This window comes from Rhinolophus sinicus, linkage group LG03 (genome assembly GCF_036562045.2).
Source record: "Rhinolophus sinicus isolate RSC01 linkage group LG03, ASM3656204v1, whole genome shotgun sequence".
NCBI classification, from domain to species: Eukaryota; Metazoa; Chordata; class Mammalia; order Chiroptera; family Rhinolophidae; genus Rhinolophus; species Rhinolophus sinicus.
The window spans coordinates 131,534,235-131,664,282 of NC_133753.1; the positions used below are offsets into that span (position 1 = coordinate 131,534,235).

The 130,048-nt window shown below is 34.4% G+C and overlaps 1 protein-coding gene across 1 annotated transcript; it reads left to right on the forward strand.

Moving 5' to 3' along the window:
• The first annotated feature begins 9,472 nt into the window (after nucleotides 1–9,472).
• LOC109445533 (solute carrier organic anion transporter family member 6A1) lies at nucleotides 9,473–111,246 on the forward strand. The gene is made up of 15 exons (XM_019727993.2): nucleotides 9,473–9,636; nucleotides 13,555–13,576; nucleotides 46,483–47,053; nucleotides 58,317–58,577; nucleotides 64,113–64,295; nucleotides 66,227–66,323; nucleotides 71,376–71,494; nucleotides 72,316–72,425; nucleotides 77,796–77,940; nucleotides 83,343–83,538; nucleotides 91,752–91,905; nucleotides 95,204–95,391; nucleotides 104,254–104,318; nucleotides 106,380–106,517; nucleotides 111,104–111,246. The coding sequence occupies exons 1-15, from the start codon at nucleotides 9,473–9,475 to the stop codon at nucleotides 111,244–111,246; spliced, it is 2,556 nt and encodes an 851-aa protein (XP_019583552.2).
• The last annotated feature ends 18,802 nt before the right edge of the window (nucleotides 111,247–130,048 follow it).

Below are 130,048 nucleotides of genomic sequence, written 5' to 3' on the forward strand. Positions count from 1 at the left end.
CCAAATCACCTTCAACTGCTTAACCTTTTCATTAATTAAATAAAGTCAGTTATCTTCACCTTCTCCTTTCATTCTTCCTTTCAACCCCAATTTTTCTTAGTAGTGAGGAAAATCACATTGAAATTCTACTTTAAAGATGCAGAAAGGCATAGTCTATATGTGCTTATTTGAAAAATAAGGTTAGAGATTATACCACTCAGAGGCCAAATCAAGTAGGAGACAGAAGCCACACAATGACTTGAACAAGGACGTTTAATATAAGAATTATTAATTACAACAGAGGACTGACTATTAAGATGTTGAGAGAAGTCTAAAGACTATCTTAGGGCTAGTTGAGAGAACCAAGGAAGGAAAAATAGGAGGGGTGTTCTCTCTCCAAGTCTGGGATTCACACCTCCTTAGAGAAGGTGTGAGAAGGGTTGTAGCCCACTAGATGGTGGAGAAGTTGATGGGGCAGAGACGGCCTATAGACTCCAGCCATGCAGGTGGTACAGGTGGGCTGAGGCTGGGAGAGGGGGTTCATGGAGGAATTGGAATATTAGAGTCAGCAGGAAGGCACCCTGGGATGTGCGATAGCTGGGTCAGAAGTGTTTCAGCAAGACAGTCACTAGACTAGGGGTAGAGTTGTGAGTTCACCAAGTGACTCCAAGCTCTGGGCATTTGCAGGTGATAGAAATGTCCACTGAATGTCCCCACTCATGTGTCTTTGAGTGCTACATGGTAGGGAAAAGGAGAAACAAACAGAACCATAGAGGAATGAAGAAGGGAATCTCTTTATTCCTGTAATGTCCTTACAGGCCTCTCTACTGAAAAATCTTAATATTATTCACCACAAAGGAGAATTGCTTTCAGGATCTAGCTCCATTGTCACAGATCACATAATGATGGGTATGTTTGGAACTGAGAGGCAGTAAGTAGATACTGGCAAAGAGTTAAATGAAAAATAAATTAGCAAAGGCAAATAAATTATACTTTTAATTTCTCTTTAACTAAGGGAAATATGTAGACGACTATGTGACTGCCGGTCCTCTCACTGTTGCACCCTCTAGTACAATGTATCTAGAATTTGATCTTGAGGCTCTATTGCTGTGGTGAAACTTTCCACTGACTTTGGCCCTTATTTTTCTCCATTCTGCTCCCCATGTGCATATGTACGTGCACACACACACACACACACACACACATATTTCACCTTAATTCTAATCCCAGTTCTGCTAAGTATTAGATTCATAATCCTCTAACACTTACTAATCAGTCTATTTGGGTTTTTTTGTGTGTTTTTGTTTTTAATTAAAGTTTATTGGGGTGACAATTTTTAGTAAAGTTATGTAGATCTCAGGTGTACAATTCTGTATTACATCATCTATAAATCACATTGTGTGTTCACCACCCAGAGTCAGTTCTCCTTCCATCGCCATATATTTGATCCCCCTTACCCTCATCTACCACCCTCTCCCCCTTACCTTCTGGTAACCACTAAACTACTGTCTATGTTTATGAGTTTTTGTTCTTTCAGTTGTTCGTTTTGTTCTTTTGTTGTTTTTGGTTTATATACCACATATCAGTAAAATCATATGGTTCTCTACTTTTTCTGTCTGACTTATTTCACTTAGCATTATAATCTCAAGATCCATCCATGTTGTCACAAATGGTCCTATTTCATCTTTTCTTACCGCCAAATAGTATTCCATTATGTATATATACCACAACTTCTTTATCCATTCATCTATCGGAGGACATTTTGGTTGTTTCCATGTCTTGGCCACCATAAACAAAGCTGCAATGAACATTGGAACACACTTGTCTTTATAGATAAATGTTTTCAGATTTTTTTGGTAGATACCCAGGAGAGGGATTGCTGGGTCATATGGTAATTCTATTTGTAATTTTTTGAGGAACCTCCACACTGCCTTCCATAGCAGCTGTACCAATCTGGATACCCACCAACAGTGTATGAGGGTTCCTTTTTCTCCACAGCCTCTCCAACACTTGTTACTATTTATCTTGTTGATGATAGCCATTCTAACAGGGGTGAGGTGATAGCTCATTGTGGTTTTTATTTGCATATCTCTGATGAGTAGTGATGTTGAGCATTTTTTCATATGTCTATTTGTCATTTGTATGTCCTCTTTGTAGAAATGTCTCTTTAGGGCCTCTGCCCATTTTTCAATTAGGTTGTTAGTTTTTTTGTTATTGAGTTGCATGAGTTCCCTGTATATTTTGGATATTAGCCTCTTATCAGAGGCACTGTTTGCAAAAATCTTCTCCCATTCAGTTGGTTGCCTCTTTATTTTGTAAAGTACGAATTAAAATATGTCCTTGCAGTGTTGTAATGATTAAAAAATAATGTTTGTGAAAACTCAGCTATCTTAGACACTAAGTAAATGTTTGTCAAATTCAAATCCTTTGAAACTCAAAGACTATTATTCAACAATAAGGTATAAATGAGAAGAATTAGAGGTACTGTTTTGCTTTTCTACTTGGAAAAACCCACAGAAAATCTAGGCTTTGTAAACTAATTGCAATCATAAATTCATTTTCTAAAGGCCTCAAACTTCTATGAGAAGATAATGAATAATTGCCATTCTATTCACATAGATGTTTGAAAGGTATAATTGTAGTGTTGATCAATCAATCAATGAATGGCATTTTTAATAAGGTTTCTTCCTTATGCTGGATAATTATGTATTCAATATGTATGCCTACATACAAACACACACACACACACACACACACACACACACACACACACACACGTTTTTATTTATTCTAGTTAGAAAATATTCTGGGTTGAAATATGAATGAAGTTGTTTTCCTTCTAAATTCCAGTATCAGTCATATCTTCTGTTCTTTTGCACCTTATAGTTGTTGATACTTCACAATCGTGTACTATCTGTTGTCATCAAATTGTACCATTTCCTCTACCTGGAATGCCTTTGAAAGCTTATGCACCCCGAAAAGCTTCTGCATGGTGCATACCAGAAGTGGTTTCTTAGTCCTTTGACTTCTCCCTCAAATCCCCAGAATGTGATCTGTACACTTTTCTTCATGTTATAAGCTTGTACATATTTGCTGTGTCCAAGTAAATACTTTTGGATGAGAGCATCAATATCTCCTTTGAGTAATACACAGAGTACTGTAGTATACAACAATACCATTATTGTACCATTATTGGTATTATTGTAGTATACAATAATACCATTATTATTTGATTATAATAATAATAATACTAGCCAGATGTCTCTCTTTTGGTGTTTGTGAACCTTTGAGAGATTTTAGAAAAGTCCACAGTGTGAACAAAAACAAGCCATTTGTATGGAAATGCCACTGGAAGCAGCTTGGGTGGGCATTTCCCAAGCCCACCCAAGACCCCATGAGGTGGGGTCTCAAGGAATCCCCAGGGTGGGGCAAACAGTGTTAGCCAGTTTGATAGAAACTTAGATGCGGTGGTTGCCTGTGCTTGCATGCAAATATAAGTATATATATATATATATATATATATATATATATATATATATATACACACACACACATATATATGTATGTATTAGGTTGGGAGGATGGAGGGCTCCATAAAGAACTAACGGCTTCCGCCAGCTCCTTCCTCTAGGAAAAAGCTGCCCCTCCAGTCCTTGCTATGACGGTAGACAATTCAGTTCCTCCCCATATGTCCCAAGTGCCTTTTGAGCTGCTGCCCCAGTGCTGGAGCTCACAGCGAGTGGTCCATCAGTGAGTAAATCTGTGCACAGGCCCTTTAAGCAGAGCACCTGGGACTGAAACCACCCATGTCTCACTCAGCCGCAATTTCTACTGGTTTTCACAGCCAGAAGTTATGGGGTCTCCTCCCCCTGGCACTGAAACCCTGGGATGGGGAGCCTGGTGTGGGGCTGTGACCCCTCAGTCCTCTAGAAGGGACTGTCACAGCCAAGAAACCCCTCCCAGTTTTCCACCACCACACAGGGAAGTGATACCAGCCCATTCCAGGTCTCCCCACTTCACATGGCTTCTTCTGTATTCCTTAGTTATAGGACTTCTGTTCAACTAAACTTGAGGCGATTATCAATGATGTTTGTTTTGAGTTTAGTTGTACTATTGATGTGATCATGAAAGGAGGCTAGCACAGCGTTTATCTACTCTTCCATCTTGACTATAAGCCCCAATATTAGCTATATTTTAAAATTTAATTTCTAAATAGCTAATGCATTCAGATGATTCAAAATTCATTAGCATAAAGAGCTATATGATGAAAACTCTCCCTCCTCCTTCCATTCAATTCTCCTCCAGTTGTGTAATAAATGTTATTTTTTGTTGCTATTATTGTAGATAAATTTATGCATATATAAGTGAAAATATGCATATAATTCCCTTATTTTTAAAAAAGTATTCGGCACTTTACTTTTCACCTAAACAACATATTTGGGAAACTTTTCCACGCAACATATAAATAATTATAACTGTTTATTTTATTTTTCAAATTAGTTTCAGGTGTTCAAAGCCACATAATAGTTAGACATTTACACCCCTCACAAAGTGATAATGCCCCTCCCCCAAGCTACTACCCCTCTGACATCTTATATAACTGTTACAATACCATTGACTATCTTTCTTATGCTGTACTTCACATCCTATGACTATATACATATATATATATATATATTTATATATGTGTGTGTGTGTATATATATGTGTATATATATATATATATATATATATATATATATATATATATTATATATATTAGGTTGGTGCAAAAATAATTGCAATTTTTGAAATTATTTTTAACTTTTTAAACTATAATTATTTTTGCACCAAACTAATATATATATGTACTTATAATGTACTTATATTTGACATACAATATTATTTTACTTCAGCTTCGGTCATACAGCACAGTGGTCAGGCATCTACACAGTCTATGAAGTGATCCCTTTGGTAAGTCCAGTGCCCATCTGGTACCTTACATAATCTTTACAATATTGTTGATTGTATCCCCCATACTGTATTTCATTATCTCCATGACTATATTTTGTCTAGTAATTTTCTCTTTCTAATCCCTTCACCTTCTCCCCCACCCTCTCCCCCTCCCATCTAGCAACAAACAGTTGTGTGTTTTTTTTTTTGTATGTCTCAGTCTTTTCCTTGTTTTTTTTTTTTTGCTCATTTATTCTGTTCTTAGATTCCACATATAAGTGAGATCATATGGCATTTCTCAGTCTGATTTATTTCACTTAACATAATATTCTCAAGGTCCATCAATGTTGCAAATGGTAAGATTTCATTCTTTTTTATAGCCTAGTAATACTCCATTGTATAAATGTATTAAGTTTCTTTATCCATTCATCTATCGATGGGCATTTCAGTTGTTTCATTATCTTGGCTATTGTGAATAGTGCTGCAATAAACATAGGGTGCATACATTTTTTTGAATTAGTGTTTTGGATTTCTTTGGATAGATACCTAAGAGTGGAATTGCTGGGTCATGAAGTAGTTCCATTTTCAATTTTTTGAGATACCTCCATACTGTTTTCCATAGTGGCTGTTCTAACTTTCAATCCCACCAACAGTGCACAAGGGTTCACTTTTCTCCACATCCTCACCAACATTGGTTGCTTGGTGATTTATTGATGATTGCCATTCTGACAGGAGTGAGGTGATATCTCATTGTGGTTTTCATTTATATTTCTCTAATGATTAGTGACATTGAGCATTTTTTATAGGTTGGCTGTCCATCTTTCTTACACGATATACAAGAATAAATTAAAAATGGATTAAAGACTTAAATATAAGACCCGAAACCATAAAACTCCTAGAAGAAAATATTGGAAGTGAATTTGCAGACACTACCCTTAGTAATATTTTTACTTATATATCTCCTCAGGCAAGGGAAGCAAAATAAAAAATAAACCTGTGGTACAACATCAAACTAAAGAGTGTTTTCACAGGAAAGGAAACCATCAATAAAACAAAAAGGCATCCTACCGAGTGGGAGAAAAAAATTTGCCAATGATACGTCTAACAAGGGGTCAATATCCAAGCTTCAATAAAAATCTCATACAACTCAATACCAATAAAACAAACAACCCATTTAAAAAATGGTCAGAGGTTATGAAGAGACATTTCTCTACAGAGGACATAACTCATGTTTATTTAATGTTGCTATGTACAGATTTTGTTCTCGGTATTTTAAATTAACTGATTTGGTTATCACAATAACTCTTATAGATAAGTACTATTATTATCCCCCTTTTTCTAAAGAAAAAAAACTGAGGCACCAAAAAATAAAGTAAACTGCCCAAGATTGCATGGCTATTGAGTAGCGCCACTCAGCGTTAGAATACTGACAGTACGGTTCTAGGTTTATGTTTTTATCAATTATACTACACTGACATTTGTAGAGCTTCCTCATTCTTGTTTACAGTAATGTACTGAGTTGGATATTGGATATTCAACAGCTGCCTTTTAAAAATGCTCACTACATGCTAAGCACAGGTCTAATCATATTGCATGAAAGCAGGAGGCGCTGATATGGGATTCTCAGAAGGGATCACCCCTGAAGTTGTGAAAGGAACTGGGAAGCCCCTTTCAATAGCTCATGAAGAAAATGAGGTTTAGATTTATAATTTGCCGAAGATCACATACAGTACGAGTAAGTGGTAGAATTGGAAAATTCAACCTTAATCTTATGCTCTTAACTGTACACTAAATGGCCTCAATTGTTTTCAGGCTTCAATTCCTTAGTAGTAAAGAGAAATGTATTTTTTAGGTTGTGATATTGTAGAAGAAACAGTGGTGACATTTCTGCTGAGTTCCCTTCAGGAAGATCCTATAAATTTTCTGCAAATACCTCTTTTCCTATCTACCACTTCCTCCCCAAACTTGCTTTATCTATTCCATTCCTATATTTTAATCCTAAAAGGAAGTATACGAGAAGCTCATTTGGGTAAGATAAATATTCAGCTTAAAATATGGACTCTGGTTGATTCAGTCAAGTTGTTTTTTAGACCACACTCCACACTCAGAAAGAAAGTACAAGAGGTATGATGCCAAATTTCATTTAGAATTTAAAAATATATACATATTTTTTGCAGTCTGGTTCAGCTCTGATGGCCCTTGCCCTGCTTGAGGTTAACTTTTCTTTTGGCTACATTTGAGTGACTCACAATTCTGGAAATCAATGGAAATGTGTGAATTCCTGAACAGCCTTTTTAACTTCTTTAACCTTTGAAAGGATTACTCTTCTGGGGGAAAATAAGCAGATGGTGCCTAAAGCAGTTGGCCAAATTTCTATAACAATGCTCTTACTTGACTCTTTGTCATCTGCTGGAGCATCTGTCAGGAGAAAGATTTATGCTTCTGTGTTTTTCACCTTTGGCAATTAATCACACCTCTTCTCCGTTTCTCACTGTCCAGCATGTTGTCTTTTGCAAAACCTGGTGCCAGAAGATTTCAGTGACTCTGACATAATTTATAAAAGGTATTACAACAATAGCGTTATTGTGAGTCCTATGAGACAAAGAGAGACTTCACTAGAAGAGAAGCTGACATTTGTTCAGTTGTTTCTGACAATAAGACTGTTTAGAGTTAGTCACTTAATCTCAAGGGAATTATGATTTATGATGACATCTCAGTTGAGGAAAAAAACACACAAAACTGAATATGCTATGAAGATTCCACATCATTCTCCTCCATCATTCCAATTTATTTCCAGTCAGCCTGTATTCAAATGTGTACATGGTAAAGAAAATCCATCATTTATACTTGCCATATGTTGTGACTATTCCATGAGATTCATATGTCAAAGATCAAGTGTCTGAATACAACAGTACTTGTAATATTGTCTAGGTCAATAAAGACAGTGATTTTAAATGCCCATGACTATGCTTTTGCCAAAATTACAGAAGAAAGGACAGGAGACATGCACTAAGTTGGAGCACTCATAGTCATAACTAAAAACCGTTGATCATGATGTAGACGTAGTCTGTTCAAGTAGGATATTGTAAGACTCTTCAAGTATCTTTGAGTATCTCCATTCCATTAGTAAAAACCAGGTTATGTTTAATATCCTAGGCTTCCAACAATTCCTATGGCTTTCCAGAAACAATCTCAATGACCCCAAGCTCTTTTGTCAAAATCATGAAATTTTAAATGTTTCTACTCAGCAATGGTTCAGTCCAACTGAGGCTGTACAGCGATTAAGGTAAGCCAACGGGCTCTCCATCCAACATGAGAATTAGAAACTCAAGTGCTGTCTCAGGTGATGGGACGAGGCAGAGGATTCAGATTTATTTTTCTTCTTCTTCTCTTTGCCAAATCCTGCTTTTTTGTATTGTTTGTTTGAGAGGGATTTGATTTTCTTCAGCTGATATTGGAACAGGGAGACTATTTGTGGGAAAAGAAAACAGGAACAAGGATTGTCAGTGGAAAACTAGTTTAGTGTGCTGTGTTAGAAAGCAAATGGACCTGTCACCTATTTCTTTGTTCTTCAGAGACTTTACCAAAATGATTTGGAATTGCATCCTCTACTGCACAAACAGTGGGGGTTCTAGATTTCAATGTAACATGGCTTAGGGGTACAAACTGCTAGGAATTATTGGAAGTAGGAGGCTACAGAACTTGACTTGAAGTTTTATTTGCTCACTGTGATGGACTTGGATTATGTATTACAGACAAATAAAGCAAAAATCCTTAGATGCTTTTGTTCAGTTTAAGAAAATGTCAATTGTTTGTGTCCAATAATATTGTTATTGATATTATAATCATAATCATTGTTTTCATTTATAATGGCTTTCAGGGATAATGGGTTTAGCAGGGCTAAAATTTCCCCCAAGTTACCCTTTGGTTCTACCTCTGTTCATGAGATGTTCCATATTGTTCGTTCCTCCATCCTAAAGCTGTCACGTCTCCTCTGTGCTTCCATTGTCCTTTACATATTTTTCTGTTTTAGCTTTCATCTTAGAGTTGAAATTATTTATACCTTCCACTAGAGCATTTGTTCTTTTAGAGAAGGAATATTGTCCTATTCATTTTTATATCCATGGCACATAGAATATGCTCAACATCAATGCTGATTGAATCAGGTAGAGAAAGTGAATAAACAATTTGGGTCCATCTCTGGGATGACAGTATCTAAAGATCTGCTACCTTTTCCTTAGTGAAATTTATGAAAATTGAAAAAAAGAAGAAGAAGAAAAGGAGGAGGAGGAGGAGGAGGAGGAGGAGAAGAAGAAGAAGAAGAAGAAGAAGAAGAAGAAGAACAACAACAACAACAACAACAACAGCAGCAGCAGCAACAAGAAGAAAAAGAAGAAAGGAAAACCAACCATCTAAATCTTCTGAATATAGTCCTAAGGACAAATAACAAACGAGGAAACATCTATTCAAGGAAATCTATGAAAGTTCAATAAGAAAGGTGAGAGTCTGTGATATTTTAACCAAGACTGCTTCCTCCTTCCCTCCCTCTCAGCTCAACAAGATGGAGATTCTCCTAGAGACTGCTATAGCCAAGAACACAGGACCCCTTCTTGCCCCAGCTCCTAGTAGGAGGGATTTTTCCACCCTAGAGGAGAACTTAAGTGCTTCTCATCCCGTCCTCCTACCTGCTGCTGAGGCTAAGCTCCAGGAGATTGTTAATGAGAGGTGGGACACCCTTCTTCCACCTAGTCCCCACCTATGGAATGGAGGCTGTATTTTGGGTGTGAAGCATTGAGAATACTGGGATCCTGACTACTTGCCGCAGCTCATACGGCAGTGGTTTCATGCCAAGAAAGACAAGCTGGAGAGGTCCTTGGCCGCTACCCACCTCTACTGAGTGCGCAGCTACTAGAGTGGGGTGGTCATGCCAAGAGAAGCTTGCCATTGTTACTATCCCCAGCTCCAAGTCCTGGCTAAAAGTTTGTGTGGGAGGGAGAATTAGGCCATAAGATGGCTTCTAATCTCTTCCCAAAGAAACTGACTTCATTTGCAGCAGCAGGAAGAAGTTCAAATCTAAACACTCTAAAGAACAGTGGAGATTGTGGTGAAAGGCAAATGGGAGGAGATTCTTGTATTTAATGAAGACATACTGTGTTTCCTTGAAAATAAGACCTAGCCGGACCATCAGCTCTAATGCATCTTTTGGAGCAAAAATTAATATGAGACCCAGTATTATATTATATTATATTATATTATATTATATTATATTATATTATATTATATTAGACTGGTTATTATATTATATCATATAAGACCTGGTATATATTATATTATATTATACCCAGTCTTATTTTAATCTTAAAAATATTTAATTTTAATGTTAAAGTAAGACTGGGTCTTATATTAATTTTTGCTCCAAAAGACACCTTAGAGCTGATGGTCCGGCTAGATTTTTTTTTCAGGGGAACACAGTAGCTTAGATTGTTGACTGCCAAGTTTGCAGGCAACAACTAGAGAATAAGATAGCTGGGTGAAGCTTTCCTGGTGTTAGAACAATTATCAAACACTGACTACAGAATCTGTTTCTTCAAAGGAGCCAGGCCACCCTTTGATGGGACCAGTTTGTAGAACAGTATAGGCATATACCTCGTTTTATTGTGCTTTGCTTTATTGTGCTTCACAGATATTGCTTTTATTGCTGTTGTTGTTGTACAAATTGAAGGCAAGATCCTCCCCCAGCAAAATGGATATTAATCTTTTATTGCAATTCTTGCTTTATTGTTGTCTGGAACCTAACCTGCAATATCTCCAAGATATGCCTGTATTTGCTTCAGAGTATTGTTGAAAACAGTAGAATGATCAGCTATACATTCATGGAGTTTACCAGCTGGGTGCAGTTGGTGAAAGAGGAAGAGAGCCTTATAAACACTACTGTCATCCCAGGGTGACTGTAGGTATTCATCAAACTGTGCTTTCCTGAAGAGCAACAGCAGAAGTTTTAATCATTGTGTTTGGAGTGGGAGGAGAGTGTGCATTGGGAATAGACTACATGAAAATATTCCAGCCAGTCACTAAAAAAATGAAAAAAAATAAAATAAAAAAGACAATAATAAGCCCTGGAAGGGAGGTAACCAGTAACCAGAGTTTCTGCACTATAGTACCTTAAATTTTCAGTTTCAAAAAAAAGTTACAAAGCATTCAAAGAAACCAGAAAAAAGACAAAAACAAAACCACAAACAAACCATAGAAACTGTGAAGTGTGTCCACATCAGATTTCATACACTTTTCAGTCCCAGACTCCCAGAATTTCCATTTGGTGGTGGTTGTTTTTTTTTGTTTTTGTTTTTTTTGTTTGTTTCTTATCATTTTTATCTCCTTATTGATATTCTCTATTTAATAGAAACGTGTCATCATCCCTGCCTTTACTTCTTTAACCATGCTTTCCTTTTGTTCTGTGAAGATATTTATAATGGCTGCTTTGAAGTCTTTTCTATGAAATCTGATATCTTTGATGCTCTAGGCATTCTTCTCAAAATATAGAGCCAAGAGGAAGACCGATTGCCCTAATTGGAAGATGACCAGAAGAACTCATAGATATGCTAGTATTCTGTTACTTTATAGCTATAAGGCTGCTTTATAATCCAGTTTTATTTCTCTATGGAACAGAAGACTACGATTCTTTTATAATTCCCAAAGCCAAATTCACTCAAAAATATTTTAATATTCTGTTACATTGTTGAAGCTTTTCTGCCAGCATCTCTTCTTGGCTATCTCATAGGCTACACAATTCAGAATTCTCTCACTGCATGAATTAAATACAAGATTTCACTGAATGTATTTTAAAAAGTGCCAACAAATCATGATTGTTTTCAGGTAAACTGGATGTCATCCCTCTAGGAAAGCCAAGTCCAGTTACTCCAAGTGAAGTACAGACAAAGATTTCTATAGAATATATTTAAAGATGAGATTTATTTTATTTATACATATTAAGCTATAATACTAAAGTTAGAACTAAATATACTTATGGAACTTCCAAGTGGATGGATGATACTTGTATCTGACTTAAATATATAATATGTGTATATATATATATCTCAGAATGCTCTTATGTATAATAAAAATGTGATTTAAATTTCTCTTATTTAATAGTAAAATAATTTTCATATATATATGAGAATATCCAATTTTGAAAGAATAGTATGTGGTGCTACTTGGTATGACTAGATCACCAGGATGTTCTATCATGTTATTTCCCAGTTTATATTGGGCTATTCATTATTCAACAAACCTCATCCCTATCAAATTAGTGTCCTTGAGGCTATAAAATAAATACGTTTTTACTAGAAAGCATATTTGCATATTCTTAAAGTATGGTAGTGACAGAGAAACAGAAGTTAAGACTGGCTAGTTAATAGAGACTTACACAAAACCTGCCCAAATTCTTCAAATGCTGTTCATAATTATGACTGCTTTCTCATAGGCATTTTTTTTTGTATCGAATGTTTTTGTATTGAATATTAAAATGTTCAATATTAAGAAAACAAAACCCAATAATAATTCAATAAAAAGGTTTGAAGAGTAAAGTTAACATTTTCAGGTGTATATTTGATGAATTTTGACAAATGTCCATAATCATATAACCACTACTACAAATAAGATATAGAATACTTTATTCTTTCCAAAAGATTTACTAATACCCCTTTGCATTTAGTTCCTTCTCCCCTCTCACAGACTCCAGCAACTACTAATCCAAATTCTGTTTCCATAATTTTTCCTTTTCAAGAATACCATATGAATGGAATCATATAGCTTTTTGTGTATATGTAGCTTTTTGTGTCTGGGTTCTCTCACTCAGCTTCTTTCACTTGTAAGATTCATCTGCATTGTTGCATGTATCAGTAGTTCATTCCTTTTACTACTAGGAACTATTCCACTGTATGGGTGTACCATAGTTCATTCATTCATTCACCAGTTGATAGGTTGTTTTCAGTTTTGGTGAATATAAATAAAGCTGTTGTAAACATTTATATACTGACCTTTGTGTGGACATATGTTGTCATTTATCTGGGATAAATGGAAAGGTGGGAGATTGCTGGGTGATAATACAAAGAACTCTCAAACTCAACAGTAAGAAAACAAACAACCCAATAAACACTGGGCAAAAGATATAAATAGACATTTCATCAAAGAAGATATAAAGAAATGAGCACATGAAAAGATGTCAACATCATTAGTCATTAAGGAAATGCAGGTTAAGTTAATTTATGAGCTCAAGGTAAAAAAAAAATTAAAGAAACTAAAAATGAAATACCACTACACAGCTACTAAAGAGGCTAATAAGAGTGGACAAATGCTAATAAGAATATGGAGCAACTGGAACTTTCGTATGTTGCTGGAGGGAATGCAAAATGGTATAGCTACTTTGAAAAACAGTTTGGCAGCTTTTGTAAAATTATACACTCTCCTAGTTAATTTTTCTACAATTAGTTTAAGGAAATGGCTCCACCTAGTGTATATGTGGAAATAAATGCCTATGAAATCTAAATTTACAATTTGATTTGAAAGAGTTGCAGCATGTCCATTTTTATTCAATTTTCATTTAGACATTCTTATTTTATAATTTTATCTTGAATCTTATTTCAGCATGGTAGTTTATAAGCTCAAGGTAAAGAAACCCCAAAGAATAATCAAATGTATAAAATATAATCTTTCTATTTACTATTTTCTTTTAAAAAAACTACACAAATGTATATTTTATAGTGGTAAAATATACATAACATAAAATTTACCATTTTGGCCATTTATAAATGTGTAGTTCAGTAGCATTAAGTACATTCACATTGATGTACAACTATCATTATCCATCTCCAGAACTTTTCATCATTTCAAACTGAAACCTGTACCCATTAAACATTAACTCCCTAATCCCTGGTTACCTCTGTGCTACTTTTAGTCTCTATGAATCTGAAGAACGATATTTTTTCCAGCTTTATTGAGATATGATTGACATAAAATATTATGTAAGTTTAAGTTGTACAATGCATTGATTTATATACTTACATATGGCCAAGTGTTACCACCATAGCATTAAATAATACTTCTATCATGTCACATACCATTTCTTTCTTGTGCTACATACTATCTTCTTATCAGAAAAAAAAGGAACGGGGGGAAAAGTGCTATATAATCTAGTATAATTCCCAGAAACTGAATATTTAATTTTTTAAAGGAAAAATGATAAACTGGAATAAAGTGCTGAGAAAGCAAGAAACTCCCATGCTTTTAAACAACAAACAAAAAACCTTCCTTTTTTATGTGAGCAGTAGTATTAGTATATAAAATGAATATATGGGTAGATGGTTATATAATTTTCTAATTTTACTAGATCATTCATTCATTTTTTTTATTTATCCTTCAAAATTTTAATTTGGAATTTAACATGTGCCAGACACAATATTAGTCTCAGGAGATTCAAAGATAAGTATAAGGCATAGTTCCCATCTTCTAGAAGTTCACAAATTCTGGGTCTGACAGTAATAATACATAAAAATAAAAACAACAAATTAAAAAAAAAAGCATGAAAGATTAAATCTGCCACAAACTGATATAATTGTAGATATACTGATTCTCAAAAAAATAATTTCCTGGTAATGTTTTATTTATTTACATGAAAGTTGTGTTTGGTCTCAAATGCATAATTATAGGAAAGCCTACATTGATTTAGAAGTAGGATAAAGTTTTTCTTTCTACTATTACAAGAAAGATTCTTAAATTACCTTGAGAACTCATTATTTTCAATTAATTTGGTAGAACTAGTTTTAATACAAGCATTTACTGTAGCATGCAAGGCACTAAGTACTATTAGTGTTTAATGTAAGAAACCAAATACAATTTGAGGGTAAAAAAAACATATGTTTTTAAAAAATTCTTTAAAATGGCTTTAAATTATTCTAAAATAGCAATGTTAAGAACTAGAAATAGTATTTATTTCAATGTACTTTAAAAAATTCATTTAACAAAAACCTCTTCCATTCCATGAACAGAGAATATTTTCTTAAATGGCCAGATACACTAAATTACACATGTAACCGTAAGACAGAAACATTGGGTAGTAGAAAATATCAGGGATTTTGTTAATTTGGGATTGTGCTATTATTTTTCCTTCTATGTTTGTGCTATGAAAAGTACATTTTGGAGGGTATCCATCTTTGAAAAATCAATACATTTATTATTCTATATTCTATACCAAAAGATTTAAAAAAATATTTAATAGTTTTTATAAATTTGATTAAATCCTTTCCAAGAGGAACAGGACGCAAAATTCCCTCACATAAATACTGAACTTCGGAGAGAAAATCATTCATGTAAGTCTTTGGAATGTCATTTTTGGGTTTGGGCATGCTCTTATCAGTGGCCAGCTGTTCTCTTGTTTTTCTAAGACTTTGTGCAATGAGAAACTGTTTTTATTCTCAGTTTAGAATGGTCATCCCAAATGGGTGGAGCGCTTCATGTTTCTCAGGTCTCCTAGCAGCAGGGGTCCCTGAAGAGCTGTACAGGCCAAAATCATGATGTCATTCCCACGGTGGCCCTGAGCCTCCAAAGCTAAATTGCTTCTCATCTTGTTGAAAATATATTGTTTAAATTATTGAATATATTTATATATTGACTATAAATTATTGAATATATAGAGTACTAGGTAGGTACTCTACCAAGTACCTAGAGCATATTAAAAATTTTAATTTATTAATTTATCGAATATTTCTTTTCTATAATATGAAAATTTACATAATAAACTACTCAATGAGGTTTTGATTCAACTCTTAAAATAGCTAAATAAAAAGATGCAGTTGTAAGCTTTTTAAAGAATATTTCTATAATCTATTAACAGAGAAAACTTTCCATGTACATTAAGCATGGCTAGTTATAAGTTACAGTTTTGTTTTCTTTTAACCATAAACCTTCACCCTATTTTATATAATAATTTGTGTCCATTTTGTGGTAAAAATTCTGTATAAAAAAATAAAATAAATGGCTTCTAGTAGGCTATAGACCCATGCATCCTGTGTGGTTACAGTGGTGTTCTCTGTTCTTAGGAAGTGCGGTTTAGACAGGACCATATCCTGTTGCAACTCTTCTAATGGAAAGGAGTTGGTAACCTAATGAATTTGTGTTTTACAAATTTCCTCCCCCAAAGGAAGTCAATGTACATTTCATTACAATACCCTTACAACATTCTGGTGATGTAAGAGGCAAAACTTGCTTTCCACAACTCAGAAATGAGGAAACTGATGTTTGCTGAAGTTAAATGGTTTAACAGAAGTCACTCAGAGGTGCGGGTCTGACTCTTTTTCATTTCTTTTCCACTCTCAGACTGCGCTCTTTACGTCACATAGATCCATGGCAGTCTCTGTTTTGCTTCCTTGGTCCTAGACCTTCTGATTATTTAAATTCTATGAGTCGATGTGCAATAAAGATGATGCTGTTGAAAAAACTGAATTTTCTGCATCTGTTTTGTAGTGCAGTGTTTTGGAGGTAGTCAGCATTTTCCTAAAGCTCTATGTTTAAATTTCTCTTGCTAAATATGACTTTTCCTTTTGTCTATGTTGGCTTAGCCATCAAAATTATTATCAGCTTTTTCCTGCCAGTGACAGAGAAAGGGCATCATCCTAAATGTGTTGAGTAGGATAATTCTAGACTTAACACATATGTAGTAATTTTATAGGGGCTCTTGGTCTAGTTACTGAAAGTGCCCTTTTAATAATTTCTCTCTCATTTTAAAAGATTTGATTATGATAAGTAACTGAGTGATTACTATTTTGAAACTATTTAAATATCATAAATGTGACAATGTGATTAAATTTGGTTTATAATATTCCATAACTTAAAATACAAGCATACCTTGGAGATACTATTGTGGGTTCGAATCATCACAATAAAGAGAATATTGTAATAAAGTGAGTCACATGAACTTTCTGGTTTCCCAGGGCATAGAAAAGTTATGCATATAACTTATACTGTAGTCTCTTAAGTGTGCAATAGCATTATGTCTAAAAGAACAGTGTACATATCTTAATTGAAAAATGCCTTATTCCTAAAACATGCTAACAATCATCTGAGCCTTTAGTGAGTCATAATCTTTGGTTGGTGTAGGGTTTTGTCATAGTATAATAATATCAAAGATCACTATCACAGATCACCACAACAAATATAATAATAGTAATGAAAAAGTTGGAAATGGTGCAAGAATTACCAAAATGTGACACAAAGGTGTGAAGTCAGCAAACGCTGTTGGAAAAATGATGCCAATAGACTTGCTCCAAGCCAGGTTGCCACAAATCTTCAATTTGTAAAAAACACAGCAATTTTTAAGTGCACTCAAGCAAAGCACAGTAATAAGGAGGTATGTCTGTAATTTTTGACTTTTTTCTTTACTGTTATTTTTAATGGATCTTGGTATTGACCAGGTACTGTTTGATGAAACGTGAAGTCTTTGTGTCACTATTCTACAAGCATTTATGGGGCACCAAGAGTGTGGGTGAAGTGCTAAGATTATTAAAAAATTTGAATAACTTTATCCAGATGCATGTAGTTCTTATTTGATTATTTTTAACCAAAATTGTCAATCAAATCAGTGAAACAACCAATTAGTTCAACCATACAGTCTGGGAATCTCTCTGTCTCTTCTAAAAATGAATTAACTATTTGGCTGATAATTGACAGGTTGTTTTCAGGAAATAGCTAAACTGAGACTTATGTGTAAGAGCAACCTCAATTGTCAAAACTCCAATTCTCATTAATTCAATTGAATCAGATTTGTAGAGGCATGGACAGCTTTTTCTTTTTCTTTATGTTTTCTTCCTATCAGCTGTTGTTTTCTTTCTTACATGGATTGTGGATTTAGTTTTTCAGCAGCATAGTAACAACTACCTGAGTTTACACACGTGCCCCTGTGCAAAGAACTCAGGTTCTAGGTGGTAAGTGCCATACTAAAAATACAGTGACAAATGGAAGATATAGAAGTTATATTATAATTTCAGAAACATCTGGGTAAAATTCTCCAAGGTACATTTTAGTTTAAGGAATATTAAAAACATACATTTATGTGATTTTATTTTTGCTTTCTCCTGTGGTATTCTGGGCAGTCTTTTCTCTTTTTTCCCCCTAGTTCATGATTCATGATATTTATTTCAGCTTTATCTGTTCTTTTAATCCTAGTAAGTAAGACCAAACAGAATATGTCATTGAATTCAAAAGGTTTTCCATGTATCTCACTGTAATTTCCTACAGGTCTTCTTAGCTGCTATGTAACATACAGACTTTTGCTTTGCAAAAAGCAAAACAAAACAGTAAAATGAAACAAAACAGAACAAACAACCAAAAATAGCTTCCTCAAAATTTATTCCCTTGAGGCACAATTTACAGTATAATGAAAATTATAAAATGCAAGAGGACTTGGTAAAATCTCATATAAGTCCTAGTGGGGAACATAACCATTCCCTAAATTTAGTTTTCTCCCATCAGCATCCCTGCGACACGTTGAAGAAAAAAATATGCTAATCTTTAGGTTCCACAGTTTGCCCAAATAATTTGTTATAAGGCACAATATTTTTTTGGTTTAGGGCATAGTATAATATTTAGATTACTAACTAATAGTAGACACTCATAGTAGACACTCAGTAAACATTCTTAATGATCTTGTTTTGAAAATAAGAATTGGGCAGCCTCTGTTGGCCTGCTGTTTTCCTTGCCCAGGAGATACAGCCTGGCAGACTCAGGGCACTTAATCAAAGTTTTCCTCAGCCCTTTGTCCTTTCTTCTGGGAGATAATTCACACCCCACCTCTCCACAGCGCTTACCAATGCAGTAAGGCCTACCCACTATAATTAGGTAGGGAGCATTAACTGTGTCAGTTTGGCTGTGAATCTTTGCTCCCATCAGAGAGCCCAGGCGGCCCTCTTCCATCCTTCCTCAGATTGGGTTTTACAGATTTTCAATTCTCCCCTGCCGACGACCAAGAAGCACTGGTTCCCTCCTCCCCTTTTGCCCTTAGCATAATGCAGTTCTGTCTAAGCTGATATAAGGATTCCATGGAGATGAGAACACCCAGACAAAGGACTAGAAGTTATACGTGAAAGGAACTAAGCAGAGGAAGAAAGTTTTCACAAACTCAGTTTTTGTCCCATGTCGTGAAGGTGTGGGCAAAAATAAGGTAGATAAAAACTAATGATGAATAAATTGTAGCGGAAGATTCAGTAGAACGAAAACAGTAACATAGCAACTGGTTACTTTAAACAGAACAAAATAGGACACACTAGGGACAAAATTAAGAACAATAGCAAACTAGTAGGACATTAAGAATGATATATACATTTTATTTATAATTCACAATGGTAAGGATATAAACTGTTTTCTTAAAACTTTTCCAACATAGTTACCCCATAATGTTAGAAGCACATGAATTCTAAAAATACTCAAAAGAGAGAGAGAGAGAAAAAAAAAGAATTTACTGATGAAGCTAAAATGTAATTAATGACTTGGGTTGTTGTATTATTCAAGAATCACTAAGTTCTAAGAGATAAAAGCATAAATCAAACTAACTAAAGAAAACAAAAACATAGGATTCCCTGGCACACATTACTGAGATTGAAGAGATATCCCAGAATCAGATTTAAATAATCTTATCAGAATTCTTTCTGTCTCCATCCTGCTTCTACTTGTGCATTATTTTCACTGTAGAAATGGGTTCTTTTTCTATGCCAGGGAAGAAGATTGCTGCTAGATCAAGTTTACATCCAGTCAGGTAGAACCTCATTGGAAAAAGTTTAAATGTGTAAACCAGTTCCAGTGTGGGTTCTAATTGCTCCTGATTGAGTCATGTAACCAGCCCTGGGCCAGCCTGAGTCATGTGACGACCTTAAAGTAGGGAAGGCGTGCTCTGTGGACCAGTCCAAACCAGAACATCTGGGAGAAAGCTTTGTACTGTTATCACAGAAGGGAGAAAAAATGCTAGGCAGGCAAACCAACTAAGGTTCCCTACTGTAGTGATAGTTTTAACTGGGTATAGGAGAAAAGATCATTTATGAGCATTGACTTTTTAAGAAATTGCGTGAAGCCACTTTACTGGCAAAACACCATAGAAATATATTTTATGGTTATAGAGAAAATGGAAAGAGGGTATAGCCTACTTATTAATCCCTCTCATGTTCATATTTATGTTCAATCTTCTTTGCAAATTTTACGTAGTTAAAAAATAAAAACTATCTGAATGTACCTAACTACGCCTGAAAATCTTAAAGGCAAATGGCACTGAAGGATGTCTATTAACTGACATGAGTGGCAGAAATGTATAAAGTCATAACAGAAGGTTAATGATTCTGGTTGTGGTCACAGTATACTCATGTTAACTATACAGAACAAAATGTTGACATGAAACTGATGATAGCTGTCAGGATGCACAAAATGAAGGTCATTCCTCAGAGGAGTAATTCTCCTTTTGAAATTTACATGTGGCTAACTTAAAACAAATCAACAATTATTAAATAAAGTTATTTTTATTAAGAATGTTTTTTTGAAGCCTGTGTTTCTATCTGTATATAGATAGATTGGACATATCTTCCAGGTGTAAATGTTATAACTTTAATTACGTAATATTTAAGAAAAAATTGATTGAACCTTTTCAGAGAAGATTTTATACCTAAGTCATATATAACATATGGTATCACCATTCATGTTCTTTGACATTCTCAGTCCACAACTGTTGAAAAAAGTGATTTTTAGCAATGTTATCTAGAAGTCAATAATTGTAATAAATTCAGGGCCATCTTTATATAAACCTCGCTAATGTTAATTTAAAAGATATTTACATTAGTGAACTGGAAGGAAATACTCAGATTCACCAGAGCTTTTTTAAACAACATACCAAATTGTAACTTATTCTGAAAGTCTGGAAAGAATATTCTTCCCCTCTCTGGATAACTAATTCTAATTTGAAAATTAATTTGTGAGTTAAGAGAAGGAAAGTGACAAAAAGGAAAGTTCTCTTCCTTTTTAGTCTCCGCAGTCCATTGGAAAAACAAACAAACTTGAAAATGAAAGTGAAAAGTGACAGTAGCATAACCCATATTCTAAGCTTCTCATTTGATATAGATAAAACAAAAACTATCTGGAATTTCACATTCATAGTAAAAAAGTACAAGTATTTCCTAATCAAGAAAGTTTTCAGAAGACATAGATGTGTTTTTGTCATCACATAGACCTTTAAAAATCATTTTATTTTGATAATGCTTCTAGATCAATCTAATTTAATATTGTAAATACATTTCTTAAATATTCATGGCTAAGCCATTGAACTAGAAGTTTTTTCCCCAATAACTTCATGAGATCTTACCAAATTATTGTACTTGATCCTTTGTAGCTACAAAAAGAGGAAAATTAAAATGGAAATGCTACATTATACTGTATACTTTTCAATAATAAAATTGATAATGCAGCTGAACTCTAAAATCTGTTTTAAGATTTTATAAAACATATAGATTGTTATCAACTCACTGTGATAAGTCTTTCAAATCAGTTAGTTAAATCAAGTTATCAGATTATGTGAATATTTTAATCTTTCAACAAATATTCATTGGACACCTATTGTGTTGTAGGTACTATCTAGGCTCTAAGATTACGGTCATGAGAATCTATTTTTTGGATCTTTTCAAGGTGATAGATAAATCAATAAGTAAGATACTTTGAGATGGTGATAAATGCTATACAGACAGTACAATTGAGTCAGGGATGGTGTGCACTTATGCTTGAACCTCATGTCCTCAGTTTAGGAAATGGGGTTACTTTAACGATATTAATAGAATAATTAGGAAAGGGCCTTTCTGCAGCATTAGCATTGTCAGGAATCACTTGATTTTCATTAGTATTTTGGAAAGTACAATGTATGATATCCAGAAAGGAGATCAGAAATGCGATTAAAGATCTACCACTGGAAAATCAACAGGCCTAGATGGTTATAAGGCTGTTTTCTTTACAGGGAAAGATGACCCTGCTAACAACCAGTTTGTGAGGGTGGAACTGAGAATTGAAACAGAAACCACAACTTTTCAAAGGATATTGCACCATGCCATGCAAAACAGACAAGTTGTACTGAACCAAACCATGATGTCCTTTATGGACGGATAGCACCAGTTTGTTCAGACCCAAGCATTCCAAGGTGAGACCACAAACTGATTGAATAGTGGTGACTCATCAGGGAGTTTCTAAAGAGAGACTACTGACAGCTCTAGCAATTCCCTAGTTTACGAACTATGAACAGTCCTGCCTAGACCATTCTATTTTTGACTCAAGGCTCCCAAACCCTGTAGGAGTTTTTTCCTAACTCCCCACTTTGGATATGTTCATTTTCCCCATGGTGTGCAGTCTTCTTACTGTAAGTGATAAGCCTACCTATGCTGAGTACAGGTGTGTTCCAAGTGATCCTTGTCTATTGAGAATTGGCAAAAGGTAATTTCTATTTTATTTAAATTATTCCAGATCACATACCATCTTTCCTTTGAAAGTGGAAATTAAATAGGTTGAAAGAGGTTAGAATATATGAAAGAATTTCCTTCTGTTAACTAGCCCCATGAAGGAATTAGAATCAGTTTTCTGAAACAATAAACAAGTACATATGATAGCAAAAATACTGAATTACCACCATGTATTTGGAATGTTCCAAGATTTCGCAGAAATGACATTTAAATGAGAATAATTATTCCATGAATATCTTCTATCTCAGGGCCACTATTTTCCAAATTGAGAACTCTTGGAATCAATTAATATGCATTAGATAATTATAGGGATACAGGATTTCACATTTTACAATATATCCTGTGCTTTGTGAAACCTAGTTATTTGAAACTACATGTCTCTCCCCTTTATCATGACCTTTTGTATTTAGGAGACTTATCCCCTGGTATCCAATTTGTTCTAAGGAATGCTAGCTGACTGCTTTAGTTGGCATCCCAAGTAGGTAGAATGCTTGTTTGGGGAGCAAAGCGACGTGGCGGGCAGTTCTACCTCGTGTAGTGAAGCAGTGTGCATCTCTGTGAAGCTCCTTTGGGACCAAGGCTGAGTTACTAGCAGGTGGGTTGCACAGAGCAGTAAATAAGGACACAGCTCTCTGGAGTTCATAGCTCCTTAAATCCATGTTGAGAGTAAAGCTGAGTCCCCCAGAATGTTATTGTTTCATAGAGAAGCAATACAAAGCTGTGTGAATGGTATAGTCCTTGTAACAGGCTTTTTAGGTCAGTGCCTCTCAATCCTGGCTGCACAATAGAAATACCTAGGGAGCTTTAAAAATTCCTGATGCCCACATCTCACCCTACACCAATCAAGGCAGAATCTCTGAGGTTGGGACCCAGGCATCAGTATATATTTTTAAAGCTCCCTAGGTGATTACAATGTGTGGTCACAATTGCAAACCACTGCTGTAGGAGTAAACTGAGTTACCTATACTAGTCTGCCACTTAGAAAAATGATATAATATTCCAGAATGGGTAAAACAGACAAAGCATCCCAAAAGAAATAGATAAGCAACATCTCTTAGAATTTTTTGTTAAGGAAGCTATTTCTAAATGGCAGTGCTAACAGTTATACTAACACATTGGAAACCATCCCGGTAGCCAAGTTTATAGGGAATGCCCTGCCAGTTCTGCATTTGCCTTTGTTTTTCTGCCAGAAATACTTGGTTAATTTTGAGCTTGAAATGTTGTGATATTTCTAATGTGTGAAATATCTACATTGATTAAGCATGTTGAATAATCAGCATGTATTAAAAAACGGAATTTCTGATTAATATGAGAGGATTTTCAGCTTGTATTACTATAACTCTCTTCTCATGGTTATCACTGGGTTATTTTTCATTACAGCTTTGTGTTAAGTCTTTAAACAACTAATAATTTAGTGATATTTATAAGTATCTATTTGGCTAATAGCTTGGGTTTTTGTGTTAGACCCGTTTGAATTCTGGCTAGCTGTGTGTCCTTCGTAAATAGTTACGTCTCTTTTCTCATTTCCTTCATATCTGTGAAATTAGGATGATATGCCTAATTCATAGAGTATAGGATTAAATGACAAAGCACATGAAAAGTGCTTTGCAGAGTGTCTGACAAATAAGTACTAATAGCTATTATTATTTAATTTTAGTAGTATTATGCACATTGGCATAATTACGAATAACTAGAGACTCTCATATCTACGAGTATATATCAAAGAAAGGAATGAATGTTTATTACTTATTTTGAATAACTAGAATATGTCAAACTTTGGGCCAGGAGGCTTCTATAGATTTCTCATTTCATCTTCTTTGTGCAAAGTAGATCTTATCATCCCAGTTGTATAAATGGGAACACTGATGGCAAGGGAGATTAACAATGCATACTAATTTTATTCCAGTGAGTGCTTTTATTCATATTGAGTAGCAATCACCTTAATCGTGAATCCCCACAAACCCTTGCTCTCATATTAATTTAAACTGTGTAAAACATTCAGTATGGTGTGGAATATTTCTATGGTTCTCTTTGTGATTATTTAACCTTGGAGCCTGAGACAAGAAAAGTCCAGCAAGTGCGGGAATATCTCCATGGGTAACATTGAGGTTTTTTGTTTTTTTTTGGTTTGTTTGATTGGTTTGGTCTGGGTTTTTTCCCTTTGGAAAATAGTAGAGATAGTGATGTGAAGATGTTCAGAATTCAGAAAAGGCCTGCATAACACGAGATAACCCTGTATTGGCCAGAATGACCTAATCAAATAGATGGATTTCTAATCTTTAAACTTTTTTCCTACAAAAAGTAATCCAAGTGAACCAATGATAATTAGACCTAACTTGCTCCTTTAACTGTATGTTAACTATAGAAAGGAGCAAGGAGAAATAACGGTCCCTTTGTACCCTGACTCCTTTTCCCTCTTCTACTCTGTTTACCCTGGAGGAACAGATCCATTGCAAGCAGACTTACTTTAATTAACAGGAGCTGGGAACTCGAGTATATGTAGGGAAAACACTACCTGAGTCTAAAGGTGGGATGGGTATCGACAATATTTACTTGAGCTAATGATGCTATGAGGACCTCCGTGTGTGCTGGTAAATTATTCTCTGTAAAAACAAGATAAACCATTACTATGGAAGCCCAGTGAAGACTAGTTTTGCCCAAGAAGCTTATAAACATTGTATTTATCACTATGCCATCTATCCTGAGGAAAAATATCTAGATAATGAAATTCATTCCCTTATGACCAGAACTGTGAGTACTTTCTGCCATTTTTGTCTTTTTGTTTTGTCCACAACACCTAAAATAAGGAGGCTCTATCCTTCATTATTGTTTGCTATCAAGAGTTCTTAATTTAGTTGAAACTTGGCCTCCCAAAATTCTTCAGTGAGTCCATATCTTAATCTGAGATCTTCTAGAAAGCAGAGCCTAAGAAAAAGGATTTGTGAGCAGTGGTTGTTTGGGAGGCAGACCCGACAGCAGCAGTGAGGGGAGGGTCAAACATAGAGGCAGGAGAAGCCAAGACAACGGTAAGTTACTAAGATGGTCCCTGCTGTAGGTAACAGGGCTCCATCCTTCTGAGGAGGGTGTGGAATACCTCAGAACTGTCTACCTGAGGGTGCACAGGAGGAAGCATTTGCCTTTAGCTCTCATCTGCCATTGACTGAAAGTTACCCCATGTTATTGCTCCCCAACTGCCTTTGTGTGCATGATGAATGGGATCCTACAGGCCTCAGGGCACAGATTTGGAAAGGCCCTGGGCAGTCACTTAAGGCAAGACAGTGTTAGTACAAAGAGGGACAAAGCAAGCCCTCAAATGATTGTCAGAAGCAAGGCTGGAATCAGAGGTGAGGGCCAAGGAAAGTGAGGTTGGGCATCCTGGGTTAGGCAAACTGAAACATTTTTATGACAGGCCAAAATGGACTTGAATCTGGACTCCATCATTTGCTCTGTGAGTCATTTTGGACCAGTTAATTATCATGTGTATGTCTTAGTTATAAAATGGACATAGTATGTGTTTCATAGCAAGAACCTGATAATTAATATTATTATAGGAAAAGTGTATGGTGCAAATTGCCTTGAAGATACTGTTGGGTTGCAACCCTGGCCAGCAGCTTCCTGGGTGTAATCTGAAACTGGCCCCTATACTCAGGGGTAGGGAGAAACCAAAGAAAAAGGCAGATCCTTCTAGATTAGTAGATGGCAGATTTAATAAGCAAAGGAACGGGAACTCCTTGAGTGCATAAGACAAGTAGATTTCTGCATCCACCTGCCAAATCTTATAAATGTATATAGAGACCTTACCTGGGGTTAGTCATGTAGACAGGAGGCCTTAACAGGGTTTAGTCACGTACCCAGTCCAGACAGTCTCATCCCCACATTTCTATCTCAAGGCTGTGTCCTGGGGCAGCTACTAGTGCAAAGAAGTCAAGGCAGGACATATTCCAAGCACAAGGAAGGAAGTTGTGAGCCTCCAGTTGCCCGGGTCCACTTTGTGGGTCAAACCAGCCATCATGTCTTCTTGATGACCTTCCCCAGAAGATACAAAATCATATAGAAGAGGGGGTTTGGAATCACATAACTTTAAAAAGACTGATCAAAATTATTTCTGTTGAACCAAAATCAATCTTTGCATTAAACAGGACAAGCATTATACTGATTTCATAAGTAAGGACCTTGAGACACAGACAGATTCCATGATTTAACGATAATCTCTTACTTGGTAAGGGAAAATGCTAGTTCTCGGCCTCTTCTAAATGTTTAATCTCGTCTTTAATATTTAGCAAATATTAAAACTACTAAATTGGCCTGCAATTTGCAAGTTACAGTTTACTTACAAATACAATTTGTGGACCGATGTTTAATTGCAGTGGACTAATATCTGTTTACTAAACTTGGTCAACTGAACTTAGCTTATTCTCAATCATTGACTGTACTGTTGAAAATTGGGCACGGCCTCATCCAGTCATTGCTCGTGTCAGAGCTGACTATGGAAGGGCCAGTGAAACGACCTCCACTGACTTCTAACTCTTACTTAAATTAGTGATTCCTGTAGTCTTCCTTAAATAAAGTTCTTAGGAAACAATTTAGTTGTCAGATGATTTAGATTAAGTATGCACATTTGGATGTTAATTTTTTAAATACCTAAGTAACTGAAAGATTATACAAGATAGCTATAATTCAAAGAGACAGACAGAGTTATATAAACTTCATTAATGCAAAATCCCCCATGTAACAGAAATGTTGTTAGTGATCACAATCATTTAACACAGGTTATTCTTTTCATTTGTTTATTTAGTAAAAAGTATACTGCAGTTCTATACAGCTTTAAAGTAATATCATTATTCTCTTTTAAACATTTGTGTAATGTTTATTATATGTCCCGCACTGCTCTAAGACTCTTACATATACTAACCAACTTAATCCTCTTCATAGCCTTATGCGATAGGAACAATTATTATACCCATTTTATAGAAAAAGAAACTGAGGCACAAAGAAATTAAGTGACTTGCCCAGGGTGACATAGCTAGGAAGTGGCAAAACCCTTGTTGCAAACCCTTGGGATAGGGCTCTCTAAAGTCAATGCTCTTAATCTCCTTGACTATTTCTCACATGGTTTCTGCAAAGAAAAATTAGAATTCCTAATAAATTTACTAAGCACAGATAATTCTAATTAGGGATAGGGATTAATGTTCGTCGCATTCTCCCAAATCCCTTGAAAGTAAACATAGATAGCAGAACTTTCTATTAAAATGTTTAACAAGATATCTGAAATGGACTATGACAGACAAAATGTGAAGAGATTCCTGTGTTTGTTTTATTTTGTCTATTCAGTTGTCTTGATTTCAGAAGAAAATAAAATGTATTAGGAAAATAATTGATAATCCTAATGGTTAGTGCTGGTTTAGGACTTGACTCTTTCTATCCAGGACTTCTTTTTCTTTTTCTTTCTCCATGTCTTGGTTCTGCTTTCTTCCATACTGCTAGACTTTCTATACGTGGCATTAATGTTGACCCAGAAAACACCGGTTACATAATCTTTAGCGCTCCCACTCTCAGAAGGACAGATTCTTTCATTCAGAGTTCATATTAATTTCCAGAAACAAACTGATTGGCTCTGCTTGGATCAAGGGTCAGTTTCTGGAGTAATCATTAATTCCAGAGACATATGGTGCTTAATTGGCCAACCTGGGTTGGGATTGACACATTGGTAGAATCACATCAAATACATGAAGAGCAATTCCCAAAAGAAGAAGAGGATTCAGTTACCATATGAGGAAAAGCAATCTGTGTCACATGGTACTCATGGTTGCTTGAAATTCCAAAATCCCTTCAAGACCCTTCATGACAATGGCAATCATAATAGACATTCATGGACCATATTTTCTTATTTTCCCAGAGAGTAAGATAGTGTAGATGGATTATAGAGAACCTGTTTTTATTTATCATTATTAAAGGGACAAAATAACAACACAGTTTTTATTATTTATAATGGGTCCTAAATTGCTTTTGGTGATCAAGAAAAGTAAACTAATTTAAAATTAAAATATTAGAATATAAACTATTTGCAGCATATGTAATACTGTATATAAAACATGTCTAATGATATGTGATCTCACTCCTTTTCCTGGATCAGTTTCACTGTTTCTTTATACTCACTTTTATTGCAGCCATGGAATATTGGCAATTCCCTGGATGTGTTCTCCTTTTATACTGTGGTATGCTTTTACACGAGTATGTGCTGCTCTCTCTTCCTGCAATGTTACTTCTTGTCTGCCACATATACTCTTGGTGCCAAGGAAATCTACCCAGTCCACCACCCTTACAGCCTTGCACTGACCTTACTCTTACTCCTATTCCCGCCCCCTCTGCTCCAGCAATAGCTTTTTTTTTTTTTTTGATACAATTTTTTTTCATTAGTTTCAGGTGCATAAAACAATCTACAGTTAGATATTTATCATTTATATCCCTCACACAGGTCATCGCCCTCCCCCCATCCACTGTCCCTCTAACATCGCATACAGCCATTACATTTCCACTGACTCTATTCCTAATACTGTACTCCGCTTCTTGTATATATATATACAAACTGTAGTTGACCTTCATTATTGTTCGGCTTCAGCTTCAGGTGTGCAGTGCAGTGATCAGGCATCTACATCGTCCCTGAGACAAATGTCCATCAGATACCCTACAGAATCTTTACAACATTATTGATTACATTCCCAAAATTGACTTCCGTAACCCTGTGGCAATCTTGTGGTTACTGATTGTGCTTTCAGCAATAGCTTTTTAGACTAGGAAGACGCATGTCCTACTTAATACAGCAACCTCGTAGTACTGTTATCCTTACATTACATTTGAGGAAATCAAGGCCCTAAAATATTGCATAGAGCTGTTGAATGATGGAGATAAGATACAAGTTCAGGTAGATTAATGTCTAAATCCATGGTTTTATGAGGTCTGTCAACTAAGTTCATGAATGTGTTACAACAATATTGCTAACCTTTTTTGATATCAGAGGGATTATTCATTATGAATTTGTACCAACTGGACAAACAGTTCACTAAGTTTACTATTTGGAACTGATGAAAAGGGAGTGTGAAAAAGTTAAACGACCTGAACTTTTCGCCAATAATTCATGGCTCTTGCATCACGATAATGCACCAGCTCACACTGCACTGTCTGTGAGGGAGTTTTTAGCCAGTAAACAAATAACTGTATTGGAACACCCTCCCTACTCACCTGATCTGGCCCCCAATGACTTCTTTCTTTACCTGAAGATAAAGGAAATATTGAAAGGAAGACATTTTGATGACATTCAGGACATCAACGGAAATACAATTACAGCTCTGATGGCCATTCCAGAAAAAGAGTTCTAAAATTTCTTTGAAGGGTGGACTAGGTGCTGGCATCAGTGCATAGCTTCCCAAGGGGAGTACTTCGAAGGTGACCATCGTGATATTCAGCAATGAGGTTTGTAGCATTTTTTCTAGGATGAGTTCGCAAACTTAATTGTCCGACCTCATAATTACTCTAATATATTACCTCTCATTCAAGGATTCTTATTAAATGAGTGGATTAATGATTACTGAGAACCAGCTGTAATACTATGCAATGACTGACTGTGAAACCAAAATGGATATTAGTTCACTTAAAAAGAAGACAGAGAAGTCAACCCTTTCGCATTTCATGAATGTAATGTTGATTGGTCCAAACCTTTAGAATAATGTGAGCATATTTTTGTAGAGCAAGATACATGTTTTTGGGAGAAAATTTTGGTCTACTAGAACCATAGCATTTGATTTAAACACACACACACACACACACACACACACACACACAAAACCACCTTTTTATTATGTCCTGTTAATTCATTATATACATTTAATATTTAATTGTTTCCTTGAGGCAAGATTCAAATGTATGGTAACCTATATGCATTTTTATTTTCTTTCACAAAGTGTCACTTAATGTTTGTCCTTTGACATTTCAGGAGTAATGCTTTCTGACAGTGCTGCTGATATCAGTGTCTGCTTTGGATGGAAATTCAGCTTTTTTGTAATGAGGTGTGACACAATGCTGCTGAAACCTGGCACTGTGTGGTTACTTTTGCCTGATTAACACTGACTTTCAAAACAAACACTTGAAATGGGTTGGGTAATAATAAATTTTAAGGAATGGAAATAAAGAAGAGATGATGGGTTAATGGAAAAACAAAATGAAAACAAAAACCCTTAAAACTAATCATATAGTCTCTGTAGAAGCAGAATTTCTGTCCAAAAGTTAATAAGCTTTAGACCCCAAATAGCAGAAGAGTAACTGTATTTCATATCCAGGAAAACCTTTTCCTATGCTCATTTAGCAACTATCTTATGAAATTCCAAATTTAATCTCCTCATTGAAAGGATCATCATTCTTCCTAATTTGTTGGCTTCTCCCTAGATAATGCTAGATGTTCCTATTTTTATCTGAACTCTGCCAATTACCTGATGAATCTTTCACTGTCATTTAAATGTATTATTCACTACCAAGAACTTCATTGCCTTTCCTTTATTCTTTAAATAAATTGCTCTCTATTTTTGACTCTTCATATTATATATTTTGAGATAAATTGAAAATCAGTAGTCAGAGAAGAATAATTTTATTTTACGTTAAAATTAGGTCTTTCTTCATCATTTTCTTAATATCACATCTTTAGAATCACGCCTCTAAATCCTTAACTTGTTAAAACTCCTCAACATTTAAGGTCTCTTCAATCTGCTCACTTCACATAGATATGCAGAAATGAGAGAGACACATGAAGAACTGTTTCCCAACACTCAGGGCTCTTTTCCCATTCAGTTCTCCAATGAATCCCTCATTATTTTGGCAAATTCACCCCACTGCAAAGATATACTAGTATTGGCTGCCTGCAATATGCTCATGCACATGTTCCTACTTCTGTGCACTCACACTCCTTTCCCAATAGCATCACGGGGTTTGCCCGGGAACCTTAGCAATAGGTGATAATCCCAAGGATTCTGTTAAGGGTTAAATTTTACCCCTCTCACCTAAATTCATACATTGAAGTCCTAATGCCTAATACCTCACAATATGACCTTATTTGGAAATAGAGTTGTTGCAGATATAATTAATTTAGATTAGGTCATACTGCAGCAGGTTGGACCCCTTAGATAAGGTGACTGGAGCCCTTATATATATAGGAAATTTGGACAAAGACAAGCACAACAAATGAAGGCAGAGATCAGGGAGAGGCTTCTACAAGCCAAGGAATGCCCATGATTTTCAGCTAACCACCAGAAGTTAGGGGAGAGCCATAGAATAGATTCTCTCTCACAGCCCTCAGAAGGAACCAATTCTGCTGACATCTTGATCTTGCATTTCTAGTCTCCAGAACTGTGAGACAATACATTTCTGTTGCTTTAACCCCTCAGTTTGTGCTACTTTTGACAGCAGCCCTAGAAAACTAACTTAGAATCACACATACTTTTGGAAGACCTGATCCTAATGTTCAGTGACACTTGACGGGAATCTTAAAACCATTCTCCCACCTGAGCTCATATCAACCCCCACAATTCAGGTGTTATCATTGGGTGAATGCTCAAATTCAGCAGAGTCTGTACCTAGAACTCAACAGCAAGAAAGATTATCACTAAATTCATCTGGCATTTTTAATGCTAGGATTTTAGTGCTGAAGCAACTCTTCACACCTCAACTATTAGTATTATTGATATGCCTCTCCTAAACTCCTCACCGAATTTCCTTTATTGTCAACATTTGTAAAACTTAGTCTTCCACAATTCTGCCTGTCACCTTCTTCTCCTGGCTTTGGTCTCCTGGACCGTTCCTAAGCCCTGCCTTGTTGTACCATCATCCGTCTCAAGAGTGAGAGATATAGCCTGGGTTCTAGCGATCTGCACATGAATAAGAATGCATATTGTAGAAAACTGACCACGTGAGAGAGTAAATTACCTTTTTTTCCATTCACAGAAGAATACTGAACCCAACGCATGGGTTCACGTATGATGTTCCCTGGGTGTCCAAGTTAAATAACTTGAATGAGGAGTTCCTGCCTGTAGAATAATAATAGCACCTTACACACACTGAGTTCCAACTTTCTGTGTTGTGTGCTACACGAGGTACTTTGCCTGTGGATTTCTAGTTGGTCCTAATAGTGACCACCGTTCTCATCATTTACTGAGCATCCACAGTGTACTTGCATTGTAGTAGGTTCTAATACACTTAATTTTAGTTCATGCCCACTACAAAGTCAGGCATTCTTCTGCACGTTTTACAGATAAGGAAACTGTGTGGTTCAGAGATGTTAAGTACTTACAGTGGCAGAGTAGGAATTGGGACTGACAGGAAAATGCTCTGACAGTCTAGGACAAAATTACAAACATAAAAAGACCGACAAAAGAAAAAAAAAGAAGAAATTCAATAAACAATAGAAGTTTCTATTTACATTTCTGTAGTCAAAGAGCTTTAGTGCCCTACTGAGCACACTAGTGACCAATAGTATCTCAATTCTGAAAGTAACAGAATAATGAGATAGATTCGCTCTATATACAACCTACTACACTTGAAACGACATTGGTTACCCAATTCAGTTTCAGAATGTTTTATCCCCTCCCTCCCTACCACCAACCCCCTTATCTCTCCAAACATAGACATGGCCTAAAATGCCATGACAAGAACAGGTGAAGTGTATGAGGCCATTATGTGGCTCATACCGTTACTGTACGTTTTGTCCCATTATTTCAGACAAGTAGGTCTTTACTGGAACTCTGAGAATTGATTTCTATCCCCAAAATTGCGTACCCTGTTGAATTAATATTGAAATGTAATAGACTGGCTAACTCTACTGTCCTTGAGACTGTGGAAAATGGAGTTCCCTGGAGCTCGTAAGGTTAATAGTACTAGTAGTAGCATGATTTCCCCAGAGAGGCTGTTTCACTGTGGAAGACACTAGATTTATGGCACAGTTCCAAATAAAATTCTGGATTCTTTCTACCAACAGTCTCTTCCAAATTCATGAATCAAACGAAAGACAGATTCAGAAATTAATGGAAACATGAGTCTGAAGATCACAATTCCAAATGCCAGCTTGTCTTTTATTATGCAGGAAAAGAAAATATTCTAAATGGGAACTTAGTTTGATTTACTCCTCTAAACGTGGAAATCTAAAGATTATTAACACTTTAAATGGATCCTTTCTGAAGTAGTTCATAAAAAATTTGTTGGGAGATTTTCAAGAAAAATCAATAAATTAGAGCTAATACAAATGTAAGAAAAACGGTCATTATTTGAGGGAAAAAAAGGGGTAAAGAGCTAATCCATTCCTTTTCTTGAGAGCAAAAGAGGAAAAAACACCTTCCTGGATTTGCAATAAAATCAATTCAGAGATTCATATTTCCCAAAGACAATAATTGCACCTTTTCTTTATTTCTGCTCTTGAGACAATAGGACAAATAAGATTTTAGAACAAGAACTGGAAAAGAAAGATTCTGATTTGTCTTCATGCTTCCTTTCCTGACAGTTTCTTCCTGGTGCCAGTAGAGAAGAGCAGCAAAAGAAAGATTTTTAGCAAGTAGAAAACTGTAGGACCTAAAAATTTTTATGAAAGTATAGCACTTGACAAACAGAGAAAACTAAATAAAATGGTATCATTTTCCTTCTAGTTATAAGTTTCTATGAGTTAAATAAATATTAAATACATAGTATTATACATTTAGAACAAATAATTTTTGAGATCATCAGTAATTTCCTTTATTCTTACCTAACATTCCTTTTTCCATCCTAATTTCTTTTCTGACATCCATCTTCAAAGCAAAATGTGGTATGCATGCATGTATTCGCATTTACAGCATATGTAAGAGGTTACAGGATGGTGCCTAAGAATATGGGCTTTAGAGACAACTTTGATGTGAATCCTGGCTGTACCTGCTGGTAAGTCTGTCAGCTTGAACAAATGATGTTACATCCCTTTGTGCACATGTTCTCATGTGTAAAAAGCTAGGTTAATAATAACAGCTACTTCATGGTGTTGTTCGACGAATAAAATGAGTTAATGTGGTGGCCTAACCCCGGTACATGAACTACATGAACACTTTGAAGAGTAAGGACAGTTTTAAGGGAATCACTTTTCAGATCCTGAACTCCCCGTGTACTCTGCCTGAGGACTTGTGGCTGGAAGAGGGCCATATCAGAGGTGCCATGCCTGTTTCTTTCCTTTGTTTTCACTACTGTTCTTTTCTACATTCTAAAACAGGGCATACCTTTTACTCATCCAGAATCTTACTGTGCTGCTTTCACTTAATATATAAATCCTCCAGTGCCAAATAAAGTGACTATATGAAGTAATAGTGTCATGTTGAGATAGTGAGTGACACTAATGAGTAAAATTGTGTTTTTTTGCAAGTATGCAAGTCTGGTGATTTCCAGTTCTTTGCTTTCAAAAATTGAAGGAGGAGGACCTAATTGAGTTTTCAGCTGATAGGTCATTAGGAATAATTAGGGGTGATAAGAAGAGAGGTTTCTTCCACTCCTATCTACCGTTGGGTGTGAATAAGTTTCTTAGCTTGTCATGTGTCCCTGGTCACAATTAAAAAATATTTTAAATATATAGATGCTATAATATTTTTTAATTGTGACTAGGGACACATGAGAAACTAATGATATATGATATAAATGTATACCTATATCTATAATATCTATCTCTATCTCTCTCTCTATATATAGAAATATAGAAATATATATAGAGAGAGATAGATTTTTCCCTCCTATAATATCTATCTCTATCTCTCTCTATATACAGAAATATAGAATATACAGAAATATATGTAGAATGTGTATATATATGTATATATTATATATATATACACATATATATATAATATATATATATATAGAGAGAGAGAGAGGGAGAGGGAGAGAAAGATGGAGATTTATATTATAGATAGAGATATATTATATACCTATAGATAATATGTATCTATAGATATAGATATACATATCTATATAGAGAGATAGAGATAGATATGCATATAGATAATTGAGGATGATAATTATTGAATTGCTTTATGACCTAGCTTCAGCAGGCAGAAGTCATCTCTGGCTGTAGTCACAAGCCACCCATATTCAAGGGGAAGACACTTAGATCAGATCTCTTGATGGAAAGCCGTCCATGTCACATTGTGCTAGAGATTGTTGGGTGGAATGTATTATTGTAACCATCATTGGAAAATATAAAATAACTCATATTTTGAAGGGTAAAATCCTACAATTTTAAAGTTGCAAGCAGTTTTTTGTTTTTATAAATGCGGAAGCTTGAATTTGCCTTTGAGGTCAGCTATCTCTTTCTTTCTTTCTTTCTTTCTTTCTTTCTTTCTTTCTTTCTTTCTTTCTTTCTTTCTTTCTTTCTTTCTTTCTTTCTTTTCTTTCTTTCTTTTTAGGAAAGAAATTCAAACAGTTAAATAAGGCCTTGCCTATGGCAAACCAATATCACATTCTAAAATGAAGGGATGTAAGACAGTGAGGAGTAAAATTACTCTGCATTATAACTAAAAGGTGTTTTTCTATTTGGAAATAAAGCCACATCTCTGAAGTTTGTTTCCGTTGAGAATGAAAAACTCTCCTGTTTCTCCCTTTTTGGAGTCCTGGCTCTGAATTCTGGGCAGGATGATTATGCTGACGGACACGCATATGTGCAGGAGTTAAACCTGCAGAAGACTAGGAACTAAGGGTAGATACGTGGGGAAGCATTTGCTTTCGGATGGTTTGGCCAGGGGATTCTGGGACTAGTTATATGTAATGTCCGTCTTTGAGTTTTTCTTTGTTGTCTTTTGATATGCCAAGGACTTCAGTAAAGTATTGGTTTATGTTACATTACATTGTTTGTTTTTTTGTTGTTTGTTTATTTTGTTTTGTTTTCCTTTCTGCAGTTAAGGAATAAGCTTGTGTTAGGATGAACAACTTGTTCTGATTTGTCCAGGAGTTTCTGGTTTTACTAGTTAAAGTCCCATGTTTCAGAAAACCTCTCAGACCCAGGCCAACTGCGATGGTGGGTCCCTCTAGCTGGAGTCTGTCCTTGAGGTTACTTGTTGGGAGGGAAGGGTAACAGCCTGACGAAAGCTGGTTTCAGGTCAGTTAGTGGCAGCCGCCAGAAGAGGTCTGTCGTGTCTTCTTTACTTGAATCAGGCAGCACTTCAGGTGTTAATAAAATGCCAAGAAAACGTATCTAAATCTTAGAAATAAGCAGAAGAGATTAGTAGGTGTCCTTTCAGTGTCATGCTAGGCATTGTCTAGCTGGTCCACAGAGGTATTATCTGATTCTCTAGGAGTGAATACTTTTGTTTGACTTGCTATTTTAATAATGATTGGGATATTTTATACCTTAAATGTTGCTATTTATTAACTTGTAGAAGCTGATTCACATGATTGTTTTCTGATAGCAATATAAATGAATTTTATTTGATTTTATTTGAGCGATAAATTGATTTCTATCCTGTAAAAAAAGACAAACCCCAGAAAATGCAATTTTATTGCCCTGAAGGATCTTGGTTTTGTATTTAAATTTGCATTCTATTCTACTATCCTTTCTTCAAGCCACTACAAATACTTGGATTTTTTTTTTCCTAATTCTTTTTCAACCAGCCTCATCATCGTACTGGTTCCCTCATTAATGAGGTACATAAATATTTGACATTGCTAACTTTTTTGGGGTGAGCGATATTTTTAATTTTGAAGATCATGTTTTGCCATTAGAAATTTGTGGAATGTGCTAATATACCTCAGAAAAACCCTAGAAATTCATGGAGGGAGTGAACCTGGTAAAAGCCTGGGTTTTTGTCCTCACTCCCAGGGTTGGGGAAACAATGAATGTGAAGAGATTGGGGGTTCCTAGAGTGAAATAGTCTTTCTGTCCCTCCTTCATCTTCACTGCCAATCCCCCCAGCCCTTTAATCCTTCTCCCCTGTCTTCAGAGTTTTACTCAAAAGAGTCCGCCTGTCTTCGTGCACCCAAGCCAAAAAAGACAGGATCAGGAGTCTGCAGCAAAGAAAGCAAAGGTTTATTTAAGGAGTTGATGACAAGTCCAGAGACACACGTTAGCTATTGCTCTCAAAAACCTGTCTCCCCCATGGCCTCTAGTGGCCAGGTTATACAAGGGAAAATTCCTTAATGATGGTGACTATGGAGTTGGGAGGTGGGCTCTACTGAGTGGTCAGGGCTAAGGCAGGGAGCAATTAGTCATGGCTCCAGGTCCTGATGTCAGTCACAGCATTGTTCTGTCTCACTCCCAGGGGAGGTGGTCCTGGGGCCCTTCTGCTTTCATGAACCTGCAGCTGAACATAACTGAGGCCATAGTGTGATCTTTGTTTGACTAAAACTTTATTCTAGTTTGAGGTTTAGTCATCATATCCTAGTCATGGTTCATAGACCTGAAGCTTTATTCTTAAATGACTTTGACTCTGACCAGAACCTAACGTCTTAAGGACTTAATGACTAAAACGAATGGACATACAGTATATGTACAGGCAGGAGAATCTGGGGAAAGAATGCAAGGGAGTCATAGGCCTCTCAGGCTAACAAAGCTGGCCTGGATTAAGCAGAATGCATACTAAAGAAATAAAGTTCATGTGCTTTTACATGAGTCCCTTCTCTTAGCCAATGGAGTCTATCAATGCGGTGGCGTCACTCAAACCCAAACATTTACAACTCAAACCTTTCTCTTACCAAGATGCACCTCTTCTTCAAGCTTGATTATACCACATTCTGATCCCAGAAGAGTCTCTGTTGCTTTCCTCAGTCTCACCAAAGATGCTTTCCTAGGAAGGAGTTGGAGATGGACTCAGAACAAGAATCAAACTATACACAAACGTATGTGTATATGTGTGTATGGAACATGTTGTCAGGGTCCTGACCAGAAACCAGAAACCAGACACCACTTGTGGGAACAGAACCCCAGAAAGTAGTTTCCAGGCTCTCGGCCTCACATAGAAAGGTGGTGGCTCAGGTAGTAAATGACCATCAACTGTGATTGGATGGCCATCAGCTGTGGCTAGTTGGCCGTCAGCTGTAACCAGTGAGCCATTGGCCACTAATATAACTGCTGTGGCTACGCTAGCAGAGAAATGGGGGCTAGCAAGGAGACGGTGGCTGAGCCTGCAAGCAGAGGAGTGAGGGTTGAGAATTGTGTGACTCCTGTTTCCTGTGTCTCTAACCCAGCCACCAGCGAGAGTATAGTGGTATGACTCCCCTACCTATGTCTCCGTGGGTGTTCCTTTTTGGCCTCACCATGTCCTGCGTTCTTATGTGAGGAGCGGGAGCAGAGACCCCGCCTGACTCCCCGCACAACCCCACTCTACAAATTGTTTTTTAAAAGAGAAGTTAGTACCAGGAATTGGTTAAGTAGGTGATGGAAAGATTAAGAAACCAGAGGAGAGTGAGGCACCTTGGAGATTAGCAACAGCAGGAAGCTGCTCCAGCCCTTGGGCTGGAGGGAGAGGAGAAGGCAGTGTTTCTGCAGCTCACGGACTGGTATTAAATGGCAGATACTGGAGTCACGGGGAAGATGCAGCTGTTGGCAGAGAACCTCCCAAGGCAGCAAGAAGAGAGAAATACCCTGGTTTCTTCTTTCTTCTCATCTTCCCACAGACCAAACCTGTTAGGGTATAGTTGATGACAAAGCCTGGAAACAGTCAGCAGGGCTCACCCTTTTGAGACCAGAAGGGAACAGCAGAAAGGGGAAGAAGGAGAGTGAGAGGAAAGATGACAACACTGGTGCATTATTTAGTGGAACACATCCATGTTCAATACGTGTTCATTTGTTTCTTCCAGTTTTCAGTTTCACTGATCTTTAGGTTCTTTATCTTACTACTAGGAGGTGTAAAGAAAAGAACTTTTATAATATGCTCCAGGACCTTGACACAGGTCAGAAACTTTCTAAGAATATAAAGGGCTATTCTGCCTTGAATTTCTTGAAATGACCTGTTTAAATTGTCACTCTCTCAACTCCTGCATGTACTTCAATACTTTTCCCCAGTATCTCTCTCGTGCTTTGCCTCCCAAAGATCTTTTTTTTTCTATTTATAACTCATCTCTAAACCCTAAAGAAACAGAGACTTTTACCACTGATTCCACTTCCTCTAATTCTACTGCTGTCCTGTTTTACACGTACACATGCAAAATACTGGGTTTTGTTGGCAATACGAATTACATCCCCTTTTTGCCTGTTAGTTCTGAATACATTTAAAAAGTAGATACAGAAGTGAAGTAAGGAGCAAATATCAGCTGTACTGCTGGAAAAGCTAGATTGAAGAGCACAACTGGGACTCCTTTCCCTACTTTCACCAATTTGATAAATCAATCCTTCTTCTTGGGGGGTATTCAAATAATGACGTGGAGGGAGTGACCAGAATTAGTCCCCAGTGTTCCTTTCGGGGGAGTATAGGAGAAGGCCTCTCTGTAGAAATGAGAGAAGAAGGGTAATAGATGTTCTCATCAGTCAAATTACTTCCTACCTAAAATGTCAGTCAATCTGCTAAAACCGAATGGTGGGCCAGGTTAGCCCCATTGGTCATCAATTTGTATGTAATAAATCCCTGTCTTAAAAATGTGCAAATCAGGTATTCTTGATTAAAACTTTTTAAATCCTGATTAAAAGAGTTTAAAATTTTTCTTTAAAAATTTTTTGGCTTTAAAACTCAGTTTTACAAATATGATGCACTGTTATAAATGTTAACACCGTATAAAAAAAATACACTGTTGCACACAATATAATCAGTAACTCCAATTCAACACTCATAGAGTACACTCAGAGTATTGGAAGTATGATGAGGAACATTAAATCATTTCTGTTGTTGACGATATTTTCCTGAAAGAAAAGGTATGTAACAAATGTCACAGCATGTGAACTCTATTTTATATGTCTAAATTCATTTCTTTTAGATTTAATATAAAGGTGAAAGTATTTGCCCACTAGATGGCGGCAAATTAAATCTTTTAAACAGTATCTCAGATAAAGTAGATGGGAAAGGATGTTCCAGTTAAATTGTCAGAGTAACAAGTGTAGACAGAAACCATGATTTGCAAAATGCACTGGCAAATCAGATAAACTATATCAACCAAATTGTGATCACAGACTATCTATATTGGTCCCCTAAAGTCAAACTCTTTTAACACCAATTTATTTGGACCACTGTGTTCTAAGATAATACCACAGACAAACTGATCCAACAGTAACTGCCCACAGTCTTATGAGTTCTGAAAATGCAATCACTGACAGAGACTGCGTAACTTACAGATTCTGACCAATGTTTGCCAAAACCACCCCATGACTAACCCTAGCACCCCAAATCCTTTCAGTAACCTTTCCTAACTCCCTCCTTTGGTATTCATTCTCTCTTGCTGCAGTTAGACTTGTAGAGTTGTTCCTAGTGGACGTGGAGGTGCTCTTAAAGCTGGATGTGCTTTAATACATCAATGAGATATGCTATATTCAAACTTATTAAGGAATTATTTTCAAATTTTCTTATAATATTGAAATAGATTTATTTCAGGTAATATAAGTCAAGTCAAATGTTATCAACAGTACAAAAGCAAACCATCAACTATACATACTGACAAAGACACTCTCCTTGACCAAACTTTAGACAAGTCTTTCTGAACCCTCTTTTCAACTAGTTGAAACCAGTCTTAGCAAAAAATCCTGCTAAGTCATCATCATCCCCCCACCCTGGGTATCTGATCAAGTTCTTCATCCCCAACTTTGATGTGTAAGTCGTTGGCCTGTCCTTAGCAAGCATCTTGTTAGCAAGAATCTGCCTACTTTTGATGTCTCCTCCTGGTTATTTTCCATCTATTGACACCCTTAATCTGCTCTTTGGCCATAAATACCCATTTGTCTTTGTTGTGTTTGGAGTTAAGGACAATTTCTCACCCCTATTGCAATAGTCTTAAATAAAGTTTTTCTTATCATTTTAACAATTGTGAGAATAGTTTCTCTTTAATAATAGATGTTTTTTTATTTTTTACTTGTTTTTAAAACTTTAACATGTAACCTAACAATCATTCTGAATGGCTTTAAATGTGAAGTTAATTTTAAAGTGCCTTATTTCTAACAGGAATACATTCTTACAGGTCTTCTTCTTCACCATCTGTCTTTTCAATCAGCTGTATATTACTTCATTTGTTGATGACCTAAATGATCTTCTAGTGTCTTCAATTCTAGTACATTCAGTCATCTTGCACACTGACTTCTTAAGCTTCACTGGTTAACTAGTAAAATTTACTTCATGTTTATTTCAACAACAGTCTTTAGTTGAAAGACTTCAGTTCTCTCAGATACTTCTGGGTGACCCTTATTTCTGCCAAGATGTCAATTATTGAGTCACTGCTGGATATCTACATATTTATCTTTTATTCCAGCTCCTTCCCTTTTAGCATTGTTTGTCGTCTATAAAGCTACTTCAGAAAGGTTTAAAACTTGTTTCAGCTTTTAGCTTTCTTTTGTGTGTCTTAAACCTTACCTCTATTGTACCTCACAGCAAACATAGATTTAGGCAGTTATGCTCTTGCAAACGTTATTAATTATTTGATTCTATCAGTTCGTTAAGGATAATCTCAAGTTTTGCCTTCTCTCCATAGCCTTCTATGAGAACATCTGCTAATATTTTCCCCCTCAGTTGAGTCAACATCTACCCATTGGTTGAGGGTCTAACTTGTAGAGGGCTACGCATAATAGGTACTTTTTAATATATAAGTTTATGATTCTAATAATTTAATAATTATCATTGAATATTTACTATATGCCAGGAACAGTGCTAGACACTTTTAGTATATTACTTCTAATCCGCACAATAATCTTTCAAGTAGTTTATTATCATCCTCATTTTACAAATGAAGAACTAAGGGTCAGAATGTGCAGAAGACTCACCCCAAATCGCATAATAACTAAGCAGAAGAGTTGGCTACAAAGTCCATGTTTCATTCACTATACATCATGCTTCCTTCATGCACTTTCTCTTTGTTTCTCTCTGGGTTTTAAAATTATTTAGCATTTCATTTATCCAGTGGTTAGACTTATAATCTTAAGAAACTAAAGAGACTCATGGAAAGCCAAAAAAATCAAGTAAAATAAAACATCTGTAATCATTGACAAAAGTAGTACTTACAGCACTCACATTTTAAATATTTTTCATAGTAGATTGCAGTAATTTTCAGCACAAAACCTGGGATCTTGTTTTTTGTGTGGAATATGTAATAAGTTTGACTACACGATTATGGGAGATGGTATATTCGAAACTGTAGCAAAAATAACTACTCTCAGGAAGCAAGAATCATTTTTCAGGGTAGTTAAACAAACAAGGGCCATTTACTAAAGGCTCACAGTTCTATATTCCTTAATAGTTGAGGTCATTCCCATGTTAAACTACATTAAGTTGTACTATCATGTTGTTTATTTGTTTTATTGACTCATTTGTTAAAGAGAGTTACATGAATTACCCTCACTAGTTTACTTTAATGAGTAGTTCATCCTATATACATATTTAGATGTTTTAGCTTAAATTGATATTATGTGGAGACTACTTAACAGCACCTCATAAACATTTATTGTTTAACTCAAGCTGGTCTCTTGAAATAGCATAAGCTCTTTGAATCTTTAAAAGTGTAAATATTAAAATCATTTTGCATGTTTTCTAGAAGTTAACAAGTGGCTATTACATAACTTTTCAATATAGGCATTGAAATATAGCTACCAACTAAAGTAATCCCTGGTAAATTTAGCAATCTAAGAGTTAGGTTTTTTTCAAATTTAGCATTTCCCAAATTAGCATGTGTTTTATAACTCTAATCTATAATTTCTATGAAAGGCTGCTTTAAACCATAGATCTGTCTTTCAAGAAAATACATATGAAAATGCTTGGTTTAGTATTGTCAGAGAAAAAAATTGGAAACAAGCCAATACCATCAATATGGAAGTGGTTAAATAAATTGTGGTTAATTCATGTGATGGAATTCAACATAGACATTTTTTCTTCATATAAAGATGGCAAACATGGATTGCTAAATGTGATGTTAAGTAAGGTTAAATGTGCAAGGCAGAAAAAGATCCACTATTTCTTCTTAAATATTTAGACTACAATTCTTGTAGCTAGATGGTGGTGCCCTCTATTGTGTAATAAAAACTCCGTGGTTAGACATTTCTGCAATCTCTTTAATGCTAAGATTTAAAAAGAGACAACTTAGTCATTGATCTTGACTTTAAAAAACAAACATATTATAAAAATGGAAAAAAAAAGTTTATAGTAAAACATAAAAGATATTGAACACCAAGGCATCAGTTAAGTAATTAGTAACTAAAAGACTTGTTATTAATTCTGTGATTTAACAAATTCTAATCCCAAAATAACTTACATGCTTAACTTTCTTAGAATTGAAAAGGAACCTCTGTAATTAATTGCATTCTCCTTTATGGGAACCACCAGCTACATGTGGCTATTGAGCACTTGAAATGTGGACAGTCCAAATTCAGATGCATTGTGAGTGTAAAATGCACTTTAAATACTGAAGATTAAATAGGAATAAAAGAATGTAAAATAGCTCATTAAAAAATAATGATTTTAGAACATCGATTACATGTTGAAATGATAATATTTTGGACATATTAGGTTAAATAAAATACAGTATTAAATTAATTTTACCTGTTTCGTTTTATTTTTATGGTGGGTACTAGAAAATTTTAAATTATTTATTTGCTGACTTTTTATTGCTACTGGACAATACTGCTGAATAACTTGTTTCTTAGAGACTTAGAAACTTCAAACGTCTTATTTCTGGCTCAAACTAAAAGATTTGTGAAGAACCACTTATTACTTCTTTTTTTACTCCCTTTTGGACTTTGAAAAAATGATGTAATCAGAACAACAACCATAAAAAAGACAAATTTACATGGGCAAAACTTCCCCTGGGGGATCTGCATCTTTCCCTGGGGTTGCTGTTATGTTAGTAAACAACACTACAGGTGTGGCTGTCCTGACCTTCGAGCTCATGCTCTCTCTTACTGTGCAAAGGGCATTAGTAGTTTATGACTGTCACCTGCTACTTCCTGGAGTGATTTCTAGACTTTCATTTTTAAGGGGATAATTTTTTCCTCCATGTATATTTTAAACATCATTGGGTATTTAAAATATGATTATATGGCCATTAGTTGTCCCCTTGCATAAATAATTACTCAAATAATCATGGAAGGAAGACACAGGTCCATAAGGAACAAATCAGAATCAGAGGAAGGGAGACAATCTCTCCATTTTCTTTATAAGGTACTAGTATTACCTAAGTAAGTCATGCAGTTCAGAATCTAGAAATACGCAGATGTTAAAGGGTAAAATGTTATAGCTTGGAAGTCTAATATTTCTAGCTAAAATTAGTTCTTATAAAATCTGCTGTTCATAGAACGTTCTTTGTTCTCTGCATAGTTTTCCCAGGGTAAACCAAATCAAGGACATTTCTCTGGTTTTATCCTCACCTCAGTAACATGCTCAAATATGCTAAAACTTTCCCTATTACTAATAGTTTCCATGGGTGGGTAACTATAGGGAGTGGGCAGATCAGGAGAAGAGCAACTGCCCTGAAGAACAAAGAGGCTTAGCATTTTATCAGCATGTTCAAGATTTAGGGGTGGTGTTACAGGTATTCCCAAGGCAGGTTTTCACCACTACTCCTTCCCATCAGGAGGTGGGCTTCCCTTGTCCATATTTGGCCCTTGTCAGAACTGTCATGGCTGCATGGTGTGGTGATTTTTCCCTGCCCACAATAGTATTATAATCCATTACAATTTGAGGGGCAAGATGGCCTCATGAGTCACCAAAATCTATTTCTAGCTGGTCTGGTAGCTGCACCTTTTCTTAAGAATGATCTCATCTCCTCTTTGTCTCCTTTCATATCCTCCTTCCTTTCCTCCCCCCTCTCTCACCGCAGCCCTATTCTTACTGCATATGGTAACATTCCTACTTCTGTAGGGTAATACACCAGGGGTGCCAGAAAAATGTATACACACGACTTGTGTTCATCTTATGTTATCAGTATATATTGAGTATTACAATTTTATTACAGTTTTCTCCTTTCTTAAAATGTGTATACATCTTTTTGGCACCCTCTGTATTTGACAAACTAGGTCTCTTAATACAGGTGAAATTACATTTCCACTCTGCTAAGTATAGAATTCTGTTGAGGCAAATTCAGGCCTCATGTCAGTGGTGGGGTCTGTGGGACCCCCTTCCCTAGCAATTCTCAGTGATTCCCCCCCCCCCCCCCCCCCCCCCGATCTAGAGCTGGGTTGTTTTTGATAACACAATGTCTAATTCATGGGAGGAAAGATAGTTTCAATTTTCCTGGAATGTCACCCTCCTGACATATGCGTACATAGCCTGAATAATTTATATTTTGCCTAAGAAAAGAAAACCAATAAAAAGTTACATTTTTATATAAACAACACATACACTTAATATCCTGCTACTATTCTACATTCTTTCTTTTCAGTTAAGATTTTTGTACCTGGGTAAGTAAATCACACTCTAGGTCCCATTTCCCCTATTTAGGGAGGAAAATAATAATCCTTTCTGTTCTTGGCTAGAGAGAGAGTTTCTAGGACAATGATTTCTATGTGTAAAACACTGCACTTAGGCGCATTCATCGGGACATTGTTTTATGATCATTGCTGGTTTCTCCAAATGTTGTAGAAGTGTGTTTTTCACGTCTTCTGATTTCTCTTTCTCCTTCAACAATTTTCTGGTTGTTTCTAGTGAGATTATTCAGTTAAAAAAGCAAACAAACAAACAAACAAAAACCACCACTACTATAAAGTAATTTTGGGGAAGTTGGGGGACGGTTCCACTGTGCCATCGTTGCATATTTCTCTTTCTTTACTTGCTAATGAGAAAAGTATTAAATTTGACGCCATTAGACTCACTCTGGTGCTTCCTGTATTAACAGTTATCAGAATCTACTAGTACTAGCTGTTTTATTTTCCTCCCCATCCCCCACGTAGAAGCAAAGAGGAAACAGCCTTGGAAGTTCTCTCAGAGCAACTGTCAACCTCCTAGCGGGGACATTTGCCTCCTGCCAAGAAGAGACACGCTCGCTCTGGAAGCGTGGGCTGCAGGCACCAGTTCCCCGATATCTACGCCCGGGCGGCTGGTGGGTTGGCGCAGGCTGCGTTGCGCCTGGGAGCCACAGGCCAAGCAACCCGCAGCAGCCTGAATCACGCTCCAGCCTCTGCAGGTGCCCTTGGGCCATGCAGGGAACCCTAGCAAAAGTAGAGCCCCGGGCCGCAAGGGCCCAGCATACTGTGGCCTATGTGCCTGGGGAGAAAAGGAAGTCCAGGAAAAAACCCTGGTACTTAAGGATGGTTCCAGCTAGCCTGATCAGGTTCCGCAATGCCCACAAAAAGAAAAGAGGCAAGGCTGGGGTCGTAATCCCCATAATCCAGAAGCCCCAAGAGGGGTATGAAAATTTGGAGGGGCCTTGTGGTTTGGGCTCTATAGTCATTCCCAGCTTTCAGCGTTTTAATAACATCCACTGCTTCCTGATTTTCTACTGCACCCTGGTATTCTCTCAAGGTGAGCCTGAAGGGGTGGGGTGGTGGTGGTGTAGTTCTGATGAGGGCAGCAGGGGACCCTCCCAGTGGTTGCCCAGGTGGGGGAGGCCAGAGAGAGACCAGGCGGCACAATTTGAGGCAGCTGTACTCTCTAACATTCTCAGGTTAAACGGGCTGCCATCTTGGGTTTGGGCTCCTGTGATTGCTTTAATTTATCAAGCACCTGATTGACAGTTACCCTTCACAGTGTGAGTGATAGGAGCCTGGCCTCCAGATAGCCACCTGGAGGGAGTGGTGTTGAGTCATTGATGTTGTTTGGTCACCAACCCTGAGAAATTCAGGGTTAAATCACTTGGGGATTAAATAAAGTTGGAAACAGTGTCTGTGACCACCAGGTTACTTCTGCTTCTGCCCAGTTTTAAGCCTTACTGGTCAAGCCATTTCCTGCTTGGATCTTGTTTCTTAATGTGTGAATTGAAGAGGTAGAGTGGGACCTCAGACAATGTATATCAGACAATCCAAACACACAGTTTGAAGAAGAATGTGAATTTGATGCCTTTAGAGGGGTCATGCATTCTCTACTTTGCCAAGGCCCCTCAACCACTGCCATTACAGCCAGCTTCTTTACTAGCCTGTTTAACTGATGGCATTGGAGTTGCCAAGCATGGTCTCTTTTTGCTCTAAAATACTATGTCTAAAGTGCAGTAAAAAAAAAGCTAAATGTGATAAGAGGAACATATAAGAGGAGCAAATACATAGTCATCAGTTTATTTTTCTGGAGATCATCAAAGAAGTTTCTCGGAGGAAGAGGCATTTGAATTATGCCTTGATAAATAGGTACAGTTCTGACAGCTGGGGATGTAGTTAAGGGATGTTTATTGAATAAGGAGATGAAAAAATGAATAGTGTTTTGATAAACACTCATACAGAAAAGCCTTGTTTCAGAATGGTGAGTGACAAGTTTGGCTGGATGATGGTTCACCTAAGCACCAATAAAGGTAATTATATTTATCTTATTTATTGTCTCCCCCAAGACCTAAAATAGTGATTCAGGCAGAAAGAACACTCAATAAAAAGGTACTGAATGCATAAATGAATAACAAAGACGGAAAAGACAAATTGTGGCCGCATTATGAATGTCTTTAAATACCAGACTGAGAATTTTGAAAGGATACTAAAAAGTGTTTACATCTCACCAATGTCCTGGGTGATGAGTAAGGTGCTCTACAGGCATTATCTCATTTGATATCATCTCCTCATTCAGTGGGTAATGAGGAGATAGAGAAGGGTTTTCAACAAGTGCTTGGCAGTGAAAGGTTTTAGCTCCACTTTGTTAACTGACATCATACAGGTCATTTGGGTATAATATTGTGTCTTAATAATATTCCTAAAAATGGTGTATCTCTTATCTATTTATCAGTTGATATAATTTATTATTTAGTATTACATTTTAAGCAATTTTGAGATAATTCCCAACATATGGAAACTATGCAAAGGCAATGCAAAGAATTCCTGAGTCCCTTTCACCCAGATTCTCTAGATGTATTTTTCAGTTGTTTTTATATTTTGTGTAATAGTTGTTTACATTTGTTCCTTCACCTTTTCTTTCCCGAGACATATAGATTTTTTTTTTCAGACATGGTGCCCCATTATTGCTAAATACTCCAGTGTGCATTTTCCCAAAGTGAGGACACTCCTATATAACCACCATTCAACCCTCCTAATCAGGACTATCTCTGCAACACTACCATTAAATTAGGAATTGGAGGCCCCACTCAGACTTTGCCAACTGTCTCAATAGTGTCTCCTTTTCCTTTTTGATCCAAAATTCTATCCAGGGTCACATGTTGCATTTAGTTGTCATATTTTAGACTTTGTAAATCTGAAACACTTCCTCATTTTCCTTAAAGTCTTAAGACATGTGGGTTTTTCATTCTGTATGTTGAACTTCAATCTGGGAGGGTATGTTTGATGTTTTTTTATGATCAGACTCAGGCCATACCTGCCTGCCCTGCCTATCTGCTTACACCTTATCTCCCTCTCCGCCCCACCCCCAATTTGTGGTTTACCTTTTCATTTTTTCACCTCTGTTTTTTTGATTAAAAAAGTATTCAGTTTTGTTGAAGCTCAATTTAATTTTTTAATGATTCATTCTTTTTTGTTTTTTATCAAAAAAAGTATTGCCTAAGTCAGTGTCACAATGATTTTCTGCTTTGTTGTCTTCTAAAAGTTGTATTGTTTAGCTTTTATGTTTAGGTCTCATCCATTTTAAATGAATTTTTGTGTATGGAAAGGCTCAAGGTTAATTTTTTTCCGTATAAAACCTTTATTCTATCATAATTAATGAAAAGACTATCTTTTATTCCATTGAATTACCTTGGCACTTTTGTTGAAATTTTGATCTCTAAGTCTATTTCTAGCCTCTGTATTCTTTTTCATTGACCTAATATATCTATACTTATGCAAATATTATATTGCATTGGCTACTGTGGCTTTATTATATGTATTGAAATCAGGTGTTCTTATTTATTTATTTTATTAAATTTATTGGTGTGACATTGGTTGGTAAAATTATATAGGTTTCAAGTGTACAATTCTATAATACATCATCTATATATTGTATTGTGTGTCCACTACCCAAAGACAAATCTCCCTCCACCACCATATATTTGAACCCCTTTCCCCTCTTCTACCATCTCCACTTCCCCGTTACCCTCTGGTAACCACTAAACTGCAGTGTGTGTCTATGAGTGTTTGTTTGTTTGTCTTGTCATTGTTCCTTTCAGTTTCATATCTGACATATGAGTGAAATCATATAGTTCTTGACTTTATCTGTCTGACTTATTTTGGTTAGCATGATAATCTCAAGATCCATCCGTGCTGTCACAAATGGCAGTATTTCATCTTTTCTTATGGCTGAGTAATATTCCAATGTGTATATATACCACATCTTCTTTATCCAGTCATCTATCATAGGAAACTTCAGTTGCTTCTGTGTCTTGGCCACCGTGAATAATGCTGTAGTGAACATAAGGGTACATATATCTTTATGGAAAAATGTTTTCAAATGCTTTGGGTAGATATCCAGAAGAGGGACTGCTGGGTCATATGGTAATTCTATTCTTAATTTTTTGAGGCGTTCCTCAAAAAGTTCTGTGTTCCTTAGTGGCTGTACCAATTTACATTTCCACCTGCAGTGTATGAGGGTTACTTTTTCTCCATAACCTCTCCAACACTTGTTATTGTCTTGTTGATAATAGCCATTCTAACCAGTGTGGCTTTGATTTGCATTTCCCTAATAGCTAGTGAAGTTGAGCATCTTTTCATATACCTGTTAGCCATTTGTATGTCTTTTTGGGAGACGTGTCTGTTCATGTCCGCTGCCCATTTTTTAATTGGATTATTTCTTTGTTTGTTGTTGAGTTGTATGAATTCTTTATATATTTTGGATATTAGCCCATTATCAGAGGTGTTATTTGCAAATATCTTGTCCCATTTGGTTGGTTGCTTGTTTGTTTTGTCGATGGTTTCTTTTGCTGTGCTGAAGCTTTTAAATTTGATATAGTCCCATTCATTCATTTTTGCTTTTACTTCCCTTGCTTTTGAGGTCAAATTCATAAAATTCCCTCTAAGACCAAGGTCCATAAGTTTAGTACCTATGTTTTCTTCTGTGCAGTTTATTGTTTCAGGTCTTATGTTTAGATCTTTGCTCCATTTTGAGTTAATTTTTGTGACAGGTGAGAAATAGTCTAGTTTCAGCCTTTTACATGTGGCTTTCCAATTTTCCCAGCACCATTTATTGAAGAGGCTTTCTTTTCTCCATTGTATGTTTTTGGCTCCTTTCTCAAAAATTACATGCCCATATATGTGTGGGTTTATTTCTGCATTCTCAATTTGGTTCCATTGGTCTGTGTGTTTATTTTTCTGCCAATACCATGTTGTTTTGATTATTGTCATTTTATAGTATAATTTGAAGTCAGAGAGTATGATACCTCTGACCTTGTTCTTTTTTCTCAGGATTGCTTTGGCTATTTGGGGTCTTTTGTGATTTCATACAAACCTGATAGTTTTGTTGTTGTTCTATTTCTTTAAAAAACATTCTATTAGGATTTTGATGCAGCTTGCATTAAATCTGTATATTGCTTTGGGTAATATGGCCATTTTAACTATGTTGATTCTTCCAGACCATGAACATGGAATATCTTTCCATTTCTTTGTGTCTTCTTCAGTTTTTAAAATAATATCATGTAGTTTTCAAGATATATCTTGTAGTTTTCAAGCATAGGTTCAGGTCTTCTTCTGACTTTGTTCTTTTTAAAAAAGTTGTTTTGGTTACTCTAGATTCTTTGCCTTTGTACATTAATTTTAGAACTAATTTGTTATTTTGTATAAAAAGTTACTGGAATTTTAATTGGGATTTCTTTGATTGTATAGATTTGGAGAAAATTGACATCTATACAATATTGAATGTTTTGACCATAGTATATCTCTTTGTCTATTTAGTTCTTCTATCCTTCTACTTTGTTAAATTAATTTGTTAGTCATAGGAGCCTCTTGGCTGATTCCTTAGGATTTTTTAGATAAATGAGCATGTCATCTCTGAATCAGGACAGTTTTACTTTTTCCTTCCCAATTTGTATGCTTTTTTCCTTCTTCTTGTTTTGTTATACTGATTAGGACCTCCAATGCAATAGTGAATAGAAATTCCAAAAAGAGAAGTTCATTTGTTTTTCCTGATTTTAGACAGAAATCGTTTAACCTTTCAGAATTAAATGTTAACTATGGATTTTTTTTGTAGATGCCTTTTATCAGTTTGCAGATGTTCCCTTTTATCCTTAGTTGGTTGAGAATTTTTATCACACATTGGTGTTGAATTTTGCCAATTGTCTTTTTCCTGTATCTATTGAGACCATTATATTCCTTTTCTTATTTATTCTATTAACATTATATATTGCATTCTTTTATTTTGGGGCATTTAGCCAACCTTGCATTCCTGGGGTAAACTCTTATTACTGGATTATTATCTTTTTTATATATTGCTGGATTCAATTTTCCAAAATTCTGTTGTGCCCTCTTTAGGAAAGCCTGGATTTTAGCCCTTGAGTACTCAATCTTAGCTCTAGGGAAAGTGGCTGTTCCTTATACTGGCTATTTCTACATTCTTAGCTTTCTCTTTATTTCTTACTAGCTAATCATCTGTTACTTTAGTCCCCTGTTATAGCTAATAATTCTTTATATCAAATGATCCTTGTTCAAATTACTGTGTAGTTTCCTTCTGCTGATTGGATCTAGACTATTATTGGTATCAGGAGTAGTCTCAGAACATATCCCCATTAAGATGGGATTTAGGATTGGTTTTATTATGCCTTTAATCATGAGTGAAGTGCTGAGCTCTTTGCCAGTGGGAAATGGATAGCAGTTCTTGGCAGGCAGGTTGCATCAGAATTCACCACGCTATCACCTGTGCTCAACTGGGATGAAGTACCAACTGAAGCATGTACCTGAAAGCCCGAGTGCCTGCTGCACTTTACTTATGGTAGCAACGATTTCTATGAGGACTCTGGTGTTGAGTGGAATATTTTCAGTGCCCTTAGACTCTTATGAAGAGAAATGACAAACTTAGGCCTCAACTCTCGGCTCAAGTCATGGTCTGAAAATTCAAGAACTCCCATCAAAGCCCTAATGTAAGCTCTCTCTTTCTTTGTTTTCCACTGTAGAGCTGATATTTCTGGAAGTCATACAAAATTTAAACGCATGGGTTGATGAGTTATAATGATGGTTGAATTCATAATCTCATCATGTTTGCCATGTAACTTCCCCTCTCTTATGTATCCAAGAAGAGTGGTTAATTTTTCGGTCTGTTCAGTTTGTTATTTGGTAGGACAGAGTGGTAACTTCCAAGCTCCTTACAAGTGAAGCTGGAACTGTATATAACCTTTGGTGTGGACATATATCTTTGTTTCTTTGGATTTTATACGTAGGAGTAGAATTGCTGGGTCATATGAAACTATTATTAACTTTAAAATTATGCTGTAGGTTTTTCCATATATGTACTTTATCAATTTAAGGAAGTTGCCTTCTATTCCTAGTTCATTGAGTATTTTTATTCTGAAATTGTGTTGGCTTTTGTCAAATGCTTTTTCTACATTCTGATATTCATGTGGTTTTTGTCCTTTATTATAGTAATATAGTGAATTAAATTGATTTATTTTCATATGTTGGAATGAAATTAAGGAGGTCTATGGCCTTGCACATTTATTTTTTGAGAAATATTCAAAATAATCATAAATAAAGACTATTTGAAGAGTTTTGTCAAAGAAAGATTCTCTGAATGGAGAATTTTGGCTAAAATATTTGATTACAAAAACTGAACTGAAACATTATTTAGTAGTGTTTTCTTTAAATTGACTAGACACATATTTATAGAGAGTGTTTTCTTAATTAAAATATTATGATATACAATGAAGAGTCATTAGAAGCCTAAAAACTTCAAATTTATTAACTGTTATGTTGGAGGTCTCTAAGACCTCACTCAGACTGAATGTGTCACTAGAAGGATTCAGGAATCAGAGAAAGATGTTATACTCATGATTACAATTTGTTAGAGTGAACGGATACAGCAAAGGGAAAATCAGCAAAGGGAAAAACCCAATGGGACAAAGTCTAGAAGCAATCAGGTCCAAGCTTTCACGTGTCCTGTCCCAGTGGAGTCACATGGGCGTGTTTGATTCTTCAAGCAACAGTGTGTGATAACACATGCTAAGAGTTGCCAACCAAAGAAGCTCACAGGCTTTTTTTTTGGGGGGTGGGGTGGAGAAGGGGGAGTCCCTTAGACATGTAGCATCTGTGTGATTGACCTCAGCTACTGAGACTCCATTACCCTCCTCTCTACAAGCACAACAAGAAAGGTGTTCACCATAAGTAATGTTGTTACCGAAAACCAATCAAATGGATACAGCGTGGCCGCAGGTCTCAAGCATACAAAGCGTCCACCTCAAATCACCTTGTTAGTTTAAATTATCTGATCCAAGTGGTACTGTGTGGTCCAAGGCTTCAGGCATATAATAGCACTCTTATCAGGCAGAATATTCAAGAGCTCAAAGGAGCCAACCAAAGGCTAGTCTTGAAGACAGGTCTTTTTTGAGCCACCAAGGCCTGCTGAGTTAAGCCTTTGCTGCAAAACTATAAAAAAAACTTTGATGAATTGCAGCAAATTTCATGAGAATTCGAAATAAGATCGCATTAAAAATATATTATTTAGAAAAACATCCATAACATTTTATTAAAGATAACCATGGCTAAGAAATAGGTTAAAGTATATGTGTATCAAAAATAATATTCCTTTTAAAAATGTTATGATACAGAAATATAAAGATGTTTGAAAGTTGTTGACTAAACTTTTAGCTTCACCAATGTAACAAATCTAATTTGTCTGTAAATTACCCAAGTCATATACTTTTTGATACAGTCCTCCATACCAAGTGTTGAACCAGGAAAAAACAAAGAAACCAACCATCAAAGATGGGAACCTGGAATTGTTTATCCTACCTGATTGGGCTTGAAAGGAACAAAAACAATATTTGTACCTGTGGAAAATGGTACACTGGAAGTCCATGGCATGTAGTGACAAAAAAAGTTATTTAAAATGTTACCTGAGATAAAATTCTTACTGAAGGCAAGACTGTGGGAGACCAACAGCTTCTGCAATTAACTCCTGTGGTGGACCTTTAGACTAGAGATTCTGGGGTTGACTTACTGCTTCTGACTGCACTGGAAAGTTTACAGAAAGACAACGAGAAGTTTAGGGCATGATTAGAAAATGTGTGAGCTTCTCTGATGGCTGTATGAGAATCTATCACTTTTAGCCATTCACCATTGTAGAATTACAACACAAGTTGAATTCACAGATTCACTAGATCATAGAAGTGAGACTTGGGGCTTTGATTGGAACCCTGAGAATTGGGATAAAGGCATTCGGGTGGAATTCAGTGAATCTGAGAACTAGCAACCCTGAAATCCCAAATCTCTTTTCCCAGTAGGAACAAGTATTCCTCTAGTGTCTGAACAAAAAGCAATTCTCTGCTTGAAAACACTACATTTACCTCTCCTGAGTTAAAGGAATGTAAATTACCCTCAGACCCACCCCACCACTCCTATTGCTGCCAGACTCAAAACTAGAATCAGATACCAGCCTTCTCAGAATGACTAATATAAAGTCTGTCCTGATAATGTTGTACACCAAAAATTTGCCTGCCACCTTCAGTGATGTCTTTAGGGACCAGTTGGTTTGGAGTGTGTAGGGCTGCCTCTTCCAAAATGGAGGAAAAGTTTCTTCATTTGTACCATTCACTACTAAGAAAGAAACATAATCTTTGGTGCCACCTGTGGTTTTTTGAAAGTGGAAATATGTTGTGGTAGCATTATAGTCCAACTCTGGAAGCCCTGAAAATAGAGGAAAAGGGAAATCCTCCCAGTGGGAAGAACATTGAGCAGTGCATCTAATTATCCGCATTCCCTAGATACCATGCTGCCATTGCCTAATGAATTGACCATTTGGTGACTAGGAGGGCTGGGTAAGTGGTATGTCTGTCTGAATGGGCAGAGTTATCTTATGGAAATGTTCACCAAAAAAATCCATTGCAGCGGAAACTCTTAATAATGTGGTAGATAGGTAACCTGAGAATATTAGCCAGCTTCTTTCCCCAGCCATTGTATGCCTTGTTCAATGGGTTCATGTTTATAGTGACAATTGCATCAAGGGTGGAGGTTATACAAGAGGTGAATGCATAGATTTATCTTCACCAGAGCTGATCTGGCTATTGCACTGCTGAGTGCCTGACCTGCCACCAGGGAAAGTCAACACAATCCAGGAAATAGTTCCATTCCCAGAAATCAATCATCTACCTGGAGACCAAGTTGATTATTATACTGTCTGCTTCTATTATGGAGTGGGCAATAATTTCTTCTCACTGAACTGGATATTTGCTTTGGATATGGGTTCTTTTATAGTTATGGTTCTGTCAGAGCAATTATACTTGGACTTAATGAATACCTTGTACACCATCATGATCATCTTATTTATGATCACATTGCTTTTAATGAAGGAATTCATTTTATAGCAAAAGAAGTACATCAGGAAGTTCATGTTCCTAGAATTCACTGATTTATATCTCAATAACAGAAACTCTTGGCCTTTTAGGTAATTATAGTATCCTATTGAAGACTCAGGTAAGGCTCCAGCCAGAAGACAACAATAAAAAAGTTTGCGGTGCTGTCCTGTAGGGTGAAATACACGCTCTGAAATAGCAACTTATATACAGAGGGCGCCCAAAAAAATGTATGGACATTTTAAGAAAGGCAAACTGTGTTAAAATTATGCTGATAGTATCCATTTTGGCACTTCTTGTAATTGCAGAAGTCAAACATGTCTTGTATTCATCTTTTGTTATTGGTATATGTTGAATATTAAAATTTTAATGCAATTTTTTTCTTAAAATTTGTATCCATTTTTTTGAGGGGGGATCCTCTATATATTATGTGAAGTCAAGAGGAAGAAGGAGTGGGTAGTGGAAGAAGGAAGTTATAAATATCAACTGTGTCTCGTAACCATTTAAAAAAATAACATCTGTGGCAACTATGCATTTTTCTTTCTTGTTTGTTTTATGTGTATTCCAATTGTTTCGTTTGTTCTCATTCTCTTTCCCTTACTATTTTATAAAAGAGTATTGTGGGCGATACTTTACAACTTCATCTCTAGGTGACAGAATATTCCTGAGTTAGAAGGGGACCTAATACCCCAACCTTAGAAATGGACACAGTTACTGAGAGGACATTTCTTACCATCCTTCTTGGCCACATCTAAAATGAGAGTTGAAAAAACTTCTCTTGGATGCAGAAAGTTTTCATATTTTGTTTCCTGCTGCTCTTGGTCTATTAAACTGTTGTGGTTCTAAGTAGGGTTTATGGTGTCTTTTGCAGTACGACTCCCTCACAAATCTAGTTAGGCCTATGATATGTTTGCTTAATTATTTATACCTTTTATACCTTTTTATACCATGTATACATTTGAAATTTAGTTTTTATGTTAAAGAAAATCCATTCCGGTTTGTGATTGAACTAGAGGAAGGATTAACATTAGGTTAAGATGGGTATGATGACTGATTGGACTGTGTGCCTCCTATGTGTCACCTTTTTTTTTTTTTTTGGAAAGTGAGAAGGTCTTTGTTTGCAAGAATAATTGAAACATGTTAGGCAGGAGCATGATGATGTTCCTATTAATTTGGTTTGGCAGTTTAAATATGGGAAGAAGGGTGAAAATGTACCCTGAGCAGTCTGGAAGCTGCACTTTGCAAGTTATTTGTTGGCCATAAACTGCATTGTTCCCCTTCTGGACTCATTCCTGTTTGCGAGCTCCGTCAACAGCCACAGTGGGTGATGAAGCAGCACAGGACTGGTGGTCTCTGGCTCTGGTAACTGCAAGGGCAGCAGAAGCAGCAGGTGATTGTGAACTAGCTCTCACAGCATGAGCAGGAGTGTGGGTCCTGGCTTCCTGCCAGGGGTAGTGAGTGCAGGTCCAACAGCTTTGGTAAGGTGGGTTCTAATTAGTAACTATTTTCCCTTTCCAATCCAACAAATGTATTACTTTGTAACCATCTGCTATATCTTTCGTTTGTTTGTTTCAAACATTTAATATGCTTATTTTTCCCCCCAGTTAGATGCCCATGGAAATGTGCATGTGTGATACCAATATAGACAAAGAATTGTCTATATTATTCAAGGATGTATACATTGTCAAAAAAATATTAAGGCTCGGAAATGGTAAACTTCAAGTGTAGGATATGGGTTATGAGGGATAGAAAAGAATGTTTGGGGGTAGTACATGTTGGGCTTCAACTGTTTTGAAAATGTCTTATTTTCTGTTCTGGATGGTAGATAAACAAGTATTTATTAGATTGCTATTTATTTTTTATAATTGAAATATAATACATTGAAGATTAGTACTGAGATGATTAAAAAGATCAGATTCTTTAGTAAATTACTTGTGAATATAGCCGTTTAAAAAATAACTACAGTAATTCAATTAGCAAATATTTTAGAGAGGTTAAGGCCTGTTAAAGTTTTAGGAAAGAAATCATTATGTGCTTATAAATCTTAAACATTCAGAATAATGTAAAATAAACTTAATCCACTGTGAATTAAGTGTTCTTTTGTAATGATTATAATGGTGATCTATTTTGTCTTTTAAAATGTATATCATTGCTTTCTTTTTTCTTTTTACATTTTAGGTATTGTGTTTGGTCTTGTAGATCTCAACATTGACACGTTTTGGAGGAACAGTCGTCTGAAAACCATTGAGAGTGTGGTGTTGTCATTGAGTTATGATATTTCGTCTTGCCTGGTAGTAGGGTTTATATCATTCTATGGAGGGAGAGGAAACATTCCAAAATGGATTACAGCTTCCTCCTTTTTAATAGGATTTGGATCTCTTTTATTTGCTTTTCCATTCTTTCGTGGTAAAAATTACCAATTTACTGTAGAAATCGAAGGTAAGATTTTAAAAATACTGTCATACGTCAAATCATTATTCATTTAAACCATTGGCTCTAGGAACTTAAAATAGACTGTGATACTTGTCTGTCTGTACATTGATCCATCTGTGTCTATTTCTATGATCAAGTTTGTTAAGATAATTAAATGTTGCTCCCTAGTCACTTACATGTCATTTTCTTATCTTCTCATGATCATATACCCTTTCACGTAAGAGATGGGGATAACTGAAACACGTTAGGCAGAAGCATGATGATGTGCCTGTTAATTTGGTATGGAAGTTTAAATATGGGAAGAAGTGTGAAAATGTATCCTGAGCAGTCTTAAAGGTGCACTTTGCAAGTTATTTGTCTGGTGGTCATAAATTCCATTGTTCCCCTTCTAGACTCATTTCTGTTTGCAAGGGGACTGGCAGCCTGTAAACTACATTTCCCAGATTTCCTTGCCAGCTGGCTTCCATGTACGTGTTGCCAGTGAGAAGCTGTAGCAGTAGATTTGAAGAAGGGGCAAAGGAAATCTTGAAAATAGAAAGAAGAAAGAAAATTTTGGGATAATTATTTTGTGAAATTGTTTGTCTTTTATCAATTTTTATGTGTTAGTCTCTTGAGAACTTTAGTAATTCCTTATGTCTTCCACAATATGCTTTAATTCATCCCTTTATTATGACTTCAGTATACAATACATGACATACAAGCACAAATACAAGCATAAAAAACTTATATACACAAAAAGAAAGGTCAGACATTTTCTAGCTACTCCTGCCATTTAAAAATGGGAGTTGCTCTTTGACATAGGACTTTTAATCTAAAACGGTGAGTGGCTTCTTTACTTTGTTCATTTTTTAAATTTATTCCACAATCTTTTTGCTGCTCCCAGTAGATTAAGTCTATTTGAAGTTTCATAGCACTATTTTTGACACTATTGTATTAGTTTTTTGTTGTGTACTTATATAGGCTTATAAAAGTGTTGGAAGGCACTTACCCATTTTGTCAACTTTAAACTGGACTTTAGCAAGACATATTTGAAAAAGGCATGAGGGTGTGTTTGTGTGTGTGTGTCTGTGTGTGTGTGTATGTGTGTTTGTCTGTGTATAAACTTACAATGTTTGAAAAGTATGTTTATGATGTGTTTTTACAATGTAAATAAAAAAGGTCCATATTAAATACAATAATTTACACAATATATTAATATAATTAATATATTTATATACTGTATAATTTATATATTAAATAAGCATTGATACACGTCATATAAATATATGAAATATAATATGCACACATATTTGTAATATATTTATAATATTTGTAGAATATAAATATGTCAAATAAATAGAGGGTTCCAAAAAAATGTATACACATTTTAAGAAAGGAAAAAAACTGTATTAAAATTGTAATACTCAATATATGCTGATAACAAAAGATGAATACAAGTCATGTGTATACATTTTTTGGCACCCCAATGTGTTTATTAATTTGTAGAATATATTTGTAATATGCTCATTCTTTTTGTAGAATGGAAAAGTGATTGAACTAGAAAATGAATTATGGAAAGAAGGGAATGGAAAACGCATCATTCCTATTCTTCCCTTAATCCTGTTCTGGTCAGAAAGGGTGAAAACTTAGGAAACACTGATTGAAATATATTAAAAATGCTGCTTGATCAGCACTTAATAGGAGTCGTAGGAGTAGAAATAGTACAGTCTTTCTTCCTTTGTGTCTTCTTTATGTCATCTTGATTCTACATATTTTCCTTTTTGCTTGTGGTTAGGAACAAGCAATTTATCTAAGAACAGCTATTTAGTGTATTTACTAGGTGGCCCTCTGCTTGGTATTAGAGACGCAGAAATAAACAGTCTTTGCTATAAAGTGCTCACTTCATACATCTATCTATTTCACTTACTTTGCTTAAAAGTTTATTTCTTACATAATCTCTCTCTCTCTCTCTCTCTCTCTCTCTCTCTCTCTCTCTCGCGCGCGCGCGCGCGCTGACTATATATTTCTAATTTATATAAATACATTTCTATGTTCTCTTCTTTCATCTCCCCCCTCCTTGTTTTTGATCCTTCTCTTCTTCTTTTCTGAATGTCTCTCCTATTCTGTTCTCTTTGTGTACTCCTCAGTTAGCTGCTATGCTCATCTTCCCTTATGAGTGGTCTGAAGCTCTTTGGAACAGCCCGTTTACCACCACCTCCTACTCCCTTTCTTTGCTTACCGTGCCCCAGCACAGTTTTCCATATTCATGTGAAGTTGATCTGTAGCCCCTATGCCTCAACCAACATGTAGATACTGCGTTCTACCAAATCCTGGAACAGTTAAAAATGATTTTTCTCACTAGTTCATGAAAACACTTGTATTACACTCAGATCTTTAGTTTCTAGATCTCTGCATTTAATTGACCACCCAACATACCCATGGTTTCAGTGCATTGTCACTTTACTGAGAACTTCCTGAATATCTATTATCTTACTCTCTGATTATACCCACTAATTCTTCCAACTCACTCATATAATAAAAATTATGATTAAAATTCTTTTCTTTCGTTGGAAACTTCAGGCTATTGACATCTACTTTCTCCCTTTATCAGATTCTCCTTGTTGTTACTTTCTTTCATTTGTAGTTTATTTTATGTTCCTTACTATGAAATATTAGAGTGTTTCAAACATACTCTAATTATAATCTTAAGATCCCTGGCCCATTGTTATTTCTTGATCCTGGCCTGGAAAATGTTTGATTCTACCATATGTCTTTTCTGGACTAGTGATGTGTGTTTTAGAGAAAAATCACACAAAAGGCCAGCTCATTCCCATGACGAATTTGTTCCTGTCAGCCTCAATTATGCTCTTAAATGGATTGATTCCCCTGACATTTGTCTTTCTTTCTTTTTCCCCCCGTTTTTTAGTCAACTCTCTTCCATAATTCACAATAAGGATTTTAGACTTTCATCATGTTTTAGTTAGTTTGTGTTGCTATAACAAAACTATAAACTAGATGACTTAAACAATTTTAGAAATTTATTTCTCATAGCTCTGGAGACTAGGAGTCTAGGATCCAGGTGGTAGCCTATTTAGTTTCTGGTAAGGGCCCTCTTCTTGGTTATGTCCCTATATACGTAGCAGCTGAGAGTCAGGAAAAGAGAGGGAGAGCAAGCTCTCTTGTGTCTCTTCTTATAAGGGCACTAATCCCATCGTGAGGGCTCTACTTTCATGGCTCAATTACCTCCCAAAGATCCTACTTCCAAATACCATCACGTTGAGGATTAGGGTTTCAGCATGTGAATTTATGAGGGGACACAAACATTCAGTCTATAGTACCTTACTGAACTCTTATCTTCTGTGCTGGAGAGAAAATACATGCCATAAGAGAAAATTGCCTTAATTTCTTACCATAGACGCTATAATTCCACCTATATTTTCATGTTCACATTCTTTACTTCTTCCTTTCTGTTAAAATGGAAGAGCTGTCCTCCTGCTAAACACCTGTTCTCTCTTGCCTACTTTATTCCATTGGTGATCTTCTCCCTTCTCCTTCTGTAAATTCTCCCTCTCTTTTGGTCCTACTTATTGACACTTAAATGTTCTTCCCATTCTTACAAAACAAAAACAACAATAGATGTAACTTGTAGTCCTTTTTTTATCACTTTGCACAAGCTCCTCATTTTCATTGACAATTTTTTTTTTAAAGAAATGTCGATGCTTCCTGGCTTTGCCTCATATTATTTCCTCAACCCACTTTAAGATGGCCTCCACCCTAATCACTGCAATGGAATTATTTTCACCAAGCCATCAACATAATTCATGTTATTTAATATATTAAAACTTTTTACTTACCATATTTTTTAACTATCTCCAGAGTTTAATACTGACTGATCAATCCTTCTTGAAAGTATAGTCCAAACAAAGGATTTTTTAACATGAGGAGGGTTGCTAAAATATTAGTTTTATTCTATTTGTAGAAAACATTTGTTTTCAGATATTGGACGGCAGGAATCTCAGGACCATAACCCCTAGCAGAAGGGAAAGTAACAAGTTGAATTTCCTAGGAGAAGGCAAGAGGAGTAGACTAGGGACATTTTTGATCATCAGGAGGGTGTAGGAACCTCCTTGAGTTTAATAATAATGAATTTAAAGTGAGATTTGCATGGTTGTTTGTTTTCGTGCTACCACATTCGCCTTTAAAAGTGTAGGTACAGAGTAAGGAGAAGAGTTTAATTTGACTAGGGTTGCAGTTTTACAGAGAGATTGCATGATATATAAAAAAGAGCAAAGGATTTAAAAGTGTTAGATGACAATAAGAGAAGTAGGATATAAAGGGATCCTTGGGATAGTGAAAAGGAGTGGAATCAATGGATTATAGGTCCTGGTGGGTTTTAGGGATTGTTGGAATTGGGTTACTAGGAGGGAGCTGGAAAGATAAAAATGTTTGTAGGATGCTTGCAGTTGTAGTTAAGGTTTGTAGTTACTGTTTTTGAAAGTTTAAATTGAGTAGCTAAAGTAAGTGGAGTAGCAGTATATGGGAGTAGAGCAGTTCAAGGAACTAAGAGGCCAAGGTGTTGGAAATACCACATTGATATTGATATCACCACAAGTTAATATGTCTGTATAAAATTGAACCATCAGTATTTTGAATCACAATCCTAGAGACCTCCTGCCATTTGACATGGAATCAAATAACATTTCATATGAACATTGAACCAGCTGAAATTTTCCATTAGTGTACTATTTTGCAATTTACACATTAGCCAATAATATTTTAAGAGCATTTGTTAAAATTCCAGTTAAATGTACACAATCAGAATGATCTAATAGCATTGCATGGACTTACCAATCTAATAACAAGTGTAATTCCAACATTTATTTACTACTGTTTTACAACCATGTGAATAAAAAGAAAAGCATAAGAAATAGACTCTCACCTAAAGGTATTTAAGATCTAGTGGATTACTATATAATAACTAAAAGAAAGAAAGTTTTATTGTATAATGCTTTGTCCTTATGTACCTATGTTCTAGAAAGTAGTGGGTTTAAAATGGGAAATTATTTAATGAAAGCCACACAAAGTTAACGTGAAGATTGCTGAAGAAGTGCATGTAGAACTAAACTCACAAGGTAATCTTTGATGATTCAGATAATGTAAAACATTAGAAATACTTTTATCCTGGGCCAAAAATCGGGGTTACCAGATGCCAAGTTTTAGAGACATATGTGTACATTTGTGTTATGTATGTGTGTATATGTATATTTACCTATGCATGCATAAGTGCGTTTATACATAGTCAGACATACACATTTATATTTGGTTTATAATATTTGAATCTTTTTCAGTATTCTCCCAAACTTTCTTTTATCACTGCATTTTTCTGAAAACATGATCATTGATTGTAGAATGACTACATTCAATGTAAATGATGTCTTAACTAAAAGAAAAAAGCATAATGGTGGAAATAGCTGGTAAAAGCTTCATAAAAGATACTACATATTTGTTGTATGTTTAACTTTTGATGCATTTAACAAAAAATTATAATTATCTTTTCAAAAGATATTTGCAAAGACATGAAGACTGTCCAAACTTGCAAGAGATCCATTTTATCCCAGTCAAACTATGTGCCTTTCTTCGTCTTTGGGCAGACTCTGCAGGGAATAGCAGGAGTGTGTCTTTATATCCTTGGAATATGTTTTCTTGATGACAGTGTTGCCGCACACTCAACTGGTACTTATCTAGGCAAGTTTTTCTTCTCCTTCTAATATGATCGAACCATTCTGAATTTTTATTGAGCTTTTGCATTTTGGTGTCCATATGTAAACTGATATATAAGGGCTAATTATTCCTCCATATAATGAATGACATTGTAATGAATGATAACTGGTATGCTTAACTTCAAAGTCACATTGAGTCACTTAATTCTGAGGAGGTGCTTGAGATTTGGAATTGTAGACAAGTTATCTGGAGGTCACTCTAAAACATATAGAACATTAGGAAAAATACATTCTTAAGTAATAAAAACTATATTCTTTCTCTATATATTCCATATGTATTTAAATATTTGTCGTGTAAAATTATACAGGCTGCAGTTCATTTCTCTAGGGGGAAAAAAATCTCAAAATTACCAGATTGAATTGTTCAAGTAGTTGTATGGTTAAACTTTGGGGATATATGTGTGAAGTTGCTGCCATCATTTCTATAAGGAAATAGAAACCTTTATGCCACCACGGTACTCGATTTAGTGTGGTCCTGAAATAATCATCATAGTTGTACTAAATTCTTTATATATATATATATTAACTCAATCTTTTTGGGGTGCCCTGATATTTTGAAGTTAATGAAAATATAATCTTGTTTATCCCATCATGGAGAGAAGTGGTATTTAATTGTCTATAGGGTAACATCCTCTATATACAGTATTTTGTGCTACTCTATCCTACAATAAGTAACCCTGGGGTATATATCTCAGAATAATCTCTACTTCCTTATGAAGCAATAGCTTCTAGTCCTGGTAGATGATCTATTTGTACAGGATTATCTAACTATCATTTTTGGAAAATAATTTTAAATTTATTTTTCTATGCTTATTGTGGAGTTGACGTAAAAGAAAATAGCATTTTGCACCCAAATAATAATTTTTCCACCAGAGGTAAGGAAAGTTATGCCAATAAACTAAAATAGATGATATTCATATTTATATTTGCTTTTAGAAATAACTTTTTTGCTGTGATTTGTTAGTCTTGGCGGAGGGTGGCAACAAATATATTTATTTTCCTTTTGGTTCTACTGAATAGCAATTAAAACATACATCTATAAACTGTCGAGAGAACTTTACTTTATTGCCACCTCCTGCTACCTTGACAGCTAAGGTGAAAGATGCAAAGGTGATGATCATGTATCATTATAAAGTATCATTTTGTTTTAGTACCGCAAATTAAAGTGAAATAAGGTATATTGAATTCATATTTATGTTAAATCTGAATGTATTTATTTACATTACATTAAATATATAGATTAAGGTACAGTGAGTTATATATTTTAGTTATTTAAGTTTCTCTAATATATACACTGGATAATATGTATGATGGTTAATTTTATATGTCAGCTTGGCTAGGTTATGGCAACCAGTTATTTGGTCAAACATCAGTCTAGATGTTTCTGTGATATTTTGTAGATGTGACTAACCATCGCAATCAGTAGACTTTGAAGAGAGCAGATTACCCTCCATAATGTGGGAGAGCCTCATCCAATCAGTTGAAGCCTTTTACAATAAAGACTGAGGTTTCCCAAAGAAGAAGCAAATCCATAGAAACTCTGCCTGAGATTTTGCAGCTTGCTGGCCTGCCCCATGGATTTGACTTAATTATAGACTCAAGACTGTAACATTAGCTCTTACCTGGATTTCCAGCCTGTCAGTCCGGCCATACAAATTGGGACTTGCCAGCCCCAAGCCAATCCAATTCCTTATAATCTCTCTCTCTCTCTCCCCCCCACCTCCCTCTCACGTGCGTGCTCCAAATATCTTACTGGTTCTGTTTTTCTGGAGAACCCTGACTGATAAAGTATACTATGAAGTTTTCAGAAGTAATCCATTTCAGTGAGGTAATATTTATTATCTTATGACAAAGGTGGTTTATACAGCTATTTGGTGTTCAACCTTCATTTTATAGGCATTATGTTTGCTTCGGTAATAATTGGATATGCTGTGGGTTATACAATAGGAGCACCCTTGGTTAAGACCTCTGTGAACAGTACTTTTAATAAAAGGTAAGGCATTTTCTTCCATTTTTTTTTATTTTGTGTAAAATATTTATTGAATAAGCACTGTAGCACTGTAGCATATATATATATATATATATATATATATATATATATACTTAATTTGCAATAATCATATTTTTAGAAAAAGTATTTGTAAACGTGACTGATATACACACATATATACATATTAATACATCAAAAATGTACATTTTTACCATTACTGTTGGAAATATAATTTAAAAAGCACTACTTATAATGACAAGTGTACTAATTCTGCATATAGTTTTTTAAAAATTCTGGTAAAAAACACGTAACATAAACTTTATCATCCTAAGCATTTTTAAGTGTACAGTACAGTAGTGTTAACTATATGCACATTTTTGTGTAACAGATCTTTAGATCTTTTTTGTCTTGTTAACTGAAACTCTATGTGTATGTCCATTGCACAACTCCCCTTTTCCCATTTTTCTCTAGCCCTTGGCATTCACCATGCTACTTTCTTTTTCTAAGGGTTTGACTATAGATACCTCATATAAGTGAAATCGCACAATATTTGTGTTTTTGTCACTGGCTTATTTCACTTAGCATAATGTCATCAAGGTTCATCCATGCTGTTGCATTTCATGACAGTGTAACATGACAGTATTTATTTCATTAAAGGCTAAGTAATATTCCATTGTATGTATAAAAGGTGGGACAATTAAGTTCGCGAACTCATCCTGGAAAAAGTGCTACATACCTCTTTGCTGAATATCACTAGGGTCACCTTCAAAGTACTCCCCTTGGGAAGCTATACACTGATGCCAGTGCCTAGTCCACCCTTCAAAGCAATTTTGGAACTCTTTTACTGGAATGGCCATCAGAGCTGTCATCATCTTACCCTTGATGTCCTGAATGTCATCAAAATGTCTTCCTTTCAATATTTCCTTTATCTTCAGGTAAGGAAAGAAGTCATTGGGGACCAGATCAGGTGAGTAGGGAGGGTGTTCCAATACAGTTATTTGTTTACTGGCTTAAAACTCCCTCACAGACAGTGCAGTGTGAGCTGGTGCATTATCATGATGCAAGAGCCATGAATTATTGGCGAAAAGTTCAGGTCCTCTAACTTTTTCACACAGCCTTTTCAACACTTCCAAATAGTAAACTTAGTGAACTGTTTGTCCAGTTGGTACAAATTCATAATGAGTAATGCCTCTGATGTAAAAAAAAGGTTAGCAACATCAATGTAACAAGTTCGTGAACTTAATTGTCATACCTCGTATACCACATTTTCTGTATTCATTCATCTGTCAATAGGTATTTAGTTTACTTTTATTTCTTGGTAATTGTGAATAATTCTGTAATTAACACAGGTGTGCAAATATCTCTTTGAGATTCTATTTTCAATTCTTTTGGCTATAGCCCCAGAAGTGGGATTGATAGAGCATATGGTAATACTTATTTTTAAAATTTTTTTGAGGAACTTCCACACTGTTTTCCATAGTGGCTGCACCGTTTTACATTTCCACAAATAGTGCACAGTTTCCAATTTCTCAACATCTTTGTCAACAGTTGTTATTTTATTTTTTTATTTTTTATTTTAGTTTTTTTAGTAACAGCCATCCTAGCAAGTATGAAGTGATATTGTGGTTTTTATTTTCGTTTCCCTGATGATTAATGATGTTGCACACCTTTACATCTTTTCATATACTTTTTGGCCATTTATGTGTTTGTTGTTTTTCTTTGAGAAATGTCTATTCAAGTTCTTTGCCCATTTTTTAAATCAGATTTTGTTGTTGAATTGAAAGAGGTTTTTTTATGTATTCTAGATATTATCCATTTATCAGATATATAGTTTGCAAATGTTTTTTCCCATTCCATAATCTGTCTTTTCACTTTGTTTACTGTTTCCTTGGCTGTGTAGTTTTTAAGTTCAATATAGTCCCATTTGTCTAATTTTGTTTTTGTTGCCTATGCTTTTGGTGTCATATCAAGAAATCATTGCTAAATCCAGTGTCATGAAAGCTTTCTTCCTTTGTTTTCTATGAGTTTTGTTGTTTTAGGTCTTACATTTAGACCTTTAATCCATTTTGAATTTTCTGTTGGTGTATATTTGATAAGGATTCAACGTCATTCTTTTGCATGTGGATATCCCATTTTTTGGCCAAAATCATTTATTAAAGAGACTATCCTTTCCCTGTTGTGTATTCTTGTCAATCTTGTCAAAGATCATTTGACCATATTTGTGAGAGTTTATTTCTGGACTCTCTATTCTGTTCCATTGGTCGATATATTTTCCTTTATACTAGTACCATACTGTTTTGTGATATATTTTGTAGCTTTGTGATATATTTTGAAATCAGGAAGTATAAAGCCTCCAGCTTTGTTTTTCTTTATCAAGATTGTTTTGGTTACTTGGGGTCCTTTGAGATTCCATGTGAATTTTAGGATTTTTTTTAGGAATTTCTGCAAAAAATTCCATTGAGATTTTCATAGGGATTACATTGGATCTGTAGCTTGCTTTGGGTCATAAGGGCATTTTAACAATATTAAGTCTTCAAATCCAGGGACATGGATGTCTTTCCATTTATTTATATCTTTTTTCATTTTTTCAGCAGTATTTTGTAGTATTTAGTGCATAAGTGTTTTGCCTCACACACTACACTGTTCATTGTTAGTATGTAGAAACACACTTGATTTTTGTGTGGGTTTTTTATCTCACAAGTTTGCTGAATTCATTTATTAGTTCTAACATTTTATTTTTGGAATGTTTAGCAATTTCTAAATATAAGATCATTCATCTGCAAACAGATATGTTTACTTCTTTTTCCCCCCAATTTGGACATCTTTTAATTTCTTTTCTTGCCTGATTGTTCTGGCTAGAATTTCCAATACCATGTTGAATAGAAGTGGTAAGAATAGGCATTTTGCCTTGTTTCTGATCTTAGAAAGCTTTCAGTTTTTCCACCATTTAGTGTGATGTTAGCTGTGGACTCTTTTTATATGGCTTTCATTATGGCGTAATTTCCTTCTATTCCCAATTTGTTGGGTGTTTTCGTGGTGAAAGGGTATTGAATATTGTCAAATGGCTTTTCTGCATCAATTGAAATGATCATGTGTTTTTTGTCGTTTAGTTAATGTGGTATATTACATTGATTGATTTTCGTATACTGAACCATCCTTGCATTCAGGAATTAATCTGACTTGATCATGATGTATAATCCTTTTAATGTACGGTTGAATTTAGTTTGCTAGTATTTTATTCATGATTTTTACATCAATATTCATCAGGGATTAGTTTGTAGCTTTGCGTTTTCTTTGTAGTATTTGGTGGGATAAGTCCCTACTCATTATTATTCATCAAAAATTGGGCAATGGTTGCAGAATTACTCTTCTAGCTACATATATGATAATCTCAGGTTACAATCAAAGTATTTTGATATGAAATACTTGAATTGAAGTGTCAGATTGGAATAATTATTCTTTTTCCATGCAAGAATATAGTATGTTGCTCTATTTTGTCTGTTTTTCTTTTCTGCCCTTCAATAAAGTTTCATGATTTTCTTTACTAAAGATATCCCATTAAGCCTATTCCTAGTGATTTCATGTATTTTTGTTAATATTGTACATAGCATCTTTGTATTATTATATTTACTTTTGGTAGAAAGAAATATTGATTTATAAGTTTGTCATATATATGTTACTCTATTAAATTCTTATACTTTGTAGTTCTTTTTCAATTTATTTTCAATTGTTAGGTACTCAATTATTTACACATATGGATATGTAATAATCATATTTTGTATAACATAATGCATATAGTTAGAATACATGGCTGGGTTCAAAAGTGAAAAAAAGAAAATTTCTGATTGTGATCAATGAGGAAACACATAGCTGTAGTAACAAGCTAGAGTTGAAACTCCCTGGGCATTGCATATGAGCCTACCGGATAATGAAAATCAAGATTGCAACCCTGTGTCATTGCAAATTGGAATTTGTATCCCTGAATAGTGTAGTGATAGATAAGGAGTCGCCTGTCAATAAAACTGTGAACATTCGCCACATTCTATGAGAAACAGGGCATATAAGTAAGATCCTTATCAGGTCTCTGTTGATAGTAGAGTCACCTGTGAGAAACTAGCATTTTCTGTGCTCGCTTCCACAGAACATATACTAAAATTGGAACGAAACTAGCACTTCCAAAACGGTGGTTCCTGGGGATGTGGACATTTTCCCACAATGACTGGTTTCCCACACGGTCTTAAATGTGTGTGAAACTGTAGACAATGGCAGCTGTGTAGTAATCAACTTCTCCACATCTCCCTAAATGACACAAAATTCCTTCATAGCTATGAAAATTCTCCACAAAATCATGGCGTCAGCATTATTGAAGACAAAGAATGCTTAAATCATAAAATAACTGTGAGTTAAAAGAGAAAACTCAAAAAGTCCCAGCACAGGATCCTTCACAGTCCTATCCTCCTCTGCCCACTGCAAGACTGTGGTTTACAAAGGTGACCCAAGAAAAAAATGTATGGAAAAGAGAAGACAACACCTAGCAAAGGGTCCCAAGGATGATTAACTATGATCATTAAAAGGGTAATTCATTTTTCGTTTGAGAGTTCAGAGAAGGGGCTATAAGAAAGAGATTTCATTACATAGGTGATTTAAAGGGTCAGATGCCAGATAAATTGTGCAACTTAAAGGGGAGGTTTCCACCAAAGGGCTAGGTGCATGATTTAAAAGGGCAGGATAATTTTAAAAGAGAGGTGAAATCCAAAAGAATAGTTTTCCAAGTGCGTAGCTACTTTTGGAGAAAAAGTTAAACAGGATCAAAGAATTACTCTTCACTACCTGAGTGGACAAAGGAGGAAAAGGAAAGGAAAAAGCTTAGGATTCTGTAAGACAAAAGGGAGCTACATAATTGGAAGACTCACAACCACTCACTCTCAGAAAAACAAACAACAGGGACAAACTAAGAAAAACTGTTCCATTTTTCTCTTTCTCTTTCTGCTCAATTATGGCTTTGCTTATAATAAAATATAGAAAGCTGAAATTTGTCTTTTTTCTTTATTAAAGCATTGGAGACAGTCATAAGGAACATTGGCTGCAGACATGGTGGATTCGTTTTGTTTTTGTCTCAGTTATTGCATGGTCTACATTAATACCATTGTCATGTTTTCCACGCCATCTACGAGGTAGCTGTAACAATATAATTCATTCAGTTAAAGATAGTAAATTCCTCATCCCCCATTCTCAGAACATGGCTGAGCTACATTTTTTTCTGTCACAGAGATACAGCTACATGTGATAGTATTATTTGAACAAATGAAGTCTCATGTGACCAAATACTATTTTATTTATGTACCAGACTTTTGTTAGTACACATTTTTGTTTCTTGTCAATTTCTTTTTTTAAGGTGCTTTATATCTAGAGTTCATAACTTTTTTTAAAGAAAGAAGCATAATTAAATCTATTTACTTAGCATTCTTTAATACATGTAGTACCTTACAGAATTATTGTAAGATAAAATAATAATTACCAAAATTCTTTTAGAAACACTAAGAACTACATGTAACATTAGAGAAATCAAATACTCTCCAAATGGTAGTACGTTTCATTGGCACAAGTTATTTTTAGTAATATCAAAGATTACTTTTTTATATTTTGGAGCTGAGCTATCAAATACTGTAGTTTCTTGCCACATGTGGCTCTTTAAATTTTAAACTAAATTAAATTAAAAATCCATTTACTCAGTAATAGTAGCTACATTTAATGGCTACAGTATAGGACAGTGCAGACATGGAAAATTTTCATTATCACAGAATATTCTTTACGACAACACTATTTTACAAGAATATACCTTTTAGTTAATTAGATTTACTTTTAAGCTTGTTCAAAAATAGATCACTTGGCATTCCAAGACAAATTGCCTTTATTAGGATGTATATGTATGTTTATGTATGTGTTTTAGTTATTTTGAACATGTCATCAGATTTTTTTACTTGTTCGCATACAGGTACAGAAAGGATAAGGGCAGGGAAAAAGAAAAAGCCTCGTTTGTTGGACAGAAGGTATAAAGATCAGGAATTTGGAACCAGTATCAAAGATTTATTTGCTTCTGTTCGGGTAAGGTAAAATATTTTACATGAAAAAGCCAATTAAATTGACTTGTGCAATTTTTCTAATAGTAGATTTAAGAAAATAACCATAGAGTGTTCAACTTAAATCTGAGTGGGACTTTTGAAGTCTTAATTTACCTATTCATTTGATAAGTAATTAAAAATAGGACCCAGCTTACCTAAGTAACATTTCCAAGAACTTGGCTAGTGTCAGAGACTGGCACCAAGTATTTTCCTTTTTCTGTTTCTTCTATATTATTTTGTGTTTATTTTTTTCCTGCTGAAATAAGTAAGAAATTTAATGAGATGACATACAAGTATTAACATTATGTGTCTTTTTATTATGTTTAAATGTCTTTGAAGAGAACTCTGGAAGTTAACAAATATTCTCACAACATCATATTTTATTGAAAATATCCCCTCAGTATTAAACAGAAAAGAACTCTTTGTTTCTCTAGGTGAGAAACAAGGCCTGCAATACAGACATAGAGTTTAAAAACCCCCAACTTCTTAATAGTGATTCTGTATTCAATTTGTTTTCTACGCACAACTTCATCATTTATGTTGCCTGCAGAATTGTATTTCTCACATGTAGATCTTATCAAGTCATTTTCCAGATAACTTGATAGATGAATTTCACACTGTTTTAGTGGGACTTTGAATACTCCTCACAATAGTGTCAACTGAATTTTCCTACCTCTCCTCAGAATTTCATCCCTCTCTCCCCCACATTCTAGCCATTTGCTCTTTCATGGACACATTAGGTACTTTTATAGTTCTGTACATGTGTTGATGCTAATTTCTCTGCCTCAAATGTTCTTTCTCTTCTCCATTCGGAAAAAAAAAAAGAAAAAAACAACCTCCTTTTCAAATTGTAACTTAAGTTCCCAGGCAAAATATGTTTCTCCCTCCTTAATGCTTTCATAGATATTTGTTCACAATATAACATAACATGAATATATGGGGTATAGATAGATAGGTAGATAGATAGATAGTGCTTGTTATTTTTATTGCATTTGTATAATTCTTCTTAAAATGCACAGATAGGTTGTATAAAATCAGAAATTTAATTTACTTGTTTTCATTCAAATATGAGTGTTTATCTTTTTATCAAATCATGAGCCCTTATAAATGTAGATTCTATTTCATTCAGATTTTTTTAAATTTAAATGTTTACCAAAATGTTACATGTATATATTTGACACTACAGAAATAAACAGCTATAACCACTTTTATATTATTAAAAATTAAGACATAATTGTTAAAAAAACACTTTTCAGAAAATTTAAACATGAATATTTTAAGTGGTTTTTTTTTAAATAACTTCCATTCAAGAAAACAAACAAAACAAGCCAATTCCAATCTCTCTCTCTCTTAGAAATAGAGTGCTTTAATTATTATTGTTAGGATAAAAAACAATATAATGCCTGTTTAACAATCTTAGACTTCTGACCGACACCTGTCTGGGTGGGTGACTAGAAGATATCTTAATTTTTTTTAAAAAGTTTATTAGAGGATGGGACATCTAGAATGTCACAGTGAGGAACTTGGAAAAATCTTTACCTCCAAAAAACAGTGTTGAAACTGGCAAAATTTTCAACAGCCATTTTAAAACTCTGGAAATTAGGACTACACTTTGAGAATCACTGATCAGAGACCTTTCTACTTACCCTAATTCTAAAAGCAGAGTTTCAGAGCAGGTTCTACCTATGTCATTGGCATGTACACTTACTGCATGATACTTGCCTATCCCAGGAAAAATGAAGGTTAGGAAAGCTATAAATAATTATGTGATATTCCTAACACATTGCCAATGGCAGCCCATAGCGAAACAGTAGTCAAAAGTGAAGTTGCCTTGCTTTAAGCCTACCTGGACTTTATGTAAACAGTAATTTGAGAAGTTCTTATTTTCAATTTATCAAGTAAGAATTGATGTGTAATTTAAATGTCACTCTTTTTAAAAGTTTTTCATTACAACCCGATAGAACCATACCCTCTAATGTTCTAAATGAGAACAAATCAACAGTTGTTGAAACCCACTATTTAAAAGGTTCCTTAAATAGTTTGGGGGACATTATTATATGTGCCTTAGTTTTTATTCTATAAAGTAATGATAATAATAGTTTATACCTTATATACATGCTTAGAATTAAATGTGTTAATATATGTAAGGTGCTTTCAAGAGAACAGTGCCTGGGACATAGTAATAGAAATTTGTTGTTTTAGTTTTGCTTATTCCTCTCTTTTTTTTTCTTGTGTAGTGTCACTGTGCTAGGTTTTGAAGATATAATAGTAACGAACACACATGCCTTTATGGAGCTTATGTTCTTGTGTGGGTCTCAGATTAAAAAAAAAGACAATAAAAAAAAGACACTGATTGACAGCTGAGTAGAGAAAATTCTGTGTGAAACCTTACTATAGATATGGGGTAAAGAAGACTTCACTGACAGGGAACATTTAAGTGGGTTAACCTAAAGCATGAGAAAGAATTAGCCATGTAAAGATTGGTCATTAAGAAAACACCAAGCATACAAGACACATGTGGAAAGACCTTGAAGCAGCAAAGATTTGGGTATATTCATGAAGGTATATTCATTTTGGCACATGGTAGGAACTTTAGATTTTACTCTTAATACAATAGGAAACCCCTAACATATTTAAAGTAAGGAAGTAATTTGAACATGATACAAATTTTGTTTTAAGAACTTTTAAACATGACTTTGTGTGAAAAATGGATTACAGTGGGAAAAGAATTGAAAAGGCAGTGCAATTTGGGTGTTGTTTCAGGAAGTTTTCCCCAGGTACTATAAATGGTTGGGTTTTCAATTCAGCTGTAGTGTATGAAATCCAATTGCAGGAACCAATTAAATAATCATTTGGCATTTATAAAATTCAGGGTCACTGACAATGGTTTGTGTAAGAAGAAGAAAACTAAACCTCCCAGGTATCAACTTGATCTGAGCTTCTGCAGCCTTAAAAAGGAAAGAAAATAAATAAAAAGCCTAAAATATGGGAAGGCAAATGTTCTAAAATCTAGATATAGACATGTAATATTAAGACCCAACAGAAAAGCCTGCATTTCCAAGCTCTTGCCTTTAACACTGTGCTAGGCTGAGTTTCAGAAAGGAAACACAGAGATGATGGGCCATGCTTTAAAGAGCCTGCTATATTAAACATATTCCCACTATTTGCTTTGTCACGGTTTTAGCATCTGACAAAGCTGAATTACTCAGCAGAGCATATCTGTTAAGCCACATTGGTAAAATAAAAGTAGAGCATGTCTTCCGTGATAATGAAGTCAGCCAGTGTTGGGTACTTGTGAATCAGCTAAGCACTGAAGATTATTTAAAAATTCATGTAAGAAGTGTGGAGTTGAGCAGTGGTAATGGCTGTAATCCCTCATCAGGTAAGGACTAGAGATGCTGTGATTTTCTGGGAATGAGTAAGAAGTACTAGGTTTTAACTAAATGTAGAGTTTGTGCTTCTCTGTGCTAGATCTTATAGGCGGAGAGATTTCCCTCATTAGGGTCTGTTGCTTTCACCAAAGCCCAGAAGCCAGGTTACCCACTAGAGACTCTGGCTGCCCAAGTGTCATCCTGTTCTCCTTCGGTAAAAAGTCTTAGAGAGCCAGCTGTAGCTTCCTTGTGCTCCATGGTTGATCCGAGGGGCAACAGGATAAAGGTAAATGAGTTTGCTTCTTATCCATAGATTCTGATCTGTAGCAGGCCTAACTACCAGTAGGACTACCCGGGGTGGGTGGGGGGGAACATTATGTAGCATTTAATACTGGGAGACCTTCCTTATGCAAATTTCCATATTTGTTTGATTCTAAGACACATTTTTTCCCCTTCACATTTTAACCTCGTTGAAATTGGGTTGGATAGTAAACTGATAGACTTTTGAAATTATTGCAAGTCAGGATGTAATTGTGACATAGTAGACATTGCCTGAGTATGGGCAGCGTTGGTCATGGCTGTTCATACGATCATTCCTTTAATTGGGTTACATACTTGACTGATAATGTCCATATTGAGTGAAACTGTTGTTTACCTCTTCAAAAAGATGATGCAATATTTAAGCATTGAATTGTAAAGTTATTGTATGGGTAGACAGAAACAGTAATAAGATATAATTTTGATATTAATAAAACGAATACTTGCTGTTGGAAGAATGATTCCTAGTTCACATTTTTTTTTCCGCACAGTAATACCCAAGTATTTTAGAGAACATAAGAAAAAGTGGGAATAGTAAAGTTCCGGAAATATCACTTTGATGAATTTTAGAAAGTATAAGCTACTACATGAAGAAAATGGAACTCTCCTTCATTATGGTGGGAGTGCAAACCAAGACATTCTGGACGAAAAATCTGGAGATAATGGAATGAAGTATACCAAATTCCAGTGCCCTAGAAATCCCTTTCTGGGATATGTTCTTCCAAAGACACTCTATCGTAGGTCCTGAAAGGTGCCTGCACAGGGATGTAGCCTTGTTTGTGACAATAGGGAGTTCAAGTCAGCCTAAGCTTTGAACCCTGTGGGAGTGAATAAATATGCTGGAATTACACTATGTAAAGTTAAAGAGCACTCAGAAGACAAATTAGACAAATATGCAGATAATTATTAGATTCTAAAAACTGCTTAGGCCTAGAAAAAAATTAAGTTGATTAAAAAATACACAAACATGAAACACCAGTAAAAATTTTCTAAGATATATGCATATCCAGGAAGCGCAGAAATTAGTTTGAAATTTAGTATTTTAATGTAATTTACTGTCATGTTAATTACTCGGTATAGTGTAATAGTATAATAGGTGATAGTAAACTATTACTATACATCCTAGTGAGGTTTCTGAATAAGTTCAAAAAATTTACTAAAATGCAGAATTTAAGTTACTTTACTCTTCTTTATGGATGTGAAATTCCCGGAAGTAAAATAATATAGAATCTTGACTGCAATCCTAGTGATTTTCAACTTTAGTGTTGCTTAATATTTCTTTGATTATTTTTCTTTGTTAAATAAAATGATTCTCTAAGAAAAAAATAGATAAGCGAAAGTTAAGGGAAATTTTAGATACCTGGTTAATAACATCTATTTTTCCTTAATCTTTCTGGCAAACTGCCAGACCCACAAATAAAAATTAAAGGTCGTATGGAGCTCAAATTACAAATAAAAATGGTTCAAACACTGCATGTCTTTTATGGTATGTGTAGTTGGTGAGTTGTACATTTCTGTTTTGATTTTTATACATACCTATTTTCAGTTTACATTGGGAAAGGCAAAAATTTTTGTGGATTGGTCATTAATATGTGAGTGGGTATCTCTATTCCTCTTTACCTAACAAAATAAAATAATCCATATGTAACTTATTTCTATTTCAGTTTTTGATGAAGACTCCAATGTTTGTGTGCATGGCTCTGACCAGAGCTGCACAATCTTTAGTTATGATTGGAGCAGCTGAATTTTTGCCTGTATATCTAGAAAATCAGTTTGTATTGACAGCCACTACGGCAACTATACTTTCAGGTAAATTTTCTGCTCAGTGTACTAATTTTGGAATTTTTATGTAAAGTTTTCTTTTATGTATTCATGAAATATTTCAAAAAGAAGAAAGTAGAAGGAGTATTAGTATTTGCTCAGATTTTAAATACCTAACTACTGTTTGCTCAAATTTTTAAAATGAGCACTTTACCATCATTTCATCAATATTTTTTTAACACATGAAAGCTTGTAAGACTTCTGAACCCTTCCCTGTCTTATCCTATTTCTCCTTCTCCCTCCCCATAAGTAACCACTCTTCCAAAGTTAAAGTGTATCCTTTCCACTTTTGTATATTTTGACAGCTTATCTGCCTATCTATATACAATCTATTTCTAAAAGTCATGTGTCATTTTGTACATTATCTTCTGTTACTTTCATCTGAAATTATGTTCATCAGATTCATGTTGATCTCTAGTTAATGAATTTTAACTATGTTATGAGATTTTGTTTTATGAATATACAACTGTTTATTTATCCATTATCTATTAGTGGGCATGAAGTTGCCTCTACTTTCTAAACTTTCTCTCAAAAACTACAGCAAAAATTGACTTGTACTCATCATGTTGTGTACATTTGTAAAAATTGATCTAGGGTTAGACATTAAAGGGGAATTGCTATTGTGTATATCTTCAGTTTGACTAGATATTGAGAATTGGCTCTCCAAAAGTGGTTACAATTGGAATTAAATTTTTCAGGTTCTAGCATTAATGGGAAAGTAGTAAATGCAATCATTTATTTTATGCTGTAAAAAGTAGAGGATACATGCTGTAACTTTTAGGGTAACCAGTAAAAGAATAGTAAAAGAGTATATTAATTTGAAAAATTTGATTAATAATAAAAAATGAAAGAAGAAATATAAAACATGTGGGCCAAATTAAAAAAAAAATGTTAAGAAGTGCTAAAACATTAACTGTCAGCCTTATTATTGAGTAGATTTTGTCATAGTGTCAGACTATCCAAAAGGCAAACCATGACAGTTTCAGGGATCATAATGACAAATTTTTCCATGAGTACACCATGTTGTTTGCCAATATGATTGATCTAATCAACAGAGATTGGGACTATATCCATTCAGCTTGTTTCATACAGTATTTAATTAAGGCTGATATCAACAGGACTCGAAGCAATAGGATAACGCCACCTGCAGTATTGGCCTCAACCATGCCAAGGATATCAAGTACCATCAGTCTGTGCCATAAATTTCATTACATTACAATGTCTGGAACATCCAGGGATGTAGGAGCAACAACTGAATTCAATTGGTTAATTCAACTGAAACCCCTCATAACTTTTTTCACTGGACACTGGTCTGTTGAATTGAGATATTGCATCTCTTACTTCCCTTGCTTCATTTAAGTCCATAATCAAAAACCAGGGCTTTCCTTTCCCCTCTTGAGATTCTGTTGTACCATACAACAGGAGACAGGGAGACAGTTTGGGTAGCAATTTATGTATTCCATTATCACTTTGGGAATTTAGGAGCACATACAGTGCAAGCTTGAAATAGAATTACCAATTATATATTTCAAAATTGGAATCACAGCATTAATATATTGAGGCCAAACAGAAGTACATTGGAATTCTCCAAAGCCTCACCCACAAGGTCATTTTACCTCATTTTCTGAGGCAGTAGAAGTCCAAATTCTATTCAATGTCTTATCTACGGTTTCACACAGGAATATGTCTCTCTTAGGGAAATTCCTAAGAGGGTCACAACTACCTTAGAGTAGTCAAAACACACTGAAATATTTCACTTTTGTCTTAGAATGGATCCAAGGTTGACATGATACAGTGCAGGAGAAGCTCATGTGATACAAAAGAAGGCTTTGGCAATATCAAAGATAGCATATCAAGTACCAGCAGCCTGTGTCATAAATTTCATTATAGCCGGCAGACAGCCCAGCTATTATCATTTCACCTTAACAAGCAGTTATGCACTCCACTCCATCATCAACCAAACAAATCAGTTAAACTTGTCATTATTCACTGGTTTCTGTCCATAGTGGTTGTAAATTTCCCTCCTTTTACACTCAGTGTAGTTGCACATCTCTGTAACCATTGTCTGAAATCAGGAGGAATCCTCTGTCCAACCGGATGAGTCTCAGTAATAGTTGTTACAACAGGACAAATCGGAGGCTGATGGTCAGATTTGTGAGAAAGTCCCTTTGCCAGGAGAATTAACAACAACCATGACAACTTCTGTGGTGCTTTCTTTAAATCTACTTCAGTCTGCAGCCAGCTCTCCGGTTCTGCATCATTAATAGGCAATAGGTATGTTCACTACTGATTTCCAGTACTTCTGTCAAATCCTGTAAATTGGTTTATGAGGCTGTCATTTTTTTATCTTACATAAAGCCACATACATCTCTGTCAGCATCCCATGTATGTCACCAAAAGTGCTAAGGTCTGTGAAGGGTTTGAATTTTACTCTATTTGAAAGTTAACAAGTTAGTCTACCATAGTTTCATGTATGCTAGCAGAAGACATAAAACTCCTTGGTCAGAGATGAAGGAAAGTTTTTGACTCTCATCAATAGCAGTAACTAGAGTCTCTCTCTCTCTCTCTCTCTCTCTCTCTCTCTCTCTCTCTGAATTTTCTGAGCCCCAATTTCCACAGGTTGATGTGAAGGAGAGCCAGTGACATCTGTACACACAATGGGTTGCATTACAGGAGTGGCTTGCATTATATTCCCTGAGCTTAGAGAACCCAAATCTTTTATAATAGATAATAATCAGGCTTGTCTTTGATTCAGAGGGAGATGTTATTTTTATTATACTCAACAGCAAGCATGCCTTCTCTTAGTTCTAGAGGGGACAATATCTCTGTCTTCCAAAACTGTAAGCAAACCTGCCATTGCTCTCAAGAGGGACACTATCTCTATTATCCAAGGCTGTTCGCTATACAAAGAGCTTTGAAAAGATAGAACAAAGAGTAGTCAGTGCTTCTGCTGGCAGGATATCTAGCATCATAGGATAATGGAGAATCGTTGCCCATTAATGTCGTAGTAAACTAAATATAAAGATTGTTATATTTCTTACAAGAGGAACTCCTTAAATATGAGGACATGAAAAGGTTGAAAGTAAAAAGACCAAAAAAGTTGTACAATATAAATACTAACCAAATTTAACCAAAAGGTGGTTAAATATAGTATTCTTCAAAGCAAGAGGCATTACATAGCATCAAGAGAGATCATAATGTCAGAAGAGTTGACCAGTAAGGTAGGCAATACAGTTATACATGTGTATGCTCTCAACAACATAGCTTTAAAAAATATATAACAAAAAATTGAGTTAATTAGATATTACTGATATTAGGCCAATTAGATATCCTTATGAAAAAAGATAAATCTTAACCTCTACCTCACTACATACACAAATACACATTCTAGATGGATTGTAGATCTAAATGTGAATGGTGAAATGATAAAGCTTTTTAGAATAAGGCATAGGAAAAGATATTCATGGCCTTAGAGAAGATAAAAATTTCTAAAATAGGAGATAAATCACATAAGTATAAAGAAAAAAAAATGCCAAAATGCAATACTATTACCCATTCACCAGAATGGCTAAAATGAAAAAGAGAGATAGGTGTTGGCACGGGTGTGGAGCAATTGGCATTTCATCTACTACTGATGACAGTGTAAATTGGTTTACCATTTTATAAATCTGTTTGGCAGTACTATAAAAATCTGAACATATACATATCCCCTGACCTAGGAATTCCAATCCTAGTCATATACCCAACATAAGTTCCTCTCTTAATAATATGCCCAACAGAAATGCAGATGTTTACAAAAGGACATGTACATGGATTTTTAAATTAGCAGCACAATTCACAACATCACAATGAACAAATAAGATGTGGTGTATGCATGTACATTGTTATTCAGCAGTGAGAAGACATGATCCATTGTTATATACAAAAACATGGGTGAAGTTTTCAAACATCATGCCGATCGTGGTGATTATAATAGGTGTGCTCACTTTGAAAATTCATCATGTACAATTGTGATTTGTGTACGTTCCTGTACACCATAAAATCTTTGCATAAGAAGTTGATTGGAAGTTCTGTGCATTGCAGTTGAATTTTCAACTGTTTTGTTTCCTTTTAGGATGGTCTTTCAAAAACCGAGCTACTTAACTGTTGAATTGCCAGTGTCCTGTATTTTCTTATTGCCTAGAACAATAAGCCTGACAGTCACTATTTTCTTACCTTAGCTGGGTTCACAGTTTTCTGCTTACAGATGTGCTTGGTTTTCCAAATCTACAGTTGTCAAGTTCAAACTGAATAAATCTGGGGTCTTTTTCTTGGTTGTCATTTGACAAGTAGGTGGGAAGAGGAATTTTGAGGATCAAACATAATGTATGAATAACACAATACTTTCTTCCAACTTATTAATTCAGCTTTCAATGTCTGTCATCTGGGATTTAAATTTTTATTTTAAAATTTATATTTTTAAATATCCAGGTTTCTTAATTGTTCTTTTTTTATCCACGTGCTCTTATTTTTCATTCTTTTCTCTTTGTTTTTCATTTTTGTGGAAATGACACTGTCATTAATCTTTTGAGCATTCTAAAATTAGTTACAAGTCTTTGCCAGACAATTTTATGATATAAATTTAATCTGGTGGTAATGGGATTTTTTGTTTTGTTTTGTTTTTGCCTTATATTTCTCTTGCTATTTTCCAATTTAAATCTACCATTTCAATATGTGTGGTACAGAAGGAATTACATCAATGTATGAATTTACTGTGCTGTCTTCATCTGATTATTTTCTAACTATATTTCTTCTCCTCCTTTTCTGCCTTCTTGTGTTTACCTCTCTCTAATCCCTTATGCTTCATTGAAAAGAAAACTATATCTCACATGGGTATTCTGGAGTCCCACTTTGTTGAGATTGTTGATATTGCATATGCATTCACAGAAGCAATGGGTGGCTTGGTTTAATCTTCGTAATGAATCTCTGTGAACTCCTGTCACTATGGGCATGCCTCTTGCCCTAAACCATAGATCCAGGCAGCTATCCAGTAATAGCTCTCAATAAGACAGCTGTCCTCTTCTATTCTGTATGGATTACATTTGGGGTTCATCTTAGATGCTATTACTACATAGGAGCCAAACTTCACTGGCACTGTCCTCGAGCCCATTAGGCCTGTAGCTTCAGCTCCACTCACAGATTTGTATTTCTGTTAAGTGTCAGGTTTGTTGAGATGTTTATCATACCTCTACGTTTTCTCTCTGTTATTTTTTATTATAATTATTTTTTATTTAAATCTGTGTTTGCTACATGTTTAGAGCAGAGGGGATTGCATCAATGTAAGAATTTTCTGTACTATCTGTAGCTGATTATTTTTTAACTGTGTTTTCTCTTCCTTCTTTTGTCTTTAGGACTTGTTTTAATTCCAGGAGGTGCACTTGGCCAGCTTCTGGGAGGCATCATTGTTTCCAAGTTACATATGTATTGTAAGGGCCTTATGACATTTATAATAGTCACATCTGCTATATCGCTTGTACCGATTCTGTTTGTAATTTTTGTACACTGTGATCCAACACCAGTTGCTGGAATCAATGAAGATTATGGCGGGTAAATATATAGTTTTCTATGCTACATATTTTACATCAAAACCCAACAATGCATTTCTCGTCAATTCATAATTATTTACCCAGTAATTCTTATATATGTTTATCATCCTTGGAATTATTGAACATGTAAAAGAAATATAAAGCATAGTTTCACCTTTCATATTAAGGTCAGAATTATAATAATGATGGCTTATGATATGAGTGCTTATTCATTCATAAAGTACTAAAGAAAAAGCACATTGAGATGATTCAGGACCTAGAAGTAAAATGTTGTATTAAAGTGTCTAGAACTGTGGAGACAGTGCAGTCTGTACAAACCAGTCTTCCTTTTCTTTCCTGAATTGGTATGTCTGCTTTCTTGTAGACATCAAAGAATAGAACTGAAGTACATCTGAAAGTATGCATGAGTAATGTCTCCTTTAAGCTAAACATGCAAAAATTCAAAGAACGGGGTAGAGATTGATGTTAAATACAGGGGAACATAACTGGAATTGGAAACCAAAGGACTGAGCAAGTAAAACAGTAAAGGAAATAAGATTTCCACTTGTAGCTACAATGGAGTAACGTATGGCAGACCAATGCTCCAATCAAGAGTAACTAGAAAACTTGAATAAAGTTTTAAAAGATTTTTTAAGGCATCAGAGGGTTCCTTACACAATTAGGAATTTAAAAGCCACAGTCTTGGGCAAGGCAAACCCTTGAGAGGAGAAGCAACCATCTGCAGTTCTTTTTTTCTCCCAAGGATATTTGCTAACTCTGGACATTGGCAAGAAAATGAGAATTGGGCAAAGGGTCTAGGCAAAAAGCATCTATTAAGATGACAAGAAACCACCACAAATTTTTGACAGACCTGTGAGTCTAAAGAGACAAAAATAGAGCATGGGTCAGGGCAGGGTCTCAGAGAGAAGAGAGGTAGACAGATAATTCACATTGCTGGGTTTTCACTCAATACATTTGCTGAATTAGGAAGCTAAGAGGCTGAAATCAAACAAAAATCTTGTAAAAAGCAGAAAAAAAATTCAGCAGTATTGTGATGCTCTTTACACACAGGATTAATGTGTGAGGGGGTTTAGAATGTGCTGGGGAAGGGAAGTGTGGTGAACACACATCCTCCAAGTATCTGTAAGGCTAAGACCTAGAAGGAAGTGACTTTCTAAAGTACTGTAGTCTAGCTGGGAGTTAATTTGGTCTGTAACTGGCTTATGTCATCCAGCACTCTACCCAGCAGGAGAAAAAGAGACCCAGCACTCTGAATGAAAGATGATATACAGAGCTGGAAAGTGTCTTAGGCAAAGGTCTTGTATTAAAAAAAAAAAAGAAATTATCAGGCAGGCCAACGACCTGGCCAAAAACTTTGAGACACAATAGGTGACAGAATAGATGCACAGGAAAGCCAAATATTGAACAACATGGGTTTGAACTACATGGTTCTTTTTTTTTCAATAAATATACAGTCAGCCCTCCCAATTCCCAGGTTTCACATCTGCAGATCAGCCACAGATGAAAAATAGTAGTATTCGGTGAAGAGTGAAAATACTACTTTTCATCTATGGGTGGGACTCTATGTGTATAGGGCCAAGTCAAATTACAAGTGGATTTTTCAACTGTGTGGGGCTTGGTGCCCTAACCACCTGCCCCCCCAACACCTGTGTGTGTGTGTGTGTGTGTGTGTGTGTGTGTGTTAGGTATTTACATAGTTTAGATTTGTCTATAGTTTAGGTATATCTATGTATCTATCTATATCTATGTATCCACTTACCTATACTGCTACCTATTTTTTATGGTCTGCAAGCTAAGAATGGTTTTTATATTAGTAAAGGTTGTGAAAAACAAAGAATAGGACTTCTAGTTTGTACTCAGTATGTAAAGAGCTTGTAAGTCATTGCAAGAAAAGAGTTGAACAAATTAAAAATTAATTCTTAGATTCATCAGACTTGAGATCACAGGGCAAACTGCTGTCCCCCAAAAAACGGGAGAGATAGGTAAACAGAGAGAATTGCAGTTTACTGGGAGCAGAAGCCATCAGAGCTGAACATTAAACAGTAATTGACTATTTATGGATGTGGAGCCTGGACTAACTTGAGAGTTAAAACCTCCTGAGGGCCCAGTCTTAGAGGGATACCCCACTTTAGAAGTTCTTACATCCAGGTGCCCCCACCAGGTTCTGACATTGAAGTTGGGAGAATAGTCCTCTTATATTTTGGGCAGGGGGAGAAAGAGAGTAATCATTTTGAAATATTCCCTAGAGAAGTCTGCCATCTAACAAAAGCCTACCTTCTAGGGAAGCTACAGGAGTTTCCCCTGCCAAACTTTAGAGGGAGGACAATTAGACAAGTCATTCCTTCTCCAACTTTCCTGCCTCACATAAGGGAAAGAAAAATAAAATAAAAAAAAACTAAATAAAACATATGAAGGTCACAGCCTAGGGACTCAGGCCCACTAAAAAAACCTTGTAATGGCTAAGATTTAATCATAAGATTATAGAATGCTTTTTCTCTACAATATCATCACGTCAACATATGTCTAGGTTAATGACAGATAATTACAACTGAAAGAGCTGCAAGACACACTATGTTTAATAAAGAGTTTCTAGGGAAATCCAAAGACAATAGGGAAGTCAAATTGAGGATACCATAGAAAACTGAGGCCTCTGACATCTATGGTTACAACAAATTTTAAACACAAGCTAACTCCTAGACTACTAAACATAAAGCCTCACAAGAAAGGCCTATTTATTTCAGTTCTTATTACCTGGTTTATAATGTCTGGCTTTCAACAAAAACTTTACAAGGCATTCTAAGAGACAAGAAAGAATACAGATTGAAAAGACAAAGCAAGCATTAGAACCAGACTCAGCTATGGCAGGGCAGGATTTTGGAATGATCAGACTGGGAACATAAAATAATTATGATTAATATGCTAAGGGTTCTAATGGAAAAAGTGGACAACATGAAAGAAAAGATAGGTATTGTAAGCAGAGGAATGGAAACTCTATGAAAAAAAGTGAATCCTAGAAAGCAACACCAAATACTATAACACATATGAAGAGTACCAATCTTGGGTTCATCAGCGGACTGGACAGGACTGAGGAAAGTGTCAGTGACTTTTAAGATATGTCAATACAGATAAGAACACAGTTGAAAAATATTTTTAAAATAATGGAGAAAAAGAAGTCAACCTATAATTCTATACCAAGCCAGAATATCTGTCAAAAAATGAAGGAGAAATAATTTTAGACATAAAACAATGCAAATAATATTTGACCAACAGACTTACAATACTTGAGGAGTTAAAGGAAGGCTTTCAGGCTAAAATAAAGATACCACATGAAAATATGAACTACACAAATCAAAGAAGAGCAAAGGAAATTGTAACTATAGAGGTAAATTTTTTTCTTATGTAAATCTCTTTAAAATAATTTTTTAAAACAGATTAGCATGCAATATGGGTATATACGAAGTGCTATCATACCATATGTTGGTAAACTATGTTAAATTAAAGAAGTATACTATAAACTTTCAAGCAATCACTAAAATAACAATGAGTCACAGCTAATAAGCCAACACAGGTGTTAAAATAGAATTTTGTAAAAATATTTGTTTAATCTCAAATTAAGCAGAAAAGAGGAAGAAGAACAAAGACGAGATAGGATCAATAGACAACAAGTTGAAAGAGGACAGATTCAAACCTAATCATATTGGTTCTCACATTAAGTATAAATGGTTGTACTATCTCAAGTAAAAGGCAGAGAATCTCCAATTTCATTCTTTTAAAAAGCAAGACCAAACTACATACACTTCACAAAAGAAATGAACTTAGAATATATACACAAATAGGTTATATGTAAAAAGGTGGGGAAAGGTGTATCATGTTAAGAGTAATAATAATAATAATAATAATAATAATAATAATAAAAACTGGAGTATAATATCAGACGAAGTAGATTTGAAAGGAAGTAGTGTTAGAAGGAATAAAGACTGTTACTATGTATGTACTGTGAGGTAGTAAATTCATCAAGAATTCATAGCACTCCAGTTTCTTAACTTAATGAAAGCTTTAAAATATGTGGAGCAAAAACTTTGCACTGCAAGGAGAAATTTAGAAATCTGCAAATATAGTCAGATATTTCAGTATCCCTCTCTTAATAATGAATAGAAATAGGCAAAAAATGATGATGCAAAAGATTTGAATAACACTGCCAACTTGACTGACTTGACATTTGTAGAACTTTTCTTCTAACAAAACAAAATGTACATTTTTTTCAAGTACACATGAAACACCAGATTAGATAATATTCTGTAAAACAAGTCTCAGTAAATTTAAAGGACCAAATCAAACAATGGAATGAAATTTCTGACCATGATGAAATAAAATTAGAAACAAATTAATTAAAAAAAAAAAAAATCTGGGGAAGCTCCAGATATTTGAAAACTTAAAAACAAGCTTCTAAATAACCTGTGGATTAACTAATTTCTTACAAAGGTAAATTGGAAAGTATTTTGAAGTGAATCAAAATGAAAACACATAATAAAATTTGTGGAATGCTGCTAAAGCAGTACTTAGGGGAAGATGTATAGTATTAAAAGCCTGTATTGGAAAAGAGAAAAAGTCTTAAACCAATGACATTTGCTTCTATCTTAAAAAAACTGAAAATATCAGCAGGTTGGTCCCAAAGTAAGCAGCAGAAATGAAACAATTGCTATCAGAACAAAAATCAATGAAGTAGAGATGAGAAAAACAATGGAGAAAATCAATAAAATCACAGGTGGTATTAATATTTTGAGAAGATTAATAAAATTGCTAAACCTATAGAGGGAGAAAATTACCAATAGCAGAGCTAGAGACCTGATGTGATGTTAGTGTAGATTCTACCAATATTAAAGTATAATAGGATAATATTATGAATAACTTTATGCTCATAAATTTGACCACTTCCATGAAATGGATAAATCCTTCAAAAGATATAAACTCACTTAAAAAGAAATAGATAATTTTATAGTAAATAAATCAAATTTGTAGTTAAACACTTTCCCACAAACAGAACTCCAGGCCAAAATGGCTTCCCTGGGGAATTCTACCAAACAGTTAAAGAATATCTGATTTTACAAAAATTCTTCCACAAAATAAAAAAAGACTGGATATTTTTCAACTCATTCTATGAGGTTTGCATTATGGTTCTATCAAAACAGACAAAGACATTATAAGAAAAAACAAAATAAAAACTATAGACATATAGTATTTCTCATGAGCATAGATGCAAAAATTCTTAACAAAATTTTAGTAAATTGAATCTAATAATATATTAAAAGGAAAATAAATTATGATCAAGCAAAATTTATCACAGAGATGCAAGACTGGTTTAATATTTGAAAATCAATCAATATAGTCCACCACATTAAAAAAGTAAAAATGAAAAAATAAACATGTATCCTCAATAAATGTCAAAGGCACTTGATAAAGTGCAGCATTTATTCCTGATAATCTAGGAAAGTAGGAATGGAAGGAAATCTATGAAAATACACAGCTAACATCATACTTAGTGATTATTATGGACTGAATGTGTGTGTTTCCCCCTCCCACCAAATTAATGTGTTGAAGCCCTAATCATCAATGTAACAGTATTAGGAGGTCAGGCCTTTAGGAGATAATTAGATTTAGATGGGGTCGTATGGGTGGGCCCTCCATGATGGGATTAGAAAAAGAGGAAGGTACCAAAGCCTTCCCTCTATTCAGCCTGTAAGGGTACGCTGAGAAGTTGAAGGTCTGCACTCCAGGAAGAGTCCCCCAAACCAGACACGAAAGCTGCCTACACGTTGGACTTAGCTTCCAGAACTATGAGAAATAATGTCTGTTGCTTAAACCACCCAGTTTATTATATTTTGTTATTATAGCAGCCTCAGCAGACTAAATGATGAAACACTGAATGACAAAGAATACAATAAGAATGTTTACTTTGAATGCTACTACATTTACATTGTAGTGGAGGTTTTAGCCATTACTGTAAGAAAAATAAATAAAAGGTGTCCAGATAAGAAAAGTGGAAGTACAACTGTGCTTATACGAAGACAATATGGTCTATATAGAAAAATTAAATAAAGAAACAACAACCCACTATAACTAATAAAATGAGTTTAGCAAGTTTGCAGGATATAAGATCAACATACAAGATTGTGGTATTTTTATTTACTTCCTACAAATTAGAAGAAATCAATATTAAAAATAATACTGTTAACAATAGTACCAAGAAAAATAAATACTGTAGAAGAAAAGATCAATATACAGGAATCTATGGTATATACGTACTACCTACAAACAACTGGAAATTCATATTAACCAAAAATATTATTAGCAATCATTATCAAGATAAAGAAATACTTAAAGATAAATATGATAAAAAATGTGAAAGCCCTCTACATTGATTACTACAAAATATTGCTGAGAGAAATTAAAGACCTAAGTTTTAAATGGAAAAATATTTCATGTTCATGGGTTACAAGACTCAATGTTGTTAAAATGTTAATCCTCCCTAAATTGATATATGTATTCAGTGTAATTACAATCAAAATCCCAGCAGACTTTCTTTTTTACATATTGGAAAAGTAACTTTTAAATTCATAAAGATATACAAAGGATCTAGAAAAACAACAAACTATACTGAAGACAAACAAAAGTGGAGGACTAACAGCAAAGCTCCAGTAATCAAGAAAGTGGTATTAGTATAAATATAGACAGTTAGATCAGAAGAGTGGAACAGAATGGAGTCTAGAAATAGGCCTAGATATAAGAGGATAATTGATTTTTGACAAGGTGCGTATGTAATATAGTCATTTTAATAAATGATGCTGGAACAATTATGTAAACAATGTATACATAAATATGTAAGCAAATGTCTTGTACCATATTAAATAACTCAAAATGGATTGTAGATATAAATGTGAAATGTAAAATTCCAAGAACATAAGGAAAATTTCTGTTAACTTAAGTTCAGGAAAGATTTCTTAGATCACCAAACATGTAATCCATAAAATAATATATTGGTAAATTGGGCTTCATCAGAATAAAAAATTTCTGCTCTTTAAAGGGAATTAAAACATAGACTGTGAGAAGATATTTGAAAATCATACATCTAACAAAGGATTTGTTTCCAGAATATATAAAGAACTCTCAATGCTTAGTAATAAGAAAACAAACAATCCAGAAAAATGGGGAAAATATTTGAATATTTAACCAAATAATATATACAAATGGAAAATAAATACATGAAAAGATGCTCAACATCATTAGTGATTAGAGAAATGCATATTAAGAACCATACTAGGAAACTACTATACCCCTGTTAGAAAGTCTAAAATTAAAAAGACTGACCATACCAAGTGTTAAAGAGGAATGCAGAAAACAACTGACACTCTTATACACTGCTGGTGGGAATGTAAAATAGCACAACCACTGTGGAAAACTGAGTTTCTTAAAAAGTTAAATGAATACCTACCAAGTTATCCAAACATTCTGCTCCTTAATATTTACTCAAGAGCCTGGAAGTATATGACCATGCAAAGACCACATAAACATCAGCTGCATGAAAGGAGCCAGACAAAGAAAGTGCACATACTGAATTATTCCATTTCACAAAATGTTATGAAATTCAAACTAATGAAGAGTGTCAGAAGTACCGTTTCCCCGAAAATAAGACCTAGCCAGACAGTCAGCTCTAATGCGTCTTTTGGAACAAAAATTAATATAAGACCTGGTCTTATTTTCCTATAATATAATATAATATAATATAATATAATATAATATAATATAATATAATATAATATAATTAATATAATATAATGCCGGGTCTTATATTAATTTTTGCTCCAAAAGACACATTAGAGCTTGTCCGGCTAGGTCTTATTTTCGGGGAAACATGGTAGATCAGCAGATGCCAGGGTGGAGGTATTACAAAGGGGTGTGAGGAAACTTTTGGGGGTAGTGATTATATTTGTTAACGTGATTGTGGTAATGGTTGCACAAGTGTATACATATTCGTACATCAAAAAATTTTAAATTGTAATTTTAAACAGGTACAATTTATTGTATGTATTAGTTATACTTTAATAAAGCTGTTAAAAAGAAATTTTAATATTTTTATGACTCATTGATATCTTGATGTGTACATTAATAAATATAATATAATGGTATTATAATTATGTTCAATCTCTTTTTGTACAGAACAGGACAGTTGGGAAACCTGACGGCTCCTTGCAATTCTTACTGTAGATGCTCACCTGCATTTTATTCTGCTATATGTGGAAGAGATGATATTGGATATTTTTCTCCTTGTTTTGCAGGCTGTACATATTCTAAAACATTCAATAATCATAAGGTAATTATTTTTAATTATGTGTCTTCCTCTTCAGTAAGATGATATTGAATTTGTAGGTGATGTTTACATTTTACTCCTAGCTCTCGATAATAAAGTTCCCCTCCCCCTTATTTTCCTTTTTATTAATTTTTAAAACAAGAAAAGAACATTTGCTTTATGGCCACAATACAGAAAGCTTATTGGAATTGGGAGTAGAAAAGATACTTCTACAGTAAAATATACCTCCATATATTACATTATGCCAATTGTATGGTTTTAAAGCAATGGGTGATTATCTTGCCATAGCAATGTTAAACCAAGCAATCTAGGAGAATATTTTGTCTTCCACTTACCTAGTTTATCATAGTTCTCTCCCACATATCAGCAGCACCTAATACACCAAAATCTTGAACCATAATCTTCCCTGCTCCAATTGGTTGATCAATACTATCCTTCTGGTCACCTTTCACTTGGTTTTTCCTTCTTCTGAGAAATTCAAAATATCTATTGTGTACCCTCTTGTTGTCTCTGTTTTAGCCCCGCATTAACTCAGAAGTGGTAATCAGTCCTTTTATTATGTGTCAGAGATTACTATCCATACAAGGCCTGTATAAACATTTCTAGAGAGGTAAGAGAATTAGAGAAGACGTATATGGCAGCAATACCAATAACTTAAAATTTAATATGTCATCCCTGTTTGTCCTTTGATATTTACATTAATCAGATATCATTTTAAAATTCCCATATTTGCTCATCTTTGGGGCCATTACCATCAGAATTTTTTATTTCCCCGGGCCTTCTACCAACCTCCAGATAAATTTCCTTATTTTGTCATGTAGAGCAGTTGATCACTTTGCTACTTGTTCGACTCCAGTTTAATTTTCTTACATCCATAGTTGCTGAAATAAGATTTTAGCTAAATAATGGACTGTAACTTTGCCTTCTCCCTTGTAAGTAGTTCTCTGACCCTACCAGAGCCTGATATCTTGTGCTTCTACCATCTGTTCACCAAACCTTCTTCATATTTTCACTTTTGACTTTAGCCAGCCTAGGTTCTATACTGGATATCTTTTGTGTTACCTCCCGACCCACTTTTCTCCTGTCTTTACCCTTCTTATTATTCCAGGAGACTGATCTATAGGATGAGAGCTCCTTTGCCTCTGGTTTTTGACTGGATTAGGATAATAAGGAGTTCTAAAGAAAATAAGAAAGATGGGGGAAACAAAGTGAAGTTGTGTTTATTTTTTTGATTTCCTCTCTGACTTATGGATCAGTTGCCTCCCTTGCCTGAAGGTCTGTTTCTTTCAGGGAAATCTCCACATGAGTTTCTCCTTCTGATAACCATTCCTACCCTAAGATCCTTCAGAAAATCCTTTCAAATCTATTTTTAAAATATATGCTGAATCTGACTATCTTCATTTCCTCTGATACTATCCTGGTCTGAATCGCCATTGTGTTGCACCTTATTTCAATAGCTTTTAAACTGTTTTCTCTGCTTTCACCCTTGCCATCATAGTCCAGCAGTCTCAATATATCAGCCAACTAATATATTAAAATGTCATTTATACATATATCCTTCCAATGGTTTCACATTACTAAGATTAAAATTGATCTTATAATTACTTATCAGTTTTTATATAATCTACCTTTCCCCCACTACTCTGGTTTTATTTCCTCTTAGTTTCCTTCATATTCATTCTGTTCCAGCCACATGTTTCTCCTTGCTTTTCTTTGAGTTTACCAAGTAAGCTCAAGCCCCAGGGCTTTTTCAATTTCTGTTTTTGTTTTTGTTTTCCTACCCGGAATGCACTTTTTCTAGATAACCAAATGGCTCACTATCTTACCTTCTTCAAATTTCTGCTCAAATATCATGGTGTCATTGAGGTAGTCACTGATCATACTAAGTTCACCCCTACAATCCCTGTATTTTTTCCTTGCTTTATTTTTTTTATCCAAAGTATGTCACCATGGGCTTCATTATGTTTTATTTGTTTGTTTCATTGTTTTGTTTTGTTTTTATAGTTGTCTAATCCAAGTAAAAAGTTTTCTATATGAGGACAGGAATTTTTCTTTTCTTCCTTTTTCTTTGTTTGTTTGTTTCTTTCTTTCTTTCTTCCCTCCCTCCCTCCCTCCCTCCCTCCCTCCCTCCCTCCCTTCCTTTCTTTTTTGTAAATTAAAGTGCAGGGATTTCTATTGTATTGGTTAGTGTGTTTTCCCAACACCTAGAATAATGTATAGTACATGAACACTGAAAAAAAGATGTAGTGGAATGAATAAATTGCAATTGAGATATTTCTATTTGTTATTTAGCATATCCAGTAACCACTTAGCAACTCCTGCAAACAAAATGATTTTTGGACCATCATTTTATAACTCACTTAGATTCAAGCCATCTTTGTTTCCTCTTATTACTTCACTAATGATCTAGTTCCATATTTCTGTTGAATTTATTATAATTTTTTAAACTTAGAATCTTTTCAATAGATTAATAAATTGCTAACTGGACTCTGTATCTTCAAACTCTGTTTAGTTCTTAGAAAATATCACCAATTCATCTTTCTTGAATTATAAACCCTTCAACAACCATCCCAAATTGTATTAGTTACCATTCAGTGCTACATTGTTACTTTCATTGGCACTAGACACTTTGCCTTTGGTGAGCCCCTTCCTTCACTGAAAAAAATTGATTAATTTTTAAAAATTAAGTACAACTGTATTTGTATGAAGACAAATATGATCGGCCTGAATCATTATCATTATGTTCATTTTTTTAAAATTTAAAAAACACTAAACTTACATTTTTATGTGGCCCTGATGTATTTTGGGCCTTTGACACTGCCTACTCTGCATAACAGATAATAACCCTATATCATTACATACAAAATGAAGTCCTGTCTTTGCAGTATAATCCCAAAATCTCCTGCAGTTGGGTAACTGTCCATATTTCAAATCCCAGCAGAAGTTACATTTTATTCATTACATTTTCCTTAATTGCCATTAATTTACATACTTCTCCAACAATTATTTGTGTAATTAAATGTAAATATTTTTGGTGGAATTTCTTGAATTAATGAAATTTTTCCTAAGTTACTATAATTAATTAACACACACACACACACAATTCTTTGTTAGGTTAAAAATCTTGTACTTATCATTAATATTTTATTTCTAAATAATGGCTGGCAGATTTAATGTAAGGGTATTTACTAATAAAACTGGCTAGTCTCCCTGTGGTTACTGATTTAATTTTTATTTTGCAATAAGTTTTTGCTTCATGACTATATTTCTAGAAGATTGTTTCCAATCTTAATTTTCACAGACATACTTCAATTGTTCTTGCATTAATGAAGGATTAACAACCCCAGATGATCAAGGTGATTTTATTGATGCTAGAGCTGGAACATGTGATTCAAAGTGCTATAAATTACCTTTGTTCATTGTTTTAACCTTTTCTACAATTGTATTTTCTGGTTTCTCTGATGTACCAAGCATCCTGACCATCCTTCGGTATGTATATATTATTCATAATCATTGTTCATTTAATACGTAAAAAGTCAATTTTAGGAAGATTGTTCAATATTGTAGAAAATGATTTACTTTTTTGTTTCAAGGTAGCAACTGCTAGAAAGGAAATTGTTACATTTTCAAAAGTCATATGTATGTGTAATTCTCTATTTTAACTAATTTGTGTAAAGTATATAGATATCACATTTAGTTTGAATTAATTAAATTTAATTTACAACATGGTAAAATATTGAACCTATTTTCCTTTATTAGCTCTATGAATATGTAGTATTGTCAAATGTCTGTTCATATCTTTTGTCTATTTTTACATTGGGTTTTCTGTCTTTTCATTATTGATTTGCAAGACTTCTTTATACATTCTTTATATACTCCAGGTAGGGGGTCATTTGTCATATATATTCATCACAAATATCTTTTCTAACTCTACAGCTTGCCTTTTCATTCTGACAGTGGCATCTTTTGAGTAAAATGAATTAATTTTAATATCCTGTTTAAGAAATCTTTGCCTAATCAAAATCATGAGGATATTTTTTATGTTATTTTAATAAAAGAACATCTAATCAGTAATTCAGCTGGAGATGACTATTTTGTATGAAGTAGGGATTCAGGTTTATTTTTCTCATGTGCATATGGATGTTAGTTGACTCACTACCATTTATTTACAGGCTGTCCTTCCCCACAGCAATGTAGCGATGGTCTCTTTATATGTGGGTCTATTTCCACACTTCATTCAGTTCGATTGATTTATTTGTGCATCACTGCACCAATATTACAATGTCTTGATTGCCCTATATTTTTTGTGAATATTTATGTCAGGCTTTGTTGTAAGCCCATCTTTGAGATTATCTTGGCCATTCTTGGCCCTTTGTATTTCTAAGTGATTAAAATTACTTACTCAGCATAAAAAAAAACATGCTAAGATTTTGATTGGAATGCCTTCTAAACAATTTGAGAGAATTGCTGTACTTCCCAAACGGAGTCTCTTGATCAATCAGTGAGGTATAATTTCTTCATTTATTTAAATCTTCATTTATTTCTTCCAATAATGTTTCATAATTTTTTCATGGTGTAGGTCATATACCTCCTTCATTAGATTCATTCTTAGGTAATTGATGTTTACTATAGCACAGTATAGTATAGTTGTTTATTGCTGGTATGAAGAAATGCAATTCATTTTGTGCTTTTACCTTGTATTTTGTGACTGTGCTCATATTAAGTTTTCATAGTTAGTTGGTAGATTACTTCAAATTCTTTGTGTATATAATTATAATCTGCAAATAACTATTTTTATTTCTTCTTTTCCAACCTTCGTACCTTTTTTAATGCACTGATTAAAGTATCCTGTATAATGCTGAATAGAAGTATGATAGTTACTGTCATTGTTTCTTATGTTCATTAAGATGAAGTCTTCTGATATTTCATTATTAGATTTGAAATTTGCTGTAAATTTCACCATTAAGTGTGGTATTTATACTATCAGAATAAGCCACTTTGCTTCCATTTCTAGTTCACTAAAAATTTTTTTAATAATAAAATTTGAAATTTATCAAATGCATTTATTTGATATATCTATTGAGATTATTACAATATGATATATCTGTTTTATTCTAGGAATAAATTGGATTTGATTCATTTTGCTGATATATTTTAGAGTTTTTGCATCTGTATTCATGAATAAAGTTGCCTTCCAATTTTCCCTTACTATTAATGTACTTCTTTGGTTTTGGCATAAGTGTTATTCTGGCCTCATTATGTGAATTGGGAAGCATTTTCTCTTTTCCTAATATTTGTCCAATTTTATCAAGGTGTGGTATTACTTTTTAAATTAAATCTTTGGAAGAAATCACTGTTATGTGTGCCTGGAAATTTCTTTGTGGGAAGTTTTACATTAAATATTGAATGACTGTGGATGTGGGGACTAATACATTTTTCTGCTTTTATCTTTAAAATTTCAATCATTTTACTTTTGTGTTTATACATTTTTTTTATTTTACTCGCATATATCTTCTGTATATTGCCTTTTCTATCCAAGTGTGCATACTGGAAGTCTTAATACATACTTTTTCTCATTCTTTAAATTCAAATATGCCTTTCAATGTGGTTTTTTTTTATTTGAACCATGTATTATTCAGTATAGTTTAATTTGTAAGCATTTGGAAATTTGTTTGTTATATTTTTATTATTTTAGATTGAGTCCACTGTTTTCTTTTCTTTTTCACTGTTTTCAGAGAACTTATTTTTATTATTTCTTTCCTTGAAAATTTATTTAGACGTACAAATGATTGAAAATTTTTTGTCTATTATTGTGGATTTGTCTATTATTTCTATCATCTTTGCTGTATATATGTTGAATCTATATTAGTTTAAAACAACTTTAGAATTGTTACCACTTCCTGCTTTATTGACCACCTTTATCCTTATGAAATAATCCTCTAATTAACTTTTTGTCTTAGAGTTACTTTTTCTGACTTTAATATTGCTTCATCTGTTATATTTTCATAATGTATAATTTTCTACTTTTACTTTCAATCTTTCTTTGACTGTTTAAGGTATATCTTGTAAGCCACATACAGTTGACTTTTAAAAAATTCAGTTTAACAACTTAATTTTTCAATTAGAGTATATAGACTATTAAATTTTAAATAGTTCCTAATGTTTGCGTTTTCATTTTTTATTTTAGTGTTTGTTTAAATTTTTTTCTACTTGTTCTTTTAGTTCTTTCTTTACTTCTGTTGAATTGAAATAGTTATCTTTAGTTTTCATTTTTTCCCTCTTTATTTTGCTAAATATGTACTATTTTATTCTTCTTGTAGTAGTCACTTTAGACATTACATGAGTATATTATTAGAGTCAAATGGACATTAGCACTTTTGCCACTTCGTGGACAATGTAAGAACGTAGAATACTTTAATTCCATTAGCTAAGTCTCTTCTAAATTTTGTTATTGTTGTCATGTATTTTGGGGCTATGTAAATTTTAAACCGAAAAGGATGTAATTTTATTTATTATATGTTTAATATCATAGCACCAGAATCTTTTCATTTTTTTCTTGCATTTTTTAGGGATCATTTCTTTTCTCCAGAAAATTTTTTTACTGTGGGTCTGCTGAAAATGATTTTTGTTCATTTGTTTTTTCTTTAAAAATGTCTTTATCTACCTCTATTATAAAATTATATTTTGGCTGTTTGTGGAATTCCAAGTTGGTGGCTATTTTCTTTCAGTACTTTAAAGAAGTATTTAACTATCTTACTGATTTCTATGAGAACATTTTATTACTGTTCCTTTGATTGTAATATGCCTTTTACTCTAGATACTTTTAACATTTTCTCCTTGTCTTTTGCTGTCAGCAATTTTACTACGATATTCCTTAATATAATCTTATTTGTCTTTATGTTGCTTGGAGTTTTAAAATTTTCTTGATGGCTTAAAAAATAAGCTTGTTGTTTTTTCCTATTATCTATTAGGATGGCAAGTATATTAGTTTATCTTAAAAAGTTATAACAGGCTTGATGGCTAAAATAACAGAAATTTATTTTCTCACAGTTCTGGAGGCTAAGACTCTGAGATAAAGGTATCGGCAATGGTTGGTTGCTTCTTAGGGCTATGAGGGAAGGACCTCTCTTTGGCTTGTAGATGGCCATCTTCCCCTGAGTCTTCACATTGTCTTTGCTCTGTACATGTCTGTGTCCATATTTCCTCTCTCTATAAGGTCACCAGTCATACTGGATTCGGGCCCACCCAACTGACCTCATTTTAAACTAATTACTTATGTAAAACCATGTCTTCAATATGGTAGCATTCTGAGGTATGGGAGGTTAGGAGTTCAGCATGTAAATTTTGGAGGGGATACAATTCAGCTCATAGCAATAACAAACCACCTCAAATTTAATCACTTAACAACAATTTATCCTTATTTTGCATAGTTCTGAGAGTTGACTGGATTCAATGGGGTGGTTCTTGCTTGGGGTTTCTCATGAGCTTGTGGTCAGTTGGCACATGACTCTTGAGTCATCTGACAGCATGACAGGGCTGGATTTCCAAGATGGCTGACAATTTAGGCAAAATTTTCTGGGAGACTAGTTGGGGCTGTTGATTGGCCATAAGTGGCCCCTTTATGTGACTTGTACTTCTGCTAACTGGGTGCAACAATTTCAAAAGGGTGCATCCCAGCAGCCCAAGTGTTAATGTTCCAAGAGAACCAAGCATAAACTACAAGGCATAAGCTGTAAGGCTTCATTTGACCTAGGCCAGAAGTCCAAGAATGTCACTTTTCTGCATTCTATTTGTCAAAGTCATTATGTTTCAAGAGGAGGTTGATTAGATTCTACCTCTTGATGTCAGGGGCCACATGCATGTATGAGGTAGGGAGGGGAAGAAATCAATGACAGTCACCTTGTGTGATTATCTACCACCATATCTTTCATTGATTTTGTAAAATTCTTAACTATTTTTTCTGCAGATATTGTTTCTGCTCCATTCTTTCTCTACTCATAAATCTTTCATTGTGTCCATGGGTTTCTTATGCTCCTTTACTTTCTATTTTTATTTGTTTTTGTATTCTGTGCTTGAAACTAAAGTTTTTTTATTTATTTATATTCTAATGTACTAATTGTATCTCCACCTGCTTTTCTAGTTACTTATACTTCAGTTTACTAATTCTGTCTTCATCTATGTCTAATTAGCTATTAAATTCACCTATTGAGTTCTTAATTCTAATTGGTGTAATTGTCAGTTATGTAATTTCATTATATTTTAGTAGATTCTAGTTCTCTGATAATATTCTCTACCTTGTCATTTGTTCTCTTGGACATTAATTCCCCAAATTTAAAATCTCTCTCAGATATCTGGTATTTGAATGTGCTATAGAACTATTTATATTGTATTTGTTTTCCTCTGGATCTTGTCTCTTATAATTCCTGTAACACTGGGGGTATAAACAAAGAAGTAATTAAAATGGTAACCTAAAAGTAACCTAAAGGGGTGGGATAGAAATAGGGGTAGATGAGGGAAGGGGTTTAAATAAGCAAGTCTTTCCAGCGTGTTCTCTTTATATTAACATTTATTTGCTTTCTAAGCATGTAACTATACTACAAATTTAACAAATATAGTTTGATCTTTTTAAAAATACAATAAAAGTCAAAGCTAAAGACATAAATTGTGAAATCATTATCAAATAAGTGCTAATTATAGTCATGGAAGTGGAATAGGATGGAGTATTTGTAGCAGGTCTATGCTCCTACAGAGCATAACTAGAAAAGCAGGGTTAGATGATAAAAATCATATGTTTAAAGTCAGAAAGCAGCAGAGGACTAGAGGCATTAAAATTCCAGAGAGAGCAGAGGCTTTTAGAGGTGGATAGGGATCTAAAGCTGTCTCTGAGGTTCTTGCCATCTCTTGATGAGAGATAAATGCTGACAATCAAGACTAGGTTCAACTTGTGGTCCTGTCAAAATGTCCACAGAGACATTTGGTCCACTCCAAAAAGTTCTTGATATTTGGTCCTGTCTAAAACTTTCACAGAGGTATTTAATTCATAGTTAATATAAATCCCACTCTTCTGCAAATTTGATCCCAGACCCATCTACCTCCCCCATATGCCATTACCAGCTAGGCTACCAAGGCAGGAAGGCTATTATTGTCAATACAGCCACAATACAATTATCGGAATACAATTATTGGGCTAATAAAACATGATAGTATTTTTTATGTATTAATTCTGTAAACCAAAAGTAGAAATAAATATAATGGGCTCTTTGAACTTAGGGATGTTTTCTAAGTGTGGTTGTTTTTGACAAGACCAAGTATTAAGGGCAATTTGGTGTGGACCAAATATATTGTGGACGTTTTGGACAGGACCCAATGTCCTGCAAGGCTAGGTCCAGGTAGAAGGGCACTACTGGGAAACAAGCAAACTGGCAAAGTTTTTGGTGATCACATGGGGCTAAGAATTACAAAATTCCTTTTCCATTGGAAAAATTTTCTGAAATATGAAGGTGTGTAAGGCTTAAGTCTAAACAGAAAAGTATCATGATTTGTCTGTATCTCTATGTCAATGTTCTTATTAAGAAAAACTAGTTCTTCCATTCTTTCCCTTCCATCTCTTATTATTTTAACATGTTTATGTCTTCTCAACTTTGATAGTCACCATGGATTCAAACAAGAAGGTAGAAGAGCACTTTAAGGAAAAAAGAAAAAAAAAAGAGGAATAAAAATGACCAGGTTCCTGCTGCCATGATGGACATTTGAGGGTGGATAGACAGGGGGAAAAAGTACTTAAAAGTAATATTAAAACATGCTACAAAGAAAAAAGAGAAAAATTCAATGAGAACATTATAGGATGATCTAACTTAGTCTGGGGATTCAGAGAGGGTATGCCTGAAGAAATGACACTTAAACTAGGCCCTAAAGGATGGGAGATGGTCTCCCCACTGGGAGACTACAGTGGTCTCACACAGTGGGACCAATGTGTGCAAAGATTCTGAAGTAGCTTTATAAGGCTATTGTATTTTAGAATGTGGTGAACAAGGGTGAAGATAAAGGCAAAAACTGTGACGTGGCATGGAGTAAGACTAATGGAATCAGGTGACCCTTGTAAATTTTTTTTTGCAATCCTAGATTTTATCCTAAGAACAATGGGAAGCCATTGAAGGATCCTAGTGGAGCAGTGAAATAATCAGAATTTCACCTTAAAAAAATCACTATGGCTCTTATATGGAGAGTGGACTAAAAGGATAAGGATGGTTGTTGGGAGGTAAATTAGGAAGTTATTTCAGTTTTTTGTTTTTTTCAGGCAAAAAATACAGGCTTGGAATTAGAGATGAAAATCAGAGAAAGAGATATGACAAGGAATTATTTCTAAAAATAACAGTATTTGATTATTGATTGTCTGTGGTGAATGAGGAAAAGGATGGTATAAAGGATGCATCTTTCCAGGTTTTGGATTTGACAACTGCATGGATGATGGTTTCACTTCTTATGATAGGGAGTGCTAGGGGAAGAGTGGCTAGGGGAAGAGTGAAAATATAAATATAGAATTTGTAAGAGAGAGTAGAGGCTGCCTTTTACATTTTGGAAGAGTATTAACCAATTTTTTGTTTACGCTATGAAATTCTGAAGTCATCCTGAAATAGCCTTACTTGTTAACAGAATACAAAAAAACCTTCTCCTTTTTGTTAAAACTGTGTAGTTTTTCATTAAAATTTTGTTCTTTTATTCCTATCTATTATTTATTTTTGTGCTGTTCATTTAATTGATTTTGGAAAATCCTGAGAATCATTAATCTTTTCATCTTGCTTTGTATATCAGAAAGAGGGTTATAATCAAACTGAAGATATATACATACTTCTTAATGATTATACTTACGGGTTATGGTCTACGCTATAGAAACTTTAGAGAGCACCAGAATCATATTACATCTAAGAAAACTACTTATGCTAAATGAAATAGAACACTCAATTATAGGTGGGCATATGACCATTTCCATTTTATACCAAAAACTTCATACGAAAGTGTGGTTCTAAAATGTGACACTTCACTTCTTTTACCTCTCTTTAATGAATCTGCTTGTAATAAAAGTTTTTATTACTTTTTATTTTAAAATGTCAGTATCATTTGAGAATTGGTTTTCATTTTCCTAGTAGTAAGCATTTGAGGGAACAATATATATATTTTTTCCAGGTTTATATAGGTGGAATTATCTCACTTTTTGCAAAATAGTCACAAAATACTGTATGTATGCTACATTTTAACAAATTGAGTAATTTTGGGTACAAATATTGAACATACTGGTTTGTTGTTTGAGTCATAGAACAAGTAAACAAAAGTAAGCATAGTTTATTTAAAATATCCACTTAAAGTGTAGTTTTTATTGTTTACTTCCTAAAATGTTGATTATTTTTTATTGTATTTTCAATTTATTTTTCAAACTGCAATATGTAATGTTATGCATTATTTTCCCCTTTTAAACAAATGGTTTAATCAGTAGGAAATACAGAGACCTTCATTGTTTTTTTATTTGGGAAAGTTATTTTTCATTTATTTTAGCTTTTGAATAGTGAGGGCAGTAGTGAGAGGCCCATGAGGAAAAAAAGATGACACCCTCAAATTAGGACAATTCAATTAAGATTTTAAAAAGTGGCTATTTAAAATGCGGGCAGGGTTTAAGGAATCCCAAGGTATAGTGCAGTACCTCTGGTGTCTTACCACCCCAGGCCAAAGGAAAACAACAGTAGAAAGGAGAGAGACCTGTAGGGGTGACATCTTTGTCTTGGCATCCAGTCAGCCTGACATAACTCTGCAGGAATGGAGCCTGGGAATGAAGACCTCGATCTCACTTTTCTTCCTCACTCCAGAGCACAACAATGGCAGAACCCAATTAGAAGCCAGAAGGCGAAAGAGCCTACTGGTGCAGTCCATTTAGGTCAGCCTCCCGGGGCACAGAGCAAGGTAGAGAAGGGTAGAGAGTGGATCTCACATGGACAAGTAGAAGAATCTGAAGCAATGGGTGTGTACTACAGAATGAAAAAAGAGAAGTGAGAAAGCTAGTGCTATGATTTTTTTTTCTGTTTTCCAACAAAGGAAAAGAAGGCTGGGGTGGAGCATTTCGGCCATAACTGCTTCCTCTTTGTAAGGAGCAAAATGCTTTGGAATTGGATGGAAAGGGACAGGATAAGGAGAAATGGAAGGAGTTGCAGTTCTTTAATTCAACCAGATTGAACTCTGTTAACTGGCTAAAGGTTCTTGGTCTAATTGATACACTGGGAAAAAAAATTAATCTTGAACTTGGAAAACATTCTCTATAGCTAATGATGATGCTTTGATGATGCCATTGCTGTTTACTTGCAGGATTGTACCTGACAAACAGCGTTCTCTGGCCCTGGGTATCAGCAATGTGATTTTGAAAGTATTTGGTATGGACTTTTGGCAATCTTTCATTACATTGAAATGTTCATTTTTTTGATACATGTATGTGTCTACATGTATATTTATTCAAATAAATAATAATGGTAAACTGAAATAAACAAGTGAATGGGAGAGCTGCTTTGCAGAATTTAGGAGACAATACTTAATGTAAAAAGACAATGCCTAATGTAAAGCCCATCCTAACTGTCATATAAAACATGCATTAATATTGTATTCTATTAGAAGAGGCAGTCTCTTTGATCAGAAGCATGCTCATCAAGCTATACAAGTGGTTTGGTAAGCTGAAATAAAATGCTTATGTAAGTATATCAACTACACGTTGCTAGCATGTTTGGGAAGTCACCAACCTAGACTAGTGCTTTTAAACATTTCATTACCAAATAAATTGAATCTGATGTTTTAAGGATTTTTATCCAAATAAAAAAATGGTTTTGCTGAGGGTAACGCACTCTGTACTGCAGGCTTTCTTAAAATAGCAAAAGCTACCTTTCAAATCCACATTAGGACTATATTCGGACCCTTGATTCAAGAAGTTGATTCAAAATATTGGTGGGGTAAGGAAATAAGATTGGACTGGATTGAAGACTGAAAGATATATGATAAATGGAATAAAAAATGTAGAGAATTTTAAGTGTGGCTCTGATATGGATCAGAGAAATCATTCTATAGTTAGATCACTCTGTGGGTTAAAATTAGCTTTTTTGATTGAGAAAAATTAGAGCATATTTTTATGGTGGATAATGATCCACTAGATAAGGACAGATTTGTAATGGAAGAGGGTAAGTAATAGCAAGCGCAGAGACATTTGCCTGCATCAGAAAGGAACCCAGCAAAATGATGCATTTTTGAATGGGAGGAGGTAGATTAAGATATTTTAGATATAGATTGTCTCTAGATCTTGCAGGGTTTCACCATCAGAGAATTTAGAGGATAAATATCATCTGATTTACATTTAAAAGGTAACTCTTCTGTTGGAGGGAGAAATACTTATAGACGATTATGTGGAGGAAAAGAAAATGGAGCCTTTTGCTGAGATATGTCATAATTACATTAAATTGGATTCTGGGAGTTGTAGGTGAAAAATCAACATATCCAAGATATATTTGGAGTTGCTTTTACAAAGGTTTATCATGAATTGGGAAAATATGGTGGGGAATAGAAAAAATGAGTAGTAGGCCTAATATTTTCACCTTGAAAAATTATAAGCAGCATGCCAGCACTCCCTGAGATAGGGATTTCTGGTGTTGTATAGTGGTCTTTGGCAGGAATCAAGAGTTGTGAGGCAGTCACCCCAATAAACTTTAATTAAAAAAAAAATGAGTTGTGAAGCATGAGGGCTCTGATAATTTCTTAAGGGAGATGGTCAATCATTAGGCATGTTCTTAGAACCTGGTTCTGATGACTTTGGGGTGGCTATTTTTTTCTTTTTCTTTTTTTTAATGACTGTTCATTTACTTTTAGCTACAAATGACATTGTTGCTGAGGAAATACTGTCTCTGAGTATATAGAGATTTCCCTCAGGCAGCACACAACTGTTCCTCTGGGTAGAGGTCAGCTAAATCTAGGGATACTATTAACATACCAAAGCGTTTATACTTTAAGTTATTTTTCTCAATCTCTTGATAAATAATAGATATCATTTAGATTATGAAACTGAAATTTCAGTTATTAAAAATTTCATAATTTGAAATCTTTGGAGGTACACTGAGTTTTCAAAATCAGTATTTAGTATCTCCATTTGAAATACTTTCTCCTAAATTTTTAATTAAAAACTTAACAACAGTTTTGAGATGTCAAATAAATAAGAACATGTACACCATTCTAAAAAGATTGCAAATCTACCAATTTTTTATACTTACAAGGAAAGGACTTTTTGAAAACACGTTGTTTCTAGTTATTAACAATCCTATAAGTAAATTCTTAATTTTAAATGATATATTTACAATGAGGATGACTAAATGTATAAGTTTAATTTTAGGATGAAAATTATTCTGATACCAACCTATAGTGTTTTCATGGAGAATTTACAATCATTGCATTTTTCATAGGAAGTATGCCTGGACCAGTAGTTTTTAAAATGGTTGGAGAAAGTTTTTGCACCTTTCGGGCTGTTGAAGGCTGTAGAAAAGCAGGAGGTTGTCGGATCTATAGTACAACAAAAATGGCCTCCCTATTTGTAGGAATATGTAAGTGACATCTATTGAAGAAATATAGAAATATAGTAAAATTTTAAAAACTTATGGTTATTTATACTTGTATAAGGTACAGTAATAATAAACTATGAACATATGGATACTTTATGATTAAAGAAGCCTTATATTATTATATAGAAAATATTTGGACACTAAAGTACTATGGAATTTATGTAAATATTTGAGTCACTGCATTAAATATATAATTGTTTTATGTTATTCCTGAGTAAGGGTGATAATTAGCAGAGTTTCAATTTGGGAAGTAATTTTGCCTGTACACTTATATAACCAAGTTGTTTGACCTTGTGACCTTTCCATTTCCACAGTAAAAGATCGGATTATTTAAAATATTTTTTTTTTTTGCTCCAATAAAGATCATCAAGATACTCTTACCCACTTAAATGTAATTTTCATATTGTTTCTTTTGCTCAGTGCTTGTGTAGTATTCAGTATTTGTTGAACAAACAAGAGATACAGGGAATTGGGATGCTATGGTGGTGTAAGCTGGGGTCAAAGTGTATGGAAAGATGAGAGGTGCTTGTATTACTTTCGAAAATTCACTAGGTTTTCCTGGATCTCAACGTATTCATCTGTAAAATTAAGATTTTGGACTACATCATTTCTGAAGTTTTAATCATCACTAACACTGAATGATTTTATTGTATAGATGCTATTGGTGTGATAAATATTTTAAAGTGTTTATAAGTTTTGTGATTTTATTAAGTGGGTTCAGTAATTCACAGAACCACATAATGATAGACTCTAATATCTAACAGTAATGAATACCTGCTTGATAAGCAATGCCTTCTAACTCAGAAGTCAATGATCCAGCAAACTTAGTAAACTCTTAAAACCAACTAAAGTGAAACGTAAGAAAAATATTTCAAACTCAAAACTGACATTTAAGAAGTCAAAGTGAATTTCTCAGAGATAATTCAGTGAAACTAGGCATTGTTCTTAAGCAAGTCCTTTTAAAACAATGCTGAGCCTTTTAATTTTTATTTTAGATATAACTGTAACATGCTTAACTATTTTCAAACATAGAACATAATTGAGCAAATTGATAAACTACTAGAGAACCTGCTAAGGAGTTACTAAAAGGAGATAACAATAATAAAGAACATAAGAAATTATAATAAGAGAGGGCAAACACAGGAAACTGTAATAGGAATATGCATTTATGGCAATATTGTGTAAGCTAGTATATTTGAAAGTGTATTCTATGAATCATTTGAATCAGGAAAACTTGGAGTGTTTGCTAAATTATAAGTTCCAAGGTCCTGAATTAGAATAGCAGGGATTAGTTGTAGGCATGTGCATTTTTAATAAAGCACCTCGGGTGATTTTAACCACAGTAAACTTTGAAGCTATATGAAACACTCTAAAGCTGTACTGTCCAATATGGTACACATTAACTATCTGTAGCTAAATTTAAATTAAATAAAACTAAATGCAATTTAAAATTCAATTTCACAGTAACAATACGTAGCTAAATTTCACATGCTTAATGGTCATATTTGCCCACTCTACTGGACAGTGCAGATGTAGAACACTGCCATTGTCACAGAATGGCTATACACACCACCACTCTAGAACAAGACTTATTCAACAGGCGTCCATGAACCCTAGGAGCCCACACTGAACTAGCATATTTTTCAAATCCTAAAGTTCTATTTTTATGTTGCATGTCCAAAAATGTTTTCCCTGTGGAGGAAGGCTGTGACATTCATCAGATTCTCAAAGGTTTTAATCACTCAAAAAGTTGGTAAAACATTTATTATATTAATCCATCAGATGCCTTTGGTAGCAAAGAAATTCTTCTGAGCTTTCTCAAATCTTAAGGTTTCATTGGGAGGACTCATTATGGACCTTTTACCTTAAATGAAGGATTCCATCAGTTCTAGTTTAATGGGTAGAGAGATGATTTCTCAGTCTTTTGTAACATTTTCCATTTAACTTGCCATGTTTACCCTTCATCGGGGTTTTTTTTTTTTTTGGTAGAATTTTTATTGAAATATAATATGTATTATATATATTCAGTACAGACTACATATTATAAATATATAGCTCAACACATTTTTATGAAGTTAACACACCTGTAATTAGCATTCATATCAATAAATACAACATATTAGAATTAATGAATTTAGTAAAGTTGCTTAATATACAATCAATATAAAATAGTTGATTGTGTTTCTATATATTAAGCACAACCAAATACAAACATATAGTAACACAAAAAAGTCAAGTACCAAGAAAAAAAAAATCTGCTGAATGCCGTATAAAACCTGTACACCGACGACTACAGATTTTATTAGAGAAACACTAAAACATAAGTAAATGAAAAAAATGTATCATATTTATAGATAGGAAGATTTTAAAATGCCACTTTTCCTAAATTAATCTATACATCAAGTGATCACAAACAAAATCCCAGACGGTATTTTTTTTAAACTGACAAGGGACTTGAATTTCATATGAAAGCCAAAGGGCCAAAAATTATCAAGAAAATCTTGAAGATGAAACAAAATTAAAGGATACATTCTATCAAATATCAATACCTATTATCAAGCTATAATAATTAATATAGTAGGGTACTGGTGCAAGTGTCATCATACCAGTGAAACAGACTAGAGAATCCAGAAACAAATCCACACATGCACCCTTAATTTATTTGTAGCAAAGGAAGGAAACACTGCAATAGTAAAAAGATGGTATTAAGATGGTCTTTTAAATAAAGGGTAATGAGTCATTTTATATATGCATATAAAATGTATCTTCACTCCTACCTCAAGTCATATACAAAAATCAATTCTAGATGCATATCTAAATGTCAAATATAAAAAACACACACAATAAAGCCTTTGAGAAAAACAAGAGAATATCTCCATGGCCTTGGAGTAGGAAGAGATTGCACAAACAGGATACAAAAATCACTAGCTATAAAAGAAAAAATCAAACTATATTAAAATTAATACCTTCTGATCATCAAAAGAATTAAGAGATAGAAAAGACAGCTGCAGTGTAGAATGCAGTGCAAAAGGCATAAAAGTGAAAAAGAACTAAAGTCCAAAATATATAAAGAACTCCTACAAATCAATAACAGGCAAAGGTTAGGTAACAATAGAAAAGTGGACAAAAGACTTGAAAGAAGGTTCACAGAATTGGATAACCCAATAGCCAATAAACAATGGAATGGATAAGTTGTGATAAAATCAATAATGGAGTACTATACAATGACAGGGAAAGGTACACGATTACATAAATATGGATAAGTCACACCAAAATAATTTTGAAACTAAATAAATATAAATTAGTATGCACTGTATGATTCCACTTACATAATTTTGACATGCTATGTTATACTTGAGAGGCACACAAAATCAACTGTCTTGGTTGGGTTAGTGAATTTGAGGAAACATGAGGAGTGCTTCTGGGATATTGACAGTGTTTTGTTCTTGATCCAGATGCTAGTCACACTGCTTAGTTTGTGAAAAATACTTCAAGCAGTACCCAAAAAATTGATATGTAATTAATACACAATTATGTAATATAGATCTTAGGTTTTTGCTTTGATGGCTTTTGATAATTGAATGCACCTGTGGAACCAGCGCCCAAAATAAGGTGTAGAAATTTCCCTTATTCCCCTTTCTAATCAGTGTTACTCTTCCAAAGGTAAAGCTCTTTCAGATGTGTATTACAATACATTGGGTTTTTGCCTGTTCTAGAAATATATGCATCTGTGATACAGGGATACTGGATTATTTGTTTTTGTCTGTGTCGCTTAATGTTATGCTTTGGGGAGATTCATCGTGCTAGTCCATAGCAGTAGTTTGTGCTTTAAAAAATTTTTCTGAGCACGATTTCATTTTGTGAATATACTACAGCTTATTCATTCTCATTAATGTACATCTGAGTTGTTTACAATGTGTGGCTATTATAAATAAATGTGTAAAATATTGTTATTATAAATGCCATAGACTCATTAATGTTTCCAATTTTATCTTTTGAAACCACTATAATTGATATTGTCAAGTAATTGATATTGTTGCTCTAAAATATTCTTTACTTTAATTAACAGGGTTATTTGCTTCCCAAGTTCAAGTATTAACTTGAACTTTCTGAAACTTGAAACATGAAAATGAATTAAAACTCCTACAGATATCAATTAGTATTTCTAAAATATTCTATTTTTCAAAAATGATGAATATTTCAAAAAGAGTAAAGCTGCATGAAATGACTTAAACAGGTTCCAGTTCCTATTGATAGTTAAGTTTTGAACGTAGAAATGCATTTTACTGTTTTTGAATTAAGGCATACTGTGAAATAATAGCACACCTTGCATTTTTTGGTGGGCTGTATGTTTAAGAATTCTAAAAGGTCTTGTAAACATTTAAAAAATCTCTTTAAATAACCTGATATGTTTATGACATTAATTACATTCTACAATTGGGAAATTGGTAACTTTAGAGATAAAATGTACTTACCTTTTCTTTGGTAAATGGCATTCTTTCCACAAATATTTTTGCTCTAAAATAATTGATGCATCTGATGGTTGTATTTTTTTTTGTTTAATTTAGGTTTTTTTTGCAAAGTGTTAGCTATCATCTTCACTGCTATTGCATTTAGCCAATACAAATATTTACTAAAGGAAAACAGTGCCAACACGCCTATACCTGTGAAGAATCTAACAGTAAAAAAAAAAGAAAAAGGAAAGAACTGATTTATAACTGGATCATCATTGTGTAAGAATTACACATTATCAGTCCATCAGTGGAATATTATATTAATAAAATTTAAAACAATGTAATATAGTTACATGTTTAATAAATGAATATGATTCATCTGATCCTGTAAGTTTTGTTACATTTTTAATACAAATATAATAATAGTCTTTGTGTTTTCAATTTTTAAAAGATATTCTAAGATAAACATATAATACTTTTAATAGAAAGATAATACTTTGAAAGAAAAGGATAAAGTGGAAGTGGGAAAATACACATAAGTTAATTCTGATTATAGTGATATATTAGTTATTGGCCTTTGGTTATATGAGATTACTTAGGTTTCATATGTTTTATTCTTGTTACTTTTCATTTGCACCATGAATGTTTATTTCTCAATAATTTTTAAAAATAAAATTTAATTTGCCAATCAATTTCATATAATAAAAATTTAAATTAAGGTTATATTTTTTTCTCCAAAAGAAAACAATTTTAAACCTTTTGGAAATTAACATTTTATTTATCTTTTATTTGATCGTGGAGAGATTTCCTCAGAAAATTTCTCAGGTCAATTGGCCAGTTTGCAATACACACTATTTTCCATGGTCTTTCAATTTTATCAGACATAAAATCGAATATGATCATATACATTTCTATTTTTACCTTAATTTCAATTTTTTTGATAAAGACTACCAGATATCTGAATTGATATCCATTTTGTACTTTATATTTCATTAATGATTATTAATTATTTCATGTGAAGAAATATTCACATTTAAATGTATAAAATGTATCAACCGTTGTGGAATTTTTCTTAAGCTTAAAAGTGTTCTATAAAAAGTTTTGTTATAATTATTTCATATATCTTTGTATATCCATCCAAATTATATAGCAATTTTCCAAATATTGGAATAAAATTCAGATTGTTATGAAACAATTTCTCTACAATGTTTATTTTTTTCTCTTGAGAGAAGGAACAACTGACATAATTTCTCCTTTGTTATTCACGTTAGTTAATGACCCTGTGTGTAAGGGTAGGCATTGCCCTATTTGTGGTCTTATCTGGCAGAAGGAAATGTGAAGCAGGGAGTATTCATATCTTACTATATATTTTTCTTTCTTAACTTCAACATGCATTTATGAAAATCTATAAACTAGTCTTTAAGTGAAACTCTATTTGACTACTTGAGTCATCTCTGTTTGAATTTACAGGATTACAGAATATCTGAGGATCAGAGTATGAAAATAGGAATTTCTCCTTTAAAGATTCTACAAAATGTGTTGCTGTGCCCTACATTCAGAAAAAGAAAGTCACACATGATGTTTACCTAAGTAGTAGAACTGTATCTATAGAGATCTTTATTTTCATAATAAAGTTATTTCTTCTGAAACATTTCTCATATGCTTTTAATGTGTATAGGATTTTAAACATAAGTTTACAATATAGATATTTCTAAGAGAATTAAAGTTTAATAGTGTTAGATTACCTATATCATTTCTTAATTTTCTACTGTCTAAAAATATTATTTGAAAATTTGTTTAACCGGGAAATGAGGTAAGACAATAACATTCAGATCCGTTTTTTTTTATTTATTAATTTATTGGAGTGATGTTGGTTAGTAAAATTGTATCGGTTCCAAGTGTGCATTTCTATAATACATCATTTATATATTGTATTGTGTGTTCACTACTCAGAGTCAGTTCTCCTTCTCCATCTCCACCATATATTTGACCCCCTTTACCCTCTTCTACAACCTCCGACCCCCCTTACCCTCTGGTAACCACTAAACTGTTGTCTGTGTCTATGTGTTTTTATTTGTTTGTCTGGTTCGTTTGTTGTTTTCAGTTTTATATGCCACATATGAGTGAAATCATGTGGTTCTTGACTTTATCTGTCTGACTTATTTCGCTTAGCATGATAATCTGAAGATCCATCCATGTTGTTGCAAATGGTAGTATTTCATCTTTTCTTATGTCTGAGTAATATTTCATTTTATATATGTACCACATCTCCTTTAACCAGGCATGTATTGAAGGACACTTTGGCTGTTTTCATATGTCTTGGCCACCATGAATAGTGCTGCAGTGAACATAGGGGTACATATATCTTTACAGATAAATGTTTTCAGATTTTTTTTGGAGTAGATACCCAGAAGGGGGATTGTTGGGTCATATGGTAATTCTATTCTTAATTTGTTGAGGAACCTCCATACTGTTTTCCATAGTGAGTGACTGTACCAATTTACATCCCATAAGCAGTGTATAAAGGTTCCTTTTTCTCCACAACCTTTCCAGCACTTGTCATTACTTGTCTTGTTGATGATAGCCATTCTAACAGGTGTGAGGTGATACCTTGTTGTATTTTTTATTTGTATTTCCCTAATAGTTAGTGAAGTTGAGCATTTTTTCATGTGTGTCAGCTGTTTGTATGTCTTCTTGGGAAAAGTGTCTGTTCAGGTCCTCTGCCCATTTTTTAATTGGGTTGTTTGTTTTTATTGTTGAATTGTACGAGTTCTTTGTATATTTTGGATATTAGGTCCTTATTGGAGGTGTTATTTGCAAATATCTGCTTCCATTCAGTTGGTTGCCTCTTTGTTTTGTTGATGGTTTCTTTTGTTGTGCAGAAGCTTTTTAGTTTGACATAGTCCCATTAATTTATTTTTTGCTTTTACTTCTCTTGCCTTTGAGGTGAAATTCACAAAATCCTCTCTGATCCCAAGGCCCATAAGTTTAGTACCTGTGCTTTCTTCTATGCAATGTGTTGTTTCAGATCTTATGTTTAGGTCTTTGATCCATTTTAAGTTAATTATGGTATACAGTGACAGATAGCAGTCTATTTCCTTCTTTTGCATGTGGCTTTCCAGAAAGCCTACTATATGTTGCTGAAAGGTCAAGGGAAGTAAGCGATGAAAATATCTACTGGATTTAGCAACAAAGAGTTTGTTGGACACTGAGATGAGAGAAATTTCAGAGGCATTTTAGGAGTAGAAGCCAAATGCTAGTAGATTAAGGAATGTGTTGGAGATGAGCAATTGGACACACCAAATAGAAACAATTTCTGTAAGTATAGCTGTGACCAAAAGATATAAGCCAGTAGTTGGCTAGAGTCCTGAGGTTTGTTGAGGGTAGTAGATATGGTGGTTATTGCTGTTAGTGTAATGATGGGTGGCTTGAGCATGTTCATATGCTGGTGGTGAGAAGGAGGAAGTACTAAGAGATGGTGGTCTAAGACAAAAATATTATTCTAAGAGCTAGATTACTCAGGAGATAATAGGATGCATTCCAAAACACAGGGAGAAAGATTAGCTGTAGTAAAGAGAAAGGACTTCTTTTGCAACAGAAGGCACAAAGGAAAGGATGGGTGCAACTGCAGGCAATGTTGTAAGTTTGGTGGCCGGAAGGAATTTGAGAGAATTCCTCAAGCCATAGGCTCTTCTGAATGTGTCTCTTTGTCCTTACACTCATTTCCTCGCGACTTAATTTTTATTCTTAACCTATGTTCTGTTACATAATCAGCATGATGCCTCTCTAATTGGTCTATTGGTCTTTTTTTCTTCCCACCTACTCTCCTCCAGGCAGTGAAAAGGAATCTTTTTTAAATGCCAATTTGGTCATGTTACACAATGAATTGTAATTGCTCACCTGCCTGGCTCTTTTCTAGATTAGAGCCTTTGAAAGGAAGTATAGTGTTATTCATTACTCTGTTCTTTTTTGTGCCATAAATGTTCAAAAAAATAGTTCAGGAACTGAATGGCAAGTGACTTTATCTTTAACACTGTTGGAACCAAAGTCGTTTTTTTTTAAAGAGATTTTTTCAGATGATAGATTGCTGAACATAAAGTCATTTGTGGGATTTAGGGAATTCACTATTTTAAGGTGTTCTTTTCAAAGCCACTTCTCAAATTACCCATCTCCCTCACTTGCATGTATCTTATTTAAGCCCATTTCAGTAAACTGTTCAATTGTATGTGTAATGTGTCCCCCCTTACCCCCCTGCCAAAAGATATGGTGATGTCCTAACCCCTAGTAACTGTAAATGTGACCTTATTTGGAAATAGGATCTTTAAAGATGGAATCAAGTTACGATGAGGTCATATTGGATTAGGGTAGACCCTAATCCAGTGACTGGCGTCCTTATAAGAAAAGGAAAATTTGGACACAACGCATATGGGAGAACACCATTGGAGTGATGCATCTATAAACCAAGGAACACCAAGGATTGTAGCTAGGAAGAGGAAAGGAAGCGTTCTTTCCTACAGCCTTTGGAGGAAGCATGGCCCTGCTGATACCTTGATTTCAGATTTTTAGCACCAGAACTGTGAGAGAATAAATGTATGCTGTTTTAACATCCAAACAACCACCCTTCCCCAACTATATTATTTTTAGAAAAAAATGCATTTATCGTATGCTTTGTTTTTTTATTTTTAAATTCTTCTATGACTTTTTTTTTCTTTTTCACTTCAATGTTGTTTGACTAACAAGAAAGATTCTAAATGACATTAATCTGTTTATGTTGCTATGAATAACACTTAGGAAACACCAATGACTAAGTAAGTGGAAGGAAAGATTTGCCACCAGTCATGGACTTCATATAAGAAATATCATTGGAGAAAAGCCTCCATGCTCACTGATTTCAGGAGGATCACAAAGAAATAAAATTGTGAAATGCTCCGACTCTAAAACTGTTGCACTACTGACAAAATGTAAGCTTATAAGGGAGTTTGTTTTTAAAATGTAAAAAAATACCTTTTACTCTTCATTGAACTAGAGATAACAAAAAGTCTAGTTAGCATTTCTCTAAACACATTTTATTACCTTAAAGTCAGTAAACATAATCCCTTTTCCAGTACTAAACATTAAGGATGGTATTAGAGCAAACAAATATAATTTTTAACTAAATTGTAATGGGTATCTCGATCTATAAAAAAGTGTTTCAAAAGATTGTATATAAATTGAACTTTTGTATCATGAACTGACAGATGAAACTACTGTTTAATTAGTCATATAATATGAACCAGTTTGAGGATAATAAAAATCAATATGAGATAGTTTCTGTTTTTCACTTACTATAAAATATTGCAATGAGTTAAATTGTCTTACTTTTTTTATCTGAGATAGATATATTGTGATGAGTTATCTAAACTGGTTATTGTCATGTACTGTTTTTAATATGTAATTCTGCTTTGTGCAGGCAAGTCCAGACCTAGGGAATAGCAGTATTATTTAGGAAAAAATAGCTTTTGTTTACTTTTAGTTCAGGGAGACGGAAGGCGATAAGGAGAGTTAGGTGTGGACATCAGTGGTTAATTTCTTATGCAAAACCAGAAGACTATGGCAGCCACTTCTGGCCCATACATTTCTCCACATAAACCACAGGAAATTTTGTTTATTGGGAGGTGGTAGGTAGGGCAGAAGAGGAAAGACAAGGGTTATACCTTTAAATCCATGTGGTCTTGACGAACAGCATTCTTTAGCCCTGGACATAAACATTTGATTTATTTGATCGCTGTGTATGCTTGCTTAGCAACTCTATTTTTTTTAAACATATTGATGTAACTCTATGCATAGTAAGAAACATATTTGAGATAACATGTAAATTCAAAAATATGTGTGCTTAGGAAATAGCTTTTTAGACTTTAGTTATACTGTAGTTTTCCACGCTGTAGAATTTATAACATAGAAAGTTTTCCCACATTGTAATGAAAATCCATCCTAAAATAATCTACACATGCATGTATGGGCTAGTAGTATATTTAATAAGAGAAACTCTGCGTATTAACTGCTTATATGAGCAGGACTTTCAACAGTCCCCTTGCTGGAACATTCAAGTACTAACTAACCTAGAATGGTAGTTCCTAACCATTTTGCCCACAACCCTGTTTTTTAATTTTTCTCTTTTCTTGTTATTTTCAAAGATTTTTGCTAAAAAACAGACTGTGTTTATTTAAAAAAAATCTTACATTCTTTTTTTGGGGGTAAATATGCTGTTTTTATTTATCAGACTTTTTTGCCCAGCCTAATGACTCTAAAGTTATATGGAGAGCCAAAAGACTCAGAATAACCAACAAAATTTTGAAGGGAAAGAACAACGTTGGAGAATTGCAGCTACCATACTTCAGGACTTCATATAAGGCCCGTGTGGTATTGGTGAAAGAATAGACAAATAGAACAGAATAGGAGCCCAGAAATAGATCCACGTAACAACGGTCAACTGATCTTTGACAAATTAGTGTTTACAATAATGGGCCCAGAACAACGGGACATCCACATGAAAAAAATAATAAATCTAGAAAAACTTTATGCCCATCACAAAAAATAACTAAAAATGAATCACAGACCTAAATGTAAAATGCAAAACTACAAAACTCACAGAAGAAAATATAGGAGAAAACAAAGATAACCTTGGATATGGTGATGACTTTTTAGATTAAACTGCAACGGCACAATTCATAAAAGATAATTGACAACCTGGATTTAATTAAAATTAAAAACTTCTCTGCAAAAGACAACAAGAAGACAATGCACAGACTGGAAGAAAACATTTGTAAAAGACACATTTGGCAAAAGACTGCTATCCCAAATATAAACTCTTAAAACTCAACAATAAATAAAACACCTGATTTTTAAATGAGCCAAAGACCTTAACAGATATCTCACCTGAGAAGATATACAGATGGCAAATAAGCATATGAAAAGATGCTTCACATCATATATCATTAGGAAAATGCAAATTAATACAACAGTGAGATACCAGTACACACCTATTAGAATGGTCAAAATCTGGAATACTGACAACACCAAATTCTGGCAAGAATGTGAAGTAACATGAACTCTCATTCATTGCTGGTGGGCACACAAAATGGTAGAGCCACTTTGGAAGACACTTTGGTAATTTTTTTTTTTTTTAAGTTTAGTGGGGTGACAATCGTTATAAAGTTACATAGGTTTCAAGTGTACAATTCTGTAATACATCATCTCTATGTCACATTGTATGTTCACCACCCAGAGTCATACTCTTGTGATAAAATCCAGCAATCACACTCCATGGTATTTACCCAAAGGGTTGAAAACTTATCTTCACATAAAAACCTGCACATGGATGTTTATAGTAGAGTTTTTTCATAATTGCTAAAACTTGGAAGCAAACAAGATGTCCTTCATATATAATGGATATATAAACTGGTACACCTAGACAATGGAATATTATTCCACACTAAAAATAAATGAGTTATCATGCCATGAAAAGACATGGAGGAAACGTAATTATATCACTAAGTGAAAGAAGCCAATCTGGAAAGGCTACATACTGTATGAGTCCAACTATATGACATTTTGGAAAAGGCAAACTACGGAGACAGTTGAAAGATCAGTGGTTATCAGAAGTTAAGGGAGGAAGGGATGCACAGGCAGAACACAGATAATACTTAGGGTGATGAAATTACCCTATATGAGATTATAATGCTGGATACATGTCATTATAAGTTTGTCCATATCCATAGAATGTACAACATTAAGAGTGAAACCTAAAGTAAATGATGGACTTGGAGTGACACTGATTTGTCACTGTAGTTTCATCACTGGTAACAAATATACTACTCTGGTGGGGGACACTGATAATGGAGGAGGCTGTGCATGTGTGGGACTGGGGACAGGGTTTATATGGGAAATCTCTGTACCTCCTCTAATTTTTGCTGTGAAGCTAAAACACAGTTCAAAAACATAAAATCTATTAGTAAAAACACTATTATCCCATCAAATCTTTTTTCATATAATTACTCATTTTCCCTTCTTTTCTTCTTGACATAACTCATACAGAATTTATAAGACACTTCTCTGCTTATTTCATGCTAGTGTAGCTAGTTATGCCTTTAAGGGTATGGGTTTGTCACTCCACATAAATGCCATGCTCCTTGAGGGAAGAGATTCAATTTTCTTCTTCTGAATATTCTTTGTTCCAAGTACATACATGCATTGATCTCTGTGTGGTTGTATTATAAATAAAATATAAGAATACATTTATTCTGCACAATAAACTTTGCATCCAATATTCTATCATTTTTCTTTCACTTTGCATCCAATAGTCTATAATTTTTCTTTGATTAAGCAATATTGACATTATTAATCTATTTTTTGGTTAATGTACTTCTTAACATTCTTTTATTCTAAAAAGCATTGGAAGCAGCAGGGAGCAGTTTTTAAAAGAAAGAAATTACAGGACTACCTAGGAAAACAGGATTTACTTGTTCAGAAACTGATACTGAAATGTGTATGGCAATATATTATTGAATTCATCTTTCTTCTGCCTTTCTTTGAGACTAAAAGGAAAACACTGGGTTACTCTGTTTCCATGAACTGAAAAAAGGAAGCTTATCAGTTCTTACAGATTTTTAAATGTGAATTTTATATAAAAATCATTGCTTAACATAATAAGCATTATCTTTAGCATCTATCAGGTATTGCAAAGCTGCACAAATGTTTTTCATATCCTATTTGGTAGGCAGAATTAATATTCGAATCAGCTGGCCTTAAAATAGATTATCCTGGATTATCCAAATTAAATGTAATCACAAACATCCTGAAATGTGGAAGAGAAAAGCAGAAGAGTCAATGTCAGAATGATGTGATGTGAGAAAGACTAAACTGTCCATTTCTTACTTTGAAGATTGAAAAGGACAACGAGCCAAGGAATGCCAAATGACGACACCTTGATTTTTTAATCCAGCGAGGTGCATTTTGGAGATCTGACCTTCACAACTGTAAGTGGTAATTTGTTCTAGCAGCAATAAGGAACTATGAGTAATACATTTGTCATATTAGTTCTCAACAACTTACAGGAATGGCATTGTCACAGAGATAATATTCATCAAATATTCTACTCCCTTTCCTCACTTACATTTTCCAGTCCCCTTGAAGTTAGATGGTACTCATTGTGGCCACTGAAATGTAAGCAGAAGTGAAATGGGTCACTTTCAGATCAGATTTTTTTCTTCTGCTATGTCTGTATGGTTCAGATGGTACAAGACCAAGATGGTAACTCTTCAGTCAACCTAGGTCCCTGAGTGACTATGTATAGCATAGCAATACGCTATACATAGGACTCTTAAATCCTCACTGAACATGTAGTGGAGCTAGAAATAATTTTTTTTATTATGTTAAGCCACCATCGTTTGAGTAATGGTTTGTTGCTGCATTGTGACATAGTTTATCATAATAAATAAATAAATAAATAAATAAATAAATAAATAAGGATAACAAATTATGGCTTAGTAAAGATATTTCTATTACAAACCAAATTTCTCTAATTACTAGAGTTCTGGCTTGAAGATACAGCTTACAGAATTTAGAAAACTTTATGGCTAGCACTACCCTTAGACCATTACATCCCATCTACACTTTTAGCACACAAATTTACAATTCTTGCAAGCAAGATGAAAGTCCCACTCAGTTGTAGCCTAAGTCTCAGATTTGACATCTCATCACTTTTTTTTAAACTACAAATTTATTCAGATTTCATCAGTTTTTGCACTCACATTCTTCTAGTCCAGAATCTAATTCAGGATGTCATATTGCATTTAGTTGTCATATCTCCTTAGTCTCCTTGATCTGTCATCATTCTTTAGTCTTTCCTTATGTTTCATAATCTTGACGTTTTTGAGAGGAATTGGTAGTTGTTTTGTAGAATGCCTCTTAATTTGAGTTTACGTGATATTTTCTCACGATTATATGGAGGTTTTGCCTTATGGGAAAAATAACACAGAAATGATTTGCCCTTTCCATTGTGTGATATTATGGGTACATGATATACAAATGTATTGCCAGTGTTGTTAACCTTGACAATTTGGTCAAGGTTGTATACACCAGGTTTTACTTCAGCAAAATTTATATATATATATATATATATATATATATATATATATATATATATTTATTTATTTTAATCATCCAACTCTCATAACTTTTGACAGATCCCGTGTGTTAGAGCTAAGTCACTAGGTTCAGCCAGTACACACAAGGGAAGGAGATGGCATAATGATGTAAATACCAGGAGGTAGGGATCATCGGGAGCCATTTCAGAAGCTGCCCGTCACACTAGGAAAGGTTAGGTAAGGATACGATGGCAGGTAAGGTAAGGATGTGGTAGGTAAACGTTGCAATAATGCACATAAAGGATTTAGCACATTGCTGTCAAAATAAATGGTAGCTGTCATGATTATTACAGTGATGACTGTTTTGTGGCTCTCTTTCCAACTGATTTATTCAACAAATGTTTATTGAACGCTTACTATGTTAGAACTGGAAATACAAAACCTCTCTGGTTTAGGAGAGAGATAATAATAAACAGGTAAAGAAAATATTTGTAAATTCACAACACAAGGAAAGTAATTAGGACAAGGTAATTGTGTGTGTGTGTGTGTGTGTGTTATGAATATTTCAATCAAGTCAAAGAAAGCCTCCCTGAGATGGCATTTATGCTGAGATTAAATGTTGAGAAAGTCAGTTTTACAAGGGAAACTGATCCTCGAAAGTAATATTCTAGGCAGAGGGAATAGCAAGTTCAAAGGCCAGGAAGCAGAGAAGAGTTTGTCATGCGAAGGAAATAGGAGACCCTGAAGACTAATGTATATTGAGCAAGAGGTAAAGTGTTAGGAGATAATATAGGTAAGGGCTAAAATATATGGGACCTTATAGGCTGTGGGAAGGACATTATTTTATTCTAAATATGAGGGAAACCCTGGAGGGTTTTATGAAAAGTAGCAACAAAATCTTATTTTTGGTCTAATTGCAAAATTACGGAAAACTTGCAAGAGTGGTACAAGAAAGTTCCATATAGTCTTTATGTGAGGCGAAAATGATATTCCAGCTTTGTATAAGTATTACTTTCTATCATCAAATTTATTTTCTTCAAAACATGTAAAATGATATACAGTCAGCCCTCTGTATTCATAAGTTTTGCATCCACAGATTCAACCACCTGCAGATTAAAAATATTCTGAAAAAAAAAAAAAATCCCAGAAAGTTCCAAAAAACAAAACGTGAATTTGTCACCCATGTCAAGCCCTGTGCTGAATCTGTGCTAGTGAAGTGATGTGTAGGAATACCCTGCTCTAGCCTATATGCAAATATAGGTTATTTGCAAATATTATTCCATTTTATATAAGGGACTCTAGCTTCTGAGGATTTTGGTATCTGAGGGGGATCCTGGAACCAATTGCTTGTGGGTACCGAGGGATGGCTGTATTGACCTTCTCTAGGATTCAAAATACAGCATTTCTATATTTACTATATAAGAACCAAGAATCATAACAATTATATCACTTTCTGTTTATATATTCAGGTAATAAATGCAACAATGTTTGGAGACTATTGAAATTATCTCTAGTGTTTAAGTTTGCAACAGCCACAGGTTGGTACCTATTGACTGGTGGGAAGCTATTTTTCAGATCAGACTTTACTGTCTGGTTTCATTATAAGCATCCCGTGGACAATTTTATTTTACTGCTTGAATTTCACCATAGGATTTTTGTCTTTACTCTTGACTTTTTTGGAGGGTGAGGGGCAAGGAAATACAGGTGTAAGTTTGTGAACCATGGACATTATAAAATAATGTGCAATTGAATCCAAAACTTTGACATCTACAATGATGCTTGAATATTATGACATACATTATAGAAACTAATTAATGTTTATTCTTATAGTATTTTCATGCTGATGGCATAATGTACTTACTGACTTATTATAGTTCTTTTAGGAAGTCTCAAATGGCATTCATGCAATATACCTTTTATATTTAGGTCCATTATTTGGGAAAACATTTGTTGGTGTACAATTGTATGTGCCTTACTGTTTAATGACTCATTACACTCCAAAGAACGACCTCAAAACGAGGTAACATTTCCATTCTTGTTTTCTTACTCTCCACCCACATCCCAGAACTGAATCTTTCTTTGCTAACATGTACTTTGGATACTTTAGACATAAAAAGAAAATAAGAGTCAGGGTAAACAGTACCTCAGAAGCCTGAGAGATCTATTGTCTATTCAGTCAAGGAGTCCTAAGAAAGGAAGGTGATCACAACCACCAAACATCTTAGCCAGTGAGGTCGAGTGGTACCAGTTAAAATAGAACCTGGTCCATTTATTTGCCTGGCCAAGATCTGGGGGTAAACATAAGGTTGCTAGCTGTGGGAATAAGATCAGGGGAAGGAATACAATGGGTCTAGTGAAAAGACAACAGAATTCTAATTGTGACTTTGACACTAAATAGATGTTTGATGAAACAAATTTTAACTAAATTTATATTCTTTTCAGTATTTTATGAAATTAATGGATGATTACAGAGTTTCAGCATCACTGAATTTCAGATTTGGAATGGGCTTCAGTGACCGTCCAACCCAAATCTTTACAGTTTGAATGCCTCCCACAATATCCTTAATAACTGTCCAGGTAGCCCCTCGTGATAGAAAATTTATTATATATAGAGGCAGTGTATCCCATTTTGTATGGCTCTAATTCAACTGATCTTAAACTTTTTTTGTCTCAGGTCCCACCCACCCACCCCCCTCCGCCTCTGCATGTTTTTTTTTTTAGCAAAGGGTTAAGCAGGAAAGATGGATTTCTTCATTCTCAAAAGTTTTACCTCCACTTCACAAAGAAAATACAAACCATTAGTGGGAGCTCATTCAACTTCCAAGCCCTACCCACCCACAAACATATCTACATCTGCCCTCACCCTTATCTCTGCCCTGCCACCCTGAGCTCCCTTCTGCCCTGGGTTTCTGAACCCCTGTGCTCAGGTACCATTCCCTCCATTTCAGGAACCTCACAACATGACTCTAAGATCTGACTTTCCATTGACTTCTACCTCTCAGCATATAAATGTGCTTAATTCTTCCTCTTAGCTTGTGTGTATGCTAGCTCTCATCCTATATCTTTCTTTTGCTTAAAACAGCTTTGAGATACAACTCATACACCATGCAATTTACCAGTTTAAAGTGTACAATTCAATGTTTTTTTAATATTGTCAGAGTTGTGCAACCGTCACCAGAAGTGATTATATGTTCCTTTTATGATACAGCCAAAGAGCTTGCTAAAGGGCTGTGTGGGGTGTCTCCTATCTCATCTCCCTTTCACTCCTCAGTGCACCGCATTCTGGTTTCTGATCTACTTCTACTCCACCTTAGATCACCATTGTACTCTAATTGAGAGGCAGTTCTATCAGTTTTTGTTCCGTGCATTTTGACACCCTGTTTTTAAGTGAATAATTGTTAAGGATACTTAAGTCCTCTTCATGAATTTACCCCTTTATCATTAAGAAATAACCTTCTTTATCCCAGATAATATTTTTTGTTGTGAAGTGTTGTTATTTGGACTGTTATTAATGTAACCATTACAGCTTTCTTTTGATTACTATAAGCATAATATATAATTTTCAATCTTTTACTTTTAGACTATTATCATTTATATTTAAAGTGTGTTTCTTGTAGGCAGTATTTAATTGGTTCTTGCATTTTACATCAGATCTGATAACCTTTTTAATTAGAATGTTTAACATATTTACACTTAATGTGATTATTAATATAGGTCTAAATCATCATCTTTTTATTGGTTTTCCTTTTGTCTTATCTATTTTTGTTCCCTTTTTCTTCTTTTTCTGCATTCTTTTGGACTAATTGAACATTTTTCATGATTCCACTTTATTTCCTTTCTTGGATCTTTTATTGTTGTTGCTATGTTCGAGATTGCTCGAGGGCTTATGGTATAAGTCATTATCATATTCTACCTTTCTCATATCACTTCACATATAAGATTATATATATATATATATATATATATATATATATATATATATATATATGTATATAACTATACATATACGACATTTATCACAGCATACTTCCATTTTTCTTTACCTGGCCTTTGCATTATTGTTGTCCTACATTGTACCTTTACATAACTTATGAAACCCACAATACATTTTTATTTTTGGTTAAACAATGAATTATCTTTTAAAGAGACTGAAGTAGTACGAAAAAAATCCTCTGTGTTTCTCCATATATATCCCTTTTTCTTTTGCATGTTTCAAGTGGCAGTTAAAATCCAGTCTCTGTTACTCCATATTGGCTAAAAACAAAAGTCCATTCATTGGCTGTACTTTTAATGCCAGTTTTTATATATTCCACTTTTTATATTTAAAAAAAATGTTCAGTTCTTCTTTCATCACCGCCTCAGAAGTTTTTATTTCTTGTAATTTTTACTTCTGAGTATGGAGATACTTGTACCTTCTCTTCAAAGAGTAGACAGTTGCTTCTGTTAATTCACTCTTATGCTCACTTAAGCAATTCTCTAATTTCATCTCTTCTGTAAGGTATAAAATCTTTGCCCTCGTCCTTTCGGAGTATGTTCTGAAAGCTTTTACAAGTTGCTTTGTTTTGTTTAACCTACGCCTACTGCCTTGATCTCTGTTCATTAAAGCTCTTGTGTTTACAAGTAAATTATTTTGCTTGCTAAAAGTAGGCTGCTAGCTCCCTCCACCTCACACTAGACTTCTCCCAACTCCCAGTAAACTGTGAAAATTACTGTGAATGAATACATGAAAATTCCTCACTCACCACTATGACTTTATCTGTTATTGGCCTATTTCCTGCTTCTGATTGCATTGAGATGTGGCGTACATGTGACATTAATCTTCTCAGAAGAACGATACTGGAACAAATGATATCATCATGTCATTTATAATTCTATAAATCTAAATTTTAATAACCTTCATCATCTACTTTCCTTTGTTAAAAAATGGGTAGGGATTAAATTGTAGGTTGACAGGACGATCAAGAGTTGTAGTATGTCTGTTTCTCTATTCAGTGAAGATGGCATGTTGTCATAATCATGATATTGTGAATACATATATTCTATGGAATCATAGCATATTAAAGACTGTTTCCAGGCATCGAAGATCTTGAGTAGAGAATAAATACGTTTTAGAAATAATATTCCAATTACTAATTTATAGTGGAATAACTACTTTTAGTTTAAAATGTTTCTTGATATATATAAATCCAACTATGCTGTCTTCACTAGATCTACTATTGTGATATCTGTATCATAAGTAGGCTTTTTATAGAGTTCACAATGTTTTGAACAAACTATAATAATCATATATAAATGAAAGCTTAACTGGATATTATATAGTAAATTTTACACTAATGGTTTATTTTACACCACCTAATGGGTTAGCTTTCTTATAGGATTATTGTATTAAATGTTTACTTGCTTTCTTTTCTTTTTAAAAAATGATCAGTCATGTTTATGGATGTATCACTTTCTTAATGATTTATGATTAGTATGACTGAAAAAAGCATAGCTGCATTTCTTTTCAATATAAATATCTTTCTGTGCAACTGCAATGCAAAATAGTATTTAAAATAATCTAGTTCAACATTAATTTTTTTCTTAGATATAATTTATTATTTCCAATTATACATTTTGTAGAGCATTTAAAATGGAAAAGAAAAATTTAGAATACTAAGGTCACTTAGATTGCTTCATAGCTTTTATTTAGTCAATATAAGATCCAGTGGTATTAATAAATCTTTAATACTGGGATTTTTAATTAACCTCAACAATATCTGCACTTGACCATCTTTGTATTCAGACTCTCTCAAGATCTCTCAAATTTGAACATTCTATGAGCTTCATAGTGTTATACTGCTAAAGGATTCACGTCCAGTCTGCTGTTCTAAGGGAACTAATAAAGTATTAAAAGCACATTGAAAGGAAAATGATAAAGTACTCAACACAGGCATATAAGTACATTTTCATCCTATAGGTATAACTACATGGAAGGCCAAAATATAAGATTGTTTTTAAGCATGGAGTCAGAGCAAGGGGTTTGGTGAGATAATCTTGATAGCTTCTGTCCATTAAGCCATTTTACCTTGGTTCATCCAGTTTCTGATAGGGAAGACTTAGTGTACATCCCAAAGAATGAAATCCACAGGCAGGGTCATCTGCTCCTAGGTACATTGTTGGAGTTTTACTAAAAATATGTAGACTGTTCTTTTTCCCATTCTGTGCCTTTCAAAAATATAGCAAATACAATCCACTAAAAGATAGCAATTTATGAATTGCATTTTGAAATTTAACATGGTGTATTTTGACTATGCTCACCAGATTTCCCCTAGACTGACCAAAGAATTTAAAAAATGACAATTTTTCCATAGAATTATGAGAGACAAAACCTATCCGTTTGTTTTGTTTTGTTTTGTTTCTTTGTCTTTGTTGCAAACCTGAACCCCCTTCCTTCCATCATTGCAGCATAAAAGATGTAGGGAAACAGGAAAGTGGTGTTGATAACACTTTCAGTAAGTGCAAGATGTATTTAAAATGAAGCAATAGCACTTTTGCTAATCTTTCAACAAAACTCTCCTCTCTAACACTGCAGGAGTAGAGATTCCTCCTTAGACGGTATGGATTTAAGTGCATGACGACTGTGCTATTTTGACTTGGATAGTGTAGTTTGAATTTGTTAATTCAAAGCTGCAAAATAGCCTTAAGCTGTGATTGCATTTAATCACATCTCAAAGCAAAATTTGCTTGTTGGTTAAATTACTTCCTATTATATATGTAGAATGGTGATCATTATTTATTTATGTACACCTTTAAACACCACTTTAAGTCCATTTCTGTTTAAATGTTTTTTGATAGAAGACCTAGGATGGTTACATACCAAGCCTAATTTGTATATCTGCAAAATCTGGGGTATTCAGAGCAGAATTAGTCTTCTAAACCTCATCAACATCAGGTAAACCTGAGTTTTGATCTCTCAGAATTGCCATGTAATAATACTAACCAATAGAGATATGCTGTAGCAATTAAAAGAGAGAATGCAAAGTCCAGGGAAGATACCTGACTCAGAGAACTGAGTTCATACCCTTAATAAGTAGGAAACCATTTATTATCTTTATGAATTTGGGTAAATTACTAATCCACTCTGGAATATGGTTTTTTTAATATGTAAACTGTAGATAAAAATAGCTATAGCTACTGTTCTTGCAAGGATCACTAATGGGCCATATAGCAGATATTTTAAAAATGTTACTTCCCACTTCTACTCTTTTCCTATGTTCTAGGTCAATCTGGACCTTTTTTGACTGTGAGAGAACAAGGAACAGGATGTATGTCTGTTCAAAGTAAGATATAGTTTTTATATCTCAATCCCTCAACTCAGTAAATAAAGCATACATAATGGAAAGAAAATTTTCACAAAATAGTATTTACATTATGTGCCATGCACTGTGTATTTTCTTTCTTCTGAATTCTAGTTTATTTCATTAAGAAGTAATAGTGTTTGAAAAACATTCCTTTAGACCATCTTGAGCCTAGTGCCTACAGTTAGAAGAAATAAAAACACTTTGTTTCAGGATGAGAGGGAACCTTTCCATTACCACATTCTCTTCTCTGGGCGTAAGGCTACAATGGATATGAACCTCATGTGGTATCAAATCATTGCTATTGGAGAGGTATTAACACTGAATCTAGAATTTCCTGTGGCAGGAAATCAAACAGGTATTAAATGAAAACAGCAAGACTTGAAAATTCTCCCTAGAACTTAACAGCATGATTAATATTTACTAAAATAATATCTACTGAAAGTACCCTATATACGAATGACAGTACTATCGAATTGAAAACCATAGAATATAGCAGTATAGTATTGAGTAACATCTGAGACTTGTTTTGAGATATTTTATAATCAGTAATTAGATTTGTTGGAGTAGGTTCCTTAACATTCTATAGTCTTATGAAGTATAACAACTTTGTGTACGTAGCTCTGATTACCTAGTGGTTTTATTATGTTCATTATTGGAATAAATATTTAATTTAGGGAAAGATAAACATTCTGAGATCTTGATATATATTGTTTTAAAAACATCTTTGTTTAAAATATATTCCTTTGGGATGTATCAGTCTATCTTTTGAAAAGAGCGAATGGAGATCCTTTAAAAACGTAGCCGTGTCACGATTATGTCGCTCCTTAGCTCTACACCTTCCTATTTCACTCACAACAAAAACCGAAGTCCTATGAAGGAACTACAAGTTCTGGCCCCAATCACTTCTCCCCCCACCTCACCTGTACCCCTTTCCTGCTTTCGGACTCCTACTGCTGTCCAGCCACTATTTCCCCAACATGCTAGCCTCCCTCCTTACCTCCTTCAGGTCATTGCTCAAAGGTCACCTTCTCAGCGGGGTCTTCCCTGACCATCCTATTTAAAATCGCATCATCTTCCTCTCCGTCCTCCCACACACATGCTTTCTAGCCTGTCCTTGCTTTACTTTTCTCCATAGCACTTATCACCACCAAGTGTGCTATGTATTTATATATACTACTCATTGTCTCCTGTTAGAATGTAAGCACCATAAGGCTAGGGGTATTTGTCAGTTTTTACGTACACTGTACCGCCAGAGCCTAGAACAGTGTTTGGCACACAGGAAATAAATTTTTTTTTTTTTGGTGAGTGTATGAATAAACCGTAACTACTACTGCATACTGGTATTTAGTTCTTTAAAGTGTTTTTATTTATTCCACAGGTGGGAATTATTTACATGATTATCAATTTTCTTCATCTTAGATATGCAATATACTGCAGAAAGAATATCATATATATGCTTTTAAATTTTCTTAATTTCTGTTCCTTCAGTTTTGGGGAAGTAAAACCAAAAAGGTGCCAGTGTTGTGATGTTAATGCGGTGGTGTTGGGGGAAGAGGGGTTAGGTTGGACGGGATTTCCGTTTTTAGGGAGGATGA

Coding starts and splice junctions, on each gene's coding strand:
- LOC109445533 (XM_019727993.2), top strand. CDS start 9,473: ATGGAGATTCTCCTAGAGACTGCTATAGCCAAGAACACAGGACCCCTT. Junction 64,296..66,226: donor CTCAACTGGTACTTATCTAG/GCAAGTTTTTCT, acceptor TTCATTTTATAG/GCATTATGTTTGCTTCGGTA. Junction 104,319..106,379: donor TGTGATTTTGAAAGTATTTG/GTATGGACTTTT, acceptor CATTTTTCATAG/GAAGTATGCCTGGACCAGTA.